Genomic DNA, 144179 nt, shown 5'->3' on the forward strand with positions numbered 1-144179 from the left:
TTTCTGTCTGTGCATCTTCTCCTCCCAGGCTCTGTCCCATCAGCTGGAGCTGCCTCGGTCTCCCAGACTCTTAGCTCCATCTCCTTAAGACAGGGGATCTGGCAGTTTCTGGCTTTGTTCCTTGTCTCTTTGCTACAGTCTAGAAACTCTAAAAGTAGTAAACTGTGGCAGTTGTGCAGCTCAGGATGTTTGTTTCCCATCTGTTAAGGATCACTGTCTTTCATTGTTTGAGGTGTTGTGTCTTACATACCTGTCATTGTTGTGTTGGGTCACTTCAGAGAGGGTAAATTTGGTTCCTGTTACTTTATCCTGGCTAGAAGGAGAAGTCATATGTTGTTAAGGTTTAAAAAAAATTACGCTATACATATTGCTTATTTTAGCTTGTATTATGGAATATTTCAAATGTTTACAACATAGAGAAAATAGATCCCCATGTATCCATCACCCAGCTTTAACAATGATAAATTTATGGCCAAGTTTTTCTATCTATAACAATGCTCACTTCTCTGCCTGTGTCCTGATCTTATGAGTATACTTTTCCCCTACTAAATAATTTTGAAACTAATTAGAGACATTGCATCATTTTATTTGTAAATACCTCAGTTTTTATCTCTAAAATATATGATTCTTTTAAAAACATAAATGGTCATTCCATAATATCATCAAATACCTAGCTGCTGTCATTTGCTGGCTTGAAATAATTTATTCACATCAGAATCCTAACCAGGTCCCCACATTGTATTTGGTGGATAAGTCCTTTTTAACCTATAGATTCCTCCCTAATATTTTTCCTTGTGATTTATTTAAGAATGCAGGTCATTTGTCTTATATAGTTTCCCAGAAAATGGATATTCTGGTTGCATACTACCCACATGCCGTCTTCAACATGACTCTCTGTCCCCTGTTAAACTTACAGCTAGGTATGATTCAGGTTCCAGTTTTTGGCAAATATTTCAAAAGCTTTGGTGTATAGTAACATCATGAATTCATAATGTCTACTGTCCCTCTTTTGTAGTGTTCTAGTAGCCTCCTGTGCACACTCCTACCACATGGTACAGCCATGCACCTTGTGTTTAGTCAGCTCAGGCTGATAACAAATCACCGTAGACTGAGTGGCTCAACAATAGAAATTCATTTTCTCACAGTTCTAGAGGCTGGAAGTCCCAATCAAGGTCTGGCAGGGTTGCTTCCTGGTGGGGGCTCTCTTCTTGCCTTGTAGACGGCTGCCTTCTTGCTGTGTCTTCATATGGTGTGGAAAGCTCTGGTGTCTCTTCCTCTTTTTATAAAGGCACCAGTCCTATCAGATTGCCCTCCCCCGCCACCGCCTTATGACCTCATTTAACACTTACCACTTCTTCACAGGCCCCATCTTCGAATACAGTCACATGAAGTTTAGGGCTTCCACATATGAATTTTGAGAGACCCAAAGATTCAGTCTATAATATACCTTAAAATTGTCTGTCTTAAAAATAATCTTTTTTAAAGAATAGTTTTAGTTTAACAGAAAAGTTGCAAAGATAGTACGGAGAGTTCCTGTATATTCCTGACCCATTTTCACTATTGTTATAATATTCTATATCACCGAGAAACCTTTATCACAACTAAGAAATCAACATTGGTACCTTGCTGTTAACTATATGCTTGATGTTTTATTTTCATTTCATCAATTTTTCCTCAATGTCCTTTTTCTGTTCCAGGATCCAGTCCAGGATGGCAGGTTACATCTAGTAATCACGTCTCCTTAGGCTTCTCTGCTCTGTGACAGATCCTCAGACTTCCCTTGTTCTTCATCACTTTGACAGTTTGGAGGAGCACTTTCCAGGTTTTTATTGCAGAATGTGCCTCAATTTGGGTTTGCTTGATGTTTTTCTCATAGTCAGTGTGGGGCTATAGGATTTTTGAGAGGCAGACTGTGGAGGTGAAGTGTCTTCTCATCTTAGCGTGTTATGGATACATGCTATCAACGTGGCTCATACTGACGAGGCTCAGCCCGATTGCCTAGCGGAGGTAGGCTTTGTCAGGTTTTTCCACTGTAAAGTTATTTTCCACCCCACTACCCCTTCCATGCTCTTCTTTTTGGAAGTAAGTTACTGAGTGAATCCCACGTTTAAGAGGGAAAGAGAGAAGAGTCTACACAGATTAATTTGGAATTCTTCCCTACAGATTTATCTCATCTCCTTCACTTTTTATTGTTCAAGCATTTGTTTATATCTATATGGGTATTTATTTTATGCTTTTTATATGGGTCATGCACCATATAAAAACAAGTAGTTGGCTGGATTTGGCCTGTAGGCCACAGTTTTATGATTCCTAGTCTAGAATTCTTCTCAGGAAGGACTCATATGAATAATATTCCCTGAGTTATTCTATTTTTATACACGTTTGTGGTCTTTATATACAAAAGTTGCATTGGACCAGGTGTGGTGGCTCACGCCTGCAATCCTAGCACTTTGGGAGGTTGAGGTGGAATAATGGCTTGAGGCCGGGAGTATAAGACCAGCCTGGGCAACACAGCGAGACACCATCTCTACAAAAAATTAAAAAACATTAGCTGGGCGCGGTGGCATGTGCCTGTAGTCCCAGCTATTTTGGAAGCTGAGGCAGGAGGATCACTTGAGCCCAGGAGTTTGAGGCTGCTGTGAGCTGTGATTGTACCACTGCACTCCAGCCTGGACAACAGAGCAAGACCCTGTCTCTTAAAAAAAAGTTTCATTGGCTGAATAGAAAATGCTTTTTCCATTTCTGTAAAGAAAGGTTGTTGAAATTTTGATAGGAATTGCATCAAATCTGTAGACTACTTAGCATAATACTGACATCTTAACAAAATAATCACTTGAGTATCTTACATAAATCATTGCCATTTGGCAAAGTGTTGCTTTTGAAAAGTCTGATGTCAATCTGGTATTATTTCCCTTATAAATAACTTGGTCTTTTTGTCTGATTGTCCAAAAGGATTTTTCTTTTCTCTTTAAAATCCAGCAGTTTTACTAGAATATTTCACATTGTTGGCCAGCTGGGTTGATTTTCCCATGTAAATGGAGTGACTTTTCAGTATGTAGTTTTAAGTCTTTTATTGAAAAATACATTTTTGTGTGTGTGTTATAGTTTTTTAATAGTTCTTTTATTCCATTACCCTTCCTTCCTTCCTTCCTTCCTTCCTTCCTTCCTTCCTTCCTTCCTTCCTTCCTTCCTTCCTTCCTTCCTTCCTTCCTTCCTTCTTTTTCTTTCTTTCTTCTTTTTTATATTTATATATTTTTATTTCAGCATATTATGGGGGTAAATATTTAGGTTACGTATATTACCTTTGCCCCACCTGAGTCAGAGCTTTAAGCATGTCCATCCCCCAGACGGTGCACACTGTACCCATCCCCTTCCTCCTCCCCCACGACCTGCCTGACACCAGATGAGTGTTACTACTATATGTGCATATAAGTGTTGATCAGTTAATACCAATTTGATGGTGAGTCCATGTGGTGCTTGTTTTCCCATTCTTGTGATACTTCACTTAGTGGAATGGGCTCCAGCTCTATCCAGGATAATACAAAAGGTGCTAGATCACCATTGTTTTTTGCGGTTGAGTAGAACTCCGTGGTATACATATACCACAATTTATTAATCCACTCATGTATTGATGGGCACTTGGGTTGTTTCCACATCTTTGCAATTGTGAATTGTGCTGCTATAAACATTCTAGTGCAGATGTCTTTTTTTCCTTTGGGTAGATGCTCAGTAATGGGATTGCTGGATCAAATAGTAGTTCTACTTGTAACTCTTTGAGGTATCTCCATATTACTTTCCACACAGGTTGTACTAGTTTGCAGTCCCACCAGCAGTGTATGAGTGTTCCTATCTCTCTGCATCCATGCCAACATTTATTGTTTTGGGACTTTTTGATAAAGGCCATTCTTACTGGAGTTAAGTGATATCTCATTGTGGTTTTGACTTGCATTTCCCTGATGATGAGAGAAGACCCCACATAGCAAAAGCAATCCTTAGCAAAAAGAACAAATTGGGAGGCATCAAATTTACCAGATTCAAGCCATACTACAAGGCTATAGTAACTAAAATAGCACGGTACTGGCACAAGAACAGAGACATAGACCAATGGAACAAAACTGAGAACTCAGATATAAAACCATCCTCATATAGCCACCTAATCTTTGACAATGCAGACAAAAACATACACTGGGGAAGAGAATCCTTATTTAATAAATGGTGCTGGGAAAATTAGATAGCCACATGTAGAAGACTGAAACAGGATCTTCACCTCTTACCTCTCACAAAAATCAACTCACGGTGGATAACAGATCTAAACCTAAGGCATGAAACTATAAGAATTCTAGAAGAAAATGTTGGCAAAACTCTTATAGACATTGGCCTAGGGAAAGAATTTATGAAGAAGACCCCAAAGGCAATCACAGAAACAACAAAAATAAATAAATGGGAACTGATCAAATTAAAAAGCTTCTGCACAGCCAAGGAAACTATCACGAGACCAAACAGACAGCCTACAGAATGGGAGAAAATATTTGCATATTACACATCCAATAAAGGGCTGATAACTAGAATCTACATAGAACTCAGGCAAATCAGCAAGAAAAATCAAATAACCCCATTAAAAAGTGGGCAAAGGACATGAACAGAAACTTTTCAAAAGAAGACAAACTAATGGCCAAGAAACATATGAAAAAATGCTCAACATCTCTAATCATCAGGGAAATGCAAACATTTTCTTTTTTGGATATTCCTATTTTACTTATTTTGATTCTTCTTTGCCTATCTTCTACATCTATTACTTTTTCTCAAATCTTTTTCATCTTTCTTTATTTTTAAAAAATTTGGTTTGTTTTTCTCCTTCTCACCTCTTGGTTTTCTTGAAGAGATTTCTCTTGAAGACTTATTTGCTCTTGTGTTCCATCTAGTTTAATCTTTAGTTTCTGAAAGTTTCTCCCTTCATTTCTAATTCTTTCTTGAGTTCATCATCTTTTTTTCAGAACTGCTTTTTATCCAATCATCTTATTTTTGAGTTTTTCAAATTCTAAATTTTGATGTTCAATTATAACTTCTATAATTTGCTTAATTTTTAGAAGGCTAGAAAGTCTGGTGTAAGAAAGTAACCACTTGAACTAAAGCCAACCCAATTTTCTTAATTTTTAGAGTTCATTTTGAAATGTTAGGTCCTTATTTTGTGAGTACATATTTCTGGCATACTTTTATTATTCATAGGGAAGTTATTCTGCACATTAATCCATTAATTTTTTTGTTCTTTTAATAATTTTTGTATGGGATTAATTGTGGTCCTCTACTATTGCCCCTGCTATTTGAATTGGGGCAGGACTGATTTCCTAATTTCATGGCTTAAGGGCTTCTTTCTCTGTAGTTTCGAAAAATGACCCCAAAAACGAACTTTCTGTTTCTCTTCCTACTTTTAACTAGACTTTCTCTTTCCTTTTCCCCAAATTTCTCCTTCTTCATTAAATTGAATTCTACTTCCAGCAGCATCTTCTTAGTGGGAGGCTTTTCTGGAAAGGAGTTTTGGTTGTTCATTAGTCTTGAGAATTTATAGAGCGAGTACCATATCAGGGATATTTGGGAGACCTGAAACCCTTTCAAGGTATCTGAAAGGTTAAAACTATTTTCATTATAATAGTAAGATGTTATGTACATTTTTCACTCATGAATGTACAGTGGAAATTTCCAGAGGCTATATAATGTGTGATGCTATAACAGATTATATGCAGAGGCAGCTATGATAATCCAGCTGTCTTCTATTAAGTCAGACCTTAAAGAGACTTGTAAAAATTTAAAACAATGCCACTCCTCTCACTGATTTTTTGAATATGTATTTTCCATAAAGATATTTATGTTAACTAGTCCTGAGTTTATTATATTCCTTTAAAATGAGTTATTACTTCAGAAATTTCCATTTTAGTTTCTAATATGTATGTATCAACAGATATAACACACACAAGCAAAACTTCTTTGAGGAACTTAATAATCTTTAGATAAGCAAAGGGGTCCTGAAACAAAAAAGTCGGGATTGCTACAGCAGCAGCCATTGTGCTATGTGTGTACATTTCAGTTCTTCTGTATCTCTGCTGATTTGTCTAGCAGTTCTATCAGTTGCTGAGAGTTGAGTGCTGAAATTTCCAGCTATACTTGTGGATTTGTCTATTTCTCCATTCAGATCTATCAGTTTTTGCTTCATGTATTTTGAAACTCTGTGACTTGGTGTGTACATATTTAGGATTGTTATGTGTCCCTAATGGAGTGATCCTTTTATCACTGTGTACTGTCTAGTAATTTTCTTTGCTCTAAATTCTACTTTATCTACTACTAATATGTTTTTAAAAAATTAATGTTTGCATGATATCTTTTTCTATCCTTTCACTTTTAACCTGCTTATGACATGATGTTTCAGTGAGCTTTGAAGTTAGCACATGGACTCACATTTTTATCCATTATGTCAGGTTTTTAATTGGTGTATTTAGACCATTTGAATTTAAATTGTTTATCTATATGTTAGTGCTTAAGTTAGACATCTTATAGTGTTCTGCTTGTGTCAAAACAGAAAAAATGAAAACTGTGTAAAATAATTTAAAGAGATTTATTCTGAGCCAAATAGTGACTGCAGCCCGGGGAACATATGTCAAGAGATCCTAAGAAAATGCACCCAAGGCAGCCAGGTTACAGTTTAGTTTTACGCATTTTAGGGAGATAGGAATTGCAGGTAAAATCATATATCAATGCATGGAAGGTATACATTGGTTTGGCCTGAAAAGGCAGGACATCCTGAAGCAGGGGCTTACAGGTTATAAGTGTGTTCAGAGATTCTTTGATTTGTAATTGGGTAAAGAAATAAAACTTTGTCTAGAGGCTTGGAATCTGTAGAAAGGAATGCTTTAGGATAAGGAAATCTGTTAATCAGAGAGTAAGCTACAATATACAGACTCAAAGTGATGCCCTGTAGGTGTCACTTAACCTTTGCCTTTCATGGGCTTAGGTCCTGTCTGCAATTAGTTTAAACTCCAAAAGGGAGGAGGCATAACGAGGTACCTCTGACCTCCTTTCCCTTCATGGCTGAGAACTCAGTTTTAAAGTTTTTTCTGAGGCGATATCCATTCAATTGTCAGGGAGCTTAGAATTTTATTTTTAGTTTACACTTGCTTTCTGTGTTTTTGATTCATCTGTTTCTTTTCTTAATTTCCTGTGGGTTACTTGAATGTTTTCTAGAAGTTCCATCTTGACTTATTTTAGTTTTTGAGTGTATCATTTGGTATAGTTTTCTTAGTGATTACTCTAAGTATTGCACATATCCAAATGTAACTTAGCACAGTCGATGTAACTTAGTTGGTGTCGATGTTTTACTACTTTGAATGAAGTAGAGAAAACTCATACCCTCCCTAGTCCTCATGTCCTCCCTAGTTCTATAATGTCCTCATAACCCTCCCTAGTTCTTAAATATAATCACCTTAGGTATTTCCTCTATATGCATTGAACATCGCATCAAAAGGTGCTATAATTTTCAACAATTAAATATAACTGAATAAACTCATATGGATAGTCCATTATATTTACTCATTCCAATGTCCTTTTTTCTTTTCTGAAGTTTGAAGCCTTCTTCTGTTATCCTTTGCTTCTGTTTAGATAATTACCTTTAGCCATTCTTTGACTGGGCACTCCATTATGAATATTTATACAAAAATTCTAGACAGAATGCTACAAACCAAATTCAGCAGCGTTTTGAAAGGACTATACACCATGATTAAATAGGATGTATTCCAGGAATACAAGGATGGTTCAACATATGAAACTTAATCAGTTTAATACACCACATTATAGAATAAAGAAAAATACCTGTATGATCATCTCAATTTTTGCAGAAAAAGCATTTGATAATAAAAATACTAAACAAACTAGGGATAGAAGGAAACTACCTCAACAAAATTAAAAACCATACATGAAAAACCCACAGTGAACATTATACTCAATGGTGAAAAACTGAAAGCTTTTCCTCTAATATCAGGAAAAAGGCAAGAATGCCTGCTTCTGCCACTTCTGTTCAACATAGTACTGGAAATTTTATCCATAGAAATTAGGCAAAATAAATAAATAAAAGGCATCCAAATTGGAAAGGAAGAAGTAAAATTATCTCTGCAGATGATATGATCTTATTTATAGAAAACCCTAAAGATTCTGCAAAAAACTTCTTAGAAGTTTCAGAAGTATTCAGCAAAGTAGCAGGATACAAAGTCAACACATACAAATCCATTGCATTTTTTATACACTAACAATGAACAATCTAAAAAGGAAATTACAAAAACAATTCCATTTACAACACCATCAAAAAGAGTAAAATACTTAGAATTAACTTATCCAAAGAAGTGAAAGACTTCTACAGTAAAAACTAAAATACATTGCTGAATAAGCCCTTGAGAGAAGAAGAAACACAAATGTCTCAGAACATTTAATAAGGTAACACACTGAGATACTATCTCACACTATCTGAATCCGGCAAAAATCAAGATGTCAGACAATACTAAGTGTCGACAATGATTCAGAGCAGTGGGAACTCTCATTTACTGCTATTGGGAGTATAAACTGGCACAATTTGTCATTGTATAGAAAATTGAACCCCTCATAAATTCCACTCTTAGCTACATGGCCTAGAGAAACTCTTGCCCATGTGCACCTAGAGACACGTGCAAATATAAACAAGCCAAATGTCCATCACAAGTAAAGGGAATAATTTCTAGAGTATCTGCAACATGGAATACTATGCAGCAGTGAACACAAATGAATTACAACTTTTCACATCAATATGAATGTGAATAGGATGTTAAACAAAAAAACTAAGTCAGAGGAGAATATGCACTGTAATTTTTGATTTGTGTAAAGTTTTAAAATACTTTACAAAACCAAGCAATATGTTGTTTAAGATAGAATTATAAAGGTATAGTGGAAACACTGAGGAGAAGCAGGGAATTTTGTGTTCTGTATTAGTTTGCTAGGGCCACCGCAACAAAGTGTCATGGAATGGGTAGCTTAAAGAACAGAAATTTATCATCTCACAGTTCTGGAGGCCAGAGGTCTGAGGTATCAAAGTGTCACCAGGATTAGTTCCTTCTGAGACCTCTCTCCTTGGCTTACAAAAATGGCTGTCTTCTCCCTGTGTCTTCACTTATTCTTCCCTCTCTCCATGTCTTTGTCCTCATTTCCTCTTATAAGAACAGTCAGATTGGAATGGGGAACACATCAATGACTTAATTTCATCTTAATTATCTCTTTAAAGACCCTATTTCCAAAGACAATCACATTCCAAGGTGATGGGGGTTAGAATGTCACCATATGAATTCTGTGGGGGAGACATACAGTACATAACACCTCCCCATCTCTTTGACCTGTGGGGTAGTTAGGTAGTTGAATTTAATTATATTTAACCAAAAGTTAATTAGCACATATTCTGTTTCAAGGAAACAGAGCTGAGTTTTGAAGGACATTTGGAATTAACTGGATGATAAAGTGTTCAGTATTATTGTTTCAGCATTGTATAGAAAGAATTAAAGTGTGGACTGAAGGAGGTATCTAGGTGGTAGACAATGCAGAATTAATTAGGGTGACAACAGAGGTACAAAAGATGGCACGGACAAGCACTAGACTTGTAGATATGGACACACACCAGACTTGTGTCTTAGTCTGTTTTGTGCTGCTATAATAGAATACCTGAGGCTGGGTAGCTTATAACCAACAAACATATATTTCTCATAGTTCTGGAGGCTGCGAAGGCCAAGATCAAGGCACTGACATCTGGTGAGGGCTGCTCTCTGCTTCCAAAATGGTGCCCTGAATGCTGCATCCTCTGGAGGGGAGGAATCCTGTGGCCTTACATGGCAGAAGGTGGAAGGACAAAAAAGCACCAAACCCTGTCTGTCAAGCCCTTTTATAATGGCACTCATCCATTCGTGAGGGCAGAGCCTTCATGACCTAAACACCTCCTAAAAGGCTGCACCTCCCTACACTGTCACATTGGAGATTAAGTTTCCAACACGTGAATTTGGGGGAACACATTCAGACCATAACATTCTTCCCCCGACTCCCCAAATTTATGTCCTTATGTGAACTAAAATAAAATTTTAAGCCCCACCCCCTAGCTGACTGAATGGTCTCCCTCTTGGCCAATGGGGCCCCAGAAAAACCTTAAAGCTGAGTTGTCAGTCAGTCATGAGGAGAAGGGAAGTCAGAGATGCCAAGTTACCCCCCCTCTGTTCTAGAGTTACTCTTTGTAACAATAAGTAAGGCCTGTACGGCAAAGGTTAAACCACAACAGCAGGTCATCAATTCATTTAACAGATCTCATGAGTCTATGTCCAGTGACTTGTCTCTGATTAACAGACTTCCTCATCTTAACTTACAACATTCCAGGCCGTTAGACAAAGCTTCATTTCTGTAACCAATTATAAATCCAAGAATCTTTAAACTCACCTATAACCTGTAAGCCCTCTGCTTTGAGATACCCTGCTGAGCTGAACCAATGTGTTCCCGCCATGTATCGATTTATGATTTGATGTGTCATTCCTGTCTCCCTAACACATATAAAACCGAACCGTAACCCAACCACAGCAGGACCACTTGCTCAAGGCTTCTTGGGGGTGGCTCTCCAGGCCATGGTCACACATATTCAGCTCAGAATAAACCTCTTTAAATTATTTTACAGAGTTTGGGTTCTTTTCTGTTGACATATCTCACAGGCAAAATACATTCATTCCATCCCAGTAGCCCCCAAAGTCTTAACCTGTTCCAGCACCAACTCATAAGTCTCATCTAAATCAGTTATGAGTGAGACTCAAAGTATGATTCATCCTGAGGCAAACTGCTCTCCAGCCTGTGAAATCGAACAAGTTATATAATTCCAAAATACAGCGATGGGGCAGGTATTGGATAAATATTCCTATTCCCAAAAGGAGCAATACGAAAGAATTAAGGCATAATAGGTCCTAACTAAGTCTAAACAGGACAAACAACTTTAAATCTTGACGCCATGTCCTATCTTCCAGACACACTGGAAGGAGAGGTTAGGTCCCCACGGCCGCAGGCAGCCCCCCCCCCCCCCCACAGCTTTGCTGGGGCACAGCCAAGGCTTCTGCTCTCACACATTGCAATCACGAGCCTGCAGCCTTCCCAGGCTGGCCCTGCATGCTGGTGGCTCTACACTTCTGGAATCTCAGGGGCAACCCTGCTCCCATGGCTCCACTAGGAACTGCCTAGTGGGGGCTCTCTGCAGTGGCTCTGCTTCTGTAGCAGCTCTGCCTGGGCCCTGAAGCTCTGTGAGGCAGCCTTTGAAATCTAGGTGAAGGAAGCCACGCCTCCACAGCTCTTGCACTCTGCACACCTGCAGAATTAGCACCATGTGGACCCTGCCAAGGCTCACTTCTTGTGCCTACCAGAGTAGTGGCCTGAGCCACACCCAGGCCTGCTTGAGTCAGTGTGGGGGTGGCCACGTAGCACTGTTTCAGAATGCAGGGAGCAGAGACCCTCGGCACCCCTCAGCAGTGAGAGCTGAGGTCCCATTGGCACCCTGGGCCCCTCCTCAAAATTGTTCTGCCCCCAAGTCCACAGCACTCTGGGACTTTGATGGGTGTGGCTGCCCCCTCTCCCCAGTCTCTGAAATGCCTTTGGGGTCATTCTCCCAACGTCTTGATAAATAGTACCTGGGCTTTCTTCTATCCACACCGATCTCCTTATCAAATGGTAGCTTGGCCACGTCCTTGGTGTTCTCTCCTAAACACACTTTTAATTCTTCACATGGCTAGGCTGAGACTTTCCCAAATCTTTATGTTCTGCTTCCCATTTAATCATAAATTCCATTTTAAAATCATTTCTCTTCTCTCATTCTACTATAAGTAGTTAAGAGAAGCCACTTAGCATGCTGAACACTTTGCTGCCTAGAAATGTTTTCTGCCAAATATCCTAGTCCATTGCTTATAAGCTCTGCCTCTTACAAAGTCCAACAAGAGACACAATTCAGCTGAGCTCTTTGCCACTTTTTAATAACGGTGGCTTTTTCCCCAATTTCCAATAAAATATTTTTCATTTCTGTCTATGAGCTAATCAGAACAGCCTTTACTATCCATGCTTCTACCAACTTTCTGTTCACAACCACTTACATATTAATAATTACTAATAATTTCTAAGAAGAATGAAATTTTCCCTCTTCTTCTGGGCCCTCACCAGAATCACCCTAATGCTCCACTCATGGTAATATAAGCTTTTTCCAGCATTCACTTCAAAACTGTTCCAGGGTCTGCCCATTACCCAGTTCCAAAGCCACTCCCACATTTTTTGGTATTTGTTGTGGCAACACCCTACTCCTCTGGTACCAATCTGTGTCTTAGTCCATTTCGCACCACTGTGACAGAATACCTTAGACTGGGTAGCTTATAAACAACAGACATTTACTTCTCACAGACCTGGAGGGCTGGGAGGGCCAAGATCAAGGTACCGCCGTCTGGTGAGGGCTGCTCTCTGCTTCCAAGATGGTGCCTTGAGTGCTGTGTCCTCCAGAGCAGAGGAATCCCGTGTCCTCACATGGCAGAAGACGGAAGGGCAGATAAGGACTAGACTCCCTACATCAGGCCCTTTTATGACCTAAACACCTTCCAAAAGGCTGCAGCTCCCTACACCATTGCATTGGGAATTTTCCATCACATGAATTTTGGGGGACACATTCAGATCACAGCAACTTAACTCCTAGATGGAAGGATGAATGACTGCATAATTGAATAAATGATTCCTGTGTGTCCCCAGATTCCGGAGAGAGCCAAGCAGAATAGGCACAAATCTGTTGCCGAGAGAATGAGTTTCATATTGGTCTCTTGTATTGGAACTCTAGTGTGAGCAGGCAGGATAGTCTTAAAAAATAATTATCTAATGTAGACCTTACCAAAATTAATTCAGGAAATATCACCTACCAGGCCAGGCCAAGAAACATTAAGTTTAATATTAGATTCAACCATATGAAATGGCCACTACATATGGTTCAAACTAAATCAAAACCTGAGTAATTTGTTTATAAGAAGAGAAAAAAAATGATAAGGCAATCCACTAAATCAAAACCAGAGGGTATTGGCACAGACTGCAACCTAATGGTCAGGTATAAGTAGGAACCCATCCCCAAAATGAAACTTCTCCCCTAAACAGGCAATCTTATGAGTAAAATATTTTTCCATTTTAATCAAGAAATCCACGAGGCAAGGGCTTGGCAGCCTTCTCTTACTATATAAATCATAGTGGGTGTATGAAACTTTTATTTTCACTGCAAAGGTTTCAAGACATTAAAGTCTTATTGGGACATTACTTTTAATGACTGGATGGCTGAGAACAAAGGCTCGTCAGGCGCCACTACTGAATGGCTCCATCGTGATTACTTATAAATCAGTTTTATTGTCAGGTGTTCAGCTAATCAGAGATCAGCTCATGCCTGAAAGCATAACTAAAAAAATAATGCACCACTAAGGAGCAGGATTTTGTTGAATTTTTCTTCTGCCACTTCATCTGTAGACAATTTTCAACCATCGAGTTTGAGAAGTGCTCCCTTAAGTAACATACTATTCTTGGGGCCACATTCGTAAAAATAAAAAGTACTAAAGGGAGTGTCATTCTCGATTTACCTGTACTGAAAATATATTAATCCTTGTTAATTTGGAACAACAACAATAAAGATCCTATGAGGAAGTTGTCACTTTTTATCAACCCTCAAAATAAATATTTGAGGGCTGTCAAAGTAAAAAACTTGGGGCATGCACTCCGCTACAATACACTGTCCCTGAATATTTTTTTCAGACATCTGGAGAACAGTGTGAAATAGTACCTGAGAATATTAGCAAGTATTCTCCATTTAAGAGAAAAAAGAAACGTTATCTATCTCTTAAATTATGATATATGGTCATTTTCATGGAATCCAGAGTGAGGAGGCAAATACTCTTCCTCAGATAAAACTGGGAAGCTGGTTAAAGAAATGACTAAGTAAATCAGCATAGAATTTGAGGTATGCAAACGGATGAAACAAGCTCTCCACCAGCAGCAGCACCACCTCTCAGCAGGCCTTAGCAAGCTCCCTGAGGCAGGAAGAAATTACCACTTCCTCTAAGTGTGATACGCTAGAGATCATCACAGGATAGTGACACAGCAAACTCAGTCTTTTGCAGAGGACAGATGTGATGGTTTCACTGAAGTGATGGACAGTATGGTGCTAACACCGTCCTGAAATCTTGTGCTAAAAGGACCTCGAGGTCCCTGAGGGTGCTCTGCCCCGGGCAGCTCCCCCTGGTTGAGTCCCACAGGCAGGCAGCATGAGCAGGGAGGAGGGCACAGAGTGGAGTCCACCAGACTTGGCATCCTTTGTCGCACAGGTATGATTAAGATGTCTCTCTCCGTCTGTCAAGAATTCAGTGGGGTAACAGATATGGCTGGCCCACGTAAGTTCTTAGTATGTGTGTGCTCTTGACACTTCAATTTCTGTTGAACTGAATTTTGCAACTTGTAATGTCTCCTAATACATGAGATTTCTGTCCTCTGGGCTACAAAAAACTCCTCCTCCATTCAAATAAAGGACGGCAGGAATCTTGACAGCCTAGAGATTTTCTTCAGTCACTCCTCTTAGGACTCGTCCATGCTGGTCTCCTCCATCTTTGGTCATTCTGAACCAACAGAAGGAGCTGGCACTAACTAGAGCTTGGCTGGCTGACTGCTCAGCCCTCAATCTGCCCACCAGGACAATCAAAGAGCAAAACCTTGTCTTTACCATCAGGGTATGCACGATGCCCAAGAGTATCAAAGTAAAGTACAAGACTAGGGATTTTTTTTCACTTTTATTCAAATAAATACAATACTTGCACATAGCCTGATTCATTTCCCCTGTCTTATCTCTTTTTCAGGCTCATGTGGTTAGATTTTTAGACATGCAGTCCTGTGGTCACATCATGACTGTTCCCTAATTTGAAACAAGTGTTTCAGACGCATAGGCAAACAAACAGCTGGCTTGTCAAAAGCTGTCACGTCACTTGCCTATGTGAGGCTGACTGAGAACAAACTTTTTTGGGGGGGTAAAAACCCTATTTGTATAATGTACCTTTGGATGAAATGGAACTGTTTCCTCCCTTCTTTCCCAGGCCAGGCACTTGAAAATAAGACATTTCAGGAGTGGGCAACCCAGTTCATCAACTTGGATTTGATTTCCCAAGAAAATTCAAACAGTGTGGAAGAACACTGCATTTAGCATTTGCCATTAGAGTTAGTTAGACTGATAATGACTAAAATATTTTTGATGTGCTACATCTTAATTCAGAAATGTAGGAGTTGGAGAAATTTTATTTGTTCTAAATTATTCTTGTTTCCCCTGAAATTCCATCTTTAAGATTAAGTATTAATAGTAGCTTCTTCAGTTTGAAATTCGTCTGATTAGTATCACTTTTATTGGGAAAAACTACCATCCTGTCCATTCAATGGCCTCTTATATCACCACATATTAAATTAAACAAAAGTCATGGCTTCAATTGCTGATTGACAGTTTGGTCTATAACGAACCAGTTTAGGTAGACACCTTTCCTTATCTGATGCCAGTTAGGGTGAAAGTAACCTGCATAGGGTCAAATTCAGTTTAAAAATTTTAATTCTCATGGTAAAAGAGCAGCAAAGGATAGAACCCTGAGGCAACTGGGTCTTTGCAGTGGCAGATTTGGGAGTGCGGGCCGGGGCCAGTCTGCTCATGCTAATACACCATCAGCGCGAGCAGTGGCCCGGCCCTGACTTCTTCCAGCTCCAACAGTTGCCTCTGCAGAGTGCTACAGCACCCTGATAAAGCAGGCTGGCACAGAGCCCTGGCCCCCGCAGGACTGTCCCTGTGGAGTCCCTGGGAAAACAGAGGCAAGTCCTGCTTCTTAGCAACTTCCCACACTGCCCGCCTCTGATCCACTGCCTTTGTAAAGACGCTGTTTAGCTCAGCAGCAGCCCGAGGGAGTGGGAATAAGGCTTGGTGTGTTGAAAACTGCTCCTGCCTCCTCGTGACAGCCAAGGCTGGCGAAGTTGTCTGGAAGCCTGACAAAGAGCAAGTCTACTTACTACAAGTAAAAAATCCCAACCACTTCGCAGTCACTCCGTTAAAGTAAAACTAAATCACTCTGAAAAATAACACACTTCGAAACCCTTGGTCACATTTGTAAGATGAAAAGGAAAAACAAATAATTTCAAAGGAAGTTTTTAAAAAATCCTTTAAAAAATTGTATCCTTCTTAGTAGCCTTCTTAGTAACAAATATAAAACAGTTTAAGACACTTGGTGACTTTCTTAGGTCATGTGTCAGGGGGATGGATACACAGTGAGGTTTTACTACTGAAATTATCTATTTGGTAAAAACTCCAGGAAGAGTTCTGTCAAGAAAATGGTTGTTTTGGAAAGACGAGTTACAACTTTCTCCAAAACGTCAAAAAGAATAAGAATATAAACACCACACATTTAACATGTTAATACAACAATATAAATTCAGTCAAATAAATAAAAGAAAGTGGCACCAACTTTATGGCAATTTTCCAAAACAAAAATGTAGCTCAAGGATACTTTAAATAACTGCTCCAACAAGGAACGATCGTTGTCAGCACAAATAACAGCATTCAAAGTAAAGTGCTATGGTAGAAGGTAGCTCCACAAACTTCAATTTCTTCACATATGAACTGGACATTTAGGTCGGAAATAGTCATCATGAGGGAAAATCAGTTTCACTAGAGGCCAGGCTTAGGACCGTCTTTTGTCATTTTTCTTTTTTCTTCCAGAGCGTGCTTAAATATTTTCTTCAGAGTGCTATAAACTATTGGTCCGTTTTCAGAATCAAAATTAACCTGGTGACAAAGAAATTTATATTCAGGACACTATAACAAGAATTTTAACCAGTCTCTATTTGGGAGAAAAAGAGGGAGGTAGAGAAAAAACTAAGTCTTATAAAAATAAATATATATAATTTTAAAAATACATAATAAATTTTACACATTTTAATTGAAAGACTGTATTAGAACTGCCAACCATGCCAATACCAAACTTATGAATGAAAACTTAAAAATTAAATCTAGTGCCTGGATATTTAGTATAATCACATATGCCTAGTCATGAAGCAAGTCAATAGTGAGTGTGAAGTAAGTTTTTAATTCAGAGACTAATCACTGATGGTACAAGGGAAAAGTATTCCTTATTAGAAGAAAGCACATCAGCCGTAAATGTCCCCTTGAGAGGCCCTGTGGCCACTCTGGGGCAGGGTCAGAGCGACCTGAACAGAAAGCCTGGCTCTCTACCTGCCAGCTGTGCGTCCTCACCTCACACCCAGCCACTCTGGGCCTCAAGTTCATCTTCCGCAAAACAGAGTCCACAATATCCTTTTCCTTAGGATTTTGTATCTATGAGAGTCTAACATAAGTTTGGCATATAAAAATCCTCAATAAAAGTTAGTTTCTTTCCCCTTGATGCGAAGGTATCACGTACACTGTTTGGATTCTCTGCCCTAGTTTACCATACTCTGGGTTAGGAAGGAGGGCAGGACAGAGAACCAGAGTAAGTACTCCAGTCCCCGACCCCACCCCATCCCCAGAATGCGTGACTCACTGAGAAGGAATCAGGATCACACAATCACTGCCTCTCCCCTTCTTGAATTTCTCCTTCTCCGATAAATTTTGACAAAGGGAAGGATGTTCCTTTGTCAATAACTATAAAAGATCTGAGATTTTACCCTGCTTAGCTTGATGGTATTACACTGGGACAAGATACAAGGCTCCTGGGTCAAAGACAAACAGCTTTATTCCTCACGGCTGCACGTGCTTCATACTCACATGAGTTCCTCTGGCCTCCCTCGTCCTGCGGGGGCAATGCGGAGGGGTCCAGCTGGAGGCTGCACAAGCAAGGGCTTTGCAGCATAGCTGAGGAGCCCCAAGTTTAAGAAATCCCCATGTTTTATAAGGAGGCTGCAAGCAAAGCTGCCAACCTTTGCTCTGAAGGGAAATATCACAATTACCTGGGTAGGCAGAACCACATGCCCTGTGCCCTACAGGCAGAGCTACACAGACTTCCATGAAGAGCCGGTCCCCAAAGAGAGCTGTCAGTACATCTGCTCATCAGACTGTGCAGAGACATGAGAGACCCAACGAGGACTGCCTTCTAACATTTTTATAGACAGATTTTAAACAACTGCTTATCTAACTTTTCTTTAGTATCCCCTTAAAAGGCTAACAATAGTTGTAAAGAATTCCCATCACTTTCAGAGACACCAATATTAAGCATTTTTTGTTCAAATTCAGAGATTTAATTTTATCTTGACCACTACATTGTCTATTTACAAAAACTCCTTATTAACATTAATAATGGTTTGAATTCTTTACTTTCTTAAACATCAAACCACAACCCCTCTCACATGGTAGATAGCCTCTTAGTCTATGAAAATGTAAATATAGATGCAAACGATCACGTGATCTGGATTTGGGACCACTGACTGTGGACATTGTGGAGAACAGACTGAAAAGATGTCAGGTGGTTATTGCCATAAAATCCAGACAAGGACAAGGAAGACTGCAAGGAAGATCATACTTTGGAAACAGTGGAGGAGAAGGAGATTGGACAAATGTTAAAAAGAAAGAATCTTCAAAGTTGGGAATGAGTACACGTGATCACTGCTGTTATCATTAATGTTACCACAGATACTGTCATTCAAAATCTGGGTTCTTTGTTTAATGGCATTTTCATGTCGTATATGAGAGATACCAAATAAATTAGCTGAAGGGGTGAGGGGAACCTTTGCTCTTGGCATGAACCTGGCTTTTTATTTCAGGTAGGAAAAACTGCTATAAGCCAAAAGGATGTGCTTTTAGAAAGGAAACATTTTTTTACTCTTTCCTTAGGATATGCCAACCAGGACACTGTACCAAATTGGCAATGTTGGATGTTTAATTCTCAGTAGATGGTTTTTTGTTTAAATCCAAGGTAGAACTTGCTCAACAAGCAAAGATTCTGTGACTCCTACGAGGCACATGATTTAAAATTATGTACTCAACACCCAATTGTTTCTCTTCTCCATTATAAAAGCTCTTTGTTTCAATGTTCTCCTTTAAAAATCCCTCAATTCAGCTCTTCCTAATATCACTGTTTGGAAAATGGTTTTTTTTTTTTTTTTTTTTTGAGGGGGGAATTCTGCAACAACTTCAAGAAATGTCAAAGACATTTCCGTAAAGCGGAAATACAGCTAAAAGTTTATTTTAGAGGAGGATGGTGACCTCTGGATTCTGATTTACAAAGATGATGCTGATCTGTGGTACAGAAGGAGAAAAAGAATGTGACCCACCTTAGTGAAAGCTTTAATGGCATGAACAAGGAAAGCTTCCTCCACGTCCACGGGAACCATCTGCAGGCTCACGATGCAATGTAACACACAGAGAATAGTCTGGTGTTTTCCCTGTTTTTACAGAAATCAAAATCAAAACAGTTTTTTGAAAAATGCCTTAAGAAATCTATTCGAAACAATTGTAGAGTTGAGAATTAGTTTGTGACTAAGTATGCATAATCTCAAATGCTAAAATATCTACCAAGAGCTCTACCAAATGTTTATTGTTATATGTTAATATAATCTGAAAAGCTTTCAGGAGATAATATCAAAGCTGGTTAGTTAGTCACAATGTACAACTGAATCTAAAGATCAGTACAATTTTAAACCAGATGTTTCTCTTGCAGTGAACAGGATTGATTTTTCTATTCTTGTTATTTCTGAATACAATCATTTTGGTTCAGCTAGTACATGCTGACGTGTCACGGTGATACGTGGACTAACCAGTCAGGCACTGAGCGGTCAGTACCTGTGTACCTAGCCCATTGCAGACGCCATGGAGGGAGGTGGTCAGATGAAGAAAGTGACAGCCCCAGGCTCCAAGGGGTGGTCCACAGCCTCCTGACAAAGGTTAATCTTCTCCCTTATCATACTCTCCTGTTTTATCTCTGTGATTTAATTTCTGAGAAAATATTCTAAGAAAAGAACTCCAGATACGGGAAAAATCTTTTCTTAAAAAATATGTGTATCGCACAACTGTGGTGTGTGTTTATGTGTGTGCACGTGTCTGTGTGTGAGGCTGTTTCTGTATGCACATGTGTATGAGCATGTGTGTGTGTGTCTGGTGTGTGTGTGTATAATTATAGAAAATTTTTAATGAAGATTTGGAAACAATGAGGAGATGCTTATATTACAGCACAGTAGGTAACTCAAGGCTGATTTATTAGATAGCATTGTTTCCTAAAACAAGAACAAGCCTATTTTTAAAAGAAAATTTAGTATCTTTATATGGTTAAAAATACTAAACTATATAAAAGGATTCATACAATTTCCAGCCCTCCTTCCTAGATCCATTGTCTCTTAGTATCTTTCCCTAAAGGTGACCACTATTACCAGTTTCTTATTTTTCCTTCTGTATTCTTCTGCATTTTATACATATACAAATTAAATACATATATGTGTGACATCCCTTTTTAAAAATATAAATGAGTACATACTCTAACCTACTTCTTAAGTTTTGTCGGATGTATGCTGATAGTAAGTAACTAGGAACAAATACCCAACAGTGACGAAGCAGTTAATTAATGGCATAGGCCCACGTTAGAGCATCGGTGTGCCCATTCCACTCAGTATTTATGAAAAGCTCATAACAACCATTCATGGGAAGATACCTATGTTATAATTTTAAGCAAAAACGAAATATAAAGTTGTATGTTAACATAATTTTTACTAAGGTAATATATGTACTGATAAGATTAAAAGAAGAATTGAACATTTTTATAGTGGCTCTCCCAAGATTATGGATATTTTCCCTTTTTATTTTTATATTTTCTAGATGTTTCTACTGGGTATTAATTTCTTCTCTTATCTTAGAAAAACTATTAAATTAGACCTAGATATGGGATTCAGTATGAATTCCCTTTTTTATAATGGGTTTCTTTTTTAGTGTGTGAAGTTTATACTGAGGGCCTTAGTTAAAGTCATTAACTAGTGCAACGGCAACTTTACCTTCTCTAACCAAAACAGTGCTTCTGTGGCATCTGCCTGTCTGTCAACCAACATGTCCACATCTTCCTTGGTGATTACGGGTTCCTTCAGTTGCTCCACCCAAGACCACATCAAACTGCACAGGACAAAAGGGTCCCTCTCGCCACATATTCTTTCCCAAGCTCCATCTCGGGAATTTAGTTCTTTCTAAAAAGGAAGAGAAAGAGAGAGAGACAGAGACAGGCAGAAGAGAGGGGGACACCCACTGACACCGGTGATCCTTGGGCTGCCTTCGAGAGCGAAAGCTCAAGCTCTAGGGTACGGATCTGGGACTCCTCCCAGCGGGACGCTGGCCTAAGACACTGAACTTCTGGATGCTGTAGCTTCCCTCTAGGAAGCTCAGCCCCTGCCTCCCGAGGTGCTGGGCTAACGGGCTGGGATAAGGTCTGTTAACGCACACAGGAGGGGCTGAGTTAGCCCACGTTCCCTCCTTCATTCAGAAACCACAGGGGCGGTTCATGAAGACTGAACCTTCCTTTTCAGGCTTCTAGTAAACAAAACAAATATCTACTGCAAAGAAGTAGGATGGTACAGGAGAAGTATAAATAAGGGAACATTTGTAAATCAACCTAGGATTTAAGGAAATGCTCGTAACTGAAACTTCGAAGTACGCAAAGTTGGTAAAGTTGAAAGTTGGCAAATGGGGTATATGTATTTCTTCAAATGCCTCTTTAGAATCCTCTGTAGAACTTAACAGATAACAAGCCCTGCATCCTGAAATTTGATCGGGTGAAAATAACTAAAAGGTCTTGCTAAATACTCCAAATGCCTGGAGACAATTTAAGCATGAGATTTTGAAACTTCACCTCACAGAGAGAAGGGGAAAGTGAATTTTAGTTAATTTTTGACAGCGTTCAGATTTATGTTTTAGTGAATCAAATATATTTTTGCAACAGTAATAAGTGTAATAATTGCTACCATTTATTCATTCACCCATCCAATATTTATGGCATGCATACAGTGGGCCAGAAACTATTACACGTGACTTATCCCTGACTGTCAGAGCACCCAGCAGGGAGGCCCATCACAAATAAATATACTGGGGCTCAAGAAAGATGAAATTACTTGCCTGGGAGCCCCGAGCTAGAAAATAGCAAAGGGAGTCTTGACACCCAGTTCTGCCTTACTGCAGGGTCTGTGTTGTCTCTGCCATACCACAAGGACCCTCTAGTACTGGGTTTCTCTTTTTTATCTTATAAATAAGCCAGCGCTTTTACTTGTTCATATTCCCTCCCATCCCACAGATCATGTACATAACAGAGTAGCTTTTTATTCAATTTTATGTAGCTAGTGAGGAGACAAGCAGGGCAGAACTGATACTACTCAAAAACTCTCTTCCCAAAAAGACTATCACGATGTTCCCTGAGGCTTTCCAGTGATGTTAGGAAAGACACCCTGGGATAACAGAAAGTGTTAAACCCATGAGCTACATATACCCTAGTTCTGTCACATACATGTGATATTGAGCAAGTCACTTACCCTCTGTCACCCTTAGTTTCCTCATCTGTGATATCGAATTCATAAGATTAACAAAGAAAACGTAAATAGTATCATCTGCCTCCCGGGACTATTATGAAAATCACAAGAAATAACATATGTGAAAGGGTACAGTACAAGCACAGGCGGCATTATACTATTGAAATAATGTTCATTTTACTCTCTTCTGGAATTCACTGGGTTTTTAAAATTATTATTAGTACTACAAGGCCTAAAATAAAATCTAGAAAGGAAAAAAAAGGCAAAAATATCCCCATTTAAGGTTCACCTCCAGAAATGCTTTCATACATGCTACATGTTGAAACAGTCTGCCCCAAACCAAGTCCTGACCTCATCATCAGCACAAGCAGAGCTCACGTGGTCACTCAGCTGAGGGCAGTCATGGCTGACCCAGGAGTGAGGGTACGAGATGTTCCACCAGAAGCGGAAGACCCTCTTGCTTGCTAACTCTTGACACACAGTAATGCACAGGAAATATTTGCTGACTAAATGGAAGACTTTTTCAGTTTAGAGTAGTAAATAAGCAACTCATCTTGGAAGAATGCAATACACTTAACTACTCATTAGGCAAAACACTACAATTCTGATGAACAAAGCTCTCATCAAAAGTTCTCTCCTCCCATCATGTGGTTGGAAGTTAGTGTAAAACTCAGAACTTAAATTTCACACTTTGCCATCTGAAGAGAAACTGGCACTCTTAGAAATTTTATATGCCTTAATAGTACACTATGGAAAAGAGCTACGAAAATAATTCATAGTAGAAAATGGGCTGAAAAGTCAGTATTTCACTGAGTCAGGGCTCACTGAGTCAGCCCCCTTTTGGGGCCGTTTGCCTGTTTCTGGTAACTAGGTTTACAGGCCTATCTTTCCTCTACACCCGGTGCTCATCTGGGGCAAAGAGAGCGCAGCTGACTTAAGACTCTTCCTAGTAAAAGTGCAACATAAGAAGGGCTAAAATTTAAAACTTCACATTCTAATTTAAGTAAAAGCCAAGAAATGTACCTAAAAGACCTCATCTCAGATGAAACTAATGGCACAATGGCAGTCTGTGCTTCCTCCCACTTGCTCTCCTGATTCCCACAGTGGCCCTACTGGAGCAGGGTCAGCAAGTCTGAAGGAGACATGCAGAGGAGACAGCATCACTCTTCTCATCTCAACACTGGTGTTGGTGAGCTTTGGAAAGCAACTTTATTTATGTCTCTAGGTCAGTAGTTCTCAAAGTGTGGCTCCCCGTGCCAGGCCTCGGGTTAGAGATAGGTCAGTTTCTAACGCTGTCTGCTGTGGGCAGGTTGCCCCCACAAACCCAGCAAGAAAGAAGGAAGCTACCAATGTCAACGCCTTGTACAGGTCAAACATCATGCTAAGTGCTTTCCTGCATGTGGAAATTTAAATGAAACCACAAAAACACCCCCTTTTGTCTATTACATCAGGCTCACATCATCACTGAATCCTGAAGCTCAAAAGTTAAGTGTCACGCAAATATATCTTCATATTTCTGTAACAAATAAACCTGGGAAAATGCATTGTACTTTTGCTCTGACATAAATGAAATAAGAGTACCTGCCACATTTCTACCTTCCTTTTCACTTCCTCCTTTTCTGCAAACTCATTTAAATTTGCCAGGGCTTTGGCTGCCAGTATTCTCCTTGCTTCCACACTCAATCCAGACAGGAAAGCAGAGTGTGGAGTTGCTTCAGACAGATCTTTGTTGTCCTGGGTTTCATGTCCAGCTAACAGCTGTGCTTTGGGACTGGAGCCACAGTCCAGAGGGCTTCGGTGAGTCCCGCTGTCCTCCTTGACAGAGCCAGGGCCCCAATCACCATGAGTTTCACACTGACGGTGGGCTACTTGCTGGTGAGAAGGGTTTAGATCCTTACGGGCATTTGGAAAGTTGGGTGAAACTGCTTCCCCCGGGCTGTGTGAGCCTGAAACACCTTCAGAGAAAGCTCTACCCTGCTGTGCTTCCTTTGGAATGTTACTCATGTGGAAAAGTGAGGATCCATTATCTTCCTTGTGTAAATCTTCTTTGTGTAAATCTAGTCCTGGAGACTGTGGGACGTAACAATGGCTAACAGGCTTCTGCTGCCTGGGGTTGCGGCAAAGCAAGACCTGGGCAGGCACCGTCTGTGGGGTCTCCCCTTGTTCCAGGAGGGACTCAGCCCTCTTTAAATCTGAGTCACTGTAGCTGAGACACTTTTTCAGACGAGTCAGGGGTTGAAGGCACTCAACATTCCGCCTCTTCCAAAGGGGGTCAAACTCTTGCTCACTGGAAAGAATCACATCCTGATTCTCAAAATCTGCCACCACTGCAGTGGGGTTAATCGGGTCGGATGCATCACTGTCGTGCCTCAGTAACTCTTTGTCCATCTGCATTGTGACCATCTCAGACATGGTCTTTTCAATTTCAGCAGAGAGACCAGGTCCTTCAAACACATCCTTCATTACCACTGGTCTGTTTTCAGCTAAGTCCAGCAGCAATTTGCAAATGAGGTAGATAATTTTTGGCACATGTTTCAGAAGTCGTGCCTCATAACCATGAAGTAGATGACGCTGGCGAATTAGATATTGAGCTAAAGTGACAGCATGAGCTTTGGGATCACAACAAGAGAATATGTTGCGGAGAGGGGTCAGAAACTGAGTAAATTCCCTTATACAGAGTAGCTGTCCTCTGGTTTGTATGGAATTGGGTCGCTTTGCCCGCACAAATATAATTGCTTGGTCAGCAGTCATTCTGGTTGCAAAAACTAAGTAACAGGCTATTAAAACACCTAAAAAAGTGAAGGAGAGACGATTGGTATGAGAAAAGCTTATATTTTTATTTATTTATTTTATTTATCATTCTTTGATGATTTAAAAGTTGAATATGTGTTAAGAAACCATATAAATTAGAGGCACATTTTAAGGACAATTATGATGATAACTTTGTAACTTTTTGTACAGGTGTTATTATTGCACACCCCTTATTGTGTAGAACTTTACCTATCTGCATGGCACCCCATCCCCATGACTGAGCCATCTTGGGAGCCCAGAGATGGACTAACACAGGCACTGGCACAGGACAGGTGAGTGTGCAGGAGGGGAGGGAGACTGAGTGAACTGTACATCTGGCCCATCTAGCCTCCTAATTCTACCCAGCTGTAACAGAGAAGAAAGAAAATCCTGTTTCTATTTTCTACTCTAAACACCTCTTTAGAATTTCCATATAATCAATCCATTCACTTTGTGCATGGAACCTCCCACCCTGCCATCTTCGCCATCAACTGCTGGTACATCCAGGCCTGGTACTCTCCCTGCTTGGGCGGTTTCTTCTTTGGGAATTATTCATATTCACAGCCTATTTTTCTTCCTGACAATTCTTCCACACTTGTATCTATGCTTTGGACTATGATGTGGAAAATTAAGTAATATTAAGGAAGCCAGCCTTAACAGTGTAAACATTATGTAGTCTTATTAACATCTAATTAAAATGAGTAACTAGAGAAAAGGTAATAATTTATCAATTAACTGAAATATAATAGTCAATATTAAAGTAAAAGGGAAATCAAATACACCTGTATGATTCACAAGTTTGTGAATATCTTGTTGCATATGAAAATCAGAACCTCTGAAAACAGCATGTTCTCCAGTTCATAGTAGGGAAGAACATATCTTTCTCACCAGGACATGGGAGATTTAGTGTAAGAGTAAAATATCTGCAGAGCTATCATGCTAATGCCCAGGAACAGAGAGACTTTGGCTTGACCCTAAGAGCTACCAGTCTCTAGCAGAATTGAGTCCCATCCATGAAGAGGCTCTCAGGTGGGTGGCGACTGCTGGGCAGTTGTACAGGTACACCATGCTGAGCTGCAGGTGCTTGGCTGGACCAGATGACAATGAAGATTACAACCCTAAGACCTTTATTTTTACCCTAATACCAGCACTGTAATGAGATTCTGCTAAGTTTTTAAGTAAAATCACTAATTTTTATATAGAATTCTAGGCACAGATAGACTCTCCTTCACAAACAAAATCCTTACACTTCTGAAGGGACAAAGCAGATTAGCTTTGGAGTCAGACAGCCATGGATTTAAATCTTGGCCCTGTAACTTATTAAATGTAGCAAATTACTTAACTTTTCTCAAACTATAGTTTCTTCAACTCACATTGTTAGTAAAGATTTTAAAAGACAGCAAGTGTAAAATGCTTAGAACATAGCAGATAAAACAACTTGCTATTTTCACTGTTATTTTGGTTAAGGAAAATTGCATTTTTAAAAGACATTATATGTATTAAAATGAAGTGTTGACTTTTTTCCTTTACATAAGAAAATCAGAAAGCAGCGTGGTTAGTTAGCTCGTTTTAGCAACCCATCTGTTTACTAAATATGATGAGTTATTCAAATATACTCTCATCAACATTTGGTCGTTGTAATTACCTGTTTAAGATATTTCAAATATCTTTTATTCACTTCTACTTGATTCCAAAGCTTTGATAGGATTCTGAAAAATATTTATCCTTAGAATTAGGAAATCGTATTCCTTTTGTGTTTAAATATGCCTACGAGACAATAAAACCACCTCTTAGAATTTACCTGTTCGACCAAGCCCTGCATGACAATGGACAGCTAGTTTTCCTTCCTGTAAGGCAAATGTCATCACCTTCACCATATCTAGGATGGTGGTAAGAGATGCCACACCATAATCCTTCCACCCGAAATTGTAGAAATAAACTAGGCAATGAAAAAGAGAAAGGGGAGAAAAAAAATCAGTACATGGGAAAAATACTTGCAAAGACATTTGAAGAAAATGAGTGAATTCATGAAAAGTATAAAGATGTAAGGTGTGTGGATCTCATTGGATACACAGGCCTAAAATAATAGGCTTTTTACATTTCCAGTAAGTTTATTGCTAACATTTCCTCACAAAGCACCTTCTATATTACTTAAGACATTTCCTGCTGAAACTCAGCTGGAAAAAATTATGAAAAAGTAGAATTACAAATTAATAAAGTCAATGATCTACACTAAAGTTACTCAGCTATGGAGAGAAAGCATACAATCTTGTTTAAGCAGGGAAAAAAATGACTGATAAATGGCTAAAGATATTACTAGTATATACAGATTTTCTACCCAGTGTAAAAAGAAAAGCAAGACCCAAGCTTCTTAAAAACTAGTTTCAAGACTGCACATGTTTATGCTTTCCAGCCTGGTTGGAAGGACACATGTTGAGGCTGGGCACGGTGGCTCATGCCTGTAATCCTAGCACTCTGGGAGGCCGAGGCGGGAGGATCGCTCAAGGTCAGGAGTTCGAGACCAGCCTGAGAAAGAGCGAGACCCTGTCTCTACTAAATAAAGAAAGAAATTATATGGACAACTAAAAATATATAGAAAAAATTAGCTGGGCATGGTGGTGCATGCCTGTAGTCCCAGCTACTTGGGAGGCTGAGACAGAAGGATTGCTTGAGCCCAGGGGTTTGAGGTTGCTGTGAGCTAGGCTGACGCCACGGCACTCTAGCCCAGGCAACAGAGTGAGACTCTGCCTCAAAAAAATAAAACAAAATAAAATAAAAAAATAATTAAATAAAAAAAAAAGAAGGACACATGTTGAGTACATTCCATCCCAAAGCTCCTGTGACTGAGGAGCTTCCAGGATTGTCACACAAGAGGAACCCTGGGTATCCTTCCAGGGGCAGGCCGGGGTGGCAGTAAAAAAAAGCATGAGCACATCTAGGTTCCAATCCTAACTGCCATTTCTAAGCTGTGTGGCCTTGTTCAAATTAGTAACCCTTGGAGCCCCTGTGGCCTCATGTGTAACACAGCAATACCAACTATGTTACACAGCTGCTTTAAGGAATAAATGAGGTCATAGCATCTGGCATACTGCAGGCAGTAACTACATGTTAACCATTAATACTACAGGGTCTCCTCCCAAAATCCCTCTCCCAGGGAAAATGAAACTCTGTACTTTCAACAGCAACATCAAAGAAGAAGGACGGCATTATGTAAAGTCAAAGTCAGCTCACCTTCACTTCTCATGAGCCCTGCTACTATGCAGCAGGTGTTTATTGCCATCACCTTTCAACCTAAGGGCCAGGCAGACAGCAGTCTCTGAGAGCTGTCCTTGATAATTCATGGAGAGGAGGGTGGGAAGGAACTTACTGCCAGCCTCCATGAAAGCTTCAGGAAGGTATGTGAAACCACTTTCTTGTTCCAGAGGGTTCCCACAGCTAGCATGCTCACCAGGGCGCTGCAGGTTGATTATTGTTTTTATGCCATGGCTTAAAGGAAAAAGAGCAATTAATCATATTGGAAGTTAGCATTAAAAAAATTAGCATTTATTATAAATTATTCTCAAAACCTTAATTTCTTATTTGAAATAAGCTCTTCACTGTCTACTTGTCTACTGTTAAAATGAAAGCACTTTTTCACTTGAAGACAAAAGCAAGGAAGAAGAAAACCCATGAGTTTGCTCACTCCAGTGTGTGAAGGACACACATTTACCTGAGGAACTGCTCAATGATGTGGTACTTCTCCAGTAGCTCAGAGGATGGGCGGGCCATGGCCAGGATATTATCAGTGACCCTGCAGATGAAGAGGGGATCTGGTGAGATGCACAGAACCTAGAATGTTCCATCTTGAAGGACTGAGACATGATTTTTTCTGTGATTTCAACAACTGTGTAAAAATGTTCTTAGACAAATCTGGTTTCAATTTTGTATCAGGATTAGAGCTCTAAGAAACCCCAGTTTTTAAAATCCCTGCAAAAAATCCAGGACATAAATTATTTTTGGACTCAACGAAATGTTTTAGAGGACCCCCAAGACATTCTAGTGGACATGATGGAGAAACCTGAGTGGGTGGCAAAGGCAACAGTCTGGATTAGTTATCCAAGGGTCAGTGACTAAAGGAGGAGGGCCACTGGGAGGCATTTTTAGTTACTCAACTATCTGAACCTGTAACCTAAGGTGTTAAATAGGGATAAAAATGCCTGCCTCACAGGATAGGTGTGAGAATTCAATACAACGTGGGTGTAAAGTCTTTAGCACAAATCCTGGCACATGGTTATAAATAAATGCTGAGTTACTGTAATTTTGCAACAAACACAGGCTCTGGAGTAAGTTGGGTCTGGTTTCAAATGCTTGCTTTTCTACTTTCTAGGTTGGTAGCAAATTACTTAGTCTCTCTGAAACTCAATTCCTTCATCAATAAAGTGGCATTAACAACTCACAAGAGTTTTATGAAGATGAGAGATAGTAATTTGAAAGCATCTAGCATAGTGCCTGGCCTTTAGCCAAATCAATGTTTACTGAATGAATGAATGTACAGAGGTCCAATAAATAGCTGTTACTCTTATTAGGCCTCTGGGCTCTGGCTTTACTCTGTTCTGTTCAAATTTCTCATCAGTGGCCTGGTTAAAGATACACAAGGCAGGCTATTGGAAGTTGTGGGTCACATGAATCTCAGAGGAATAACAGAGACATTAGATTAGCAGGGCAGGATCCAAAAAGCATCTTCCCCCCTGGAACGATGCATGAAATTTAATATGGACCCCAAAGGCTTAGGGCCCTCCAAATTTAATGATACTTAGTATACAATGAGGGCACATGTGACAGCAAAGCAGCAGAGGTGAAAAAGACTCAAATTGTTCAGTCAACAATAAAACAAAAATATTAATGTGACCTTAAGCTAATCAAAAATTTTCTTGTCTATGTCTCAGGATTGGTGTTTACTTCTCCATATCACTAGTGTGACAGTGAGAGACCAGCACATGCTCTGTGGAGAATAATGATAGTAGACCCCAGATGGATCACTACAAATGTGCACAGCAAATCTAACAGGAAACAGCACAGGCTGCAAGTTAGATAAGCTGGCTGACAAGTATCTAATTAAAAATAGATTCTTGCTGTATAAAATAATTCACTGCTAGAATTCTTTAAACAGTGATTTCCTTTAAGTGTGTTTCAATATGATCTGATTTGATTAACAGAATTTTTCGGATGTCACCATATCAAGAAAGGTATACTTGGCTGTTTACTATTACTAATAACAAGTAGTATGATTCAAGAATGATATTAATTATACTTACACACCATAAACAATGAAAGCATCTTATGTTATCTACTGAGCTGACAACTTGTAACACTTCTTTTAAGGTTTTTGTGTGAAAATGTGTCCTTTCTTACAGAATAAAGGAACAACATAAAAGCGAGGCTAAAATTTACCTGCATGAAATGGAAAACCTACATAGGTATCTCATAATTTTCTCAAACTTATAGCTGAACATTTCTATTATTTCTAGCAGTTTCTGAAATTTAAGAGCTATCTAATTAGCTGTTTTTTTAAAGATGCTTTACATACATAATTTCACTTAATTAAAAAAAATTCTATGGTTTTGGTTTTATTATCTCTATTTTACAGATGGAGAAGCTTAGGTTCAAGAGGCCAAGATCACACAGGGGGTTCCGGGCAAAGCCAGACCTGACTGGCAAGGTGAGGTCCTGACTGCAAAGCCACTGCCCCTTCCACGTGGTATGGCTCTCAGCTCACACACAGTGTCCTTCCTTTATCTTACAGAGCTACGCAAGGCGGCCAGGGCCACTCACCAGGAGGAGTAAACCCCCTCAATGGCTTGCTCCCCCTCGCTCCAGCGGGCCGGGTTCTCATACTTGCACGCTCTACCACCGCACGCCATGGAACACGCCACATGTCCAGGAATGACATGCCGTAAACACTCTCCTACTTTTGTGTACTTTGGTGTTGGACGTTCTGAATTTCCTAGAACATACAGGGAAGGGAAGAGTCACAATTCCACTCTCCAAATGAAACAGCAACATGGGAAACAGCTTCCATTTTATATCAGGATGGCAGATGACAAGCCGGAGCTAAATCCCCTTCAGTTTGTTAAGAAAACAAAACCAGGCCGGGCGCGGTGGCTCACGCCTGTAATCCTAGCCCTCTGGGAGGCCGAGGTGGGAGGATCACTCAAGGTCAGGAGTTCGAGACCAGCCTGAGGGAGACCCCCCCCATCTCTACTAAAAATAGAAATAAAAATTATCTGGACAACTAAAAATATATACATAGAAAAAAAAATTAGCCGGGCATGGTGGCGCATGCCTGTAGTCCCAGCTACTCGGGAGGCTGAGGCAGTAGGATCGCTTAAGCCCAGGAGTTTGAGGTTGCTGTGAGCTAGGCTGACGCCACGGCACTCACTCTAGCCCAGGCAACAGAGCGAGACTCTGACTCAAAAAAAAAAAAAATAAAGAAAGAAAACAAAACCATTTCCTTTTCATCTAAATGCCTATTTCTTAATATTAAAAAAGCTTTCACATACAATAATGTCCACACATATCAATAATGAGAGGAAGAAAATATAAAGGCAGATCTTTTACAAGGGGATGAGTTTTGTTCAAAACTACATTTTCATTAAAAAACCACAAAACATTCCATCATTTTATCTCCCCTTACATATCCACTAAAGTACTTAGCATAACAGACAGTAAAAAGTATAACATAGAATTAATTGCCAATACTTATTTGCAAAGGTATAAACACAACATAGCCTATTCACATTCCTTAAATTTAGATACAAAGGTGTGGCAATCGGTAAGAAAGAGAGCTTTACTTTTTCTCTCAGGGAAAGTTGGGTTCCCCTCGGCACAGGAGAGTGAACACAGAGCCTCCATCACCTGGAGAGAACATGAGCACAAGAGCTTCGTGGCAGAGCTGGAGCCAGAGACGCGCGGGGCCTGCTGCAGCCGCAGGACGGTCCGGGGAAGAACGCCGGAGGCCCTGGAGGAAGGGCCGCGGGGCTGCGTCCTGCACCTGCATGGCACTGGGCTCCCGGGGAGGCGAGAGCTGAGGCAGGGAGAAGTTAGCTCCAGCTTACTCAGTGAGGAAGTCAGGCTGAGACACGAGCATTGTTCTGTGTGATCTAAGAGCCATTCCCGATAGGCTGACTGGTTTCCATGGTGACAAACAAAGAAACTACTGATGGATTTCCACTTAGATCTCAACAGGAAAAACCCTATATACACAGATTGTATTTTGGACACATTGTTCAAATATAGGGATGAAAAATAAGCATTTTAAATAGCTAATTCCTAAATCAAGACTTTGTTTCTCAAACACACTTCAAAGATCTGATCACTCAAAGAATTACCTCCTCAATATTGTAATGAATTTAGAAAAATGTCTTCATGATGCAAACACTATCTTTTACACATGTATTAAACGGTTTAAATTCTTTTATTCCTTTCACAGCTATTCTCTGGATATCTTGAAAAAAAATTCTCTTTCTACTCCTCTCTGCAACAAGGTAAAGAGTGGGATATGTGGGACCCCTTCAAACATTATCAAAATATTCAATTTTCATAACCAACCTCCTCCACATTTTCTTAATAGAACTATTAAAGAAACACTTGGATAGAACAGATAAAGACTTTTTTAGAGCTGATATATTATCAGAAGACATTTAATTTCATATTTTTAGTTTCAAGAATATGAAAACCTGATTCTTGGTTATGGCTCTATTGGATAGTTATAGTAGCCAGGCCTCTCAAAAGCTCAAAAACACTATTCTCTGCCTTTTGTTGTAGTGGGGAAAAAAGAAGCTTCAATAATGTCCTGGCAGAGGCATATGAAGAAAATTCATTATCACATTTTTTTAAGGAACTGGATGGGGGGCAGGTTGGAACTTGAGGATAAAGGATGTAAAGAAAACAGAAAGTGCAACAACACTCAATGCGCTCATTGTCGGCCTCCTCCCTGGTTAATGTCAGGTTGCCGCCAAGCTCGCTCGCTGTCTCTCTGCACAAATGGTATTTCAGTCGCGTGTGCACAGAAACAAACTACTGTACTGCCATAGATGAGGCCCTTCTGTTTTGTTTTAATGATTACTAAGGCTATAAGCAAGCTCGTTTTTAGATGCTACCCTTGTCTTCCCAACAATATGCACTTTTGTCAAATAACACAGGGGCACAGAATCCCAATTTGGTGCCCAAATTCCTACTCCATGTGTAGTATCATGCCCTTGTTATTTAGAATGTGGCAATGGAAAAAAAATCCTTTTAACATCATCAATCCAGGAAGCACAGCTTTCCCGTTGGAGGAATGGTCTGAGGAATATTCTAGGCAAGGCCCTCAGGACCCCCAGGGCAACACGGGAACAGCAGTTGCACAGAAGTTTGTAGGAGAGGAACGCGAACCTGACGGCAGGAGGCCCTAAATGCTCAAACTAAGGAGTTGTGCGTTTGCTGTCTGGGTAACGGGGAGTCTCAGAAGGTTTCTGGGCAAGTCTCTGTGCTTCCAAGTGGGTGGCACGTTAACATTGTCTTGGAGAGAGACAAGACCACGTGGTGGCCTGCGGACAGGCATGGCCAGTGGTCACATAGGTGGGGTATACCTCAGAGGCAGACTGCCACGGTGCTGCAGGTGATGCCCAACTCCAGCTTCTGTGAGTGGTGAGATTCTGCAGCCAGCTGAAACAGGCGCCCACGTGCAGAAGGTGGGAGAGAAATCAGCATGCTCCATTTGAGATGCAAAGTCTTAGTCAGTGAGTGATGCCTGGAGAAATGGCATTTAAGGACATCTACAGAGGAAACTCAAAAGTGACCCTGCTTTCAACTGTACTGAAAATGAAAACGAATTTCATTAGATAAGGGGTAGGACTTATTTGAATCAAGTTAAGGAAAGGATGGCTTATACACCATCTCAAGAATAACCTCAAATAAACACAGAACAACTGAGCTAACCCAAGTTACTACACAGTGACCCTGTGTCAGTAGCTAAGGAAGTCAAGCCTAATGCCAACAGGAATCTGCAAGGTGTAAGCAGCCCTCTCGGCATGTTTGCTTGGTATCCCGACAATGGGGTGCTGGGAATATACCTTGCACTGATCTGGCAGGTGAAGTGAAATCTGCCTGAACATGAGAGATGAGCGCATCAACTTCCCCACTTGTCTGAAAGGCTGCTCCAAAACTATTCCTTGGCAAAATGTCCAATTCGCAGCACAATCTACTTTGTAAAACTAGTTTTATCTATGCCACAAATAGCTTTACAATAGGAAAATGTACCCTCAGTCCCTGCCCAACACTCACTCCTGATTCCCTTCCTGTACTTGTCCACATACATATGGATTTTCTGCTTATCTGTAATCATATTACAAATACATTTTTTCCTGTTTTTTCTTTTTCTCTAATCAGTATAGGAACATTTCCCCATTTGGCTTTTGTCTTCTCACAATTTTCATTTAATGGAAGCACAATGATTATGACACATCAACTGATGCATCATACTTTACCTAATGAGTTCTTAGCTACTGGACATTTAGGCTATTATCAATGATTTTTATTTAAAAATAAGACACTACACATTTTCAGGACAAGAACTTTTTATATCTGTGTTTCTTCTTCAGTAAATTCCTAGGGATGATATGATTGGTGAGCAAAATTAATTTTGAAAGCTTATATTTTTCAGTTGTGTCTACATGTTTTAAGAACCATGTATGAAGAAGCTGAAAGAATGAACATTTTTAGCGACTCAATGAATGTTTTTTTCTGAAGAGAGAAATACAGCATTAAAATAAACATAAAGAAGACATCTTCTTGGATAAGTTTGTGAGCCAACTGTCTTTAACTCCAGAAATTCCATTATCTCCATAATGTGTTGTCTTGTAAGCACACATTTTTATTCACAGCACGTTGCCAAAAAGCAATCATGAAAACAACTTTAGAGGACTTATTTTCTAATTCTTAGTTAGAATAAACAATTTTATACTTGTATCAAACTGGTTTCTCTTTTTATATTCTTTTCAAAATACTTATTTTATTAATGTTGTGAGTCAATTTTGTTAATTATAGCTACACTTGTGACTTCACACATCTATAAGAAAGAATGTTTGTTCAACCACTTAAAAACTGATTAAAAAATTTAAATTGGGATGAATTATAAACTGCTAATGATGAATTGTTTAGACTTTCAGAAATAACATTTGAATTTTTATTTAAAATCACCTACAGAAAAAAAATAGAAGGCTTACCTTTATACAAACAGGAATAGCAAGACTATTTTAATTTCCATTTTATGTTTTATATGAAATGGAAAGTTTTAGAGTGAGAATAATTTTATGAAGGACTATGCTTTCAACAGACACACAAAGGTAAAGAATTTTCTTTATGGAGGCCACAGACAGCATCCTTAGAACTTCACTGACTTAAACTGTGTTCATGTCTGGGAGCTCCTTTTCTCCTTTCTCCATGGTTATAACTTGTAGGTCACAAAAACCAACGCTATTGTTGTTTTCCCACTTACCTGCTAACAACTGATCTATTTTTTCCTCCTCTGACAATGTATTTTCCTAAATACATAAGAAGAAAATTTTCAGTTTTCTGTATTTCATAAGCATACAGTCACAGGGACCGTACCTCAGTTACTGTCTTACTTTTCTCCCCATTTCCAAATACGTTATCTCCAGGAAGAAAGCATGCTCCAAGAAAAAGTAGGAAAATAGTACAAAAGGTAAGCCGCATGGCTAATCCTGCACTCCCCTGAGCTCCTGGAATCATCACCACCTACCTCACAGCCCTTTCTTGAAGTGGAAACCTAACAGGTACTGTGCTTGAGTCTCCAGACCATAACAATTTTGTGGCCACTGGACTGTTTGGTGACGGGCCATCAGACAGAACCAAATTCAGAATAATATTTACGGAAACGAATGAGATATTGGTCATGACAAATGCAAAATTAGCCACACTTGTGATAAGCATAGGAAACACAACAAAGAAACCCACTAAACAGTACCAAAGATTACTCAGCCTTTTCCCCTCTAATTTCTACAAGTGGGTGGTTAAAACACTGAAAAGCCTAAGCAGATCTGGAACACCAAGAACTTGTAATTTCCTTCTATACTCAAGATTTCAGAAAGAGCTCATTATTTCCTATTCAAACAAACTCATACAACAACAGGCCAGGAATGTAGCGGGCGTCCAGTGGGAGTGGGAGGGCCATCTATTTGCATTCTTAGGTCTGCAGGAGTTGCTTCCAGGAATTTGCTGCACAGTTGACTTTCCAGCCTCGTGTTCTCCACTTTTCGGGACGGGAGGTTCTCACAAGGAAACTGACTATTCAATGGTTAGCTCAGAATGCTTTCTTTTCTTTCTTTTTCCTTCTTTTATTTTTTTTAAGAGACAGGGTCTCATTCTGTTGCCTAGCCTGGTATGCAGTGGCTCAATCATAGCTCACTGCAACCTCAAACTCCTGGGCTCAAGTGATCCTCCTGCTTCAGCCTCCCGAGTAGCTGGGACTACAGGCGTGTGCCACCATGCCCAGCCTCAAAATGTTTTCTAATGTTGAGTCAAAATCCATTTCTCTATAAACATTGGTTCTAGTGCTTCCCTCTGAAAATAAAAAATAAGCATCTTTTTTACTTGTAAGGTTATTAAAGACAGACTTCTCCAAAACTTTCCCTATTTGTACTAAATCTCAGTTTTTCAAACATTCCTAGTATATGTCATTATTACTCGATCTTTCACCGTAATTCCTCTCCTTCTAAGGGCACTTCTTCTCTTCTCTAACCAAAGGTGACTGCATTTGCTGTCTCCACTTCTCAACTGTCCCATTCTCAGCCTCTTCAGCTCTGGTCTTTGCCAAGGTCTCCAGTGACCTGTTTCAAGGTGGCCTCTTCCAAGTTCTCACCTTCCTTGAGTGCTCAGCAGCCATGCAACACAGTTGAAAGCTTTGGTTTTAGTTTTTAAATATTTTTGAGAGGATTTTATTTTTTACTTTGAATCAATCTCAAACTTAGAGAAAAGTTACTAGTACAAAGAATATTTTTTCTTGAATGGTTTGAAAGTTACAGACATACTGCCCTATTAATCCAAATAATTTAGTATATATTTCCCACAAAGACAATCTCCACAATTCCCTCAAATCAGAAAATTACAATTGAGACATTACTGTTTGCCCTCTATTCCTCAGATCTCATTCAGGCTTCACGGATCACTCCAAAAATGCTGCTTGCAGTAAAAGGGTCTGGTGCAGAACCACGTTATATTTAGTTGTCCTGTCTCTTTTACCTTTTCACACTAGAACAAATTCCACAGTCTTTCCTCGACTTTGATGACCTTGAAGTTTTTGAAGAGTACAGGTCAGTTACTTCGTAGAATATCTTTCAATCTGGGCATTTGTGTTTCCTCATGATTAGATCCAAGAAGCCCTGATATTTATTAGCGAAGAATGGTGTCTTGAAACCAATTACCTGCTTGTTAGGTATGTATGCTCATCAGTATTAAGGTGTAATTGCTACCAGGCCCTCTTGGTGGACAGAACTAAAGAACACATGTATTATACACAGGCATACACACTACCACACATTTACATTTATTTTTATGTATGTACACATACATATTGAAAACCAAGAGTTTACCCTGATACTACCAATTCCAACCCAACACCACAGGGTTCCTTCTAATTTCCCCTCTTTCTACAACTATCCCTATAACAATGACTCAGTGAGACCGCTGCCTACCATTACCCCTAATGTATTTACCTATCTGACCAAGCACCCGAAGTGTAAGTGATCTCCATCATTGCCGCTGCTCCCTCCTCTATGTAGATACCTCCCTCACCCCATTTGGACTCTAACACCTGAGCCAGGCTGCTGTTGCCACCCACCCTGCTGTGGATGCTTTCCTCACCGCGGCTATGTTCTATTATCCCATGCAGGGTCATCCTGACATGCAGGAGCCCTTCTAACCTGACCTGAGCTCGGAGTCCCCGGGATGTTCTAACACTCTGGCCAGGTTACCCTCCCACACAGACGTTATCCTGCTCAGGCATTATCACCACTGGGTGGGCTGCCTTTCCATATGGATTCCCTCCTCATCCTACTTGGCTTCTCCCAACTGCCCTCATTCCACTTCATTTGTAGGTCAGAGATTCCACACTCAGGCCAGCCAAGAAGACCAGAAGCTACCATCTCTGCTCAGCTTGCAAGTCAGGGATATCATTCAGAAGTGAGTGGGCTGCTCTCCCCGCTCCAAGCTCCAGAGCCAAGGCTAGGACATTTTGCCTACAGGGAAAAGCAAGCCTTAAAAACAGATAACTCTAATGCTCCCCCCAAAGAAAGTATCTTTAACTGAAACATAATATGGGGAAGTTCAAGCCTAAAGATATTTTCAAAAACAATGGAGGCTTTGGTTTTATGCAATTAAGAGGCGCCTGGTAGCTTCATGACAGCAAGAAGCTAAACTGTAGACTAGTTGGCTTATCAGAGAGAATTGGGGAAACAGACAACTAGAAGTACTCTCTGGAGTAAGAATAAACCTCAAAGACTGACCTCAAAAACTACCACTGCCCAAATTTAATTGGATCAGACTATGGGGCAACAGATGCTCCAGGGCTTTATCACAAACAACAGAATAATCAGTGGGCAATCAGTGGAACCCAACAGCTGGTATGCTAACAGTTGAGAGAGACAGATTAGCCAAGAGATTAGTGAAAGAAACAGAGAAAGAAAGCCCTGCTAAAATCGCTGTCATCTCAGGGTCACCGTGTTTGCTTGGCCAAGGCCATAAAAGGCTTCAAACTATGAAGAAAACAAACTTCACTAAGATGGTCTAGTCAAGTTTCTGAGCAAACAGACAAGCAAACAACAACAAAAGCCTGGAGATGGGAGAGGGGAATCAGCATCTAGAGTTGCTAAAATATATTACCTAAAATTTCCAATTTTCAACAATAACAACAAAAATGAGATACGGAAAGGAACAAGGAAGTGTGACCCATACAGAGGAAAAAAGAACAGTCAATAGAAACTACCTGAGAGGGCCCAGACAACAGATCTACCAAAGACTTCAAAGCAGCCATTGTTTATATGTTCAAAGAATTAAAAGGAAACCATGGTTAAAGAAGTAAAGGAAGCTAATATGACAGTGTCTCATCAGATAGAGAATGTTAATAAAGAGAGAATGAAAAATTCACTAGAGGGGTTCAAGAGCAGATTTGAAAGAGTAGAATTAGAGAACTTGATGATAGACTGACAGAGATTATGTACTCTGAAGAACACAGAGAATAAAAAATGAAGAAAATGAACAGAGCCTGAGAGAAATGTGAGTGTCGGATACCACTGAATGTACCAACATACACTTCATCAACGTACCCTAAGAAGAGTAGAAAAAATATTAGAAGATATTAGAAAAAATAATGGCTCAAAACTTCCCAAATGTAAGAAAAAACATTAATTTACATCTCAGAAGTTCAACAAACTTCAAGTAGGATATACATAAAGAGATCCACACCAAGACATATCATAGTAAAAATATTCAAAGAAAAAAAATGACTCCTCATGTACAAGGGAACCTCAATAAGATTAACAGCTGATTTCTCATCAGAAACAATGAAGACCAAAAAGCAGAGAGATGACATATTCAAAGCGCAAAAAATAAGACATTGCCCACCAAGAATCATGCATCCAGCAAGATTATCTTTCAAAATGAAGGGGATATAAAGGCATTCCCACATAAACAAAAACGAGAGAATTTGTTACTAGCAGACTCACTTTATAAGAAATACTAAAGGAAGTCCTTCGGGTTAATGTGAATCCTCATGAAAGAAAGGACACTGGTAAATTATAGAAGACAGTATATATTTATATTAAATATCCTGAAGAGGTAAATCCATAGGGACAGAAAAGTATATTAGTGACTTCCAGAGACTAGGAAGAGGGTGGAATGGGAATTAACTGCTATGATATTGTGAAATATTATCTATCTGGTTTTGTCCTTGCTTCCAGACTTATAACTTCTAAAATCCTTGGAATCTCCCATAACAAGTATCTTTTCGTATGCTAATGAATTGACTGGCAGCTGACAGCCGCTAGGTAGCTTCAGGATAGGGGCTGGTCATCAGAAAGACCAAGGCAGGATTAGAGGGTTGGGACTTTCAGCCCCAGCTCCCAACCTCTGGGGAGGGGAAAGGGGCTAAAGGTTAAGTTGGTCATCAATGGACAATGGTTTAATCAATCATGCCTACATAATGAAGCCTCCATAAAAACCCAAAAGGACAGAGTTTAAAGAACTTCTAGATGCCGAGCATGTGGAGGTTGCTGGAGGGTGTGGGGTGCCCAGAGAGGGCATGGAAGCTCTGTGCCCCTTTTTCCATACTTCACTCTATGCATCTCTTCATTTGTATCCTTTGTAACAGCCTTTATAATAAGCTGATAAATATAAGTGTTTTCCTGAATCCTGTGAGCTGCTCCAGCAAATTAATCAAACCCAAGGAGGGGGTTGTGGGAACACTGATTTATAGCCCGTAGGTCAGAAGCACAGGTAAACCAACCTAGGGCTTGCTATTGGTATCAAAAATGGAGGTGGGGTGGGGCAGTCTTGTGGGACTGAGCCCTCAACCTGTGGGATCCGACGCTACCTCTAAGTAGATAGTGTGGGAATTGAATTGGAAGATATCCAGCTGGTGTCTGCTGCACAATTGACTGCTTGCTTGGTGTGGGGGGAACGACCCCCCCGCCACATACATGTGGCATCAGGAACATGGTGTGAGAGTACAGTATGAGAAACTGAGCTTGTTTATTCCTTTCTATTCTTAACTGCTAATTGGTACAGGATTTCTTTTTGGTTGGATGAAAATGTTCTCAATTTAGATAGTGGTAATGATTGCACAGCCTTGTGTATACTGGTAAAAGCACCAACTACTTTAAAAGGGTGAATTTTATGGTATTTGAATTATATCTCAACAATAATAAATGTGCAAGTGATTTGAATGGGAATTTCTCCAAAAAAGATATAGTAATGGTCAATAAACACATGTAAAGAAGCTCACCTTACTAGTCCTTAGGGAAATGCATATTAAAACCACAATGAGGTACTACTTCACACTTACTAGGATGGTTATAATCAAAAAGTCAGATAATAACAAGTATCAGTGAAGACGTAAAGAAATGAGAGCCCTCATACACTGCTGGTGGGTATGTAAGATGGAGCAAACACTTTGGAAAACAGTCTGGCAGTTACTCAAATGATTAAACAAAGAATTACCATATGACTCAGCCTTCTTCTCCTAGGTATATACCCAAGAAAAATGAAAACATATGTTCACACAAAAACTTACACAAAAATTTTCAAAACAGTATTACTCTTAATAGCCAAAAAGTGAAAACAACTCAAATGTCCATCACCTGATGAATGGATAAACAAGAATTTGGTATATCTATACAATGGAAAATAATTCAACCATAAAAAGGAAGAAGCATTGACATATGCCACAACATGAATGAACCTTGAAAACACTATGCTAAGTGAAAAAAGCCAATCAAAAAAGACCATATATTGTATGATTCCATTTATATGAAATGTCCAGAAAAAGGAAATCTGCAGAGACAGAAATTAGACTGGTGGTTCCTGGGGCTAGTGGTGAAGGGGAGGATGAATGGGGGCTGGAGATTGCTAAAGAGTACAGGGTTTCTTTCTGGGGTGATAATAATGCTCTAAAATTGATTATTATGTTGGTTGCCTAGCTCTGTGAATATACTAAAAACTTTGGATTGATATTTTAAATGGGTGAATTACATCTCAAAGAAGTTAAAGGGAATTTTCCCTTCCTCCTGTGGTCCCTTTAAGAGAGAAATCAAATGTCACCAGGCAGACTTCTGGTTCTGTCAAGATAGAGTAGCCCTATTTCTCCTAGTTTCTACATCTTACAACTAAAAAACTCTTGGACACAATAGAGCAAACACAGGAAGACTCTGAGTGGGGGAGCTGTCTAGGGACCTCAAGACTTGAGGGAAGATATGGTTGTGAGCTCCCTGGGATTCCTTTTTGCTTCCCATATATCCCAAACAGGGTGCTGCAAGAAGCCTTCAACCCAGAGCAAGCTGTAAGAAAAGCCTGTTCCCTGAAAATATATTTGGCAATATCCATGCTACTCCAGTCAAACACCAACAAAAATGCCATATCATCTTCCACCCCACAGTTTCAGAGGGGATGAACAGGGATCTGATCATCTACCAAATGCTCCTGCTCTGCAGAAGAAGAAGTGGACTCTACTTCTCCCATCAGATGGTGTTAGAGGGATAAACAGGAAGCTCTACATTCTCCCATTCAGACTCTCATCCTTCCCTGCCCCTCCTCAACCCACTGCAACCTGGAGAGCAGTTTGAGTTGAGAATTTGGTGGGCAGCCTCCTCTTCCCAGCTGGCATGTGCTCCAGCCTGAGGTTCCCACAGAGAGTGGGGCCCACGCCTTTCCCCTGGAGGACCTGCAGTGGACCTGGGGTGCCTGATTTGGGAGCTCCCTGGCTGCTGGTGTTTCTCAGAGACATACGCCAGTGGGTCACACACACAGGCCGGATCCCATGCTCCCAGGACTCAAGCGAATTGCTAGGGGACACGGGAGGAGGCTTGAGAGCTGGACTCGGGAGGTGAGGGAGCCCACGTGGGTGGAACTGACAGGAGAATACTGTGGGGGTCCAAGATGCAAGGATTTGGGAGCCTGCCCATCCCGGCCCAAGCCACTGTTGGACTAGGACAGGGAAGATCTCAGCCCCTAGCGCCACAGCAACCAAGCAAGGTATGTTCAGGCACCTGGGCTGTCCATGAATTGTGGCCCCGCCCTCACGAGCAGCCTTCCTCGTCTGGAGAGCCTACCTTAACCTCCTCCTAGTAGCTTTTCCCTAGCAGCCCAGAAAACAACCTTGGAGCCCTGCTGAGGCTCAAAGCAGTGCTGTAGCTATTAAACTAGGGATGTTCCCCAGTGGGGAATATCCCGCACTATGGCACCACAGCAACAGAGTGCACACTCCTGGGTTGCTGGGGAATTACAGCTCCTTCAGGAGCAGGCTTTCTGGTCTGGAGAGCTTGCCTTGACCCTGCTCCCAGCGTCTCCCCCTAGAAGGGAGGAAAACAACCTCTAAGCCCTGCTGAGGCTTTGCAAAGCCTTGCAGGCTCCCACAACCTAACCATGCCCAGCCTCACTCCTCCACCCACCTCTGCTGTGGTGGAAATCATGCAACCCCTTGGGAACTACAAGGCTCCTCCCAAGGCCTGGGGCATTCAAGTACCCCACCTGAAGGACTAGAGCTTACCACAGGCACAAGAGAACATCTCAGCAGTTGGCTCTTTCCTCAGGCATCAACCACTAACAGGGAGAACAACTCTATACTTCATTATAATATCTACCAACTCAAGCAAACAGGGTGTGGCTGATTCTTATTCACAAGCATCACCCACCATCCCAGAGATTAAGCTGGGGATCACAATACAATTCACACTGCTAGGAAGACGTGAAGACAGCAGAACAGAGGCAAGGGGATATTGTTTTTTAGGAAAGAAACAAAAGTTACAGGCAGCTCAATCTGTGAGGGGTCTCCCTCTTCCACTGCGGACCTCTGGGCTGACTGGGGAGCTGCTCGGAGTCTGTGGAGAGACATTCCACTGGAGAGCAGGTGCATCAGAGATCTAGTGCCTGCCAATCCCAGATTTCTGCAACTGATGACATCCTGATCGCTCTGGTGCACAGAGCCACATCTGCTTGGGACCCAGAGCCTTACAGCAGTAGCCTTTGCATCACCCGCTCTGGGCCAGGGAGGTAACAGATGCTCCTCTGTCATGTCCTATGACTGGGGACCAAGCATACCTCTTCCCTGGTATGGGAGCCAAACAGAGGAGGAGCCTCAGAAGCAACAGGCAGCACTTGGGAAGCCTGGGGCGAATGCCTCAGTGGGTTCTAGGCTGTGGGGAGAGAACCTTGAGTGACCATCAGCTCCGGCCCGCCTCTGTAGACCCTGGGCTGCTGAGACAAAACCCTGACTGTGCAACTGGGCATCAGCAGTCCCCACGCTGGGGGAACAGCCCCCCATATGGGTATCTCTGAGCCAGTTGGGAAGCTCTGGCTCTGCCTGAGTCCGAGGCTCTGCCCCTGTAGCTCCTGGGCCCCACTGGGCCTGCGATTCTACCCCTGAGACTCCAGGGTTGTGCCAGGTCCCCAAGACCCCACTACTGAGTCCCCACCACTACCGTTGGGCTGGAAGAACCTCCCTGAGGTCCAACACTTCACTCAAGAAGCCCCATCCCTGAGCAGCTGTCATTCCTAGACTAGGTCTGAGAGAGTCTCCAGCAAAGGAGAACAGATGCCTTGCAATTCTATTAACACAGAGCTGAGAGAAGATGAAAAGAAACCAGCAAAAGAACCCTGGAAACATGAAAAAAACAAAATAGCTTGACATCCACAAGGGAACACAAAGGAGCTGTAGTAGTGGACACTACCCACAAGGAAATTGCCAAAATGACAGAAATGGAATTCAGAATATGTATGACAAATAAGATGAATGGAACTGAAGAGAAAGTTGAAAACCAACAAAAAGAAGCCAAAAAAGAAATTTCAGGAAATCATGAAAAAATGAAAAAGTTACTAGAGAGCTAGACAACATAAGAAAGGTTATAATACAACTTAAAGAAATGAAAGAGTCATTTAGGGAATTTCAAAACACAGCAGACAGTTTTAACAACAGGCTAAATCAAGGAGAACAAAGACTCTCAGAGCTTGAATACAATGCTTTCAAGATAATCCATTCAAAGAGGCAGAGAAGAGTATAAAAAAGTCTGAGCAATCACTGAGAGATATGAGACTATGTGAAGCAAACTAACGTTCAAATTATAGGTATCCCTGAGGGCAAAGAATAAAGAGCTAAAAAGATGGAAAACTTATTTGAGAAAATTATTGAGAAAACTTCCCTGATATTGACAGAAATTCAGACATACAGATACAAAATGGACATTGAACACTAGGAATATTCATAGCAAACAGGCTATCTCCAAGACACATAGTAATAAACCTGGCCAAAGTGAAAATGAAGGAGAAAATTCTGCAAGCACATAGATGAAAGGATTAAATAACCTACAAAGGAAAAGCCATCAGGCTAACTGCAGACTTTTCAGTGGAAACATTACAAGCCAAAAGGGATTGACCTAAACAGAACAACTCCCAGCCTAGAATTTCGTATCCTGCAAGACTTAGTTTCACAATAGATGGAGAAATTAAGTCTTTGCCAAACAAGCAAACACTGAGGGAATTTGTCATGACCAGACCTGTTCTGCATGAAATACTCCGAAGAGCAGTATACACAAATCAGCATAACAGATTCCTAACAGTGTAAATTCACCTTTAAAAAGTCGAAAACTCACAACTGTTACAGAACAATGGAACAAGAGGTAAAACAAAGCAAAAAGGGAGTACCTTACAGGATGAACAGAGTAACATCCCACATATCAATGCTATCAATGAATGTTACTGGACTGAATACTCCTCTCAAAAGACATAGGTTGGCTGAGTGGATGAAGAATCACAACCCAAATATCTTCTGTCTCCAGGAAACACATCTAAACCATAAGGATGCACACAGACTCAACGTGAAAGGATGGAAAAAAGTATTCCATGCAAGTGGAAATAAAAAAGAGCAGGTGTAACTTTTCTTATATCAGATAAAATTGATTTTAAACCAACAAAGGTAAAGAAAGACAAAGAGGGTCATTATATAATGGTCAAGGGGGCAATTCAACAAGAAGACATAACAATCCTAAATATATATGCACCCAACATAGGAGCTCCCAGATACATAAAGCAAATTTTACTAGAGCTAAGCAAAGAAATAAATAGCACCACTGTAATTGCTGGGGACCTCAACACCCCACCGTCAGAGCCTGACAAATCATCAAAGCAGAAAATAAATAAACCAACAATGGACTTAAACCAAACTCTAAATCAAATGGATCTAACAGACATTTAAAGAACATTCTACCCTAAAGCTACAAAATACACATTCTTTTCAGCAGCACATGATACATTCTCCAAGAATGATCATATCTTAGGACAAAAAAGGACTCAACAAATTCAAAAAAATAAAAATCATACCATGTACCTTTTCAGACTACAGTGGAATAAAACCAGAAATCAATCACAAGAGAAACACTGAAACCTACACAAAGTCATGGGAATTAAAGAACCTGCTCCTGAATGATTACTGGGTCAAGGATGAAATTAAGATGGAAATAAAAAATTCTTTGAACTGAACGACAAAGGGGACAAAAGCTATCAAAATCTATGGGACACAGCAAAAGCATTCCTCAGAAGAAGATTCATAGCCTTAAATGCCTACATCAAAAAAAAAAAAAAACCAGAAAGATCACAAATTAACAACCTAATGTCATACCGCCGGAAATAGAAAAGAAAAAAAAACCAAACCCAAAGGCAACAGAAGAAAAGAAGTAATAGACGCCAGAGCAGACCTAAATGAATTTGAAAATAAAACAAAATAAAAAACATAAAGGATTAACAAAACAAAAAGTTGGTTCTTTAAAAAGATAAACAAAATCATCAGACCTCTTGCTAGATTAACCAAGAATAGAAGAGAAAGGATCCAAATAAGCTCAATCAGAAATGAGAAAGGTGACATTACAACTGATACCACAGAAATATAAAATATCATCCATGAATACTGTGTAAATCTCTAAGCGCATATAGGAAATGGACAAGTTCCTGGAAATGCACAACTTCCCAAGACCTACAAAGAAGAACTGGTACTCATGATAGAGAAATAATCCCATAATATGCAGGAGGGACTCCTCCCCAATTCGTTCTACAAAGCCAGTATCATCTTGATACCAAAGCCAGGAAACGACACAACAAAAAAAGAAAACTACAGACCAATATCCCTTATGAATATACATGTAAAAATCCTCAATAAAATACTAGCAAACCAAATTCAACAGACATCAAAAAAATAATCCAGCAATCTCCTCAAATCAATTATAGGTTTAATTCTTACCTGCATGTGAATGTACAATTATCTCAATACTTTGATTAAAGATGTATATATAATCAAGGAAAAAAGCCACTAGGCAAGTGCAGGCAAGGATCATCCAACAGAGGTCAGGGCCAAGGCAGGGAAGGCAACCAGTAGGGTGTATGGTATGGGGCCTGGCAGGGTATGAGCCTGAAGTGCAGAAAAGAGCTGAGTTGGGTAATGGTCAGGCAGAGTTGGGAGACTGACTGATTGAGAAAAGGAGGGCTGAGTAAATAAGTACACATATTAGGGACAATAAGAACCAAGTTTCTCATTCTTGGAGGAGAGAATTATAAAAAACGGAAAAGCTACAATGGTATATTGTTGGATTAGAATTGGAAGTAACAATGTGAACTCATGGTTTTCAATGTATATAGACAGAAACAGAAATAAACAGGTGACCTGTGAACAACACGGGTTTGAACTGTGCAGATCCATGAGTTTGAAAAGGCTGACTACAGATGTAAAAGTGGGTAGGTACATATGAATATGTATGAACACATATTTCCTAGCTTTGTCCCCTGAGAGGGCTTGGCAACCACTCATTCCACCAGTAGTGAGCATGCCCAGATCTTGGTTTCTATGTACCATTTTCCACTAAAAGGAACCATAACTCCTCGGAGAAATGGCTGGTTTCAGGACCAGGTCAGAGAAAGAATACGATCAGCTGGAAGATCTTGCTGTGCTAGAGGAATGCAGGAATGGTGGAGACATGTCAAAGGGACACTGGAAATAGCCGGCCAAATATAAGACAACTGAAGCATCACAATAAGTGACAGTATAAGATTACACTCCACTGAATCCATGTTGAATAAATAAATAATCAAGGTTGGGTGCGGTGGCTCACACCTGTAATCCCAGCACTTTGGGAGGCCAAGACAGGAGGACTGCTTGAGCCTAGGAGTTCAAGAGCTGTCTAGGCAACATAGTGAGACTCTGTCTCTACAGAAAATTTTAACAAAAAATTTTTAAAAATGATAATTGAATGAATAAATGAGAAGAGAAATTCTTCCTTACAGTAGAAGGTCAACTAATAAATACAGTACGAATGATGGAATTAGAAAATCTCCATTTGGTTATCTATCATACTAACAATTTAGGCAAGAAACAGCAATGGATGCTAAAACTGCTCGGTAACAGTTGGATGTGAAACAGGATATTTATATAGTCTCAAAGCATCTCTCCATAAAATGTTAATTATAAATGGAAAATAATTTATTATGAATAAATCCTGCAGACACCACTTTAATGACGTGATCAAATTTAACATTACTAGTAATGGAGCAAAACAACATCTCATGCTACCTGATGAGATGCAGTGAGAAAAGTATAGAATCACTTTTGTGCGGTTTCAACCAAAAATGCATAATCTCAGTCTTAGCATGAGGAAATGGCAGACAAACCCAAATTAAGGAATATGCTACAAAATAACTAGCCTGTGATCTTAAAAAAAAATCTGAAGATCATAAAGGTCAAGAAAGGGTGTTACTGGAACAGTTGACAAAACTTGAGTGAGGGTCTCTGGGTGAATAGTATATACGAGGTTTTTTGTGTGCTTTTCTTACAGTTTTTCTGTAAGTTTGAAATTATTTCAAAATAAAAAAATTAACATGACAAAAAGCAAGACAACTAGACAGCCTGGGTATCCTGAGGGAGGATCCTAAGCACCACTCAAGAAATATTCTTGCCAATTAAAAAAAACCAATCTGACTGGGCTCTACATCCATTTACCGATTTATAGGAAATACTATGTAGATATAATCAGCAAAATACAGGCTGTGGCAATCTCTACAGGGCAAAAAACCTGGATTTCTTCAACAAATAAACTGTAAGGAAAAAGAGACAGAGGGAAACTCAAGTTTAAAAGAGATTTAAGATACACAGCAACCAATTACAATGTATTGACCTTTTTGGATCCCAATTCAAACAAATACATATATAAATGTTACATGTAAATATATCTATGAAATATATCTATGAGACAATTAGAAATTGGAACACTACTTAGGTATTTGATATAAACTATTATTATTTTAGGTATGGTAATATGATGTGGTTATTTAATGAATAAAATGATGTGATGCCTTGAGTTTGTTTCAGAGCAATATGGATGCAGGGAACTGAGCAGAGGCAGTGAATGACTGAAATTGTTAACGCTGTGTGATGATACATATCTGAGCAATGGTGCATACGTGGGGGTGGTGCATAACATGGGGGATGATACATATATGGGGATCTTTATTTTATTCTATATACTTTTGTAAATGTTGGATATTTTCCATAATAAAAGTTTTTTTAAAGCAGTATAACCAAGATTTAAATCTAGGTCTGTCTCATTGCAAAGCTAGTTCTTGATGAGTTTCTATTTTCCTTTAAAAATAAATTAAATAATTTATGTACCCTCCTATTAAAATTTCCTATAATTCATTAGCTAATATTTAAAAAATTCTTCCCATTCCCAAACCTAACAAGGTATAACTGACTACCTTTATATGAGATATACTTTACTAAAGTTAGATATGAAGTAAATTTTATTTTTCCATATTTTTGCCTAATTAAAAATTAGCTACATTTATATCAAAAGGAAAATTTAATTAAAAAGTGTTTTAGAAAGGTAAAAATCAGCTTACCTATTGGATCACAACAGAGGTGGTATAACCTTCCTGGGGGTCTTTGGAAATATGCAGGGTTTTTTTCATTGTCACTGGAAGCTGGGGATACTACTGAATTTAGTGGGTAGGCCAGGGATGGTTAAATGTCTTCAAGTGCTCTGGGCTCTCCTGTACAATGAAGAGTTGTCCCATTCCAAAAGCCAACAGAACCCCATTGAGAAACACCAACTAAGAGGTAATATTCCAACAGAAGAAAGAATAGGGAAAAAGGTTCGTCTCACTCTTAGATTTGTTAGCTGGAGAGTTACTTAGGGGGGAAAAACATTACTTTACAAGGGAAGCAGCCAGGAGACATCATTATTGTGTTTATTTTAGACAGCACTTCTTTCTAAGACCACGAAAAATAACACACAGTAAGTCTGGCACACAGAAGCTGTCTACAAATGGTAGTTACCAATAGGGTTAGCACCTCTAGAGTTGGACACAGCAAAGAAGGATGAAGGAGGGTCTACAAGGATCTGGAGTTTAGACAAGATCAGAAGTAGGAAACACTGGTTTTCTTGATGAAAGAGAACTCCCTCTGGTGGCATGGTCAGAGTCCAACAAGAGCTCAATCAACTGAGAACTGACTGGTCCCAGCAAGTGCTGAACTCAATACCTTTTTAAGTAGACCCTTACTCCTTTACTCTTTCTTCTATCATCTAATCCACACTAAGGGATCAAATCCTCCAAAGCTTCCTATACAGTAGGGCTAAAGTGAAGTTGAGCAAAACCCAGAGAGGGGAGTTAGAAAATACTGCCAGGAGAAATTACTCAACATCTCTCTTGGTTAATTGCTGGTGGTGGCAGCAAGGCTAGCAACATAAAGCAGAATCAGAGTGCCTCCCAGTTCAGAGCTTTCGACAGAAAGAGTAAGGGGCCAGTATGGCTATAAGTAAGAGTTCAAGTCACAGTACTTGTCCTTGCCTGGGGTGCCATATAAAAATCAAAAGGGGATAGGAGAAAAAACACTGGGAGAAGCAGGGCTAGAATGCTTCTGAATGTGCTTCATAAGTGACACTCGTAAGTAAGGAAAGACGAAAGAAACGAAAGCTTGATTCACAAGTGGGTGTTTCATGATAGGAACAAATGCATAATCTCAGTCTGCGATAATAACCCAGGGGACAAACATTGTTTGGAACACTCTTTCTTAAAAAGCCAAGATCATTATTCAGGACGTCAAACAGGAATTCTAACAGGCCAAAAATGGTAAGGCAGAAATAAACAAAGGGCCGTAAGTAAAGCCTGCAACTTGGGTCTCCAATATGAAGACAAGAGCCTTTTCTTTCATTTCCATTCACATAATTACTTTTAATAATTAGTAACAGTGTTACTAAAAGTAATTCATACTAGTTAATTACTTTGCACAGAGAGGCAAAAAGTACACTAAAGAGATACTACCTTTCATGTCTGCAGCATGTCCGCTGTTAATCACCAAAGTAGAATATGGTTGTTCATCCTGAGGCAAAACTCCTGCAGCCATGGTAGTCTGTTGGAAAAAAATTATTTTTTGAAATTTTGCCCTGGGATATTCATTTACTAATCACTCATAATGTGCTAGACCTTTGCTGTCCAATATGGCAGTCATTAGTTATGTGGCAACTGATACCTGAAATGTGGCTAGTCCAGGTTGAGACGCACTGTAAGTATAAAATACACACAAGATTCTGAAGACCTTGTCCAAAAAAAAAGAATGTCAAATATCTCACTAATAATTTTTTACATTGAATACACATTGAAATAATGATTTTTTGATATATTGGGTTAAATAAAATACATTATTAAAATTAATTTCCCCTAATTCTTTTTATCTTACTGCATTTATAGGACATTAATCTGTACTTAACAGTCTTCATCAAGCTCATGTTAAATTATATGGCTAAGTGAGTGCTATATTGCCCAATTGGTACAGTTGCCATTGAGGAAAGTTAATTAAATCTTTTTATTTGTCAAAACCCAAAAATTATCACCTAAGTTTTTACTATGTGCTAGACATAAATATTAAATCACTTTTTTCTAACAAAAACTGTACAAAATAGCTATTGCCCCCTCTTAAAGCTGTAGAAGTCGTTTCAGTACAGTTAACGTGCACACTAAGTGGCATGGTGGCAGTTAATCCCATTTTTCGGTTTCAAGTTTGTTTTTTTTCCGACTAGTGCACAGTTGAAAATGACAGAAATCCTAAGAAAGATGATGTCAACATTTTTGAGCTTCCAGAAAAACAAATGTGTAATTTAACTCCATAGTCACAGACTAACTGTACCTCAATTGAAATACTGATGAAAACACAGAAAAATGAGTTGTGGAATTTTATAAACTACAAAATTATTTTCATAAGATGCAAGCACATAACCCAGAAGAGTTTATGGAGTTGACCACCATACAAGAGAATTCTAAGGTTCTTTTCTAAATAATAATTTTACTATTTTTCTTTGCAAAATAATGTTTAATATTTCAGCATTAATGACTGGGAGGTCAAACACTATAATTTTATTAGCTTAATAAATGGTTATGAATTTTTTAAAAGGACTTAAAAACTTGTTGAAACTTCTTATACCAATAAATTAATAGTGATAATTATATTCAGCCCTAATTAATATTTTTCATTGGAGCATTTTATTGCTGTGAGAAAAAAGTCACTTCACAAATCTCAGTGATTCTTTCAAAATTTCAAGTTCACTAAAATTTTACTTCTAAAATCAATTTTTATATGCTCAAAAGGCACAACATTTAAAATCTAATGTCCTATTTGATGAATCTGTATTCCCTCAAAAGAAATATAAGAATTAAAATCACAGGGGTGATTTAATATGAAATAAGAAAGAATGCTTCCTATTAGTAATGCCACAAACTGGGTATCATACTAATTAATAAAAAACTTTATCAATGTCCATAACATTTCAAATGAATGTTACATAAAGACATGAAGTAAAAGGACTAATGGAACAGCTGTTCCAAGACACTCATTAGCAAAAACTTAATTTGAAAGGATATCCACTAAGATTAGACTTAGAGGAAACATTTTTACCATATTATTTTTCATAATCTGGACTATTTTCTAAAAACATACTTTTTCAAAGAAAACAATTAACACCATATCAGAATTACAAAATTTTGGAGCAATTGAGAAGTTATGAACCATGTCCCAGAGAAAGTTCCTGCTTTGTCCCAGACATTCCAGCATGTAAAGTGACAGTGTGTTGATGACAAGCTCAGACCAGTCCTCAATTTCTTTGTGAAGTTTTCCCTATTCCCACCCTTCACTCTTCAGCTGCAACGTAATGAAACAAGTCTACTTTACCATCTCTCCTGTAAACCATGGGGTCAGGAGAGGAGGAGCCATGATTGGTTCATGTTTATGTCTCTAGAGAAGGGGAAGGCCTGTATGGGGCATAGTCATGACATATCTGCTGAACTGAAATGGACCAACTAGATTGAGTTCCTTGGATCTATTCATGTCTTATTTATCTCTATCTCCTAAAGCCTATTAAAAAAGTGTGAGAATTAATCATACCTTTTTGGGTCACAAAGAGTACAAGTATGATTATGGACTATCTTAAAAATTTCTTTCTAACTATCCCCTCAGAAACTCAAAGTTGTAAGGAGCCTCAGAAGTCCTCTAGTACTGCAGCCTGCATTTACAGATGCTCCCCATCGCTTGTATCACCACATAAGCTCCACCTCCTGTCAGATCAGCGGGGACATTAGAATCTCAGAGGAGCGCAAACCCTACTCTGAACTGTGCATGGAGGGATCTAGGTTGGGCTTCTTATCAGAATCCAATGCCTGATGCTCTGAGGTGGAGCTGAGGTGGTGATGCTGGGGAGCGGCTGCAAATACAGATTATCTATCATCAGCAGAGAGGTTTGACTGCACAATAAATGTAATTGCTTGAATCATCCCCAAACCATTCCCCCGATACCTTCCCTGGGTCTGTGGAAAAATTGTCTTCCATGAAACTGGTCCCTGGTGCCAAAAAGGTTGGGGACTGCTGCTCTAGCAGAATTCTAACCAAACGTGAGCATACTCTCTACAATATCACTGTTTGAACAGTAACAGTGACATCATTACACAGCTCTGGTAGCTAGAAAGCTCTTTATAATGCTGCCTCTCTGTAATTTCTACCCACTGGTCCTATTTCTGTACACACATAACAATACATCCTTTTTCCATGTAAAGCTGGTGATCATGTTCCCTTCACTCTGATTTCTATTTTCCCATATGATACATCAGCAGTTCCCTTTACCCTTCTTCAAATGGTGCTAGACCACCTCACCATTTTGGTGTCCTTTTCTATTTACACTCTATAGTTATTAATATTCTAGTGCCCAGAACTAAAGTCTATTCCCCAGAGGTGGTCTGATAATCAAAAATAAAACAAAAACAGTCACCTCCCTTGTCTGAATAGTGTATGTGGCCTATTATCACATCAGTGTTTTCAGCAGTCTCAAAACACACCAGGATATATCAACAGTAAAAGAAAAATGTTGGCCCAAAATTGATCTGTAATATATTTTGAGGTTAAAAAATAGATACTTGCTAAAGATAATTAAACATACATAAAAGTTTAAAGTGAATAAGCAGTACAGAATGAAAAGTGAAAGTCTCTACCTCCTATCCCCCAAGCCAATTCTTATTCCTTAGAGGTAAACAATTTAAATGTTCCCTTTAGTTATTCTGGGCGATAATCCCTATACTTAGATCTCTGGTCCTTATGCTACCATCTTTAAACCACAGTATTGAGATCCAGGTATAAAAGATGAGGAAATTGGCTCTTACACCCTACCTTGCTCCATGTCAAACCTTCCCCCATTTAATATAACACAATATTTTAAAGTCTTCTGATCATCTTTGCGATTTTAAATTTGGATTATCTTTGCACATTTCAAATTTTAAAAGGTTAACATCCTTTAGCCATCTTTTATTCTATCAACTTTCAATAGTATCTTGATTCCTTCTTTGTAAAATAAGTAAATTAGTTTACCTGTACTACTGCCCATTCTCTCTTCCCCTCTACTTTCAAGTTCTGACCATTTCTTTTATATTAAGATTTTTAACTTTTAAGTTTCAGTTAAATAAATCTATAATTTTCTCATGCTTGTCTATAGGTTTGTTCTAAAATGTGAGACGTAACACAATGTAATTATTATATATAATTACATTATATATAATACACATACAATCTGTACACACTTTTTTTAAACCAAGTATTACACTTGGATCCATATAATACAGAAAGAAGTATAATCTTGTATCACCAAATCTGTGCTGCTCAAAGTAAAACATTCCAAGCATCATTATCAAATGGATTATCTTTTCTTTCATTCCATCAGGTGCTTAAAACAAAGGCATATTTTGTTTTGCTGCATATTTGGACAATACATTTCTGATACAGACTTCCCTCTGGTTTTTAATCACTTTTTTCTTACTGACAAAAGTAACATAAATCTTCACTAAATTTTTATCTGTCTGCTTTTTGAAGATTTTTTTCCTGAGAGCTTTGAATTCCTACTCTAATGAGGGCCAAAGTTTCCTAGGCCTACTACATGGCTGTCAGCCTGGGGTTTCTTTTAATTGCACCCCTGAGTTGAGGCCCTCTTGTTTCTTGGATTCTGCTTTGGCTTTGCTGATTTATTTTCAAGTAATTTTTTTTCACAAAGAGTGAATGGAAGTTAAACTTTCTAATAAGTCTTTTCATTCTGAAAATATCTTTTTTTATCCACATACTCAGTTGATAATTTGGCTACTTACAGAATTCTAGGTTGAAAGCCATGCCATATCAGAACTTTGAAAGTATTGTTCTACTGTGTTCTAGCAAACAATATTGCTGATGAGAAATTTGATGTCAATCTGAGACTTGTAACAGGTAAACTTTTCAGGTAGGATCTTTTACTTTGGTGTTCAGAAATTATACAAGGATGTGTATTGGGAGCAGCCCTTTTCTATTCACCTTGATTAGTTCCCTTCAGCAGCTAAAATTGACTGTGCACGTATACTACGATTTACATTAAGTGCTTTACTTTACAAAATTCCTATCATTCTCATGGAATCACTCTGTGAGGTATGCACTGTGATTATCTCCATTTTCTTAGATGGGAAACCTTGTCTGAGATCACGTGAATCTAGCCTACAAAGCTGATGTTCTTACACCAATCCACTGTGCCCCACAGAAAGATTAGACCAATTTACAACATATTAAAAGGTGTGTCCTTTCTCTCACCCTCACTAATGCTGGGCATTTTAAATCTTCTTAACAGAATTACTTCCTTATTGTTTTATTCTGCATTTCTTTACTTAGTAGTATAGGTTTTCAGAGGTTTTTCTTAGGAATTTCTTATTAATAAAGTCCCTGCTTCAGAGCTTTGTCCTTTTTCCTACTGGGGTATTTGCCCCTTCCTTCATCATACACATTGTTTCTTATGTCACCATATAATATTGACATCATTTATGTCAATTTTTCATCATATATATTGCAAACCTTTTTTTGAAAATCAGTTTATCATGTCTTAATTATGTCATGTTATGACTAGCAGTCTTACTTTTCCATGTAGTCCAACCCATAAGATTTTTCTTTTAACTTTTCTGGCCCTAGTGCCACAATAAGAAAGGGCTTCTCCAATTCAAGATGTAAATACCAATTGAATGTCTCTGACTTTGGGGTGATATATATTGTCCTTTTGTTGCAGGTTGGCAATAATATTGCTAAAATTTAATAGTTAATTTACAGATTTAACAATGGTCCACCCTCAAAGAATGTCATGTATTTCCTAATGTTATTACAAAATTAGTCTTTAAAAAGAGGGGAAAAAATTCTTTATGTGTAAATTATCTACATTTGTGAAGCTTCAATACTATGTTTTTACTAAACAACATGAACGAATGCTTTTTATGAAAAAAATAATTCTTCCATCCTAGTAAAAAGTAAAAGAATGGAAAATTTTCTTTAATGGTCTAGTTACCCATGTTACTATATATGCTTACAGTTAAAATGCCAATTTTCAAAGGTTATAAACATTAGTTTGAGAAATAGAGACTATTTCAAGACCTTTCAAAAGTCTAAGAGTTATAATACAAAATCAGCGCTAACTGTATCTGTATACTCCTCAAGAGTATTTGTGAAGATTCCTTTGTTCATTCTTCTTGTCGTTGCCAATCACCTGCCTTCCTCTAAAAATCTAGTTGCCTCAGTTTCACCGCTTTACAAATTAAACAGCTATCCTCTTTGCCCAAACACCGGTGGTAACATTCTTTCTTTTTACCTTACTTAATTCTTTCCAATCTACCTTGCTCAAGGAAATCCCCATAATTTATTCAACAGGTCTCAACTACTAACTCCTTTTTCCTGTCTTATTAGACTCGTTAATAATCAGCTGGATCCTTGCAAGGTCTGCTTTTTAAATTTTGTTAAGGCAGCTCCTGAGCAGCCTTTAGGCTAATTTAGACCCACTGCTAAGGTAACACCTTTCTGAAGAGTCTACCTGCTCCTCTGGATATTAAGCATTCCTCTTATGGCTCTTGGGAATGGGAACTACTGTCAGTCCTCTGAGAACCCAGGGAATTTTTCTATTTCTTTCCTGTGTCTTTTCCTGGCCTTAGTTAGTTTGGGCAGATCAGTACTCAACCAACACCTAGGGCCAGCAAAGCCTTGGGGGCCCTCTGCACACTTTTGGGCTCCCTGTGCTACTCCCTTCTCTACAGGACCCTACTCTGCAAATTCTAGCCGCCTTGGCCACATTAAACTCTGCTCTCTGCACATCTCTGGGAAGGGTCTGTCTGGGTCCCCTGGAAACTGCCCCCAGGGAGACAGCTGGTGCAATGCTTGTTTCTGTTTTCTCAGAAATGGAGGTCCTGAGCTGCCTGCTTTCCAACATGTGAAAACCATTTTTTATATATGTTGTCTGGCATATATATTGTCTGGTTTTCTAGTTTAAGGCAGGAAGATAAATTTGGTCTCTCATTTTTCATCTTAGTTGGAAGTAGAAATCCTCCCTGGCCATCTTCAAATAACTCAAATCCAGGGGAACTCTGAAACAGTGCCCACTATGCATTGCTTTTGCATAAAAACATTAATTTATAGTCCAATTGTATATAACTGCTGATGAAAATTATAGTTTAAGTATGTTAAACTATATTTCAGAGTCAAAAGTTCTGTTGGGTGTGTTTAAGTCTTCACTCTGTTCATTGTCAGATATATAAACTGTGCTGAGCTTCAATTTCTTCTTCTGTAAAAAGAGGATCGTAGTATCTACTTTCCTAGGTTGTTATGAGAATGAAGGGAGATTGTGTATGCATGCACGTGTTTCTAGCACAAAGTGTGGCATATAGGTATTCAACAATTACTTGTTATTTTAACTTGCAAACCAAGAGCTGTACTATCTTTTTGTTTCCTTCCCTTCTTAGTCTGTATTCACTTTACTTTCCTCTTATTTTTATAAGAATTTGTAAAAAACTCTATTCATTATCTGTCCAAAATTCCTGCTAGTAGTTAGTAATGGTTGAGCTCCTCAAGAAGAATTATGAAAACATTATCTCCATTCACAACTGTATTTATTTCATATCCCTGGTTGTAAAGTGAGGAGAAGAAGGGTTTGAATAATAATCCTGTCATTTCACTACATAGTCACATATTATTTCATTTCATTTCCTGTTGTCAATGACAGATATTTTGCTCACTCTATCCTACAGTTTGCTTTTATCCTTAAAAGCCCTCAAAATGACTCAACTGTTTAGAATTAGTCACACGCTTACTAATTAGTACCTAGTATACTTAAAACTTAAGTGTATCGATGGACTATTACTCATACATACTGTTAAGAGTAGTCACGAAGAGTTTGACATATAAGGAAGGTTGTACTTCATAAAAAAGTCATTTCGCACAAGAGACTGGGTTCTGAAATGGACTGAAGGATTCTTAGGTCACTACTTTCCCTTCTATTTTCCAGGCACATGGTGTTCTGCCAAAATCGACATGTGTTTTTTGGACAGAATTTGTGGGGAACTATATTAAGCAGTGCCTGGGAGGTCATAAGTGGTATAATCCTCCCCAGACTCTCAAAGCACTAGCTCTCCAACTTTGGAAGGCACTATAGTATTGCCTTGGGTGCTTGTGGAAATGCAAATTCCTTGGCCCCAACCTCAAAACATCTGAGTTAGTAAATCTGGAAGAGTATTATCAATTTACACTCCAGGTCATTCTGATGTAGGAAGCCCTCTGCCCACACTTTAAGAAATATTGTCAATAAGATGAGATTCTAGACAGCAATCATAACAGAAGAATTTGAGGCTAAAAAACGTAAGCTTGCAAGGCAAAAAAATAGGGATGGAATAGGGATGATACTCAAGTACCTGAGTAAACCTATGAAAGCTATTTAAACATTTTTATGTTCCTTAATTACATAACGATAATAACTAAATCATGTAAACTTACTCCATGCCAGACACTGCTCCAAGTGCTTTATATATCTTATCTAATTCTTACCATACACTATTTAGTACCATTTTTATTCCCATTTGTTTTTTAAATAGACTGTATTTTTTAGAGCAGTTTTAGATTCACAGCAAAATTGAGGGTAAGGTACAGAAGCTTCGCATAATGCCCTTGTCCCTGCCACAGCCTCCCCCACTGTCAACACTAAGGTATAATGACATGTATCCACCATCATAGTATCATACAGAGTAGGTTCACAGCTCTAAAAATCCTCTGTGCTCCAACTATTCATCTCTCCCTGCTATAGTTTGGATGCTGTCCCCCGCCAAATCTCATGTTGAAATTTGATACCCAACATGGTGGTGTTGGAGGTGGGGCATGGTGGGAGGTGTCTGGATCGTGGGGGTGGACCCTCATGAATGGCTTGGTGTCATTCTTGGAAGAGTGAGTTCTCACTCTTAGTTCCCAAGAGAACTGGTTGTTGAAGAGTCTGGTACCTCCCACCCCTTCTCTTGCTTCTTCTCTCCCCACGTGATGCCTGCTCCCCTTTGCCTCCCACCTTAGAATCAGTCTGAGACCCTCACCAGAAGCAGATGCTAGCACCATGCTTCTTGTATAGCCTGTAGAGCTGTGGGCCAACCTCTTTTCTTTATAAATTATCCAGCCTCAGGTTTTCCTTTATAGCAACACAAACAGACTAAGACACTCCCTCTCCCTGAAGCCCTGGAAACCAATGATCTTTTTATTGTCTCCATGGTTTTGTCTTTTCCAGAACATCACAGAGTTGTAATCATATACTATGCAGCCTTTTCAAATTGGCTCTTTCACTTAGTAATATGCATTTAAGGTTCCTCCATATCTTTCCATGGCTTGATAGCTCATTTCTTTTTGGCACTACATAATATTCCATAGTCTAGATATATCAGAATTTATCCATTTACCTATTGAAACACGTCTTGGTTGCTTCCAAGTTTGGGCAAGGATGAATAAAGTTTCCATAAACATTCATGTGCAGATTTTTGTGTGGACCTTTCAGCCCATTTCAATAAATACCAAGTATCATGACTGCTAGATCATATGGCAAACATATGTTTAATTCTGTATATTATCCCCATTTATGGATGAGGAAACTAAGACAAAGGGAAATAACAATTTGCCTAAAGTCACACAGCTATTAAGAAAGAGAGCTAGGATTTGAAATCACACAGTTCAGCTCTGGAGTTTGTGCTCTTAACCACTATACATATAGCTTCTCAACAATAAAGACCTGTCAATGAATAAAATTTCAATACATGGGGTTTTAAAGATCTAACTGGCTTTTATTAGCAATTCATGAACCAGACAGCATCCAGTCTACAAAACAGGAAGGTGCTCTGTTGGGTGTGGCAGAACAATCAGATTTTATAAGGCAGCTTGCAGCAGAAAAAAAGGAAACAGCTCAGTACAGATAGATTGGTTATTATCAGGTTACTTTCCTTGTATGAGTTTAAGCAGAGGGGACTTCCCTACTATGCCAGCCAGCTTGACTAGGTCCCTCTTGATTGGTCACTACAAGTATCCTAGTTTGGCCTGTTCTGGGATTTCCTGGGTTTTGTTTTTAAGTTTCCGTTTAATCGCATGGCACATGGCATGAGTCACTTCATACTGATTTGGATTGTTGGGGACTAGTGCAGAAACTCAGTCCAACTCAATGGGCTTCCACAGATTTTATTTAACAAATACCACACTAAATAATGGGGAATTTCATTATTATTCTATGAATTTTAAATCAGCTACACTGGATTCTGCACTGTTAATTTACATTTATAATTCCTTTGCTCACATGAAACTTTGCAGATCCTGAGATCCACAGTGAGATTTACAAATTTGTTTTGCTTTGTGCACACAATTTACTGATTCTTCACCCAAATCTTCATTCACTGCTGTTCCAAAGACAAATGTCAGGAATACAGCCCCTTTCAACCTCCACCCTCCTAACAGAAACAGGAATACAGCTGGTCTAAACGTAAGATTTTAAAAGCCAAACACATTTTCAATATAGTAGTTGGCACTTCCTAGCTTTGTGGTCTTAGATACACTTATTAACATATCTGAGACTACTACCTACCCTACTGGGTCTCTGTGAAGACTACCAAACTCCATGCCTGACACATTGTTCAGCCTATGCTCAATACTGCAGCCACAGAGATCTTGTGAACCTCAGTCAGCCATGTCACCCCTCTTCAACACTCCCAAAAACACTTTATTTAAAATTTAAATTACTCCCCGTTTCATTTTTCTCCATAGCATTGGTGAAGAAAACATGTCTAATGTATTATATAATTTCTTTATTTATCCTATTTATTGTCTGCCTTCCCCTACAAGAATGTAAGCTTCATGATGGCATAGATTTTGTCTGCTTTGTCAATTGCTTTTTCTCCAAAGCCTACAAGGCCTGGGACACGGGTAGTACTCAATATTTGTTGGATGAATACATGAATAAACATTCAAGAAAAGGTAGCCGCCCCCACCACCACCATCATTTAATCTCTCTCAAGCTAAGCTTTTTCATCCATAAACCAGGAATAATAATCATGCCTTACTCATCTCAGGGTTATTGCTAAGAGCATATAATTATGTGCCAATACTAAACAAATACAAAGAATAGCATTATCCTCATTTAGTCTTCCTGATCACATTTATATTTCTAACTTCTTGTCCAACTTTTACCTGACAGATTTGTGTTCTTTCTACTCTGAGGAGTGAATCTGTTTTCTTCTCAAACACATATGCATGATGACACTAACTTCAACCCTCAACCAAATTTTCTTTCCTTTAGGATGTCTTCTGTTATATTAATTGCATATTTTATTCACATTCCCTCATCATATAGGGCTGAGTGAAGATTTATCTAGGTCTATGTGGCTCACATGCTATAAAAACAGCCTCCTAATACTATGGTAGTATTTTGTTCTTAAAGAATTAAAGCACTTATGATTCCTTACGTAGTAAAACAAAACAACAACAAACTTCTTTTAAACTGAAATGTCCTCACCTTTGAATTTGTAACCTAAAAAAAAAAAACAAAAAAAAAGACAGAACTATATAAAATCCCCTTTCTTTTTAAATCACCCCACAGGCAGGCAGGCAACATTTAAGAAATACCTTTTCTTTTTTTATTCACCGCAACATTTCTAACAAGGTTAGTCCTCAGGGATAGGACTAAGAGCCACCTTGAAAATACATTATATCTGGCAGTTCACTATAAACTTCCCTGGCTTCTGTGATCTCATTCCTGAAATACACCTTAGAGAAGGCTGCAAGGCTCTCAGGAGACTAGTCACAGATGGGGAAAAACAATGCTTCGGCAGGAACCATGCTATTTCATCATTTAAAGAAATAAGCTGCTTGATTAAGATTTTTGAGAAAACACATTATGATAAAGCAAATGTGTTAAATGTTAACAATTACAACCAAGGTTTCTTATTTCCTATCCTTTTTCCACAAGCAGCCACACATGGCTAGTTATTCCTACAGTTTGAAATAACCTCCAAGCAAAGATACAAGCACAGATACTTCTAAGCTCATCAATAGCTTAACAATTCCTAATTTAGCAACCATCAGAATCACCTGGAGGGCTCTTTTGAAAACGCAGAGTGCTGGGCCAAACCTTCAGAGTTTTGAGACTGGGTAGATCTAGGGTAGGACTAAGAATCTGCATTTCTAACTAGTGTCCATGTGATGCTGATGCTTTCAGAACCCCTGCCTAGGTAAGCAGTTTGCATTTTCCTAACAGCAGGTATTCATATTCATGTAGGTTATTGTGAAGGTCTGTTTCCTGGGTTCTGTTTCATTGTCAAGCATTAAAGACCTTCTTTTTACAGTTCCTGAGCCAATGAAATACATTAAGAAGCCCCACATCATCAACCAGATCTAGAAAGAGACTCATATTCGTCGATGAGACCTGGCTGCCAAAATTCTGTTTTAAACCAAACACATCACCTGAAATCAGGGCACTGCTACACAGGTAGTATCAACAAGATCAAAGACTACCTACAACGTTAGCCATTTTCTGGTGAAGTGCCACACTGTTTTGGACACTGTAATTTGAATTCTTAATCAATGTATGTTCATTATGTTAATAGCCTTTTTAATAACTATATAAATATTGTGGATATATAATTATGTTTACCTTCAAATACATATTTTATGACATTACTTAAAATTTTTTTCAATTAATAATTTCAGCTAGTTCAACACAAAAACCTGAAAATACTAGGTAAAGCAGAGTTTGTTATTCACTTTGCTATTCCGATTTACATATAGACAAGGAAGGATAACAACATTTCTACCTCTTCAATTCCCGAATTATTTCTCTAAGAAAAAACTATTATACTGTGAAACATATTTCAGATGCCTGGGTGACTTAAAACACAGGCAGGTGTAAGGCTCCTGGAAATTTGCAAGCTTAGATAAGATCTTCCATAGTAGGATACATAGGATGTCTGGTTTAAGTAGTGATTGAGCTCATGCACTATCCTCCTAAGACCGTTACAGAAATTTTAAAAAGAATAAGCCCATAGAGCAGGAGTGGGTTATCAATAGATTAGCTATCTCAGTGAGCTTTTGGAAGACAGAAAGCCCATGAAAGTGAAGAGGCAACTAAAACTGAGTGAGGGAAGCTGTAGTCCAGAATATGACCATAAAGATGGTCATACCATAAAGATGGTAGGTACCTCCTCCGTAACATAGACGATTGTGTCTCACCAGAAAAATGGAAGTCAGAAGAGAGTGAGATGACCACTTCTTCAAAGTACTGAAAGAAATCGATGGTCAACCAGGAATTTTATATCCAGCTAAACTCTCCAAAAATAAAACAAAACCAAACCTGAGAGAATTTGTTGCTAGCAGACCTGCTCAACAAGAAATACTAAAGGGAATCCTTTAGGCTGGCATGGAAGAACATTAAATGGTAACTTTCACATCCACACAAAGAAATAAGGAACAACAATAAAGGTACCTAAATAGGTATTATAAAAATACACATAAACAAAACTCTTTTCTTGATCTGTTTTAAAAGATACCTGCATAAGGCAATAATTATAAAAATGTGTGGATGAGCTCAACCTCTCATACCACGTACAAAAATTAACTCAAAAGTAATCATACACCCAAATGCAAAAACTAAAAACATAAACTTATAAACATAAGGCAAAAACAAAAGAGAAGTAGACAAATCCACTATTTATAATTGGAGGCTTCAACATCCTTCTGTTAGTAATTGATAAATCAAGCAGGCAAAAAATCAGTAGTGCTGAATAGCACTACTAATCAACTTGAACCAATGGATACTTATAGAACATTCCATTCAACAACAGAAGTGCACATGGAACATTCACCATGACAGACCACATTCTGGGACATAAAACAAACCTTAACAATGTAAAAGAATAAGGCAAGGCTAACAACTGTAATTCCAACACTTTGAGAGGCCGAGGCAGGAGGATTGCTTGAGCCCAGAAGTTCGAGACCAACCTGAGCAACACAGTGAAATCCTGTCTCTACAAAAAATAGAAAAATCAGCTGGGCATGGTGGCCCACATCTGTAGTCCTAGCTACTCAGGAGGCTGAGGCAGGAGGATCACTTGAACACAGGAGTTTGAGGTTGCTGTGAGCTATGATGATGCCACTGCACTCTAGCTTGGACAACAGAGCTTGTCTCAAAAACAAAAACCAAAACCCCAAACAAATGTAACAGAATAGAAAGCATACAACATCAGAATTAAACTGAAATCAGTAACTGAAAGACAGCTGGGTAATTAGAAATATTTGAAAATTAAATCACATACTTCTAGATAACACGAAGTCTTAAGAGAAATTAAAAAATATTTTGAACTAAATAAAAGTGAAAATATAACTTATCTTGCACAACAATGTGAATGTACTTAATACATTGAAGTGTACACTTAAAATGGGTAAGATGGTAAATTTTATGTTATATGTATTTCACCACAATAAAAAATAATTTTTTAAAAATACAACATCAAAATTTATGAGATGTGGCTAGAGTAGTGCTTTAAGGGAAACATAGTATTAAAGGCACATTTTAGAAAAGAAGAAAAACCTAAAATCAATAATCTAAGCTTCCACCTTAGGAAACTAGATAAAGAAAACCAAATCAAACCTAAAGCAAGCAAAAAGAAGAAATGATAAACCACTAACCAAGAAAAAAAGAAAAGACATAAATTACTAGTATCAGGAATAAAAATGGGTCATCATTACTAATCCCTTGGACATCAAAAAGATAATAAAGGAATACTACAAACAAATCTAAACCCATAAACTTGATAATTTAGATAAAATGGACCAATTCCTTGAAGGGCACAAACTACCAAAACCCACTCAAAGAAATATAGATATTATGAATAGCCCTACATCTACAAAAGAAATAGAATTAGTAGTAAAAAAATCTTCCAAAAAAGGAAAAGACCAGACTCAGATGGTTTCACCAGTGAATTGTCACCAAACATTTAAGGAAGAAATAATACCAATTCTACAATCTATTCCAGACAATAGAAGAGTAGGGATAATTTCCCAATTCATTCTGCAAGGCCAGGATTGACCTAACACCAAAACTAGATAAAGAACTTCCTTACCCTAATAAAGACTAATTTTTTTAAAAAAATCACAGTTAACATCATGCTTAATAGTGAGAGACTTGATGGTCCTAGCTAAGTTAATGAGACAAGAAAAAAAAAAAAAGAGAGAGAGAGAGAGGTATACAGACTGGAAAGGAAGAAATAAAGCTGCTTGTATTCATAGACATGATAGTCTACCATGATTGTCTATGCATGTAGAAAACCCCAAAGAATCTACCAAATAACTCCTGCACATAATAAGTGAGTTGAGCAAGGTTTCGAGATACAAAGTCAACACAAAATAGTCAATAGCTTTCCTATACAGTGGCAATGAATACTTGGAATTTGAAATTAGAAAATAATACATATATAATAGCATCCCCCAAAGATGAAGTAGGTAAGTATAAAGCTAACACAGTATGTACATAAAACTACAAATCATTGATCAAAGAAATCAGAGAAAAATCTAAATAAATGGAGAGAGATTTTGTGTTCTTGATTGGAGATTCCAACATAGTAGAGATGTCAATTTTCCCCAAACTGATATGTAGGTTTAATGAAATTCAAATCAAAATCCCAGCCAGGTTTTAGGTAGACACACATGAGCTTATTCTAAAACTGATATGAAAAGGGAAAGGTACTAGAATAGCCCATTCAATTATGGAAAAGAAGAACCAAGTTGCAGGATTCATATTACCTGATTTCAAGAGTCACCGTAAAGCTGCGGTCATGAATGTAGAGGGGCAAAAGAATAAACACATCAATCAATGGGAAATAACAGAGAGATCTCAAATAGACCTAGAAAAATATAGTTAATTAATTTTTGACAAAGGTGCAAAGACAATCCAACAGAGAAAGAAGAATCTTTTCAACAAATGATGCAACACATTTGGAAGTCCATATGCAACAAACTGAACCTCACATCTCACATAAAAATTAACTCAAAATGCATGATAGACCTAAAAGTAAATGCAGAAACTATAAAACTTCTAGAAGAATATATAGGAGAAAATCTACATGACTTTGGATTTGCTGATGAGTTTTAAAATACATTATCAAAAGCAAAATTCATGAAAAAATTTTTAAGTTGAACTTAATTAAAATTAAAAACTTATTCTGCAAAAGACATTGTTAAGAAAATGAAAAAACAAGCCACAGACTAGGAGAAAATATCAGCAAATCACATAACTTATCAGGACATGAATCCAGCATATATAAGCAACTCAACTTAAAAACGGGCAAACAGCAAGAGAAAGAAAGGAAGCAAAGATTTCAAGATTGTGAGAAAATGACAACATTCCCAAGAAGTCTGCTACTCTTTTCTCTGTTGACATATTGGTAAATTATAGATATTACAGATATCTATATATTGTATTTTTAAGTAAAAACCTAAAGTGCACATGTCCTAAGGCCATTAGGATGTGTAAAGTGTGCGTGCTGTAGTAGTTTTTGTTGCAGAAAAGATGCTGGTAATAATTTCAATATTTTTGAGTAAGAAATGGTTGAGCAAATTATAGCATATATTTCTCATGGAAAATAAACCAGTTATATTTTTAACAAGTTAGATTTATCTGTAGTGACCTGGAAAGTTGACGAATATAGTGATAAATTGAAAAAGTAAAAGCAAGTTGCAGAGTAATAATTCTAGTGTAGTCAAATCTATGTGTAAAAACTTGCAAAAGGATAGAAAAATGCATTTGTTTACTAGAAGGATGGGGAAAAACTGGCAGCATATGTGTCAAATGACTTTAACAGCAGTCATTTTCAGAGATCTAGGATTGGAGGGAGAGTATATCCCTCAGAGATGACTTTGAGGGGGTTCAAGACTTTGGTAAAGGAACTGCAGATGTGGTGGAAATAGAACGAGAACCAGAATTAGAAGTGGAGCCCGAAGATGTGACTGAAATGCTGTGATGTCATGATAGAACTTGAATGGCTGAGGAGTTGCTTCCTGTGGATGAGCAAAGAAAGTGGTTTCTTGAGATGGAATCTACTTCTGGTGAAGAAGCTGCAAACACTGTTGAAATGACAACAATGAAGTATTTAGAAAACTACATAAACTTAGTTAATAAAGCAGTAACAGGGTTTGAGAGGATTAACTCTATTTTTGAAAGAAGTTCTATTGTGGATAAAATGCTATCAAATGGCATCATATGCTACAGAGAAATCTTTTGTGAAAGGGTCAATTGATGCAGCAAACTTCATTGTTGTCTTACTTTAGGAAACTACCACAGGCACCCTAAGCTTCAGCAGCCACCAGCCTCATCAGTCAGCAGTCATCAACACTGAGGCAAGACCCGCCACCAACAAAACGATTATGACTTGCTGAAGGCTCAGCTGATTGCTAGTCTTTTTTAGCAATAAAGTATTTTTAAATTAACACATGGTCATTTTTCTAGACATAATGCTATTTCACACTTAACAGACTACAGTACAATGTAAACATAACTTTGATAGGCACTGAGAAACCAAAATATTTGTGTGTGTCACTTTATTGCCATATTCACTCCATTGTAGTGGTCTGGAAGCAAACCCACAATATCTACAAGGTATGCTTGTACAGCATACTTCACTGAAGGGGATGGGGAGGATGAGGTGTAAGTAACTTTGCTAAGCACTGTAATGTAGTTAGCAATGTTGTTTCTTATAGTGATGTGGGTTAACAATTCTGATACTGCTGAACATATATTGTGGGACTGCAAAATGCGTAAAAGAGACAGTGAATGGTGGGAGCCAGGTTTCTCACTGTGGACTGGGAGAAAGGCTAGAATGAACCATGTAGTTTTGAGCTAGATTCTAAGACATCAGGATGATCTGCTGTTTCGCTTAATACAGACACTGATGAGTAAAAATAGAATACAGATATTTATGCATACACTTAATCTACATACATATATTTCCTAGTTCAGGTTAATCTATATACATATATTTCTTAGCTGACAGGGCCTAAAAGCAATGACACCCCAGTAGTGATGAGCACATCAGAGCACATCTGGTTTCTAATACTATTTTCCAAAAAAAGGAACCAGGGACGCTTGTTTAAATGATCGATTTTAGGGCTGGAGCAAGGAATATACAAGACAAGCCTGGAGCATCCTGTAGTGCCAGAAAGTAGGAAAGTGCTCAAAATACAGACTGATGGGAATGTCAAAGAGATACAGAAGCCAACTGAAAGAGTCCCCAATGGCAAAAGCTGAAAAAATTTGAGTAACAAAATAAATAATGCAGTATTCAGTTGTAACTGGCCAGCAAAAGAAATCCTTGACATGCTCAACAGTAATAAAATTAAGTCATCTCTGATATTTTTTCCAACTTTTAATCATATAAAAGTGTGTTACTGTGCAGGTATGTTTGTTCAAGGTAGGAAGACAGAATATACCAGGAACAGAACTTAAAAGGGACACAAACTGGAGCATGTTCAGAGGAGCAGAGACCAGGTTAGGGCTCACACTAACAATAGTCTAATCCAATCTAATCAGTAGCTGAGCCCCTATTGGGTACCAAGAACTATGAGAGGCATAGAGGAATACAAGGATAAATAAAATAGCTCCTGAAGGACTACTTTAAAAGCTAACTCTTTAGCAGAAAGGCTCAAAGAATACAGCCAGAGAGTAATGAATCCAAATATATAAAGGACTATTGTATGGAAAAAGAATCAGATTTGTTCAGTACAATTTGAGGGACAGGCTTAAAATGAAGGATAAATTCTCCAACAGGCAGAGTGGAGCCACATGTCTGGCACAAAGTAAGTGATTGATATAAGATCTCTTCCCCAAATGCCCAACATAAGATTCACTCTGCTGAAACCAATATATTTCACCAAAATTTATGTAACAAAAAGATATTACTTCCATTCTATATTTTGATAGTCACCCAGAAAAGTTAATTTTTGAAAAGTATAAAAACATAAAAGTCTAAAGTTTAATATAAAGAAAAATAGTTCAATTTTATTGCTATCTGTACTAATTTGAGGGTTTTTTAAGTGGATTTGTCTATCAAGGTCTACCACTGAGCCAAGTGGTAATCATTTATAAAACAGAATTTGGAAGATATAGGCTAAAAGTATAATTATTATATAATCTCTTTGTAAAAATTTAAACCATTAAGGACATTCACACTTTATAAATCCACAAATAATTAGTAGAACTGTTTTCCCTGTTTTGAACTATCTAATCAGTTGCATCAGATGGAAGAGAAGAAAATGATCTAAATGAGAATACTTTTCCCATGTGCATCAGGGAACACACACAACTAATCACAGAGAGAAGAAAGCTTCCCCTGTGGTCATTTCTGTTTTCAAATAGCTTTTGCTCAAAGGAAAGAAAACACTGAACCAGAGTTAGTTGATTCTGTACAGCCTTTTTACTAGCAAAACAAGGCAGGCTAAGTTGGAAGCATGCTAGGACTTTTGCAAAATAGGCATACAGAATGGAGGAAAATGTGGACATCAGTCAGCACTGAGACTAAGAGTATTAACTCAGCTATGGGGTAAAAAGAAAGAGCAGTCCAATAATAGCAATAAATAGGGCATGGTGAAGGTACGCTTATTCAGGTAAGCCACTGAGAGAAAGTACATTTGAAGCATACTTCATATTTATATAAGAAATGATAGCAATGATGACAGTGAATATTATAAATTATCCAAGTCAGGATGGTCAGCATATAGGAGATTTCAAGCAGGCGGAGACTGCAGGAGACTTCAGATGGGAGGACTGGGAAAGACAGGTGCTGATATTAGATGTAGTACATTATTTCAACAATATATTAAATATTAAAAATCAATTTATAAATGGTAAAAATTTCTACAATTTAAAGGAAGTCAAATACAAAATTGTGTATAAGTATGTAAAAATAAATATGCATAGAAAACGGACTTGAAAGAGATTGACCAAAGTGCTGCTGATGAGAGTATGACTGACTTTTCCTGCATACGTTTCAATATTTTCCGTTATATTACTTTCTTATTTTGTTACTGTTTTATTATTATTCAAATGACTAAAACAAACTTAAAAGGTTAGCTTACTCATACCTTTCCCTAAAGACATGATGGCCCAGATGTCTATAGATATCCAGGGCAAGTCAACCTGGAATTAAAAATCTGCTGTAGTTTATATACAAGGTAGATAAAAAATTCTGACCTTAAAAAGGAATAAGACCATACATTCATGGAATAAGTTAAAATAAATACTTAGTGTACACATACCCAATTCTAATAAAGAAGGAGTTAAATAAAAATTATCAGAGGCCATTGTTTAGGACTGAGTTGCTCCCCTAGACTCAAGAGGCTAGACCAAACCAGAATGGAGGCACCCATGAACCTAATCATACCAAACTTTGAAACAAGCCAATTCTGAAAAAGAAACAAGAGATTTGCAGCAACCAATCAGAAAGGGCAGAGTTCACCTGAGATGTCATAATAAGGAATTCTCCTCTGTTTTAACACTATAGGGAAAATAACTCTGTTAACTACCAATCAGCTTTTTGTTGCTTCTTTTTGTTTCCTTCAGCCTTTTTCTGCCTATAAAGTCCACCTCCTGTGCTCAGCTCATTAGGGTGGCTTTCGAAATCTTTAGATGGGATGCTGCCCAATTCATAAATCCCTAATAAATCTTTAAACTAAATTTGTTAAAATTTTATTTTTAACAAGGGTCAAAAAACACTCATGGAAGAGCTGTCATTTGATATTACTATTATGAATAGAATCTACCATAGATTAAGAAAGAGAAAGATTAGCTTAGTAAACTAATGAATAATAGCGGTGGGATTGTAAGTGGATTTTTTTTTTTGGCTTATTGCTATTTCCCAAATTTTCATATTCAATATTTTACTTTTATAGGAGTAAATATGCAATTTTCAAATGACTATAATTGCATTGGTTACTATTATATACATTTTTAGGAACATACTTTCATGTTACATTGTAAAATATTAATACATCCCTACCATTGTTTTTAATACCTAGTATAAATTTAATCTGTGGCCTGAGTCATTTGTATACAATTTCTCATAGAAGACTCTAAAGACATTTAGAATGAAGACAAAAATACTAAGTATGTCAAAACAGGGATAATTTAACAGTCAAATATATTTGTATACTAGCAGTAGATTATAACAAAATTGCTAGAAAGTTTGAGGCCATATACAAAAGGCAAAGTGGAATTTTGAAATCAGGCCATTTGGAATATAAAAATTTAAAACTTGAATATTTTTAACCTTCCCATAGTACTCCAAATCCTCTTAACTTCATTCTTGAAGCTTTGCCTGTAGTAGCAATAGAGTAAAAATACAAACATTCTGAAAAGTTGCCTGAAAAGCTTTGCAAAAAAGAAAACTTAAAGTGTTAACTATATGTCCAACTAGATAAACCTTCCTTCAGAGAGGCTCCTCCAGTGGAACCTGCCTATGTTGGGGTGGAACAGGAATGAGAGAAGGAAAGGAGCAGAGAAGTAGATTCTGTTCTTGGGTCATAGTGTGGATCCTGTATAGTAATTTATTAACAGGATTCTTCTGGTCCCAATTCTAGCAAAAAAAAAAAAAAAATCTGTTTAAAAAGAATTGAAATCATGTGAGTAAAAAGTATACTTATTACCATATATTATTAAATAAAAAATACAAGCTACAAAATAGAACACAGAGTTATGATCTCATATTTATAAAAGAAATATATATATTAAAAAATGTACATAGTTCGTGACCAGCCTGAGCAAGAGTGAGACCCTGTCTCTACTAAAAATAGAAAGAAATTATCTGGCCAACTAAAAATATATATACAAAAAATTAGCCGGGCATGGTGGCGCATGCCTGTAGTCCCAGCTACTCGGGAGGCTGAGGCAGGAGGATCGCTTAAGCCCAGGAGTTTGAGGTTGCTGTGAGCGAGGCTGATGCCACGGCACTCATTCTAGCCCGGGCAACAGAGCGAGACTCTGTCTCAAAAAAAAAAATGTACATAGACTAAAAACTGGAAGAATACACACCAAAATATTAACAGGGTAGATTATGGGTGGTTTTTGTTTTCTGATCATTTTCTAAATTTGACACTTAATACATATTACAGAGAAAGAAAAAAAGTATTATTTTTAAAAGACAATTATAGAATATTGCAAACTTCTTGGGAAGCAGTATTGGGAACAGAATAAAATAAAAACACAGTCATAACACTAAATAAACACACACAGGCAATTTAATTCCTAAAACAGAAGAAAATGGAAAAAATGTAAATTCTCTAGAACATTTTCCACCTAGAGTTGAATTAGTCTTTATAAGGTATAAAAGTAACATATTAAGATTGACTTTGCAAAGGCATGACTCTAAATGAAAAAATGTTTCATGAATAGCTAAGGTTGCATGCCCCTTCTTAAGCATACAGGAATTTGCCATGGAATCTCCTAGCAGATCCATTTAAACCATTACTACAATGCCTGCCACATAGGAAGTGCTCAAATTTTTTTGATGAAACAATGTCCTGAGTTCATATATAGGGCAAGGCAACTTTCCTTTTGAAGGGTAGAATGCTATAAATTACTGGATAAAATAGGTGTCAGCAGAACAAACGGTGCTGCTTGAACTGTAATGAATAGAAATGACTCTCAGACATGAAAAAACATGACTTTGTTTTCCTCAAGTAATTATTTGTGAGAATTCTCCTAACCATCCTCCACCTATAGGGGCCAGCTCCCTGTACTAAAAATACTGGAACATCCAGACAGGGAAGTCTGATCCAGAGACTGATATTAATATTTATTCATCCCTACACAGAAACAACAAAGAGAGGAAGTATTCTTTTGTAGCAGCCAGAATCAGGCTAGGTGATGGCCTTGTGATAGAACCTGCCACTCAAAACGTTATGAATTAAAATTATGAGGTTTACCACCTAAAAGGACTAATTTTAGGTTTTAAACCATGACAAAAAGCAATCTAAATAAATCTATGCATTTATGGTCAACTAATATTTGACAACGGTGCAAAGAATACATAATGAGGAAAGGATAGTCTCTTCAATAAATGGTGTTGGGGAAACTAGATATCTACATGCAAAACAAAAACAAAACTGGACCCTTATCTTATACCACCTATAAAAATTAATTCAGAATGATTAAATATTTAAATGTAAGACTTAACACTGTAAAAGTCCTAGAAGAAGACAGAGGGAGAAAGTTCCTTGACATTAGTTTTGGCAATGATATTTTGGATATGGCACCAAAAGCATAGGCACCAAAAGCAAAAATAAACAAGGAAGCCTACAATAAACTAAAAAGCTTTTGCAGAGCAAAGGAAACCACCAACAAAATGAAAAGTCAATCTACAGAATAGGAGAGAATATTTGCAAACCATATGTCTGATAAGAGGTTAATAGCTCAAATATATCAGGAACTCATACAACTCTATAGCAAAAAAAGAAAAAGAAAAAGAAAAAACCATAACCCCCCAGATAATTCAACTAAAATGGGCAAAAAAACCTGAATAGACATTTTTCCAAATAAGACATACAGATGGCCAACAGGTACATGACAACAGGTGCTCAATATCACTAATCATGAGGGAAATGTAAATCAAAACCACAAGGAGATATCACCTCTTATCTGTTAGGATGGCCACTACCACAAAGTCAAAAGATAAGTGTTTTGACTTACTGAGGATGTGGAGAAAAGGGAACCCTTGTGCACTGTTGGTAGGCATGTATATTAGTACAGCCATTATGGAAAACAGCATAGGTTCCTCAACAAATTAAAACTACCATATGATACAGCCATCAATGCCACTTCTGAGTATGTATCCAAAAGATTTAAAATCAGTCCAAGAGATGTCTGCACGCCCATGTTCAATGCAGCGCTATTCACAACAGCCAAGTTAGGGAATCACCTAAATGTCCATTAACAGATGAATGGATAAAGAAAATATGGTTTATATACACAATTGAACACTTTTAAGCCTTTAAAAAGAAGGAAGTTTTGTCATTTTCCATAACATGATGGATTTAGAAAACATTAAGCAAAGTGAAATAAGCCAAGAACAGAAACAAATACTGCATGTTCTCACATGAGGAATCCGAAATACTTGAACTCATAGAAGCAGAGAATAAAATGGTGGGGTTACCAGAGGCTGAGGTTGTGCAGAAGGAGGAGATGATGATATAAGGGTACAAAGCCTCAGTTAGAAAGGACGAAATCAGTTGCACAGCATGGTGAATGTGGTTAATGATAGTTTATTGTACATTTCAAAATTGCTAAAATTTCAAATGTCCTCATCACAACAAGTATTTGAGGTGATGGATATGTTAATCAGCTTGATTTAATTATTCCACATTGTATTCATAAATCATAGCATCACTTTGTACCCCATATATATACACAATTATAAACTGTCAATTTGCAATAAAATTTTTAAAATTCAGGGAAACCACTGAGAAAAAAATTTTTTTGGACACAATTTTCTAACAAAATAGGTGCCCATACTAAATGTTATTAAAGGAAATGATTTCCAAAAAAAATGAAAGTATAACTTCTTAGAAGTTAAGCAAAAAAATTATGAAAACATTGACATTATAATCAAAGAAATGTAAATTACATCTCCTGGATCAATTGTAAAACATTTCAGACCTGGGTAATCTTTAACTATGCTCCCATTTATTTTCCTTAAATCCGGTTTTCTGACACACAATTTAATTTCACAATCTTAATTGAGACTTCAGAGTTCAAGAGATTTTCCTAATATTTTGTCACAAAATTTCAACTCGTAAGGAGCACATTCTTTTTTCCATGTTAACTTCACTGACATTATTTATAGTCTTACTGTTTAAGCATTTATCATAATCTGTAATTACCTTGTTTTATATGCTTACTGTCTTTTTCATATATGATTTCTATTAAATCAGGGACCTTGTCACCTACATCTACATAGTGCTGGGTACATAATAAGTGTTCATAAATATTTGGTGAATTAACAAATGGTTAATTTTGGTCACAAGAGAGCAAAAGATGAAAAAGAGCTAGAGTCATTGTGTCCTTAGTTTTCTCAGCAAATGTTTTTAAAAGATGTTTCATTTTTTTTACAGAATTTTTTGTCTCATATATAGTAAATCCTCCCCCAAAATTTAGCTTTTATGAAAATGAAAATGATCTTAAATATTACAGCAGGCCCGGAACTCACAAATTTGCTCTAAAGAGAGTGAAACAGAACTAACAATAGAAAAACAGTTGTGCTTAGCACTCTACCAGGACATCTTATCTCATGTAATTTTCATAACCTTGGAGGCCTGTTCCCATCTTAAAGATTAGGAAAGTGAGAATAAGAGAGAGGAAGTCACTGGCCAAAGGTCATACAACTAGAAAGTCATGGAATTGGAATGAGAACACTAGTTCTTCTTTAAACCAAAACCCACTTTATTTCCTCTACTTTATGTTGCCTCCACAAGAACCAGAAGAACGAAGTGTACCTTTTTCAGTAACAATACATTAAGTACATTAAATGATCCAGATAATACTTGCAAATAAATGTTTTGATTATTCAACTTATTTTTAGAACAGCAAATATGTCAGTAAATTAAATAAATTTATCTTTTGGGGAGGTTGAAGTGATACGGGAAACATCAGATAAAGTCACAAGAAAAGATGATTCCGAAGAAACATTTCAATGCATACATTTTCATATCCACTATACTCTTTTATTTGGAACAAAAGAAAATATTCAGATTCTAGGGCAGTTTTTGGTTTTGAAAAAGAATGAGATGTGCCTTTAAAAGAACTGTGATTTATGGTTTAGTCTCAGGATAATTTTCAGATTTCCAGATGGAATTTCAAAGTTCAATCCTGTCTCTTAGATGAATTTTCTAAATTTTGTGAACCTGAACAATATAAGTGATTAACAACAGGGAGATCATTAATTAATTAATAGTATAGCAATACAACAGAACATGAGAATTATTGTTAGATTGGTGGCATTAAGGGTGAATTGTGGCTTTTAAACTTTTTTTCACGGTGATTAAAAGTTTAATATTAAGGAGGATCAGAATAGCATTGAAAAAAGCTCATATAAAAAAAAAAGCAAAGCAAAATTGTCAGGACTTTCTCAGAATGAGAGCAGGTCTACAGTGCCAGGTGCTGTCTCATAAACTTTTGCTTCTTCCAACAAAGAATTTCCTTCCAAAACTGGATAGTCACCTATCTGGAACTGGAGATGGCATGTTTGCTTGGGAATTTGAGTCCTTTGGGTACAACCTCACGAAGACATTGGGATTGGGTGGGAAATTAGACTAGAGCACTTCTTCTCAAAATGGTCCCTGGATCACCAAAGTGGGAATCACCCAGGGTGGTTGTTAAAACACAGATTCTTAGGACCAGTCCCAGATGCTGAATTCACATTTCTGGAGTGGGGGTTGCGAATTTGCATTTTTAAAAAGCCACAAGTTGAAATACTTGTGCACAAAGAGGTTTGGACACAACTGGACTGGAGGCTGGGAGACAACATGATGAATGAGTGGTTTTGGAGTCATAAAAACTTGGGTTTAAATCCCACTTCTTCTATTTAATAGCTCTGACTGTAGCAAGTCATCCAAACCCTGAGCTTGTTTTCTCGCATAGAAAACGGAATGACATTTACTTTGTTGTAGAGATCAAATAAAATTGTGTGGTTGTATGTATGTGTGTATATGTATGTACATGTAAGCATGCTGGCTAACATACCTGGCATGAAACTTTTATATGACCTCTCAGGTTCTTCCAGCTCTGAGTCTATGAATGGTCTATGCTGGTTTGTCTTAATCCTTTAACATCTATTAATGTAACTGTCACAGAACACCTGCTTATCTATTTCCCTAAAGCAGTGTTTCTCAACCTGTTTTTTATTTTCCTCCTCTCCTCCTAGACTTTTTAGATATTTTCTTTCCTAATCTACTGCCCCATAAAATTTCAATGCCACAGATATACTGTTTATGTTTGTTTTCTGGCCCTTTGGAAGGCCACAAAGCATCATATTATGTAGGATCTTTTTGTCCCCCAAGAACATGAGCAATATCACCGATGTTGAGAATGCATGTCGGAGAGAGAAGCGATGTGGTCAAGGTAATGTGAATAATTTACTGGCAGAATTAGGTCTAAATTAGAGATCACAGACTGGACCCAGCTTATAAATGTCTTTTGTTTGGCTCGCAGGTTTTTTGAGTTTTTTTAATTGGTTGCCAACTTTTAAAAATCAGATTTCACATAAAAATTCAGATATTCAACTTCTCATAAAAAAATCAAAAGATCAGATCACTAAGCGGCAGCTGAAGGGCGTTCGCCTCCCCAGAGCGTGGGGTTCTCCCCGCCGCGCCCCGCCGCGGCCCCTGCAGTTATTTGAACGTGCGACTCTCAGCCACGACCTTTACACTATAGCTCACGACCCTCAACGATTTGCCTCCAAGTACGCATCACTTAATAATTAGACGTTTAAAAAACAAATCTTTAAGAGCCGTACGCAGTGTGCCGCTAACTGCGGATTCCGAACCTTTTCCCGCTCCGGATTCCGAGCTCTCCAGCCGGCGGGACGCGCTGTCCGTCCGGCACGTCGTCTGGCGCAGGCGGGCGCGGGCTGACTAGGGCGCAGCCTGCACGGAGGCGCTCCCCTGCGGAGGTCTGCGGGTACCAGGCCCAGCTGCAGCCCCCGCGCGCCCCCACGGCTCGGCCCCGGCTCCCGACGCGCCCGCGGGGTAGACGGGTCCCCGCCGGTCCCCGCCCGTCGCCGCCGCACAACGTCTGCCCCCGGCGCGCGTCCCCGGCGCTGCCCTCCGCGCGCCTGCTCGCCGCCAATGGCAGCCGCCGCCCGCCGCACGTGATACTCGCCCGCCAATGGAGGCCCGAAGTGGCCAATTACGGGACCGGCGGCTCCGGGTGCTTTCGAACCCGCGCAGGCGGCGAGGGGAGGATGAGGGAATGGCGCGGGGACAGGGAGGCGCCTAGCGTGAGGGGACTGCCGGGAGACTCGGATTGAGGTGATGGCGCGAAGACGGGGAGGGGACGGCGCCGGCCATGAGAGGTCCGTGCGGGGACGGCAGCTGCGAGCCCGCGGTGCCTGGCGGCGGGGACCGACTTCGCGGCGCTGGCTCCTGGCGCTCCCCGGACGCAGACTGCGGGTGAGTGAAGGAGGAAGAGCACGGAGAGCCCAGGGGCGTCGCTGGCAGAACCGGCCGGACCTCAGCAGCCCCCGGCGCTTCGCTGCCCGCCCCGTGCTCCCGCCGGTCCTCCCAGCCCAGCTCTGCCGGCATCCTGGCCTCCACTTGGCTCCGGGAAGTCCGGAGAAACCCAGGGAGCAGAGTCCGCGGATGGGAGCAGAGTCCGTGGATGAGAACGAGCCCAGCAGTTAACAGAGTGGTTGACTGGGTTCGCCTGCGTGTCACGGAAACCCCAGATTCCGGTGTCCTAAACTCATAAGGGTATTTTGCCTCCCATAAAAGAAAGTGTTAGGTAGGTACCCCCAGGGACTCAAACTTGTTCTGCTCTGTCATTCTTGCAGCCTGTTCCCGTGCACAAATTTACCTCATGGGCCAAAGTCATAGCTGGCACTCCAGCCATCACTCCTTATTTTAGAAAGGGCCCTTCCAGGAGCCCCGCCCAGCAACTTCTACCTACGTCTTGTAGATTGGAATTTAGCAACATGGCCTCACCTAGCTGGGAAATGTCTTAACTAGGCACATTGCTGCCCTTAATTAAATCCCCTTTCAAAGAATAAAGGAAGAATGAATTTGCAAGTGGTCCTGTATCTCACACAGCTCAATAGAAATAAGTCCTCCTGAGTGTGCAGAACAACTTACTAGGCAAATATTTAATACATAACTCTGTGGCAGACCCTATGCTAGATGCTTTATATCTTCCTATTTAATTCTGCAAGGCAGGTATTATTAGCCTCATGCAGATGACACTGGAGGATATAAATGGTGACAAACTACAGTGCAGAGGGGCTCTTAGATATATCAAGTGGCCTGATAGGAGTTGGCTGCATGCTGTTGCAAGCATATGGACCTAAGGAATATAATTTTCTGTACTAAGTCACAAAGACCACTCTGTCTAAAGCTGACAAGAAGCGACAAACAAGATGAGGATAAGACACTGCCCCGTAGCTCAGGAAGCAGGCCCTATGTAATATACACCAATGCAAAAATATTGTTGCATCTAAACACCAATATGGTAATGTGAAACAAAACATTTTTAGTAAACAGTGGTGTAAAAGCACTCAGCACTATCCAATGAAGAACAGTGCCCATACTTGGTTTTATTAATAAGTAATGGGATTGACTTTATGCATTTAATAAACAATGCCTATTGTGTAATTGCGCTGCCCTAAGCATCAACAGTTAATAAGGTGAATCAGACATTGCCCTGCACATAGTCTATGGGGAGACAGACAGTTTGAACATATCGTGATAACTGTATTTGGAGCACATGAGAAGGGCATCCAACCTGGAAGGGAGGAGAGGAAAAAAGAGGGACTTGTTAGACAAGACTTTCTTAACGAAATGATCCCTGAGCTGAGTCTTGAAAATCAAGCTAGAAAAGACCAAACTAAGTAAGGGGAATGGTGATCCAAGCAAAGGAATCAGATAGTACAAAACTATGTTGATGGGAAAGAAGGTAGCATATTTGATTGCTGGATGTGAAGAAAGAAGGGGTAGCAGAGCATACTGAAGAATTAGGCAGTGTCCTGTCATGATGGATCATATATGCCATGCCAGGGAGTTTGCATCCATTGGCCACTAGCATCCATTCTTTCTCTTGCTTGGGGGAATTAGTTCTCCACCTTGTGTGTAGTCTTGTTGATATTATTAAAATGCCCCATGTTCCCCAAACCAACAGATGGATGTGTGACTCTAGTTAGGCCAATTGGATTATTGCCAAGAGTGAGAGGAAAAGTAGTGGGATAGAGAGTTGAGGAGAATGTTTAAATATCCCCACTATGGACGGGGTGGGAGAATTCCCTTTGAATCCATGAAAAGATTATAAGATTGGATGGAGAACACAATCAAGGACAGATGCCATATGTGATGTTTCCTTTAGCAAACTCACTTGTCTTGTTACTTCTTTTTCACATCTTGCAAATGGATATAAATATTGTATTTCAGTCACTTGAAAGGTATATTCTGTAGTTATTGGGATCATATTTTGTAACCAAAAATTAAATAACTTAGTATTTTAAATTAGCACTGTTATGGGAAATCTGGTCTATGTAGACCTTATTTCTCTCCTGCAATGTGAATGGGTATTCCAGCAAAAATTTGATTAATATGTGCAAAACCCTATTCAACTTTACTTCATTCCATGTTTACCTAACAACCATGTTGGAGTTTCAACTGAATAACAAGGTTTCCCAGTGGAAAAAAATGATTGCTGTATTATTTATATTATACATAAATTCTTTAATTTTCTAAATTTCTAAAGGCTTAAAACTCTTACATCATCATGACATGAAAATGACACCATTGCAGATAAACTCTTCTCCCAAGGTTTTGAATATATATTTTTTATTTAACAATGGGATATGTCTATCTTTAATTATAAAATACATGTTCATTGAAAATAGATTTCAAGAAAGGCAGAAAAGAATGAAGAATATACACAGTGGTTTATATTGTCCAAAATGTTTTTCTATTTATATTTATTCAAACATAAGTGTATTTTTAAATAAGATTGTATCATAAATACTGTTTCATAATCTGTTTTTTACTTATACCTTAGACAGCTTTGCATAGCAAATCACCACTGACTTAATGGCTTAAAACACTGCATATTTATTATCTCAGTTTCTGTGGGTCATAAGTCCTGTCACAGTTTCTGTCTCCAGACTACAAGTCAGATATTGGCTGGGGCTACAGTCTTATCAGAGGCTTAACTGGGAAAAGATCTACTTCACAAGCCCTAAGGTTATTGGCAGAATTCATACTAGGTCCCCATTTTCTTGCTGACTATGAACAGGGAGCTGCTCTCAGCTCCTCGAGGCCTCTCTCAGTTCTTTGCCTTGGAGTCCTCTCCATAGACCTCACAACATGGCAGATTACTTCTTTAAATCCAACAGGGAAGAGAGGATCGTTATAATTTTAATGGTAGCATAATATTCCACTGTATAGTTATAACATAGTTTATTTAACTACCCTCTATAGATGTGAGGTTGTTTCAAATTTTTCTTTATTATAGTGTTATCGTGAATATCCTTATGCATACACCTTTGTGACTTCTCCATTGCTAAATCAAATAGTGTATACTTTTTAAATCTTTTTTTTTTACATATTGCAAAATAGCCATCTAGAAAACTAAGCCCACTTACATTTCTAAAAATATATGAAGATGCTGGTTTGTGTATATAACTTGCCAACATTGGCATTACCCATAAATTTAATATTTGCCAATATACTGGGTGAAAAATTTTTTCTCATTGTTTTAATTTATATTTGTTTGATTAGTGAACTCATAATTCTTCATCATACGGTTCTCTAAGGACTTTTTTCCCAGTAATGCCTACTTTTTTCTGAAGTTTTATGAAAGTGTGTCACTTGTGCTGTAATAGCATTATGTGAGAGGACTTATTTGAGACAAATTGACAACAGAGAATAAATTAGCACAATTGACCAGGAGGACGTGGGACAGGGACCAAACCATGAAAGACCTTAGTTAAGAGGGCAGGATGATCTTGCCACAACACAAAGCAATAAAATTAAGGCTAAGGGCACTGAGGCTTCTACTGAGGAAGTGGAGTCATTCATCACTGCAAATGGGCAACTAGAGACAGGGAGGAGTAAGAAGCTGAGACAGCTCAGGCCAGGCTGGAATATAAAACAAATCTCTGAGGTACACTCTTCTGCTCTAGTGAGATTCAGAGAAGAGATTCCAGTAACCAGAAAGCCACAGGAGCTTTTATGACCTGAATGTTTCTTAAAGAATGAATGTGTGAAATGAAAAATCAGAAGCATATTCCCCACAAATATATAGTAACAAGTTACTCATTTTTAAAACAGGTCTAGAGTTATCTATCCTAGAATAACTCAATTTTAAAAGAAACCTTGTCACAGTTACCACAGCCATGATTTTATTTTACAACACAATAATTCTAGAACAACTAAAATGTAAATGTAAGATAAAACCATGAGAATTTTAGAACAAAAATGAGTGAAAAGTTTTATATCCTTAGGTGAGAAAGATTTCTAAGCATGACATCAAAGGCAAAAATTATGTCTTAACTACTGTTTCATAATCTATTTTTTACTTATACCTTAGACAGTTTTGCATAGCAAATCACCACTGGCTTAATGGCTTAAAACACTGCAAATATTTTTCAGAAAAACATTTAAAACTTCTCTGTGGGCAAAAATTCCCCATAAACAAAATTATTTCCTGAAAACAAAATAAAAACTAGCTTGGTTTGGGGGTACACGCCTGTAGTCCCAGCTACTTGGGAGTCTGAGGTAGGAGGTTTGCTTGGACCCAGGAGTTCTATGCTGCAGTAAGCTATGGTCGTACCATTGCACTCCAGCCGGGGTAACAGTGAGACCCTGTCTCTTAAAAGAAAAAAGTAAATAAATATTAACAGACATAAATAAATTAGGAAAAATATTTGCAATCCACAAAGGGCACTTAACAAAGTACTTTCACAATTTGCGAAATGGGCAAAAGTCATGACAATTTACAAAATACAATGTTCAGTAAATACATGAAAATACGTTTGGGTTCAAATGCTGTGACTTACTGTCTGGGATTCCTAACATACACTGCAGGGCCTACTTCAGTATGCGTTCTCAATAAATGTTAATTTCTTCCCCCTTTCTTCTGACTCATCTTCTTTGTTGTCTCAGTCTTAATCACCCGGTGCAGTTACTGATGTATATAAGTCAGTGCTTATGGGATGGTTTCACAACCTTTAATTTCAATACCATGGGTAGTTTGAAGAAATAAATGTGTAAGTATTCAAGAAGGAGTTTAGTTATTTACCAATAATCACAGCCCATTGAATGCCTATTCTGTACTAAGCACTTTGCATGCTTAGTTCATTTAATCTTCATGATAGCCCTGCAAGGTATAACTATTTTTGTTACTCCCACTTTATGCGTGAAAAAACAGAGGTTCAGAGAGGTAAAAGGAACCAAAGTTACCCAGTTAATAAGTGGAGGAATCAAGGTTTGAAACCCTGAACTACAAAGGCCTGTCTGACTACAAAGGCCAAGTAGTTTTCTACTATGCCTTTACGGCCTCTAAAAAGTTCACAAATCACTACCTCAAGAGAACTCTAATCATTGTATAGGCATTGTATAGGCAAGACATTTCAAGTGTGTTTATCTTCTAAAATGGATGAGACCCAGACCCACAGATTGTGCAAGGCCACATGAGCCAGAGAGAGCTCATTAATCTTGAATTCCTTCAACTCGGCTCCCCAGAGAAGAAAGGCAGCAGACGGTCAGTGCGGCTGCTCACTTCCTCAGCTGTACAGCTATTTTCTGGAGACAGTTTCAACTTGACAGTCTGGCTTGAAATTTCTAGGGGCCTTTGGAGCTAGCACATTTAAATTTAGCTGGAGCCTTAATACCTGCTTATTAAATCTGTTCAGAAGGCACTCACCAGGCTAGTATGGTGGGGAGCAGAGTGATGTACTAGAAAGAGTGGTGGATGGGGAGAGGGTAGAGCTGAGTTCCAGCTCACTGGTTTGTTTTGTTCACTCAAACATTCAGCAAAGCTTTTTGAGCTATTTGTCATGTGCCAGGTTCTGTGCTACATTCTGTGTATTTAGCAAGAAAGGGTTTAGGGAGACATCACATAATGATTTCTCCTACTTTCAGGGAAATGGGGTGAATGTACTATGATCAGTATTGTTAAGCAAGTTGCATGACGGTCTGTGTGCTCCTTTCTCAGAAACTAAGCCACACTGAAGGAAGAGAAAAATGGGGCTCCAGGAGATGCTTATGCCGGGCTGCTTTGGGTGGTTCTTTCAGACAGTAGAACCCTCAGTGTTCTAAATTAAGAGTTATGATTAGATGTTATTATAACTCCCAATTTCTGCCCTAAGGAATGTTCAGAAGCAGGGAGGGGTACACATGCTGTGTTCCTTGCTGAAACACTGGCCTGGTCATCTCTGCAGTGCCTTGCTCTAATCTGTAGGGCAGTCCTCTGAGTTAGTCCCCAACTGTGCCAGGTGAGCCGTGCCAGCTTGGGAGTCCAGGGCTGAAGAAATCCCACCTTCAGCTGAGGGCCAGAAGCACTCCAGATACGTCTGAATGTGGCTTGGCATTATCTTGGATAGGAAACAAATGGCCATTTGAAACCCTTTATCTACTGTCTGTTTCTTGGTGTCCTAAACTTCCATCTTATTGTGACTTCCATCTATAGTAAGGCTCACACCACAGGGGAGGCAGCCCCCGATTTTGTCACATTGAAAGAAACATAGCCTCAAACCTTAAGCAACTTTTAGTCTGGTGATGCCATACACTTACACATATTACATCAATTAGACTCTGCTAGGTAGTGGCTCATTGACCCTTACAAAAACCTAGTGGTGTATTTTTTTTTTTTTTTTTAGAGTTGGGGCCTCACTATGTTGCCCAGGCTGGCCTTGAGCTCCTGGGCTCAAGCAATTGTCTCCCAAGTATTGGGACTACAAGCACATGCCACTGCACCCTGCGTGGGTATTTATTATTCTCATCCTGAAGATGAAGAAACACAGGCTTAGTAAAATTTAATGATTTGCCCAGTTGCAGACATGGTGAGTGGTAAAGCTGCCATCAAATCCATGTCTATGATTTCAAAATCCTTGTGTGGTAGACAGGATTCTGTGTCTTCTAAGACTTCCCTCCCTGCCACCCCTCTGTGCTACAATGTCCTTTATAATCCTTGGGACTGAATTTGATGGATTTTACTGCCATGATTATATGGCAGTAAATGTTACATGGCACAGTTGATGTTAAGAGAGTATATGGGTGGGCCTAAGCTAATCACATGAGATCTTTAAAAGCAGAGAGTTCTCTCTGGCCAGCAGCAGCATCAGAAGTCAGAGAGATTTGAAGAATGAGAAGAGTTTAATGCATTGTTTTGCCTTGGTGGAGCAGACCACATGGAGCTGAGAGCTATCCCTAGCCAGTGGCCAGCAGGGAGATGGGATCTTTGTCCTGCAACTGAAGGGAACTGAATCTGCGAACAAGAATGAGTTTGGGAGCAGGTCCTTCCCTAGAACCTCCCGAGGAGAACTCAGCCCAACTGACATCTTGCTTCAGCTTTGTGAGACCCCAATGCTGCGCTGGACTTAGAAATTACAGAACTGTGAGCTAATAAATTGGCGTTGTTTTAAGCCTCTATTTGTGGTAATTTGTTATGCAGCCATAGAAAACTAATACACCTTGCTTTTCTTGCAAAATCTTAAGACTTGAGACAAGTCATAACTTTTCTGGCCTTAATTTTCATTTGAAAGAGGGTTAGATGTGATCTTTAAGGTCTCTTCCAGCTCTGATGATTCTAAGATTCTTAAAACAGTTTTTGTAAGAGTTGAAAGAAAACAATGCACCTAAGAGCACTTTGATATTAAGAAAATAGTATACAAATGAAAGCGAATAATATTCAATCTAATATTTCTAGTCATCTCATGGCCTCTTGAGATCCTATAGGACAGTTTCTCATTATAAATAATCTGTATTTTAGGGCCATAGCTATGAATATGTTGGGAAGATAAAGAATTCTGACTCCGGATTTGCAAGGGCTCCCACCTCATCTGTGGAAGATGTAGAGGACGTGGAGGGAATGATGCACTTCCATGTCCTGAGGCCCTCACTGGAGCTTGGCAGGACTGTAGGAATGAGCCAAGGTGCCTACCCTTACAGTCTGGGGGGGGGGTCAGTGTCCATACAAACAAGCAGTGACTGCAAAGTGAGCATAGAAGCCCCAGAGGAGAAGGGAGGCTTCACTGGAGGACTTAAAGCTTGGGCTGGGTTTTGAAGCTAGGTGGTTTATCGAGCCATTGGTACTGGAGCTGCCCAAACAGGCAACAGCAAATGGGAAGGCACAGGATGTGAGAGAAACTGACAGTATGAATTGTACTTGCAAATTCTAAAGCCCAGGGTGGTATTCATTAAATGGGAACTGTTAGCAAGTAGATTATTGCTGGAGTATTTGGAGTGGTGAAACTGAAGAGAGGATTTTGTGAACAGGATACCTCTGTGCTCAACACATTTACATCAGAGTCTGATACCACCTTTCTCATTTTAAATGCATGTAGTCCATATTTACTCAGCCTTTAATCTTGTGCATATCTCCTCTGAAGAATAGTTTTTTTGAGCTTTACTTTCTGTAGTTAGAATGATAAAATCAATAAGAACATATTGAATATACCCTTCTCAGTGACTTTATGACTTCCCCCAGCTCCCACCTGCCACCTAACACAAGATCCTATTAGCTTCTCCTGAGGATTAAGAATCACGTGTCCAAAATATAAACTTAATGTGAATTATAGAATCACAGTGTTAAAATAAAAATTACCAGATTGCAAACTTCTTGAGGACAAGAGTCCTGCCATTCATGCCTTGATGTCACAGTGGTCTCCAACCTATTTGACACCAGGGACCATTTTCATGGAAGACAATTTTTCCATGGACTGGGGATGGGGGGATGGTTTCGGGATGATTCAAGTGCATTACATTTATTGTGCACCTCATTTCTATTATTATTACATTGTAATACATAATGAAATAATTATATAACTCACCCCAGGTTAGGGACCCATAACCTAAAGCACTCAGCACAGCTTCCTGCACACAGCAGGTGCTTGGTGTTGAATTAAATTTAATTTGAGAAAATTGAAATTAGCACACAAATGAAAAAGCAGAGATCATATGAAAAGCTTCCTGATGGATTTTGGGCAGCCTTTTTGGACACACCAAACTGGAGTGGCTTGAAAGCACAGAGCAGCTACAGCACACTTCTCCAGGCGAATGCCACATTTCAGGCCTCTGCTCCAGGGAAAAGCCATTCAGCTGCCGGAGGGTGGCTGCCAGGAAGAAACGCCCTCCCCACACTAGATCTAAGCTGTTCTCATCCTCCACTGGAGACTCAGTTGTTATTGCTCTAAGATGACTGCTCCATGAGTTGATGGTTAAATTACATTAACAATTAGGGATAATAGTGTGACCCTTAATAGTTTGTAAGCATTGCTAATCTCTCACAGTTATACAGACTGGATATGGTAGAGACTTGGTAGCTGTAGGTTGATCTTTTGTTTATTTTTGATGGGAAGATTTTTTTTCCGCTAAAATCTTTTAAGTTTGAGTCTGGAAGCAACCTTAGAGGTTATCTATTTCTCTGCCATTTAGTCTACCACTAATTTATTCACTGAAAAAATGTTTATTGAATACCTACTGTGACTTAAACACTGGGCTGGCCTCTAGGTTTGAACTGCAAATAAGATTAATATAGTTCCGTACCCTTATATGAAACTTAAAATCTAGAAGTTAGAAATTTCAAGAATATGAAATATTATGATGGCTAAGGGAAAGATGCTCTGGGAGTGTGTGCTTGGGGAACAAATCTAGTCTAGGGAGGTGAGATTCTCTAAGAAAATGTTTTAGGTGATAACTAAAGATGAATGTGACTGAACAAGGGGATGGAGGGAAGAAAGAGTGAGAGAGATTCCAGGCCAAAGGAATAACCACATTCACGTAAGCTAGTTCTTATTAAATTGAAAAATAAAGACTGAATTTTTAAAAGAAAAAGTATATTCTAAGTGGAGAAAGCAAAAGTGAGATTTCAGACTTGGACCAACTTCATTTCTTTTACTGAGAATTGTGCCATCTTGTGGCAGCTGGCTGTCAGTGCATATATTATGTAAACAGGTTTTCTTTGAATCTTAGTGCTTTTGAACTGGAAGGTCCCTGCTTTAGAAAATATCTATTCCAGTGGCTCTCAGTTTTTATAAAGAAGGATTCAACTGATTATCTGCCTCCCCCTCTGGACTTATGTTTTGAAAGTTATCTGTCAAACAAGAATACACTTTTTTCCTTTATTTTTTTCTAACTGGATTTTCTTAGTTACATTATTGAATTTATATAATTCCATTTAAAAGCAAAGAAAGTTGGTTTGTGGCCAGGTGTGGTGGCTCATGCATAAGCCCAGAACTTTGGAGGCTGAGGCAGGAGGATTGCCTGAGGCCAGGAGTTCAAGACCAGCCTAAGCAACATAGTGAGACCCCATCTCTACAAAAATGAACCGCCTCCCTCCCAAAATAGAAAGTTGGTTTTGTGTTTTATTTAGCCTTGTTAACTCTAGCTCTGCCTTAGTAAAGCCATCTTACCTCTTTGTGGGACTATTTCCTTTTCTGCTAATGGAAATGATAAAATAGTTGTAACAACAATTACTTTTAAGTAACTATGAGGAAAAATGAGCCTGTTAAGTGGGTACTTAGTAAATGTTTATTCCTTGTCTAGCCTTTCCATGGGCAAATGTTTGGTTTTATTAAGCTTACTGATCCACATTCATATCATTCAGGGGCCCTGGGAATCCGGGGATCCCAACCTTACTTAGAGTTTAACTCCAGTCTAGTTCTCCTTTCTTATTTTACAGATGAAGAAAGAAGAAGGAAGTGATCTTATTTCTGCCCTTGATCTTAAATTGTGTATCAGCTTATTTGCTGTCATTATAAAGATGCAGTTAATGAAAATAATGCCTGGTGCCTCCCAGAAATGGAAAGAAGCCCAATATGACAGAAGAGTGGGCAAGAGGGAGAAGGCTGGTCAATTAAGTCTGAAAAGGCAGGCTGAGCCCACACCATGCAGGGCCTTCTGGGCCATTTAAACTATGTTGGTCCCGGCTGGGTGCGGTGGCTCATGCCTCTAATCCCAGCACTTTGGGAAGCTGAGGAGGGAGGATTGCTTGAGGCCAGGAGTTCAAGACTGGCCTGGGCAACATAGCAAGACCCTGTCTTTACAAAAACAATTTTTAAAAATTAGCTACGAGTGGTGGCACATGCCTGTGCTCCTAGCTACTTGGAAGGCTGAGGTGGGAGGATCACTTGAGCCTAGGAGTTTGAGGTTACAGTGAACTATAATCATGCCACTGCACTCTAGCCTGAGCAACAGAGCAAGACCCTGTCGCTAAAATAACAATAATAATAGTGATAATTTGGTTCCTATTCTAGGAGCGTAGGAAACCTATAAAGAATGTTAATCAGTTGAAATTTAGAAACAATGGCATTTTTAATTTGTCATCCGTATGTTTGGAATAGTCAAATCACAGGTTTAAGGTTGTAAAGTATTATTGTCTAAGCCAACAGCAAGAAACTACTCTATTTCCAATGAGGACTCAAACCAAAACAATGGGTTTAATTAGACAAAAGAGATTTCTGTTGGATGTGGAGGGAAATTCTTGCCTCAGTGTTGTGCCACACTGGCCACATTACTAAGGATTCTCCATGCTGGAAAAGCTTACGCAGGCAGCAGTATTCCTAGGGTAGATTGTTATGAATCTGAGGGTCTTTAAACCATGATCCATGTAAGATGAAGACTGAAACTGTCTAAAGAACCTTTAAAATATATTTTAGATATTGGGGTTCCCTGCTTGATTTCCTTTAAAAAAATCCTGTGGAATAGGATTGCAGAGTTTGAAAAACTACTGAATCTAGCATATCTTTCATACTAGTTGTAAGTCAGTGATCCCAACAACAAAATACTGTCTTTTTTATATTTATCCATCCCATATCTCTCTCCTGTGCTTAATACCCTATATTTAACAGTCTGTTAGACATCTCTACTTCTTACCCCACAGATTTATCATTCTAAAACTCAATTTACTCTTTTTCCTCCAAACTGCTTCTTCTAGGTAAGTGAATGTAATCCCCACCATGTATCCATTAGCTCAAATCAGAAACGGGGGCATCACTTTCTATGCTTTCCTTTACCTCTAAGCTCACTGGCCATTCGTTTTGTGGATTTCACCTTCTCAGAACCACTGGATTAATAGCTCTTCCTTTCCCCTTCTGTCACGATTGCTGTAACTTAGGTCCTCTGCAGCGTTGCTATACCTGCCTCCTGAGTGATGTCTCTGCCTAGTCTTGACCATTTCCGGTCCATCTTCTGTGCTGCCTCCTAACTGAGCTTTCTAAATACAAATCTGATTGCATCACTCCCTCTTCAAGTGCTTTCATTGTTTTCCACATCCCTTGAAAGTCCCAACTCCTTAGGATGGTGTGCAAAGTGTTTCATGATGTCGCCCTGCCACCCCTTTTCCCATCCACATTTCCCTCAGTCTTTAAACGTATCTCTGCAAACTTTGGGCACTTTGTCAGATGTGCCAAGCTGTTATCACCTTTGCCATACAGCTTTCTTGACCCAGAATGTACCCCCTTTTCTTTTCTCATCCTTCATGATTCAACTCAGTTATTAGTTCTTCCAGAAAGCCTTCCCCCATCCTCCATAATTAAATGCCCACCTGAATTAAATGCCCATCCTGTAAAAAGGACTATATAATTGTACTTTGCAGTTTGCAAAGTCTTTTACATACATAATCCTTTGTCTTTTCAAAAAGCTAGATCAGGTAGATTTATATCCACTTTATGGACGAGGCTCAAGGGCATTGACATGCAAGTTCAGGCAACTGGTTGGTGACAGAGCTGGGTTGTAGTCAGGGACTAAAACCTTGGTCTTCTCACTTTGAGTGCAGTGCTCTTTCCCTTTTACCCCGCGGAAACGGAATCCAAGAGCAGAGGGTGCGTACTTTAGACTGTGACAGACCGCCACAGAAACAGAAATCATCCTGCCTACTTCCGTCTCCCACTGTGCACTCAGATCTGGCCTAGTGGGAAAACTTTTTATATAGTGCAGCATTTCAGGCTGGGGAACGCATTTTTAAACTCTGAAAAATGTCATTTCTCCTGACATTTCTGGAAGTACTTCCAAAAATGAAAGCCAATTAACCAGTGACTTCGCTGATTAATTCATTACCTAATTAATGTTGAGAGGACGCTTAGAAATAGTCAGATGAAAGAGGCTGGATAGAAACAGTGAGAGCAGAACTTTTTCCTGATGTTCTAGGCCCCGTGGCTTGGGGCCAGGGGTAAAGCATAGATTCAGAACAGAAAATGGATTCACAGATTCTCTGAAAACAGATATTTGCGTTCTGCTTGAGGTGGCAACATGAAAGCCTGTGGGGGAATGAAGACAGGGAAAACTCACATCTCCACCCAAGGTTTTCCCTATGGACTGAATTGTGTCCCAATCCATAAGTTGAAGACCTAACCCACTATGTGACTATGTTGGAGATAGGGCATTTAGAGGTAATTAAGGTTAAATGAGGTCAGAAGGAACAGATGAGATGTGTAGGGAAAGATTCTAAAGATGGTAGTTCAATGAGGATGGAATATACTATTAACTTAGAAAAATTTTACCAGTATTACGTGCCAGTTCCTGAGATTCTGGATTAAATGTTTAGCTCCACCAATGAGGAGTGGCTCTAATGTTTGTTTGCCTGATCAACTAAAACCTCAGCCTAATAGTGAACTACAGTCAATAAAATTGAATATAGTAATAACATTCATCGGGTGTCGGGCAGATACTGGGGGAGGAGGGGATGGGTGTATACACACCTAATGGGTGCGGTGTGCACCATCTGGGGGATGGACACACTTGAAGCTCTGACTCGGGTGGGACAAGGGCAATATATGTAACCTAAACATGTGTACCCCCGTAATATGCTGAAATAAAAAAAATTTAAAAAAATTGAGATGCCAAAAGATCACTAGTATAATCTACATTATAAAGAATATGAGAGCTTCCAGAGGTAGGAATCAGAGAGTGCATTTTTTGTGATCCACTGCTATGGATGAATGGTAATCACCCTTCCCCTCCAATTCATATGTTGAAGTAATAACCCCAAATATAACTGTATTTGGAGTAAGGGAGTAATTAAGGATAAATGAAGTCATAAGGGTGGCGCTCTGCTCTGAAAAGATTAGTGTCCCTATAAGAGGAGACACAGGAGAAGTCACTCTCTCTCCACCACGTGAGGGCACAGTGAGGAGGCTGTCTGTAAACCAAGGAAGAGAGCCCTCTCCAGAAATTGAGTGGGCTGGCACTTTGATCTTAGACTTCCAGACTTCAGAACTGTAGAACTAAATTTCTGTTTATGGTATTGTGTTGTGTCATCCTGGGCTAAGATAACCACTGTGTCTGGAATGTGGCTCTCTCCCATTTCAAGCGTTGACAGATTTCTATCCACATTTAATTTTCAGTAAATGTATTGAACTCTCTCACCTGTTGATATTTATTTGTCCCTCTTGTTCTTTTTGCTGTTTGGGTTGATAAGTTTCAGAAATGTCCGCACCTTTATATTAGGTAGGTTCTGGGAGATAAAGAAATTGAACATATGTTTTCTATCTGCCATCTTGACCAGACCCCAATTTTTGGTACTGTGAGTTATAATTAGTCATGATCCAGTCAAGAAAACAGAAACCAACTACCTATTTAAACAGAGAGAAATGTATATAGGGAATTGGTTACAACTGAGTTGAAAGTGCTGGAAGAGCCGAAAGGAAGGCGTGATACCCAGGAATCCAGAAGCTACTCCCACTCCTATGCTACAGGTGCCAGGACTGCAGAAGTGGCCTTGTCATTGCCTGGGCCACAGGAGTTCAGCATGCTCCTCTCCACTACTGCTAAGTACTACTTGCTGTCTGAGCCAAGAGCAAAAAGTGTTTTGTCTTCCTCAGTTCTGATCTCCTGCCAGTGCCTCCTACTGTCAGGATCTGACTCAAAGCCAGACTCTCAGGATATCTAGGAAATGTAGATTTCAGACTCCCAGCTCCAGTAATAGAAAGCAAAGAACAAAAATGTAAATATGAAGCTAGGTCACAACATATATATGACTCACAGTTTACTCCTTTAGCAACTAACTCACCATTGCTACATACCTCACTAGCTATATTTAAAACTGTACACAGCAAAAATGACAAAAACTTCATGCTCCTTCCAACATGATGTTACCATACTTGGGGGCAGGAGTTGCTCTCATTCTCACCCCTAAAAGGAGAAAGACAAAGTCCTAGTAGTCACCGCAACAATGTCTGGATAATAATCCTTTTCTGATTCAATTAAAATTCCACCTGGAAATTCTATGACCCAAAAACTAGTGAAAATTACTACCAAAACTGCTTAATAAATAATGAGGAAGAGAAAGAAAGAAAGAAAACTTATTTTATAGACACCAGAAAAACAAGAAAATGCTTAGCTTTTTCAGTTTTCATTTATACAACTGGTCTTGAAGTTATAGTCAATATTAGTGATTTTCTTCCTTCACTATCCCTTTCCATGTTCTCTGTGCTATCAGCCAGCACCTCAGCTGGTTGAAATACTAAACCTAGTGGTGACCCAAACCTTCAATGATGAAGGTTTAACTTCTTCTTCTTCTTCTTTTTTTTTTTTTTCTTTTGAGACAGAGTCTCGCTCTGTTGCCCTAGCTAGAGTGCCGTGGCGTCAGCCTAGCTCACAGCAACCTCAAACTCGTGGGCTCAAGCAATCCTCCTGCCTCAGCCTCCCGAGTAGCTGGGACTACAGGCAGGCGCCACCATGCCTGGCTAATTTTTTCTATATATATTTTTAGTTGTCCATATAATTTCTTTCTATTTTAGTAGAGACGGGGTCTTGCTCAGGCTGGTCTCAAACTCCTGAGCTCAAACGATCCACCCGCCTCGGCCTCCCAGAGTGCTAGGATAACTTCTTAATGGTCCTGCTATTATTGAGAGGCTGTATTTTCCATGAATTTTATTGAGGTGTAATTTATGTAAATAATATGCACTTATTTTAGTGTAGAGCTCTGAAATTTAAAAAATGCATACACCCATGTAACCACCACCATGACAATCAAAATACAGAATACTTCCATCACTCCAGAAAATTCCTCATGCCCTTTTGCAATGATTCTTCACCCAAGTCACAGCCAACTGCTGGTTTTCCTGTTAAAGTTTTTCATATAAATAGAACCACATCATACGTACTGTTTGGGACCTGGCTTCTTATGTTCAGCAAAATGTTTTTAAGATGCATTTATGTTGATATGTGTATAGTACGTTCCTTTTTTATTGCCTAGTAGTATTCCATTGTACAGATATACAACAGTTCATTTATCCGTTCACCGTTCACCCGCTGATAAACTCTGTGTTGTTTCTACTTTGGGTCACATGCCAGTGGTCAACTTATTGCCTCTTAGCTCTAGATTTGCCCTAAGAATACCTCCCGCCTTTTCCATGATTGACCTGGATATCTCCTTTACAGTGAGCAAGATATTAAGCCCAACAGCAGAAGGCGCTGGAGAGACATTGCATGAGAAAGAGGGCTCTTCCTCTTGATACCCATGTGCTGTTTTCTGCTTTTTCTTCCCTTTGCTACACCCTCTGGAGCCACCCAGTGGCACTGTGCCCCAGCCACACACCAGAGTTTGTGGTCCCTCAGCAACTTCACGGCTTTGGCATAGGCCTAGTGGCCACTCTGCTGCAGCCCTCCCAACATGGACAATGTGCACCACAGACTGTGTAAGTCCTGTTTCCTGCTGCCCTGGGACTGCTGACAGCACTGGCCAAGCAAAATCCTGTGCTGTCCCAGTGGGCTACAACCATGCCTCCAACAACAATGTCCAAACCCCAAACTTGGGAAAGGGGACCCCTTCCAAGTTTGTTCTTCTTCATATATACCCCATACAAGATTACATATATATTACATATATTATGTGTATCACCATTTATCTTACCCAGCCATAAGCTACCCTCAGAGTCCTCTTTACATCTTTATAGTTACTTCCCTAATCACAATTTAATAATTCTGTATACAATACTTCCCATGTTTACTGTATGGTTTCTTTTTCTTGCTTGGATCCAAACTGATACAGAATTGGTTCTGGGACTGATCCTAGGAAATAGACCTGTAAAATTGGAATTTGAGAATGAGTTTGGTCATGTCCTTGAGCTTGTATGCAGTGCGGAGCTCCTTGCCAATGGCAAATGGGAGGCTAGTAACCCATGACACCCAGCAGTGTCACAGTGGTTGCTCATGAGCCAAGTGGCTGCTGCACTTGACCATTGTGGCAATAATGATAACTATACGGGCTGTGGTGTAGAATGAATTCTTTTGGGTGCACTGGATGTCTTGCAGAGAGAAAATGAGAAACTCAGGTCTGTCACCTCTCAGTTCAAGTCAATTCTGACAACCAGGGAGCTTCTATGACAGCCTCTCAAAGTCTCTTATTTCTTGTAGCCACAGGCTGATACTGCTGCAGATAAAACACAAAAATTAGTTGTGTGAGTTCCTGAGTTATGATGACAGTTAAATTTACAGTCCTGCCATGTTTCTCACGTGAAAGCTAGGGTAATGATAGGGAAAGAATGGGATCTTGAAACTTGGAATGGAGAAATCTAGTTGGACCCAGATAAAACCTAAAATATTGAACGCTCAAATCATTCTGAGCCTCCCTCACCAGGGGAAGTGGCTTGCCTTCTGTTGTCCAAGGAGACAGCTGCTTCTGCTTAAAAACCCTGTGACAACTTTGCCTGGGGCAGATGCCTGAGAAAGGGATAGTTTGAGGACCATCAAGCTATTTCAAGACCCACGACAAGCTCTCCCTGTTGTCACTAGATCTATATGTAAGGTCAGAGCTCAGCATGATCTTTGGGAATAGGTACACACTATGACCCAGGAGGATATAGCTCAAACACCAAAAGATTTTCAAGACTTCAGTAATATGTATCAGTATAAACCTGCGGAACACGTGTGGATATGGTTTCTAAGGGTGTTAGACCAAAGGAAGATGGCACATAACACCAGATCAGGCTGAATTCACTGATAAGGGTATACTTACGAGGAAGTCTGACTTTAATATATTAGCTGGAGGTGGCTCTAAAAGCTTACCTGGTTGATTGACTGAAATGTGGGCTCAGCAATGGCTCACATTGAATGAGATGAAGATACCAGTGCTTCCCTGGCATGACATGAAAGAGGAAATCCAAAGGCTTAGGGAGATAGAAATGTTGGACTGGATTTATCAGGTGCAACCTGCACACCTGCTTCCCAACTGTGTTCCACCAGGGGGCCCGGAAGACACTCCCTTCACTACAATATTGGGAAAGACACGAGTGTGAGGGGACCTCCTGCACCTTGAAAAGTGCATTGTGGTGGTTCTGCCTTGTAGACCAGGTATGACTCCAGTGAATTCTTGTTGAATGGACTCCCTTATTTTGATAGAGATGATGAGATTCTAGACTACAAGAGGACATGTGACAGCACCTGACCATCTAAAACAAGGCAGAGGTGAGAGGAGCTGAAACCCCGAATAAGATGGAAGCCAAAGGGGTGGAAAGCAATGGACAGACATTAGGAGTATGTGACACACACACGTGCTGGGCTATTATGATTTGGGGAAACGGGGGAGTGGAGGACAACTCCCAGGTTCTTAGAGTCATGGCAACTGGGTGGATGGCATCATTCATTTAGAAAATATTGAAAAAGAAGGTTTATGAAAGATAACATTGAGCTCAGTTTTGGGCTTATTGAAGTTTGAAAAGCTAGGAGACTTCCAAAGAGAAATTCCGGTTGGCAGTTCAATGTATGGGTGTGGATCTCAGATGGCAGATCTCGGCTTAAGATGCAGATTTGAATGTTTAAAACAGTAATAGTGTGAAAAGTGAGAAAAAGAGAGAAAGGATTATGAGAGAACAAACAGCAACATTTAAATTTCAGACAGAGGAAGAGGAAGCCAGGTAAAAAGTCTTGGACTACGGGGTTGCTTCTTAGTATTTGCTCTTCATATCTTTGTTAATGTATTCCCATAACATAATCACTTTCAGAAACATGAGACATCAGTGGCTCATTTAGAAAACAACTGCAAATTCTTTTTGTTTTCTTTTAAAGTACCTCTGGAGAGTCTTTCCTTATTTTAGAGCTTTGTTGTTAAAAACTGAATTGTATATTGTACTTTTGCTTTTTTCTTATTGAAAAGTAATCCTACTTTGTTGATTCTTTTGTAAGGTCTTGAGGTAATTTAAAATTCTAACCTTATCCACTAGGGAGACAGGAAGTTACATCTCTTTTATTCACTGCTATACCACTAGTGCCTAGAAAAATGACTGGCACATAGTAGGTGCTTAATAAATATTTTGAATAAATTAATATGAAGCATTGATAAATTCACTCAATGCTTTCTTCAAATTTAATGACAATTTTCATTTATTTAGATCATTGATAAGTACATTCAGAGAAATCATAAATTCAGAAGAAAAATACGAGTAAAAAAAGGAGAATAGGAAGAAATGGGGAGGGAAAGAGAACAAAAAGGAAAATTTAAAACTCCTTTTAACTCCCCAGAAATATTTATTTTATTCCCGATTGTTTAAAAAGTGAACCATCTAACTCTTCATAAGCCTTGTAGTGAATGTGTATGGGGGCATATGAATGAGACAGCATTTTAAAGGAAACTTGTGTAAGCATCATAGTGGGCGTCTGGCATGTCTGCAGCCTCTCCGCGTCCTTCGACCAGTCTTCTAAATGTCGGTAATTTCCCACAGTGTGAATTCCAGCTCTGCAAGCTGAAGTCTACAAATCTCACCTTCCCAGTATCTCTCACGTCTCAGACACCAGCATGTGCCCTGGATTCTGCGTTGCTACATTCACGCACGTTTTGACTCCGAGGAGAACATTGTGAGGAGAGAGGGCTGGGCAGCGTCCATCGGGGGTGCACGGTCTGGCCGGAAGGCACCAGTTCTTACTTTCCCAGTTGCCTCCCGACAGCATCGGAGGCAAAGGTCCTGGTGGTAGGGTCTATGCTCCTAGAGGCTCTGTGGACAGTCTCATGGCTTTGGGGACTCTTTCAAGAAGCATTTGCCTCTGTGCATGATTGGCCCTTTTCTGTTAGAATTGGCTGTTAAAACTGGCTAGAGTGAGTTAGCTCTGTTGTTTGTAACAGAAAGCCCTAACTAATGCAACCATTTACAAAATAAATTCACAATGATGATTTTTAATGTTTTATAAACCCAACCCATTAATATAAGTGAGTTCCTGAAGGCAGAGGTTAGCCAGTGGTGGCACATCCATGGGATACACAGAAATTACAGCATAGTTACATTTGTTTTCTCCCCCTGGTCATCTACCTGCAGGTCTATACCATTGCATTTCCATAATTAAATCAATTAATGCACAGGCCTGAGATTAAAATACAAAGTGCTGCATATGCACAAAGTAAAAATACACACTTAAAAAAACAACCAAGGTGGGTATATTTGCCATAAGAGGCAGCAGAGATGTGATGTAGCAATAATCAGAATGCTTTGACCTGCAGAACCATTGGTCGTGGCTAATTGATCTCAGTGAGCGTGGGAGTAAAACAGACGGGCAGCCTACTAGAGTATTGCCTGATCTCTCGAAAAGGGAAAACTCTAAGTCTAGTGGACAAAAACGTGACTTGAGGGGCCACAGTGAAAAACATGGCCTCTTACCTCTTGGAAACAAGTTTCCAAGCTTAGTTTCAAACTTAGTTTCCAAAGTCAGTTCACAGACCCCAAGTCCCTTGATTGAAGGGGAGACTTGCTTCCCTTGAGAAAATACGACTATTGCTTCAGGTTTACACTACACATCTTCCTCTAAGCCTTCCCCAAAGGGACTTGTGGCCATTTACTAAAGTGACTGTACATTGGAGAAAAAGAAATGCCCAGAGCTTTTAGGGAGGGCTGGAAACTGGCTCTGAATTAATGCTAATTCCTAGGGACTCAAAATGCCGTTGTGGTCAGACAAAGTAGAGGCTTATGGCAGTAAGATGGTGGAGTCTTACGTCTCACTCCCAGTGGGCCTCATTGTTCCACAGACCCACTCTGGTTATTTCCCCAGTTCTTAAATGTACAATTGCAGTAGCCCTGCATGGCAGCGGGCACATTCCCCACACTGCTGCTCTGAGCCATGGAGTGAAGGTCATGACGGTAGGAAAGGCTAAATGTGAGTGTCTGAACTTCCCTTCCCTATCAGGACGGTAAACCAGAAGCAGTGCTGCACTCCTAGGAGAGCTGCGGAAATTAAAGCCACCATCAAAGACTTGAAAGAAGCAGAGGTGGTGACACCTATGTCTCCCATTTATTGTCTCTTGAAGAATGACTGTGCATTGTCATAAATGTAATTAGATGAGGACTCCAATTTCAGCTGCAGTCCCAGATGCAGTATCTTTACCAGGGTAAATCAACATAGCCTCTGACACTTGGTATACAGCTATTGACCTGGCTAATGCCTTTTCCTCCATACCAATTTGCAAGGACCATAATAAGTAGTTTACTGTTACCCAACGGTGCCAATAGGGCCAATGCCATCAAGTGTTGCCACCGGCTATGTTAGTTCTCCTCTTTTCTGCCTTAGTCCAGTCTGAAGTGATCTTGATTGTCTTGACATTCCACAAAACATCACATTGGCTCACTCTATTGATGACATTATGCTGATTGGATCTGATGAGCAAGAAGTAGCAAGTACTTTACGTGCCTTAGTAAGGTATATACATGCTGCAGGGTGAGACATACAATCTGCAGAAATTCATGGCATACCACATCAGTGAAATTTCTGGAAATCTGTTAATCTGAAGCATGTTGAGATATCCCTTCTCTGGTAAAAGACAAATTGCTACACCTTGCACCAATTACCACACACACACACACACACACACACACACACACACACACAAGGAGGCACTATGACAGTTAATTATATGTCAACTTGACTGGGCGCCCAGATATTTGGTTAGACATTATTCTGAGTGTGTCTGTGAGGGTGTTTCTGGATGAGATTAGCAATTGAACTGGGGGACTCAGTGTGGAGAGGGAGATTGCCCTCAGTGTGGGTGGTCCACATCCCATCCATCAAAGGCCTGGATAGGACAGAAGCCTGTAGAAGAAAAGAATTCTCTCTGCCTGACCACCTGTGAGCTGTGACACAGGTCTTCTCCTGCCTTTGGACTCAGATTCAGACTTGGGCTGGAACATACACCATCAGCTCTCCTGGTTCTCAGGCCTTCAGACTCCAACCGGAGCTACACCAGCCCTCCCAGGTCTACAGCTTACAGAGGCCAGATCATGACCTCTCAGCTTCCATAATTGTGTGAGCCAATTCCTTATAGTAAATCTGCATATCTATCTATCTATCTATCTATCTATCTATCTATCTATCTATCTATCTATCTATATTTATCCTATTGATTCTGTTTCTCTGGAGAATCCCTAATACAAGTACTACTTGGTTCCCTGTCACCACATGCCTCACAGCATTGTGTCTGGTCTTTGGGGATTTTGGAGGCAATATATATCACATTTGAGTGTGCCATTTTGACCTGTCTACACAAGCCATCATACAAAAGGCTGCCAGTTTCAAGTGGGGCCCAGAGCAAGAGAAGGCTCTGCAGCGAGTTAGGCTTGTTTAGTCCTATGTCCCGGCAGAGCCTGAGAGTTGAAGGGTCAGTGCCAAATAGAATTGCTGTGTGCAACCTCTGGCAAGCACCAGTAGGACACCCACAGTGAAGGCTCCAGGATTTTAGAGTAAATCTATGCCCTCTCCTGCAGATAATTACTCTTTTTTTGAGAAACACTTTCTGACTAGCTACTGGGCCTTCATAGAGGCTGAATGCCTAACCATGGAACATGAGGTGATCACGTGACCTGACCTTTCCATCATGACTTTGGTGTTGTCTGACCTACCTAGTCATAAGATGTAGTGTACAGAGCAGCATTCTATCATCAAATGAAAATGCTATGTAGGAAACCAAGCTCAGGCAATTCTGGGAAGTCCAAGTAAGTGGTGTGAACAGATGGCTCAGACTCCTTCAATATCAACTGCTGTTGCACTGTCTTCTCTCCCTCGACACATGCCTTTGGCCTCCCATAATGTTTCTTACAACCAGTTAAATGAGGAAGAATTCGAGCTCAGTTCACCAACCACAAGTGAATAGCTGCACCCCATTCAAGAGGGACCACAAAGGACAGCTGTAAAGGAAGATTCTCCCGGTAGGCAGAACTTCGAGCAGTGAATTTGATTATGTGTGAGAGAGAGAGATTAGGCCAGAAATACACATCTAAACTGATTCATGATCAGTTGATACTCAGGGACTTGGAAAGAACAGGATTGGAAGATTGGTACTAAGGAAGTTAAGGGGAAAGGTACAGGAATAGAGCCCTCTGAACAGGCAATAGATGTGGAGATACGTTTGCATGCCATGTGAATGACTGCCAAAGGGAGCTCCTGCAGAGGCGGCTGCTATTCTAGTGGGCAAAACGACTTGTTCTGCAGATGTCAGGCAGCCTCTTTCCCAAGCTACCTCAGTGCTCACTCAGTGGCCCACAAACAAAGTTGCCACGAGAGCAGGAGTGGAGACTATGTATGGGCTCAACGATGTGGACTTGTCCTCACCGAGGTCACCTGACCTGGCCGACTCTACGGCTGAGTGCCTCATCTTCCAGCAGAGGAAACCAGCACTGAGCCCTGATGAGGCTCCCGGGCCATCTGGTGGCAGGTTAATCACAGCAGACCTCTGCTAATATGAAGGGACAAGAGATTTGTTCTCACTGGAATAGACAACATGTTCTGGATATAGGTTTGCTTTCCTTACCCATAATGCCAGCACCACCATCCATAAACTCACAGAATACTTTGTTCCCTGTCACGACGTGCCTCACAGCATTATGTCTGGTCAGTGCCCTAATTTCACAGCAGAGAAAATGTAGCCGTGAGCACACGCCCATGGAATTAACTAACTTCCACACACCCCATCACCCAGAAGCAGTTCTTCTAATTGAAAAGTGGGGTAACTTATTGAAGACTCATTTTTAATGCCAGTTTGGAAACAACACCCCGAAAAAGGAAGGGGTACTGTTTTGCAGGATGCGGCTTTAAATCAGAGACTGCTGTCATATATGGTACTGTCTCTCCCATAGCCAGAACACATGGGTCTGGGTATCAAGAGGTGGAAATGGGGGTGGCTTCTCTTACTATTATATCAAATAAAACAACCACTCACAGCCTTTTTGTTTCCTGTCCCAGCAATTTTAAACTCTGCTGTATTGGAGCTCGTAGTCCGTGAGAGGGGAATGCTTCCATTAGGGGACACGATAATTCCATTGGTTTGGAAAATGGGACTGCCACTGGGCCACTTTGAGCTCTTTGTGCCTCTGAAGCAATAGACATAAAGGAATTAAACTTCTGATGAGTGATTGACTGGAATCGCTTTACAAAGTGGTGATTATGTAGGGGAAACTGGGTTACTTCCACACAACAGAGGCAAGAACTATGCCTGGAACCCATGAGATTTTCTAGGGGTCTTCTTCATACTTCCATGCATGTCATAAAGTTGAGGACTCAGACCCCTTGGGAATAAAATTTTGAGTCACTGTGCAAGGTGAATGGAGAGGAGCTGCAGTTCTTGCTGAGAAAAGGGGAACTATGGAACGGGTAGTTGAAGAAGGAAGCCGTAGATATCAACTACAACCTCATGACCAATTATGGAAATGAGGACTGTGGTTGCTTTGAATATTTTCTCTCTGTTTAGCAAATGCTTATTTTTATTTGCGTAGATACCAACCATTTTTCACTCCCCTTCCCATTTTTATTTTATATTCAAGTTGTTTAAGGTTAACTTTACATTTTAGTCTTTAGGTAGCAGAATATTCAGTGGAATCTAAATGAAATTGAGGAGTAATTAATATGATTAGCAATGGATACAATGACTTTTGGGAATGAGTCTTCTTATTTGGGGGAAGGGTGAGAACTTGCAAGGAGGATAACTGTATTTTTTTAAGTAGTAGTGTAGAGTTGTTTTGTTGTGCAGGAGTTCAAATGTGTATAGAGGATGCATATGGAATTTGAGTAGCTGAAGAGGTAGATGGTGATAATTACTAATTTATTACTTCTCAGCTGAAATTCACCCTTCAATATCTGCTGTGCAATAATGGCCTGAACTCTATCAGTATTTCTCTTTTACAGTGAACATGATGTTAATTAAGGTTTGTGGATAGAGGTTGCTGGAAGGCTATTGCAGGAAGAAGGGGGCTTCTCTTCCTGGTACTGACATGCTATATTTTGCCCTTTCTCACTCTTGCTGTATGGTCTCAGCAGTGTGTGTATGTGGTGGAGTGGGGGGAGGCAGGCAGTATCCTATGGTGCTTTGCCCCAGCCATGGGATCGGAGTATTCATTCCCTCAGCAACCTCACAGCCCTGGCTAGGCCCAGTGACCGCCTGACCTTGGCCTTCCTGACATGTACTCTGGCACGCTGTCATTGTTGTGCCCACGGAGGTGCCCTAACCCCTCTGGACATCTGTCCACCAGCCTCAGCTGGTCTGTGTCCCAGAGGGTTGCTGCCAGCTGCCCAGGAACTATGGACCAGCTCTGGTCCAGGCAGCCAATCAAAATTCTGCCCCACCCAGCAGCCTGTAATCATCCCTTCTCCAACAGAGGTCGTAATCCAAGGGAAGAGTTCCCCCTTCCAAGTTTAATCCTTCTTTGGGTATTCTTCTTCAGCTATAGGGTACACTTTGGAGTTCTTTTAACATCATATAGTTACTCCCTTATCGTGGTTTAGTAATTCTCAATGTTAAACTTCTATATTCAAATTACCATGTGGTTTATGTCTCTTGATTGTGCATAACTAGTACAGGGCTATTATGAATAAAGCTGTTATGAACATTCATGTAAAAGTCTTCATGTGGATTTATGTTTTCATTTCTCTTAGGTAATTATCTAGAAGTGGAATTGGTGGGTCATATAGTAAATGTATGTTTCTTTATAAGAAGCTACGAAATTGTTTTCCAAAGTGGCTGTACTGTTTTACACTCCTATTAGCAATGGATGAGAGTTCTTGGTGCTCTGCGTCCTGTCCAACACTTGACATTGCCAGTATTTTTAAATCTTAGCTATTTTGGTGTATATGGTATCTCACTGTAGCTTTTAATTGAATTTCCCTGATGTTCAGTGTCTTTTCATGTAATTATTGTACATTTATATATTTTCTTCTTTCAAATGTCTGTTTAAATCTTTTTTATTGCACTTTCATTTTTTATGAATGACTTATAAGAGTTCTTTATATATTATGGGCACATGCCCTTTATTTTACATATATATATGTATATATATTTTTCAAATATTTACTCTTTTCCTATGACTTATCTTTTCATTTTCTTTGGGAAATTTAAAGTTTTCATTTTGATGAATATTAATTTATCAATATTTTATTTTGTGGTTTATGTGTTTGTGTTGAATCTAAAAAATCTTTGCTCAACCCAAAGTCAAAAATATATTTTCTTTGCTTTCTTCTAGAACAAAGACTTGCAAACTACAGCCCACAGTTTAGTAAACAAAGTTTTACTTGAATTCCACCTATTTTTGTAAATAAAGTTTTATTGGAACACAGCCACACCCATTCATTTGTGCATTGTTGTTGGCTGCTTTAGTGCTACAATGGCAGAGTCGAGTAGTTACGAGAGACCTGTTGGCCTGCAAAGTATGAAATATTTGCTATCTCCCCCTTTACAGAAAAAATTGCAACCCCTGTTCTATAAGTGTTATAGTTTCAGCTCTTACATTTAGAGCTACCATCCATTTACAATTATTTTTGTGTATGATTGAGATAAAATTTGAGGTTTACTTTTTCCTATATGAGTATTCCTTTATTCTAGAATGATTTATTGAAAAAACTAACCTTTCCCCCATTGAATTGATATATACATCTGTATTCTCTGTTCAGTTTTATTGATCTATATTTCTATCCCTGTGCCAATAACACATTGTCTTTTTTGTGTGTGTGTGTGTCAGAGTCTTGCTGTGTTGCCCAGGCTGGAGTGCAGTGGTGTCATCATAGCTCAATGCAGCCTCAAACTCCTGGGCTCAAGCAATTCTCCTGTCTCAGGCTTCCAAGTAGCTGGGACTATAGGCACATGCCACCACACCTCGCTAATTTTTCTATGTTTTTGTAGAAATGGGGTCTCACTGTGTTGCCCAGGCTGTTCTCAAACTCCTGGCCTCAAGCAGTCCTCCCATCTTGGCCTCCCAACATGCTAGGATTACAGGTGTGAGCCACTGCACCCAGCCTTCTAATCTGCTTTTAATCCCATCCAGTGTATTTTTCATCTCAGTGCCATTTTCCATCTCTAAAAGTTCCACTTGAGCCACTTTTCTCTACATCATGTTTGTATTTTCCTTTATAGCATTTACCATATTTATAAGATTTTTATTAGTGATTTTAATGTTCTGTCTGTTAGTTCTATTGTGTCATTTCTCAGTCTGCTGTTATTGACTGATTTTTTTTTCCTGGTCATGGGTCATATTTTCTTGCTTCTCTGCATGTCTGCTAGTTTGTGATTGGAGGCTGGATATTTTATGTGTCACATTGTTCAGTTCTGGATATTGTTGTATTATTATTAGTTTTTTTTTTTTTTTGGACAGAGTCTCGCTCTGTTGCCCAGGCTAGAGTGCCGTGGCATCAGCCTAGCTCACAGCAACCTCAAACTCCTGGGCTCAAGCAATCCTCCTGCCTCAGCCTCCTGAGTAGCTGGGACTACAGGCATGTGCCACCATGCCCAGCTCATTTTTCTATATATATTTATAGCTGTCCATATGATTTCTTTCTATTTTTAGTAGAGACGGGGTCTCGCTCTTGCTCAGGCTGGTCTTGAACTCCTGGGCTCAAACAATCCTCCCACCTCGGCCTCCCAGAGTGCTAGGATTACAGGCGTGAGGCACCGCGCTCTGCCGTTGTATTATTAATATTTAAAAGAGCATTGCATTTTGTTCTGGCTGCAGTTAAATTGCTTGCAGATCAATTTGATGATTTAGACATTTGATATTAATATTAAGATTTATTAAAGTGATTCCAGAGCAGCTCTTATTCTAGGGATAATTTAGTCCTACTACTGGGCATGGCCCTTATGAGCATTCTACCCAATACCCCATACATTACAAGACCTGTCAATTTTGATTTGCAGGAACACAAACTTTTCTCAAACCTATCTATAGCTCCAGAAATTGTTCTGCCTACAGTTTTCTAGGATTTCTTTCCTTGACCTTGGAGAGTTTCCTCCCAAATATGCACAGATTCAATGGGATGCCTCTGCAAGTTTTCTGGACTGTCTCTCTGCAACACCATCTTTTTCTGTATTCTCTCCTAAAATTTCCAGCCTTCTTGAGCATGCCAGCTGAGTATGGAGAATAGTGGCCCCCCAAAATTCTCACCCCTGGAACCTGTGAATATGTTACTTTATGTGGCAAAAGGGACTGGGCAGATGTGGTTGAGTTGGAGTTTTGAGATGAGAGATAATCCTGGATTATCTGTGTGGGCTCCTTGTAATCACAAAGTTCCTTATAATTTGGAGGCAGGAGAGTCAGAGAAGCAGACATGACAGTGGAGCAAAGGTCAGAGCAATGCAGGGCCACCAGTCAAGGATACATGTGGCCTCCAGAAGCTGGAAAAGGTTGGGAATGGACTCTCCCTGCTGGCACCTTGACTATTGCCCAGGGAGACTGATTTCACACTTCTGCACTTCAAAACTGTGAGACAATTCATTTGTGTTGTTTAAGTCACTAAGTTTGTGGTAATTTGTTACCAGCTAGAGGAAACTAGCAATAGCCAGGACAGGACTTAGCACCTGGCCTCCCTGTGGGCTAAAGGAGCAGTTACCCATTTTTCTTAAACCATAGCTCTGCACCAGCTGTCTTTGGAAAGGCTGAGGCAGTATCTGCTGAATTCAGTCAACAACCAATATGTCCAATATCCAAAATATATGCTCCTCCATGGGTTCAGTATGGTGACCAGCTAACTCCTCCTGCCCCAGAAACACCTTGGAAAGCCATTTTCATGCCTGTGAACAATCTCACCTATGAATGATCTTGTCTTGATGTGAACATAAGCAAAACACCTGCCAGCTGGAAGAGACGGTGCCATCCTCCCGACATGCTGAGCCTCGGGCGCTGGGCCGGGGGTGCAGTAGGCTGCATACGTGGTTGCCAGCCTCTCACGTCTGCCTACCAGTGAAGGATGCAAGTGGCTCACACTGGCCTATTCATTTTCATTAAGCAAAAAGTTGCAGGCGTCACCGGAGAAAATGTGAAATGCTAAAATGTTAAACAGCCCAGTTGCAGACTGAATTTCCTTAGTGATATGTGGTCGTCACTGGGGGAGTTACTTATCTCAGGATCATCTATACTGGGGGTTCTCAAAATGTGGTCCCTGGGCCACCTGAGTACGTGACAGAAATGCAGATTCTCGGCCCCACCCTAGATACGCAGCGATCTGTGTTTCAATAAGCCCCCCACCTGGACTCAGATGCACGCTCATGCTGGAACCACTGATGGGCACTGTTCCCTCCTCGCCTCCTCCCGCTGGGTAGTGCTACATACAGGCCTCCAGTGCCGGGCGCTGCCTCCTGAGGCTGCCCATTCTGTTACGTTTGCTTGTCAAAAGCTCTTCCTTGTATTGAATCAAAATCTGCCACTTGTTCCCCAAACTCAACAGTCTCTATTCTGCCCGGGGAGGCACTTAAAAATCAATCTGTTCTATCTGATGCCATTCCTCTGGCCACACGCCTCTGAGGGTGCTCCGTGGTGCAGCTGCCTCTCTTACACTAACAGAACACTCTGGGAGGTCTGAGCGGCCCAGAGGAGAGAAGCCGGCCGGTCTGGGTCCGGGACCTCTGTCAAGGCAGCCAGAGGCTGATGCTGTGCACGTTTCCTGCCTCTCTGCCTGAGGACACCACTGCCCTCTGGGAAGTGGACAGCGTGTCAGAGCAGACACACAGGGTCACCAGAGATGGCCGTCTGCTCCTATTACTAGAACTCGAGAGAGCCCAGTCTGGCCCCTTTGGAGGATGCGGCTGGGCTATGCCCTGGCCCTGCTGCCACTCACTCTTTCTCGCTCGGGTTGGCGTGTGTGGGCGGCTCCCGGAGTTGCACCCTCCCATAGCTGCCAGGGTTTTAATTTGCTTGGGTCCTCGGCTTAGGGCTCCATCTCAGTCACCTGTTGTTCTGTGACCAGTCCCCTCAGCATTGCCTCCAGCTGTGCTGGCTGTTCTTGCCCCGAAGAAGATGCTGAAAGAAGATGATCTTTCTTTACATAAGCAGTTCACGACTGGCCCTTCCAGTTGCTGGAAGTCCACACCCCTCACCCCCCAAACCTCTGTGGGGTGACCCACACCAGTGAGCATCAGGTGTCTGTGACGCTTACCACGCTTGAGCCTCACAGCAGCTCCATGAAGTAGGTTTTCTTAGTAACGCCATTTCACAGATCAGAAAGCAGGCATAGAGAAGTCACATAATTTGCTCGAAATCAGCCAAACCAGAAAGTGGCATTGCAGACATTTTACAGGCAATGTTGTCTGAATTTTCATCCTGATTCTACCACTTACCAGCTATATAAACACTGTGTTCGTTTCCTGTGGCTGCTGTGACAAAGTGCCACAAGTTGGGTAGCTCAGAACAGCATAATTAATTCCCTTACAGTTCTAAAGGCCGGAAGTCTGAAATCAGTGTCAGCAGGGCTGTGCTCCCTCTAAGGGCTCTAGCGGAGAATATGTTCCAGTCTTTTCTCTTAGTGTCTCGTGGTTGCTGGCGATCCTTGGCATGCATCAGCTTGCAGCTTCACACAATCTCCGCCTCCTTGTCCCATGGCATTTTTCTCTTTTTATAAGGATATCATTCATGTTGGATTAGGGCCCACCCTAATGTCCTCACCTTAACTTGATTATACCTGCAAAGACCCTGTTTCCAAATAAGGTCACACCCACAGGTACCAGGAGTTAGGACGTCAACATATGTTTTTGGCAGACACAATTCAGCCTGTAGCACGCACTACATAGCCTTGATCATGTGACTGCCCCTCTCTAAAGTTCACATCACTCATTTGTACACTATTCACTCAACCACTACTTGGGGTGCTTCCTGTGGCCAGACCTCCCATAGTAAGGGCCAGGGGACCCCAGAGACAGCAGTGCAGTCCCTGCCTCTGTAGGGTTATGGTCAAATGTGGCAGATGCACTTAGACAAGTAGCGCTCACAGAAACGTGCACATGCAGGTCGTGGTTTACACTGTGCAGGCATAAGAGTGGGAAAGAGACTCCATCCCTTAGGATTGGGGACCGGGAAGGCTGGCCTGAGGAGCTCATGTTCCAGCTGAGCCCCAGTGGCCCAGCCAAGGGAGAAATGCAGCCCTCAGGGAGGGAAAGAGCTGCCAACTGAAGGGATAGAAGGAAGGGCCTGGGTGGCTGGAATCCCGGGACAGGTGCAGCAGGGGAGGCAGGCAGGCCCGCCCGCAGCCAGCCGGACCGTGTTTGGAAGCTACAGGAGGCTTTCTAACTTGGAGCAACAGGATCCGGGTCAGGATTTAGGGTGGGAAATGGGGTGGAGGAGCAGAGTGGAGATGAGGGTAAGTGGGTGCCTGTGGGGGCTGCAGGAGTGGTGGGAAGGGTAGGCCCTGACAGTAGAGCGAGCGTGGGGGCCAGGAGGAGGACGACGTGGCCAAGAGGGGGGTTGGCGGGAGGAGCACCCTGTGGGTCATTGGGATGCCCAGGAAGCACTTGGTAAGTAGTCATCCCTTTTCAGCTCTGACGCCGGTGAGCTGGGGGCCCCAGTCAAGAGACTGAACCTCATGAGGCTGAGTTCCACCGTCTGTCACACCACTTTGCACGGGGCCTTGCATTGGGGGCGTCCCCATGCCTGCTGCACCCACCTGCCCTCAGTACCACCACCAGAGGGCCTCCATCGGGCTGTGGGTCACGTGCATGGTGGGCGGGGGCTGGGCCGTCCCGAGCCCTTGCCCCGACACCTCACTCGTGGGACACTCCTCCCTATTCCTTGAGGCCAGTGCTGTCCACACTTGTCTGACTATGAGCATCGCTTCGGCTACTTGTGGGAAATAGACTCTCTAGAGGTTCTGAGTCAGAAGGTCTAGAAATTCACATGTCTAGACTGCATCCTGAGGGTTCTCGCAAGGAGGCCTTCTCCTAGCCTGGGCTGGCCTTGCCACCACATGAGGTGATCTCCCGTGGTGGCACTCACTGTGGCCGACGCCAAGTGATCATTTAGGTGGCTGGTGGTTCAATGTGTCTTTCTGACCAACTGTCTACCCTGGGTGTGGGGGTGGCCCCACCCTGCTGGCTTACTTGTGTGTTCCAGTGCCTGCAGATGAATCCGTGAGAGCAGGAGTGAAGGAATGAATGATTCCCAGAGGAGTATGTCTTTCAGGGCAGGGTGAGGAGGAGAGGTGGGGACAGTGGGCTCAGGACCAGGAGGGGGCTGAGCTGGGCGGATGCTGTCAGGAACAATGTCATAAATACTGGAACCTGGAGAAGCCTTAAGGCAGTGTTGCTCAGGCTTGCGGTGTGCACCATTCGGCATCCGTCAGGCAGAGGAGCCCTGTGATAAAGCAGAATGCTCTGGAGCATGGAAAGCCTTCTGCCTGGGTCGGCCCAGGGCATGTGGGAGCAGCTTGAGACGGGTACATCCTGGAAGGCTGAGGAGGAATTTTCCAGGTGAAAACATGTGGGATGGGCATTGCTCTGGCCCAGGGAACAGTGTGACCAAAAATTCAGAGGAGGGAAGGAAAGAGCATGATATGTTTAGGAAACCTCAGCTCATTCTTTGGTAAGACTGGGACACCTTCTGTTCTTTTTGCTTTTCATTATGGAAATTTTCAAACAGAAAAGTGAAAAGAGTAGTACCATGAGTATTCATATCTATCTAGGTTCAACAATTGTTAATAGTTGGCTTTGTCTTTTTATGTATTTTAAAGCAGAGCTACTTTAGCAGAGCTATTTTAAAGTATAATCAATTATAGACATTGAAACCTTTCACCCTTGGCCAGGTGCGGCGGCCCATGCCTGTAATCCTAGGACTTTGGGAGGATCACTTGAGGCTAGAGTTTGAGACCAACCTGGGCAACACAGCAAGACCCCATTTCTACTAAAAAAAAAAATTAGCTGGGCATGGTGGTGCATGCCTGAAGTCCTAGCTACTAGTCAGGAGGCTGAGGTGGGAGGATGTTTGAGCCCAGGAGCCAGCGGTTATAATGAGCTGTGATCGTACCACTGCACTCTAGCCTGGGCAACAGAGCATGACTCTGTCTCTCCAAAAAAAAAAAAGAAAAAAAGGAAAGAAAGAAAACTTCCACCCTTAAACGTATCCCCCATTATCACACCAAAAAAAATTAGCCATAAAACCTTAAAAGCACTCATACCCACTTCTTTCCATTGTGTCTGGTGGGAAGCAGGTGGTCCGCTTGAGCTGTGCAGTCAGTGAGAGACAGTAAAGGACAAGTGACAAGGATGGACCATTAGGGAAAGAGCTGTCAGTCACAGCTCTGTGCCCATAGGGCAGGAGAGAAAGCTGTCTGGAACCCGGAGAAGTAGCTTGCTGGAGCCAGCCAGCCTCTGGCCTTTGGTGGAGGCACAAAACTCATGTGAGCACTTGCGAGGAGAGGGAATAAATCCCCATGCTCCCCGTCTCCCTGTGACTGCCCTCCTCTGGTGTGTCCCCATTGGCCGAACCTGCTGGAAATGAGGATTTTGCTAAGCAAGGTTGAACTGTGGTGACCAACAATCCCAGCGTCTCAGTGGCTCCCAGCAGCCTCCTCTATTCTTGCTCGGGGTTCCATGCTGGCTGCGGGTTGGAGCAGCCCTCCTGTCCAGAACACGCCACGTCCCACCCCGAGGGGCTTAAGGTTCAAAACAAGTCACATGATCAAGCCAGCTGTCAGCAGGGCCAGAAGTATGATCCTTCCACATGGGACTAGGTAGACATGCAGACTCCAGTCATGAGAAGGGGAGGTGAATGTTTGGAAAATACCAACTGGCCAGGGAGCATGCCTGCCGACGCGTCGTACCGAGGGCAGCCCCGGCACAGGGTGGGAAGGAGGAGCAGCGTGGTCCCATGGGCAGGCAGCACCCAGCACACTGGGCCAATTTCAGATCCCCTCAGAGCTCCTCTTTTTAGCCGATCTGCTAAAGCCAGGCTCCAGCCAGGGACCACGAATTGTATTCAGCTGTTATTTCTGTGAGGTCTTTTAGTCTAAAATAGTGCACCCCCTTTCCATGCCAGTGACTTGTGGAAGGAACAGGGCCAGTTGCCACAGAGAACGCCGCCCACTCTAGGTGTCTGACTGTTCCGTACCTCTGTCCAGCTGGGAGAGGTGAGGAGAGAAGGCGGCAGGAAGTGATAACATTCTCAGCTCCTGATCGCCTCTGACTCACCTGACGCAGGTCACACCTGAGATCCCATCACCCTGGAGCGAAGTTGGGTGGCAGACATGGACAGTTGTCCCCTAACATTGGGCTTCTCTTGCCACAGCGTGAATTGTTGGGAAGCAGCTGCCAAGCCCCCGTGAGTCCCTGCTTGTCCCTGTGACTGCATGTGGACGGTGGAATGTGAGCAGAGGTGAGGCGCGTCCCTCGGGGAGGAGTGGCGCTCGCTCCACGGTCCCCACCCGCAATGTCAGTTTGCTGCGGCTGCCGGACAGGTGCCCCAGGCCGTGGGGCTTAAATGACAGACAGTTATTCTCTCTCAGTCTGAAGGCCGGAAGTCTGCGATCAAAGTGTCCACAGGGTTAGTTTCTCCCAAGGCCTCTCTCCTTGGCTTGCAGACGGCATCTTCTCCCTGTGTCCTCACATGGCCGTCCCTCTGTGCCTGTCCGTGTCCTCATGTCCTTTACTGAGAAGGACGCCAGTCATTTTGGATTAGGGCTCACCCTGAGGGCCTCATTTTATGGCAGCCGCTGCGGTAAAGGCCCTTTCTCCAAAGGCAGTCAGTCACATTCTGAAGTGCTTGGAGCTAGGGCTTCAGTGTGAATTTGGGGGGGACACCATTCAGCCGTCACACCCTCCCACCACCTAGACACAGGGGACTCCGAGGCCCCAGAGCATGGGGGAGCCGTGGGGCGCAAGAAGCCTGGATCCCCGAGTCCCTGCGTGGGAAACACCCTCGGGCAGCCCCCGCGGCAGGCGGGATGGGAAGGAAACCGAAACGGCTACTGGGTTAAGCCGCAGGACTCTCGGGGTTTATTTGTTAAAGCCACTGGCCATACTCTAACCTTTATAAACAGGTCATTTTCGAAACTGCTGACTGAACGTGGGGTGGAGGATCAGACACGGGAGGGGAAGACACCGCCCAGGAAACGGGAGGACGGGCTGGGGAAGGCAGGGGGTCCCGGGCCCAGGGTCAGACGTTTGCGGAAGGACGCCAAGCCCAGGGCGCGGAGACACCCGGCGAGCAGGGGGCCCGGCCAGCGCTGCTGGGGAGTCCCCGCCCCAGGCTGTGGCGCTGTGACAAGCTCAGTGTGGGATCGGGCTTTGGCATCTCCAGATGGGAGGAACGTGTAAGGTCACCTTGGAGTCATGGTTTTTGCTGAGCGCGTGGCCAGGCAGCGCGCAGTGGGACCGCTCCTGTGAGCGCCCCAGGGCCGTCACCCACCCTTCTCCCTGCTCAGGAGAGCACACTGGACGGCCAGGGGTCGAAGACGGTGTGCACGCAGGCTCAGCCTTGCAGTTCCACTCATCCGTATTAAAATATAAATTATAAGCTTAATTATATCAATATAAATAATTCACAAATCACGAAGAACGAATTATTTGGGGCACCTTGCAAGACTGGAGAAACATACTGCCAAGGTGCCGCTGTGGAGACCCACAGTCTCAGCCAGTCCTCCTGCCCCTACAACTTGCTGGCGGCCGCGCCTCGGGGACAGGGAGCTCAGCACCACGAGGCGTTCCATTTCATCGGCAGACACGACTGTTAGAAAGTTCTTGCTCACATTGATCTGAGCCTGGAGCTCGGCCCCAAGTGCATCCACAGTGGACCCCTTAAACTCGTGTAATTCTGAGCCGTTTTGAAAGCCCTTCTACTCTCTCAGTTTGGCCTTACTACGACTTCATTTTACAGGCAGGGAAACCAGAGCCCAGAAAGTCACACACCCGCAGGTGGCAGAGCCAGCCTGAAGCTCTGCAGATGGGATTGTTCTTTTCATTTCATCACCCCTTTCTCAAGGCCTAATTTTCCTGTGTCCCTCCTCACCTCCTGCCTTCCCGGGCTCAGTCCCGCCTTCACCTGGCCTCTGCCTGGTCCTCGGGCCTTAAGCCTCGATACGGGCAGAGCCAGGTGATGCAGCTGGGGGCCCAGAACCTCCCAGGGCTGGGCCTACAGCCCCCTGAGCTCCACCTGTGTCCCAGGCACTCCTGCTGGCCGTGACCCCGCCCCCGCCCCCACCCCTGGGGATTGGGGCAGAGACCGCCAGTGGAGGGAGGCAGTGTAGCCTGGTCATTAGAGGGGTTCTGAGCACATACTCCGATTCGAGCCCCAGCCCTGCCACTGGCTGCAGAGTGAGCCAGGCAAATTATCTGACCTCTCTTAGTTGGGTAAGTTCCCTCATCTGTCATGGGGAGTAGTAATGCCTCCTCCTGGGATGGCTGTGGGATAAGTGAGCTCATGGATCCAGTAACTGTCTGAACAAATAGGTGCTCGATCAATGAGAGCCAGGCTGAAAATAATGTCAGAGCTAGCAGGGACCTTGAAAACTGCTGAATCCAGCCTTCCTGTGACAGATGGGGAAACCGAGGCCCAGCCATGAGTGGCTTTCCTAAGGCCACAAAGCCTCAAAAGGGCATCCACGGCTCTAGGGCTTGTGTGGCCCTGACTTTGTCATATGTGGAATGAGAGCAGTGACATGTATCTGCAGTAATGTCAGTGCAGGGACACAAGGAGCCTGGGCCCACAGAGGGAACAGCATGTGCCAAGCAACAGCTGTTGTGTCCAGGGCTGCTCCCAGGGTTCCTGCCGGCCGGCCTGGCCCAGGCCTGGTGGTTCTGGCCCAGGTGGCTTCTCCCACATGTGATGGGTTCCAAATCATCTAAAGTTACCTCTTTAGGCTGTGTCTAGTGGCTCATGCCTGTAATCCCAGCACTTAGGGAGGCTGAGGCAGGAGGATCACTTGAGGCCAGGAATTAGAGACCAGCCTGGGCAACATAGCCAGACCCTGTCTCTACAAAAAATAAAAACAATAGCTGGTCGTGATGGCATGAGCCTGTAGTCTCAGCTACTTGGGAGGCTGAGGCAGCAGGATCACTTGAGCCCAGGAGTTGAGGTTGCAGTGAGCTGTGATCATGCCACTGCACTCTAGCTTGGGTGACAGAGTGAGACCCTGTCTCAAAAATAAATAAGTAAATAAAAATTAAAAAAACAAAGTTACCACTTCACGCACGAGGACTGTTCAATTTTCTTCTTTAGAGGGTAATGCTTTCTAGAACGTGTTTCCTTTCTAAGAATGAAATGCAGAGTAACTCTTTTCCTGATGACTCTCGGCCACGAGGGGCCCCCATGTTTTTACCACTCAGGGAAGTGTCCTGGGCAGAACCAGGCTCAGACCCTGGTGCCAGAGATTATTCTGGTTAGCAGGGTTAGTTGTGCCCAGTGTTGTACCTGGCACATCAGACAGCTCGAGTGGATCAATATCCACCCTCCCTTCAGGACACAGCAAAATGAGTTCAAGAATAATCATGAAATGACACGAATAACAATCCTGATCAATAACAGCAAGAAATGAACTCAGTAAACTTTTATTAAGTAAGCAATTAACTTTTATTAAGTAAACTTTTATTTTTACTCCATATCAGTAAAATAAGTAAATAAAATTATTAGAGAACAAATACAAAAGAGCCTAATGGATTGATACTTTTAATTTATATTAATAGTCATGTACTTTTTAAAGGGGGGAAAACTTCAACCTATATATTGGTCTATTACGGTTTAATAACAAATAAAACTTCAATAAGCAGTATCATTTTAAAAGAATCATAAACTTCAATTTCAAAGATTTTAAATTCAGTAAAACATTTCATGTGCAAAATAAATTTGTACTTAGAAACAAAACTATTGTATCTTGTAATTTGCACTATTTCAGTTTATTTTGGGGGATTATTCTTGTCCATTGTTTTTGAAACCTTTTAATTTTGAAGAAATATAGATTCACAGGAAATTACAAAGGTGGTGGAGAGAGGTCCCATGTACCCTTCTCCTCCCGCCCCGTCAGGACATCTTGAGTTAAGTAGCTACAGATAATCAGAATGGAAAGCAGGAGGTTGGCATCGGCACTGTGTGTTGCTCTATGCCATTTCGTCACATGTAGATTCGTGTAACCACCACAGCACTGAAGAAACCAGACACCTTATACTTCACTCCTGGTTTCACTGTAGTAACATTGAAACACAAACAAAAGCTCCTGATGGTCTCACACAGACAAGAGCAGATTTGAAGCAGCTCGAGGTCTGTCTCTACCCCTGCAGTCACCTTGCCCTCAGAACTGACACGGGATCCGCCCTTGACCTGACAGCAGGTAGTGGTCGGTCAGGGGCTGGAGCAGGAAACACCTGCACCTGCCGTGATGGCCAGTGATTCCAAAACGTCACACACTTAGTCTCAGGACCAGCACGTATGGCGTGGCCAGCCCCAGCCATGTGCCTTTGAGTGCTCTGAGTCACCCCTGCGCACACAGTGTGGAACAGATAAGCAATGCACACGTGCTCATTTGAAGCTTGCATACACGTGTGAAACCCATAGGTAACTGTAGCAGTTGTTGAGAATTCAAACCAACGAAGATTTGAGGGTGGGAATGTTTCATGACTGACAGTGTTTAGAATAATGGGTGCATGGTGATAATAAAAAGCAGACCAACTTTTAGTCAGTTTTGCTGACTAAATTCTCTGCAGATAATGTACCCCTAATGGCCTCCCTGCTGCAGACCTTGTCTCATCCCCACCCTTGGGGTGCCCTTCCCCTGGGCTTTGCAGAACTGCCAGCCCAGGTTTGAGTTGAAATTCCAGCCTGGACTTTTCACCTGGGATAAATGTTAAGCTTATGAATAGAGAGGTTCCAAGACAGGGCAGCTGCTTACAGTTGTGTGGGCTGTTCACTGCACAAGGATGCCTGGCTCAGGAGGTCAAGCGGTAACCAGCAGGGTTCAAACCCAGCTGTGCCTACCTGCAGGATGGTGAGTCTTTGTCTAATTTGTATAAAGGTGCCATATGGACAGTGTTGTAGGGTGAATCATGTCCCTCAAAAAAGATGTATTGAAGTCCTAACTCCCAGAACCTATGAATGTGGCCTTATGTGGAAATACAGTCTTTGTAGACGTAACTAGTTAAGAGGAGGTCAGGCTTGATTATGGTGGACTCTGATACAATGACTGGTGTCCTTACCAGGAGAGGGAGATTTGGAGACACAGACACAAGGGGAAGAAACTGAGGGACACTGGAGGCAGAGATTGGCATGAAGTGGCCACAAGCCAAGAAATGCCAAGGATTGTTGACCACCACCAGAAGCTGAAAGAGACAAGGAAGGATCCTCCCCTAGAGACTTCAGAGAGCGTGTTGCCTGCTGACACCTTGATCTTGGACTTCTGGCCTCCAGAACTGTGAGAGACTGAATGTCAACTGTTCTAAGCCAGCCAGTCTGTGGTGTTTTCTCACAGCAGCCATAGGAAACTAACCAGGCCGTGATGGTCCTGTTCTAGAATCCCCCCTTTCAGCGTTTTTAAAAATCAGAACTTGTCCTTATCTTCCTGAGAATTTCTCAGTACTGGGATGGAGGTAGGGATTAGTGGATCTTGTTCTCAAGGAACTGAAAGGCCTAGTGGCAGAGATTTTAAAATATACAAAAATAAATTATCACCTCCTTCCCTGGGGAGTTCTATTCTACTTTCCACCAGAAGAGTTGGCTGGAGAAAGTGCCAGGCTGTGGCTGAGGTGCAGGGTCTGTCTGACAGTAGGTTACCCTAAATATGTGCCGAATCCACAAGGGGAGCCTCTCCGAGGGCCGGGTGCTGAGGGAGGAGAGGTGGAGCCCCACTCCTGCTCTAACGATGGGCAAGCAGTGGGGTCGAGCACAACCTTAGCCCTGCAAGCCTCCAGGTGTCAGAGGTCTGTGTTGAAGCAGCCTGTCTTGATGCACACGTCATCCCAATTCTGCCACTACCTGTGCGGCTGAAGCCAGTCTCTCCCCTCTCTGGCCTCAGTTTCCTACCAGTAAGTGAGGAAGTTGTGCCAGCTGTTGCCCATCCAAACACCATTATTATCTCACAGCCTGGGTCAGGAATCTGGGCATGGCTTAGCTGGGTCGTCTGTCCAGGGTCGCATAAGGCAGCAGTCAAGGTGCCTTCTAGGCTGTGGTCTTACCCAGAGCTCCACCTAGAAAGGATCCACTTCTGAGCGCACTCGGGCAGTCCGCTGAACTGACTTCCTTGCTTTCAGGTCCTGGCCATGGGGCCTCTCCATGAGCCTCTCACAACATGAGCCAGCCAACTTCTTCAAGGCCAGCAGAACTTCTCTGACCTCAGGGAGGACCCTGGTCCCTCTTAGACAGCTTGTCCCACTTAGATCAGGCCCAGGATAATCTCCCTTTTGATCAATTCAAAGTCAGCCAGTTAGGGACCCAATAACATTTGCAAAATCCCTTTTGCCACATCAGAAACACCATCAGAGTAGCGCTATCCTAGCACACTGGTAGGTCCCACGTACAAAAGGATGGGCTATGCAGGGCATGAACACTTTGAGGCACAAATTTTGCTGTGATCTGTATCGGAAACATAAAATGGCAAGCTAGTAGATTTCTTAAGTAAAGTGGATTTTTTAACAGGAAGTGTACAGATAGAACATATTTTCTTCCCTTGTTTCAATAGGTCACTTATCATCTGGAAAAGGGGCACACAGATTTTGAGAAAACTTTGAACAGTAATAGTCTTTTCAACTCCATTTGGTTCTTTGAGAAGAAAAGGAAACAAATGATTGGCAGAACTCCTGTGGGCACAGTCGTGTGGGTTGTACACTGTACAATCAGGAAGTGCCATTCCCAGCAAAGTCAACGACATCCTGGGAGTTATGCAGTTTATAAATGGCTGTCCTGCTCTCCTAGACTGAGCCAGGTTGGGATGGGGTTGGGGCCAGCACAGGGGCTGGCCTGTGGTAGTGGCCCAATACCCTGGGGGTCCTGAACCAGACTTGAGCCCGCAGTGCCCTGCCCTCTGAGTGGAGCCTGGATAGGAAGGGGCTGGTCAGGGAGGGGTGTCTGCAGGGGATGGCCACTCCAGCCTGTCTTCTACACTCAGAGTGGGGCGATGGGTCCAGATCTGGACGTGGTGAGCACGGTGTGCCTGTGGACACCCACCTGTGGTGACCTTTGGGCAGCTGGAGCCGTGGGTCTGAGTCTCAGCAGCAATCAGGGCTGGAGGGAAAGTGGGGATTAAGTCAGAAGGTGGAGGACACGAAAAGGGCCACTGTGGTGCTACGGAGGGAGCGTTGGTTCAAATCCCAACTCTGCCCTCTGTGCCTCAGTTTCCTTGCTTATAAATTAAAGGCAAAAATGCCACCCTCCTGGAGTGAAAGTCGTGAGATTAAATGAGATAATGTAAGGGGCTGGCACAAGGCCTTGCACAGAGGACGTGCTCCTCAGAGGGGTGACTAGGGCTCCTCCAGGTTGGGGAGTGTGCACTGGATCCCATAACTGTACTGAGAGAAGCCCCTTCTCAGCAGCAGGCCCCCAAACTCCCCAGGGCCTTAGGAAAAAGCTCAGGGGATTGGAGCTCAGCCTCTTACGTCCCTGAAGGTCAGGTGCGGTGGCTCTAAAAGTATCCGGACGTAGAGAAACCACCTGTGCCGGCCGGCCTGCTGATGAAAACATGGTCATCCCATCGTGGGAGCTTCGAGCTCGCTGTGAGCGCCTGGAAGCTCCTCGTCCCTGGGGCCGGCCCTGCACGGCTGGGCTCCCGGGTGTCTGCTGCTTTCTCTCTGCTCTCAGCTGTGCGTCTCTCCGCCTGGTCAAAATGTAGTCCTTAAGGGCAGGAAAAACTGCCTTTTTCTTTGTACCTCCAGCATCCATCAGCAAGGTGTCTGGCACACACAGAGGGAAAGAAAGTGCTCTTTTTTAAAAAAAGATTTTCCCCAGCTGTACTGAGGTATAATTAACAAAAATTGAATGTATTCAGGCTATGCGATGTGGTGTTTTGGTGTGTGGCTACATTGTGAAATGATCACCACAGTCAAGCTAATTAACATGCCTGTCACCTCACGTCGGTCCCAGCTTCTGTGGTGAGAACGCTGAAGACCTTTCTTAGCGCATTTCATGCACATAATACATGATTACTAACCATAGTCACCGTGCTACAGATCTGCAGAACTTTTAACTGAAAGTTTGTACCCTTTGATCAACATCTTCCTATTTCTCCCACCCCACAGGCCCTGGTAACCACCCTTCCACTCTGTTCTGTGAGGCTGATGTTTTTCCGAGTCCACACACCTAAGTGCGATCACGCAGTCTTGTTTTCCTTTTGAAGAGGAACGGCGGCTCCTGGTGCGCCCGGTTAAGACTCAAAGTGACCAGCAGAGGGCGCAAGAACCGCGGAAGCAGCGGGGGCGGGGCGACGAGGCCTCCACAAGAGCGAGATTTCCTGGAAACGCTGTTAGCAAGCAAACATTTATAATAGCTGTTTTTCTGTCATATTCTTTTCCTTTGCCTATTCCTTGTCACTTGGCAGCTGCAAAGGCTCGGGGCTTGGGAAACTCCCAGAAAGTCAGGGCAACATTTCAACAGCTGGAGAGGATTTAGATGGAATTGGGAGGAAATGGGAACCGATGTCTGGGAGGGAACACTCTCGCTGACAGTGGCCTTCGCCCTCAAGGGGTTGCCAGCCCAGGTCACTGGGCTCTCAGAAGTCTGTTAGGGAGCCCCCGGAGGGAGAAGTGCCCTGTCACCAGGGGTGTGCAAGGGCCTGGAAGGAAGGGTAGACTATCTCTACTCCAAAGACTGTTGTGAGGATCGAGATGATAGCACATTGTACAATCCAGTGTCTGGGTATAGTATTAATAGCAGGAAAACTTTAAACTGTTGAGAATTCAGACACGGGACTAGAAAATGAACTAGGTGATTCTGTGTTTCCAAGTCCCAAATACTATTAAACTCATGGGTGTTTTCCTGGAAAAAAAATTAAAAAAAAAAAAGTTTTTAAGATAAGGTAACACTTCTGACATGGAAGTGCATTTATTTGTTCAATCAGAAGAATTGAACCTAGACCAGGAATTGGCAAACTACAGCCCATTGCCTGTTTTTGTGTGGCCAATAAACTGAGAATGGTTTTTACATTTCTAAGTGGTTGAAAAAAAATCAAAATAAGAATAATATTTTGTAAAGTGTGAAAATTATATCTAATTGAAATTTTAGCGTCCATAAATAGAGTTTGGTTGGAAGATATACACACTTATTCATGTCTGTATTAATATTATCTATGGCTACTTTCACACTCACTGCAATGCCAGAACCACGTCACTGCAACAAGGCTATACGACTTGCAAAACCTAAAATATTTATCTAGCCCTTTAAAGAAAAAAATTTTCAACCTATGACATAGCCTGTTAAAACTGTCAGGGAGAGGACTTGTCTAAAAACCCTCCCCTGTTTTTTCATTTTGGGAAACTGAGGCTTGGACAGGCAGTGGGCTTGCTGACGGGCAGTAGCAGGAAAAGGTCTGGAAGCTGGGGCCCTGGGCTCATCTCAAGGTCTCTTGTGGGCTCTGCATGGCATTTGGGCGTTTGGGAACCAGGCTTCTGAGGCTGTTCCTGGCACCAAGGGACAGGAGCAAGAGAGGAAGTACAAGTGTGACATGGGGAGGGGGGCCCTGGAAACCCTAGTGCCTGTGGAGGTGGTACCAGCTCCTGTTCCCATCCTCTCTGTCATCTCCAGTCATCTCAGACCAGCAGGAAGCAGGAAGGCTGGCCTAGAACCCGGGTTCTGGCCTAGTCTCTAAGGGGTGGTGTGACTTGTGGCCACTCTCTGTTCCCTCTAGGCCCCAGAATTTTTGCCAGCAAAATGAGCACCATGCCCACTGTTCTGTCGCCTCCCAAGGGCCTGCAGGCAGCCTTTGGGAAGTGCTGCTGGAGGGGTCAGTGCCTGGCCCACCGCTTCCCCTCAGGTCCCGGTGGCGGGGGCGAGGTGTGGGAAACAGGACTGGTAGCCACAGCACAGTCCTGTGTTGGGAAGGACCAATGCAAGTCCCTGCTGGCACGTGGGCAATGTAATCTGGCCTTCTTGCAGCTGGAAGACATTTTGCAGGAGGTGTTGCGGTGCAACTCACCTAGCTAAAGGCGGAGGGCCGGGACCTTCCCCTCAACCCCAGGGCTGGCTCCTGGCTCACGCACAGAGGCTGCAGAACCCCACCCCCAAGGGCTCCGTGCTTATTAAAGTATTAGATCTGCAGAGCTTTGGGCACCTGGTGGGCACCCCGTGAGCGCGAAGGCCCCTTCCCTTAGTAGAAGGATGAAAGTGTGGCTTGGTAGAAACTGAAAGGGAGAGGAGGAGGGGAGAAGGGAAGGAGAGCAAGAGCGAGAGCAAGTGAGCAAGAGGAAAAGCAGGCGGAGGAGGGGAGGGCTTCAAAAACAAAAGAAAGAGGAGGGGGAAATTGACGGAGGACGGGAAGAGAGGAAAGAAAGAAAAGGGAAAAAGAAAAGCGCGAGCCGCTTCAGTGGGCGCCTGGGCCTGTCTTCAGCTGCCGCGTCCTGGAGCCTCGGCGGAGGCCGGTCGGCGGCTTCGCGAGGGCGGCGGCGGGCGCGGCCGATGCTCCGCCAGAGCCATACAAGGAGCGAGCCGGCGGCCGGACACCTGCCTGGACCCGGCCCAGTAGGGCCGCCGGGGCGGTGAGCCCGGACCCTCCCTCTCCCCCAAGGCGGGAGCGTCTCTGAACCCGGACTCGCCCACGGGTGCCCGCGCGGGACTCAGACCTGGTTCCCCGCCTGGAGCCGCGCTGTGCCCAGGGCCGGTTCGGAGGGTCCGCGCTTGCAGGCAGGAGAAAGCTCGTGCGGGCCCCCAGACCGCCTGTGGCCGGCAGCTCCGGCACACGACGTGTGGCCCAACCGAGCCCAGGCACCCAACCGGCCACCACTACCGGGCCCGGAGTGTGGCCTCGGGAGCCGCTGGTTCCAAGGTTCATACGACCCAACTCAGACCCTCTGGCAAGAGTCGCTGCGGAGCCGCCCCGGCGGGCATAAAGTGGTGGGTGTGAAATGGAGGCGGGACCACCCTAAAGCCGAGGGTTCAGAGCGGCTGGGGCCGGCATCTGCGCTTGTCCAGGAGCATCGCCCCGCGATCCCCAGCCACCAAGAGCCGGGTCATCGCGGGGTCGCGGGAGCTATTTGCTAACTACCTATGGATCTATCTTTTTAAACTCACCTCCAAAGAAAATCACACACTAAAACAACAACAAAACCTACAAAACAAAAATAACCAATTCCAAAGGAATAAATTTGTAAATTTCTCCATGCGGGGGAACTTGGAGAGAGGGATTGTCTAAAGGCCCTGGCACCCAAAACACGATTTGACCCCCGAGCTCCTAGAGCTTTGAATTAGCTCAAAACGAAAGCCCACACATGACTTTGAAATTTTCATAAAGGAAAGCGTCACAGAGATGGGCTTCTCCAAAGAGAAAGCGACTTAGTGGTCCCCAAAAGATAGTGACCTGCGAGCGTGGGGATGGGGTAATTTTACAGCCCCGTGATTTTCTGTTTCGAAGGCAAGGCAGACGTCGCCAGTCTGGCATGCGAGCGAGAGCAGAGAGCCGGCTGCCGCCTGCCGGGACGGCGCGTTCCGGCTCAGACCCAGGCGGCCTCTGCCAGGCACTGCCCATCTGCCACCGAGGCCGGGCCCCCAGCCCAAGTGCCCCTCCAACGCCACCACTGCCAGCCTGGCCCGGGCTGGGAGGAATCAGAACCGAAATCTTAAGAAAAAGAAAAGAGGAGGAACGAGCTCCATTCCGGGCGCTCGCGACGCGTCCCGGGGCAGAGAACATGCCCTGGGCGGTGGGTGTGCAGGGCTGCAGAGGGGACCTGAGGCCTTGGGGCTGGGCCAGGGCGGCCTGGGCCAGCCGGATCTCTCAGGGCTCGATGACCCCTCCGTCAACGGGGGGGGGGCGGGATATGGAGACCCCGGCAGAGGACTGTTCGGGCCGATCGCACCCAGAGGTGAGCTAACTGTTCAGGAGGAAACCTCCCCTCCACTCCCGGGCCTAACTTCGTTTTGCGGAGAAAGACACAGACCCGATGCAAGTGGGAGCGGAGACAAAACACGGGCCTCGGCCGCGCGGGGGCTGGGGGAGAGCTCCTCCCAGGGCCCTCCAGGAAATGCAGACGCTCCCGCGTGTTGGACCTCGCTCCAGCTGTCCCTTCGCGACTCAGCTTCCCCGTCTGCACAATGGCTCCGGGACTCTGCGCGCGCGGAGCCACTCCTAAATCCCGCCTGAGAGGCGCTGGGGCAGGAGGCGGGTATGGCTGGAGGCGAGGAGGGTCTGGAACCTGCACACGGGTGCTTAGGGAGTTCAGTTAAGAGAATGCGACCCTCTTCCCGTCCCGCCCTGCCGCCTCCGCCGGGGCTGCCGAGTCTGAGGGGCAGAGCCCCGGTGGGCGGTGCGGTCTCGCGCTCCGAGGGTCCCCACCCAGTGTCGGGGCGGCCCGGAGGACCCCTGCCTCCCGGAGCCCCTCGCCGCCTGGCCGCCTGGGAGGGCGGCTGGCTCCGGGCGCTTAGGTCACCTTTTCCACCGCGCCCGCCGAGAGCGGACGGTTTCCGGGATTTTTGAGGCGGCGGCGGCAGGAGGCCCCTAGAGGGGAGGGTCCCAGGCACTGGGCCTGGCGGCTGCGCCCCCTGGGTGGGAGTTGCCGGTCCTGGCCGCAGCCCCCTAGGGAAGGGGCTTCCGTTGTCTCGACAGGGAGAGGAGGCCCGTTCTCTGTGAACCTCTTTTCCGGCCGCCAACGCTGCCATTCCTGAGACGAGAAGGTTCCCGCCGCCGTTTGTGTGCAATTTTCGCCTAAAAGGGGTTTTTCTGCAGGTTTGCTCTGGGGTCGGGCGGCGGGGAGACTACATGTGTGTACTGGGGGGGAACCAGGGGTAGACCTTCGAGGGAGGTGCTTTGGGGAGGTCAGGGGCGGGGGCCTGGCTCAGCCGAGGTCTCCCGCGGTGCAGGGCATTCCTTTCTCAGCCCTCAGGGCCTCATTTTCAGACGCTGTGACATGCGCCCGCGCTGCAGGCCTCGGCCTGGGGCGCAGGAAACAGCCCTGGCGGGTGTCCAAGGAGCTGGGGGTGCACACCTGTGGAGTGGGTGGGGGCTGGGCTGCAAGTCTTCTGACTCTCCCAAATTGAGAGATGAGGCCTCCATCCTGAAAATTACCTCCTCCCCACAACCAGACCAAGGAGCTACCCCAGGAGACTGACTGGTGGTAAAATAGGTTTAGTGAGAGCTCTTCAATAATGTGATGCTGGTGTCCTTTGATCTGGGACCTGAGAACTCATCTTGAGGATGTGAGACCCTCAGGTCTTCAGAATGGGGCAGAGATGGTTCAAATCTGGGTGGCTTCTGTTAGGGCCCAAATAAGAGGTAAGGGGGTGGGGTAGCTGGGCCTACCCTCAGGAGAAACCACCCCCTCATGCTCCTGAGGAAGACGTGGAAGCAGGGGGGAAGAAGAGGAGGCGCCTGGGCCCTATTAGGATGGGGGAGGGAAAGGGGGAGCCAGGATAAAGGGCCTGGGGCTGGTATGTACAGAGAGCAAGAGAAACCAGCCTACCTCCCACTGGATCCCTGAGCCAGTCCCTTCCTCTTGCTGGGCCTCAGTTTCCCATCTGAGAAAGGAAGTAGTTGGACTGGGTGACACCCAAACACCCATCTAGGGAGGAGTTCTCTGAGCCTACTCATGGGGAGGAGCCCAGCAAGGCCGTCTGGGCCTCCCGGAGACACTGGCTTGTCTCCATTTGTCTGGTGGGAGGTCGCTGGCTGCTGGGCCAACAGGCGTGGGCATAGCCCCATTGTCTCTCCATGTCTCGCTAAGAAGCCTGTTCAGTGGATAGTGTGGGACACTATTGCTCTCAGAGGGTCCCTCATCACCCCTTCTGAAAAGCCATTTTGACTCACAGCACCACCCACCCAGGGAGTCTGAAGCAACTGGAGGCCACTGAGGCCAACTTCTTTCAGTCCTAATGATGACCCCAAGGGTGTCATGCCACAACTGGGGAGGAGAGGCAGTGGGCTCTTAATGTTTGGGTCCTACCAGAGTAAGACATTCTTTGTCCCCACCTCAGCTCCTATGGACAAAGGGTCTTGGCCACCTCCTAGTTCCCCCAGAGTCTGGTGCAGGTGCCAGGGGCCTAGGGCCAGCCTAAAGGCTTCCCTGATAGCTGTGGGAGCTGCAGAAACTGTATCAACTTGGGGAGGGATAAGGTTGTAGAGCTCACATAGGAAATAAGTGTGGCCCAGGACACCAGCTGAGGGCCAGACATTGGCAGTGGTGGATGGAACTGGAAGATGGGACCCATGACTCCCTAGGAGAAGGAGGGGGAAGGGCAGGCACCACTCCCCCAGCCTCCTGGGGACACTCCACCCCTCCTTGCCTGGAGGAACTCTCCTCTCCCCAAACAGACCCTGTGGGGCCTTGAGGTAATGAACACCACACCGAGTCCTCACAGCCTCTGTGGAGCCAAGAGTCAGCATCTCCCCAGGACAGATTAGGGAACTGAGGCCCAGAAAGGGCAGTAGTTTGACCAGTAATGGCAGGACCCAAGAGAGAAACTCAGTGGAGAGTTTAGCTTTGGTATTGTTCATGCCACGGTTTGGGCTTATACTCTCCTAATAATGAAGAGAAGGATCTAGAGAAGGCGCTGCCAACTTGCTCAATTGTGTTGGAGACTTTGAGGCTCAGTGGTGGAGCCAGGTCCCAACAGAGTTTGGTCCCCAGACTCTCAGAGCACCCTGTGGACCCCTGACCACAGCTTCACTCAGTAACAGTTTCCTGACGGTCCAAAGCTGGGAAAAGGCAAAGCTCACCCTTTCTTTTTCCTGGCTTCCATCTCTTCCTCTAACTGGGAGGAGGTAACCCAGTCCACAGCATCCCGGGGTTGCCATGGAGGCTGTGTCCAGGTATCACTTCAATTTGCACTTCAAGCAAATCCTGGCTGGAGAACATTGTTCTCTCAGGGCAGAAGGAGGGGCAAAGGTCACACACGCAGTTCAGCTGGGAAGGAGGTGGCCATGCTCAGCCTCCAGTCCAGGGCGTCAGGCTCCAGTCCTGCAGGGCTGCAGCAGCCTGCAGGGATGCAATTCGAAGAGCGGTGGCCACACCTGTGCACCCCCCCACCACCCGCCTCAGTTTACCGTGAACGGCCACATTTCTCTCCGAGCTGCCCTGAGAGGACGACGTTCTCTAGCCAGGATTTGCTTGAAGTGCAAATTCAAGTGATAGGTGGACACATCTTCCTCGGGAACCCCGGGATGCTGTGGACTGGGTTACCTCCCTCTAGTTAGAGGAAGAGATGGAAGCGAGGAAAAAAGAAAGGGTGCGCTTTGCCTTTTCTCAGCTTTGGACCGTCAGGAAACTGTTACTGAGTGGAGCTGTGGTCAGGGGGCCACAGGGTGCTCTGAGAGTCTGGAGAGCTCCGGGGCTCCTTAACCGCTGCCCAGCCCACTCGCCTTCCTAGCTGTCCCCTTTCTTTACCGTCTCCTCCCTCTGACCGGCCTGCCTCTGTGCCCTCCGGCACGTCACCGCCCGCTGGCTCTCGAACCTCTCTCGATCTCTGTCTGCGCACATCTCGGTGGCGTCCTTGGCACCCTCACATCACTGTCTCGTATCTTGTTGTGTGGCCCACGCTGTCTCCCTCTGCCTCCTCTCTCACCTCTCTCTCTTGATCCCTCCGTCTCCCGTCTGGGGGGGGGTCTTGTCTCCCGAGCTCTCCTGCTCTCCTTCCTGGGCGTGCGCTCCGCTCGGTCTCCCTCCGTCTCGGTCGGCCGGCCTGTCTCACAAGGCCCCCTCGTTCCCTCCGCCCTCCCTTCTGGGTTCCTCCCGCCGGCTCGGCCTAGGGGGTGGGGGCGGCGGCGCGGGGCGGGGCTGGCCGGGAGGGGCGGGGCGGGGCGGGGCGGTGACTCGGGGCTGGCCCCGCAAGAGGCGCGGCGACGCGGGGTGGGGGCGCAGTCCCAGGTCCGACCGGCCGAACCCCGCGCGCCCCGCCCGCGCCCTGCGCCTCCGCCCGGCCGGCCCGCGGGGGAGGGGGCATGAGCCGGCGCCCGTGCACCGCCGGGAGCTGCGGGCCGGCCTAGAGCCCCGCGCGGGCTCCGCGCCCGAGCCGAGCCGCCACTGCCCCCGAGCCGCGGGTGCAGCCGTGGGCACCACGATGCAGCGGCCGGGGGACCTGGGCGCTGCGCGCTTCGGCCCTCCCGAAGGCTGTGCCGACCACCGGCCGCACCGCTACCGCAGCTTCATGATCGAAGAGATCCTCACCGAGCCGCCCGGGCCCAAGGGCGCCGCGCCCGCCGCCGCCGCTGCCGCCGCGGGCGAGCTGCTGAAGTTCGGCGTGCAGGCGCTGCTGGCGGCGCGGCCCTTCCACAGCCACCTGGGTACGTGTGTCGGCCGGGGCCCGCGGGCCGGGCTTGGTGGGACAGAGCGAGCCGCACCGCGGGGGCGCGGCGGAGCTACCCCCCTCCACCCGGGCCCTGTAGCCGTCCGGGGAAGCAGCTCTGGGCGCGCAAGCGCTGGGACCCTTCTCTCAGCGCGCTCCAGCCGGGAAGCGGAGGGTGCAGACGCCAGGCCACACAGAAACCAGGCCTCGTGCCCGCTGGGCAGGCCAAAGAGGGCGTTCGCTCTCACTCACGGCTGCCCTTCGGCTTCCAGCCGGGGGACCCCGAGCCCGCATCCCCATCACGGGCTCTCGACTAGGCTTCAGATCACTGCGAGTGAAAGCGACCTCAGGCCGCGGGCACCTGGGCTTCGCCGCAGGGGGCTGGCCGAGAGTGGTCGCGGCTACCCAAAACGGGAAGCCGAGACCTGTGGGCAAGAGGCCTGCGTCCCGGAGTGCTGGGTAGTGACGCTGGCCCAAACCGTTCCGGAACTGCCCAGAGCCCAGAGCGCTCCAGCGGGCGACCAGCGCGGCCTCGGCCGCAGTGCGGACCTGCCTGGGCCTTGCCTAGAGGCAAGAGGCCTGTGAGAAGAGCCTCCGCCAAGCTGGCCCTTCCACTTCCAGGTCGGCTGGGCCTCTGCGGTACTTAGGCCGCCTGCTCAGACCTTTTTCCTCTGCCCTTTCTCCATCTTCCTTGGCGAGGCCTGCCCTGCGCTGCTGGAGCCGTCTCTGTAGCACTCCACCCTCTCCTTGCCTTTCCCTGTCTCGCTCTCCCTCCGTGGGTCGACCTCCTTGGGCTTCTCTCTCTGGGTCGGTCTGCCTCTCGTTTTCCACCTTTCCCCCGTAGATCCCTTTTCCCCGCCAGTTTTCCTCCCCAAGTTTTCCCACACCTTGGCGCGGTGCTTATGGACTGCTGCGGGGCTAGGATGCACCCTGCAGTGAGAAGCCTGTCCGGGAAGGGAGCTCCTACGCTGTACCCGGGACTCCAGCTCAGCAAGCCGCCTTCCCCACACCTCACACCCCAGCTAGCACTCGAGCTCGCGGGTCGGGGCGGCATTGCCAATTTGGTCGTTCTGAGTCCATGTGTGGGACACAACGTCTCGGCTGCCTTTCACCTCCATTGCTCTGTTGTTAATAATTCGTTTTAAGCGGGCAAAAAAATCATTTTAGGACTAAAGAAAATGGAAACATCTTCACGGGGAAGAGTCTGGAGAGAAAACGGGAACGACAATTTCTGGGTAATCCGGGTGCTTTGGAATTTCTGGGAAGCACCCCAACCCACCCCGCCCCCGATGAGGCTCCAGTGGCCTGACTGCCTCGCGGCTGTTGTGCCCCGCACAGAAAAGCAAATGTGTATACTCCATTCGTGTTCTTTTTCTAACGCGAAAACGCCCATCTTCCTAACTGGTTGCCGTTTCTCCTTGGTTTCCCTTTTTCACGAAACACACACACACACTACACGCTTCTCAGAGCTGCAAACTTGTTCATGGAGAACCTCAAAATCTCAGTCGTGGTTGGGGCCTGGGGGGACGCCGGGGCAGAGCACCGGGAGGGGGTGGGCCACCCTCTCAGACTTCGGGAACACCAGCGTTGAGGAGGGTCGCCCTTGGCGTGTGGCGCAAATCCTCGCGGCCCACGGCTCGGCGTGGAGGTTTTGCCCTGGGTGGCACTGGCTGAGCGCCAGCACCCACGCGGCGCGTAGTGTGGCGGTCCTCGAGGCGGAGGAGCGCGGTCCGACCTCACCAGGCTCCCCACCCTCTTTCCTCGCAGCGGTGCTGAAGGCCGAGCAGGCGGCGGTGTTCAAGTTCCCGCTGGCGCCGCTTGGCTGTTCCGGGCTGAGCTCGGCGCTGCTGGCCGCGGGGCCTGGGCTGCCCGGCGCCGCGGGCGCGCCGCACCTGCCGCTAGAGTTGCAGCTCCGCGGGAAGCTGGAAACCGCGGGCCCCGGGGAGCCCAGCACCAAAGCCAAGAAGGGGCGCCGGAGCCGCACTGTGTTCACTGAGCTGCAGCTGATGGGCCTGGAGAAACGCTTCGAGAAGCAGAAGTACCTCTCCACACCAGACAGGTAGTGTGGGGCCAGGCTGGGGCCAGATCGCATGGGAGAGTGGCTGCCTGCCCTGCTGACGTGCGCCCTGCTCTTTTCCAGAATAGATCTGGCGGAGTCCCTGGGCCTGAGCCAGTTGCAGGTGAAGACGTGGTACCAGAATCGGAGGATGAAGTGGAAGAAAATAGTGAGTATGCCTGGTGGCTTCCCGCCCCTTCAGCTTTCTGTACCATGTCCTTGCGCCTTGCAAAGCAGTTCTTCCCCTGCTTCCCGTAGGAACCTCTGCCCAACCCTCTGGATTCCCTTGGTGCCTGGTGTGCACCGGGACCCCCTCTGTTCTCTCTGTCCCTCTGGATGCCCTAGCTCAGCCAACATTCCTCCCTGCCCCACTGCATCCTCAGGCCTCCTGGCAGCCTTGAACTCCTAGGCCACCTCTCCTGAGAGCTGCGGCGCTCAGACAAATGGCTGCCATTTCCCCTGGGCTTCTGATGGAGGTCTTGACCGCTTCGGTCCCACCTGGGCGCAGGGCACGGGGCGGGGTGGCCAGTGTGTCCCGGTCCACCTCCTGGCTCACCCTGGTGCTGGCCGTCCTCCCTGCAGGTGCTGCAGGGAGGTGGTCTGGAGTCCCCCACCAAGCCCAAGGGGCGGCCAAAGAAGAACTCTATTCCCACGAGCGAGCAGCTCACGGAGCAGGAGCGCGCCAAGGAGGCGGAGAAGCCGGCAGAGGTGCCGGACGAGCCAAGCGACAGGAGCCGGGAGGACTGAGCGTGGCCCAAGGTGTGGCACTCGGGTCCCCAGCGCCCTGTGCTGCCCCCTCAGCCCTCGAGAACCCGCGAGCCGGCCCTTCCGCGTCCAAGCCGTTTGCGTTCTAAACGTTTTATTATTACCTTGTGGACAATTAAGGGCAAAAGGACACAGACCCTAAAGCCAAATCGCTCCTGGGCCCTGACCTGGGAGACTTGCGTCCAGCGAAGCGGAAGTTACTCGTCTCTGCCCTGAGCTGCGCGGTGCCGAGCGCTCGCGCGCATTCACGCCCCGCTCCTCGCCTGCACCCCCACCCCACCTTGGGCCGGCCCTCCGGCCGGGCGCCTCCTGGCACACACTGGCTTCCGGGAGTCAGGGACCCTGCGGCTGGGCGCAGGCCACCAAGACCACAGACGGTGCCCGGACAACCCATAGGCTGCGCCCTGAGGCTGGGTCCCCGACGTCGCTGGGGCCCCTATCCCTCTCTTGCGAAGACAGTGACTTTTTTTTCCAATAAAATATTTTATGACACAATGGAGCTTGATGCAGAGGCTTCTGAATCTGCGGGGTGTGGGGGTGCAGCAAGGTAAGAAGGGCACTCTCGGTCGCCTCTAAAACATCCCATTCTCGGGCTATGTCGAAGGGAGCTGTGCCCCGCTCGACCGGGCCCAGCCTGTGCACGGTGGGCGGCTGGGTTGCTGCAGGATCCTAGGAATATCGCTTCCACTCTGGGGTGAGGGGCCAGCCTAAACCCCACCTTTCCTTCCTTCCCAGTTGGGGCGCCCCAGGCGGTAGCAGTCAGGCTGCACTTGGGGTATCCAAAGAAGCAGGAACTGCAGGCTCACCACTCCACCTGGCTTGCTGCGGAAGTGGCCCAAGGCTGAGAGCCTCCTCGGTTGATGCTCAGTGTCCTGGGACTTGAAGGACCCAGGGTAAGGTCCTTGAGATGGTCCTGACCAACCCTTTATGAGGTGGATTGGTAGCTGAGGAGTCAAGGTTCACACAGAGGCCGGCCACCAGCAGCAGCCGGGGCCCCCTGCTCTCTGCAATAGTGCTGGCTCCCCAGAGTTTGCACATTTTCCGAGGTGTAGAGAGGCAGAGGCATCAAGTCCTCGCTGGGCCCAGTAAGGGCACCTGACTGAAAAACAGAGAGGATTCCGAACTGCCTGTGGTCCACGCAGGGTGGTTTCTCTCAGAGGTGCAGCTTGGCAGTCCCTGCAGGTGGGGTGTCATTCCCTCAAGGGAAAGGTCTCCGTTGCTTCTAGCTGTCCAGGCTGGACTCAGAGCTGCATGTGGGGTCCTATCCTTGTGCTTCCTATGTGAGATGACCAGGGTATGGGGATCGAAAGATGGCCACTTTACTGGTTAAACTCAGGAAGATAATGCAACTTGGCCATGCAGAGTTCCAAGCAGGACCAGGATTTGAAGCCAGGTCCTTCCAGGCGGAAATACAAGGGAAAGAGATTCAGAACATCCACCCTCAGCTGCAGGCTTTGTGTTTCAGACTGTGAAAATGATGCATTATGGCCCCTACCTATGGTAGCAACACCTTCCCTTTTCTATCTTGGCTTTATCGTCTCTTCCCAGAACCTGCACTTGGACTTCCCCTTTCTGGCATCTCCAACTTCAAGGACTGGAGGAATGACAGAGAGCGCACTCCAAAGAGCACTTTCAGAGGGCTGCAGACCGCTCTGCACCCTAACCCTGCTCAGTGTCTGGGAAACCAGCTCTTGCTAGCTCAGGGCTCTTAATTCGTCCTTGCAAACAGTTCCCAGAGTAGTCGCCTGCTTCCCCTGAGGGCCTCCAGAAAACCTGCCCTATTCTGCCTGCATGGAAGGAATGAATCATCAATGCGACTGTACCCCCCAATTCCTTCCGGCCTTGGGGTTACTCCCAGGTCGGTTAACCTAGCCGTCTTGCAGTAACGTTCCTGCACTGGGCCCGACAGCCAAGTGACTTAAATTACTGAGTTTAGTCCTCTCCATACCAAAAGACAGGAAAGTGACTGTCCAACTTCTGTCCCTGGGGAGGCCTGAGGAACTGAGATTCCAGCTATGCCTTTGTCAACTATGCAGAGCTGTAGAAGGAAAGTAGAACTTGCCTGGAGGATTGAAGAGCAAGGAAGGGGATCTGAACTGGATCAGTCACTGTTCCTTCAGAGTCCTCCGGTTTTATTAAATCTGGAGATTGTGACATTAGGCAAATTAGTTGCCCTTTGAGTCTTTGGTGGTTTCCCAAGACAGCCCCTCACTGTTACAGGACCAAGCGGTCTTTGTAGGATCGGGGCTTTAAGAGGTGGGGAGGGGGTCTGGTGAATCGGAGTCAGAGCACAAGGCCCCAATATTTCAGCTTGTACAGCCCCCTCCAGGCTCAGATGGGGAACATGATGCGGGGACTCTGGTCCCGAGGTCACCTGTGGGTCAGTGGGGAAGCTGGGCCTCAAACGAGGGAGTCCAGATTTCTGTGCAGGGAGGGTGGGAGGGGTGGAGTTTCTGTCACTGCCTGTGCCTCTGTGCTTGGTTGCGCGGGGAGCAGGGCGACCGCAGCAGCAGACCAAGCCTCCGAAGCCAGGGAAGAACAGCAGGTCGCGCGCCAGTAGTGTCCGGGCAGCTCAGGATTTTCTTGCTTGGTGAAGTCCCTGAGACCCGATGGACGCTCCAGGCCTGCTCCGGGGAGGAGCCAAGGCACAGAGGCAGACGACTGCCCACCAACCCGGAGACTTCGCGTACAGACTGCTGCCCGCAAAGCTATGACTGTACGTAGAGGACCCCAGCCTAACCACCAAGGTGACGCGCTCTGCCGGGTCTATGCGCCACCGCGCCGCGGCCACGAGCGCTGAGGCCCCCTCCCTGCCCGCAGCAGCTGCGCCCCGCACTCTAGACCCGGGGCTTGAGGAAGGGACAGTCCCTTTGATCCCCACGCCGCACAAGTCTTTTCGGCCCCAAGGTCCTGGAAGACAAAATGCCGAGACCGTGGCCCGAGAGGGCGCGGGCTGGCAGTCTCGCGAGAGCTGTGGCTCTGTGGGAGGCGGGGAAGCCTCCGACAGCCGGGACCCCCGGGACGCCAAGGGCTGAGGGTTAGTCCCGCAGCAACGCTCGCCGGCCGGCGCGAAGTTTGCGCTCACTGCTTTATTCAAGGTGGCTTGGGCAGTAAGGTCGTCTTTGAGGGAAGGCTGGCCTCGGCCCGGGGTGGGAGGAGGGTCGCATCTGACTTGTGTGATCGTGGCCCTGAGCAAGTCGTGAACCCCGGTCCCGGGCTGTTGGGAGAGAGACGCTTCGGGTGGCGCTGAGCTCGGCCAGCGCGCAGGCGTCCGGGGAGGCCCGGCCAGTTGCGGCGGGCCCCGGGCCGCTCGGAGGCTCCGGCCTGCCGCTGGCTCCGCGCAGAGCTCCGGCACCGCCAGGACGGTCACGCCGGGAGCGGAGTTCACCATCGCTTCCCCTGGCTCTCACTTTTTTTTTTTTTTTTTTTAAATAAAAGTTACTCTGGCTTGCTCTCTTTCGCTGTTCTGGATTCTCCTGGAGGGTCTCTGCGGATCCCGGGCCCCGGTTAACCGCGGCGGAATCCGAGGTTTGCATCTCCTGGAGCCGGAGGGCATCCGCTGACTGTGCCGACGGGAGTCCTGGAGCAGGGCCGGCTGGGAGTGGCCAAATGCTGGTCTCTCACCCAGAGTGAGCATCCCTCCGGCCATCTTCCCCGAGTTCCACGGTCCCCGCAGAAACCAGGCGTTTCCTCTGTTTTCCATTGCCTGACAGCCTGATTTCGTTTCTACGCTCTTGGAGCCCCTGCCCCAGAAGACAGCACCGGCAAAGGAACTCAAGAGACATCCCCTGATCCCACCTCCGGTTCCCCGTCTACAGTGAGGACCAACTAATGCTGGAGCCTCTGCCCCCAAGGCCTGTGCAGGCCCAGGTTCTCAGCCGACCGGGGACCCGCCCTCAGCTCAGCCTGGAGCCCACATCTCCCAGTTGAAGGAAACTTCTCCAACACCCCCTCCCCAGCCCCACTTTAGGGAGGTAAAGGAGCGGGGACTCCTCACTCTTGGTCAACGGGCAGGGCAGAAGGGTGACTGTGGCCACAGGGCCAGTACCTGCTGAGTCTGCCTGGCTCTGGGTCAAGCTCTCCACTTATGTTCTGGTCCCTGGGCCACTGGTAACTTCCTGCACCACAGTCTGCTGGGGTCCTCCCTCTGGCAGCAGTAAGGCTGGCCAGAGGCCCCTCAAGGGTGGGGTCTTACCTCCTGGGCCCTCCCTGACTTTGGAAGGGGGGTGTTCTCATTTGTGTAACTTTAAGAGTCCAATTTGCCTTAGTTCTTACGCAATAATGTTACTGTATCTTACCAACTTTAAGACAGCATGTTCCCATTTCTGAAATCTGAGTTGCTATGACAGTGGAGGTGGGGGTGAGAGGTCCAGTGCTGTGGGTCCTATGCCTGCCCCATGTGATTTTAACTTCCCACAATCCCCTCTCCACACACAGGTGTGCTGCCAAGGAGACCGTTTCAGGTGGTCCCTGGCCTCTCAGGCACCAACCCTAGATGGGGAAAGCCAGGACGCCTGAGGGGAGGGGGCATCCTTCAGCAAGGCACAGGAATTCACAGGGCAGGGACAGCTTAGAGGGATCCATTCAGAGAGGTGGCTCTGACCCTTAAGAAGGTTTCAGAACACCTAGCTGATGATTGATTTCCCTGATAGTTTCCTTTTTAATGTAAACTCAATAGTGACCTGTGATTTATTATTTAAAAAGTCTATGTCCTAATAAGCCTAAAAGAGATTTTTGAGTAAGTATAAAATAAAAATTTCAGGTGACACGGAAACATTGGGTCATGGCTTCATGGGTAACATTAAAAAATGTTTCTCAGTGCTCAAGAAATAATTGTGTGTGTCACATCAGTGGCATCACAGACTCTCTGCTATTTACCAAGCTTTTATTTCAGCCCTTCATTCATTCACCAAGCATTTATTGAGTGTGGCAGACCAGCTCAGTGTTGGGGGCACAGCCCCTCCATTCTGAATTATCTGGCCAATCCAGTGACAGCCCAGTAAGCTAGGTGCTCCTACTCTCATTTTGTAGTTGAATATAAAGCTCAGAGATGTTAGGCAACTTACCCAGGAACACACAGCTATTGTTAATAGAATTGGATCTGACTTCAGCTCTGTGGGTCTCCACTGCCCCTCACTCAACAGTCTTAAAGTCCAGCTTGGGGTGCCCCAGACACCTTAGGGTCTCCAAAACCCCTGCCCACCAAGAATGAGTCTCGTCCATGTGTTCTCGACGTACTTACTACTGTGTGTCAGGTACTGTGCTAGGCATGGCGGGCACAGCCAGCGACCCAGGAGCTTATGTTGGAAGGGACAGGGTGGCCAGATAGTGAAGAAGCCAGTTAAATCCACAAGACGATTTCAGGGAGTGACAGATGCCACCTGTAAAATGAAGCAGGTGATAGACAATGAGTGGGGTGGGGACTTTAGTCGGGGTGATCTGGGACGATCGGTCTCAGAAACGGACCTTTCAATTGAGACCTGAATGACTGAATGACGAGAAGGAAGCGAGCGAGTGTAGCAAGCGCAAAGGGCTGGGGCAGTTAGGAACGCGGCCTAAACGTGCGGAGAAGGGTCAGAGCGTCCGGAACAAGCACGGAGAGATGGGGAGGAGCGGTGGGAGAGGAGGCGGGGAGGCGGGCCCAGGTGCTGCCTGGAAGGCGGCGGAGGAGGCAGCCGCAGGCGCCGGCCCCGGGGCCGGGGAGGGCCCCGCCCGCCCGCCCGCCCGCCCGCCGCCTGGCCGGCTCTTGGGAACTCAACTGGGCGCGCGCAGCCGCCCCAGCCCTCGCGGCAGCTCCGCCTCCGCCAGGCAATTGGCTTTTTTTCTTTCTTTTTCATAAGGATGCAATTTTCTGCGTGCTTTAAGGACATTAGAAGGGCGTTTGACTGACGCGCCATGCGAAACGCATTAGCGGGCTCGCGCAGCGGGCGCCGCGCCCCGGCGGCGGGAGGCGGCGCGGAGGAAGCGCCAGGTGGAGGTGGCAGGCGGGGAGGGCGTGCGTAGGGACACGGACCGCGAGGGAGCCGAGGCCGAGAGGACAGAGACAGATACGAGTCTCTTTGCTCCAGGGCATGAACCCCAGGGCAGCCTGCTTTCCAGGGTCCCTCAGCTGTGGTGCAAGTGAGGCTCTGGAGGAGACTCCATTTGCCCCGGTGGCTTTCCTGAGCCTTGGGGGACCGGCTCGCAATGGAGCCTAAGCTTCAGTTGTCCCTTGTGCCTATCTGTAAGAAACCTGCTTCCTGTAACTTGTATGTGCATGTGCGTTCTCTCTCACTGGACTCAGACAAGTCACTAACCAGTGCACAGTGGACCTGCTTCTCTGAGGGGATGGGGAGGAAATGGAAAGGTAGCGTGCAAGATGAAAAGAGTTCTGTGGATGGACGGTGGTGATGGTAGCACAACAATGTGAATGTATTTAATACCATGGAACTGCACACTTAAAAATGGTTAAAATGGTAAATTTTATGTTATGCATATTTTACCACAATTGAAAAAAGCTATTGTGCCTCCTTTGCACGGGATTCTGGGTGTGTCCCACCCGCTCCAAGAGCATCCATTCGTTCATCCACTGCTTCATTTGCTCCACGTAGCTGCCTTCTTCACTGGTCAAAACATCCAGGGAACACTGCTGAGCCCCTGCAGAGTCCTCCGCCATGAGCAGGATAGCAAGAACCGCCCTCAGGAGCCACATCCACATGTGGGGACAGACAGTGAGCAGGATGAGTAAGTAGGGGATGTAACGTGTCATAAAACGAAAAGGGCTTTGGCAAAAATAAAACAGGGAAGGGGCATGGGGTGCAAAATCAAATAGGCCCCTGAGAAGGTGGCACTGGAGCCAAGGAGGGAGAGGGGGAGGGGAGCTGGCACAAAGGAGCAGTGTGGTGAGGGTCCAAGAGGCACGGTCAGGCCTCAGCTTCCCTCCCAGAGAAGGTCTGATGGAGGTTTGAGGGGCTCCTCTCGTGGTGTCTTGGGGTGTGTTGCGGGATGAGTCGGAGAGCCGCTGGGGAGGACTGCCACAGTCCTGGCCAGAAGCGATGGGCTGCCCCAGAGTGTGGCAGAAGTGGGTGGAGGGTGGGATTCAGGGCGCTCGGGCTTGCTGGCTGGCAGAGCTGGAGGGTGCGCCAAGGTGGGGCCTGAGCTGTGGGTGGGTGGGAAGGAAGAGCCCCAGGGAGCACAGGCCCAGGGCTGGTGCAGCAGTGCCGGGTGGTGCCTGGCTGCTTGCAATTCCTGGCTAGCAGCCCTCCAGGCAGCTGGAACTTGGGGTCTGGGATAAGGGCATGGCAGAGAACAGGGTTGGGAGACTCACAGCAGAGAAGAGCAGCTCACTCTACCCAGGAGGAAGGCAGTTGTCCAGGCAAGGGGACCAAGGTGGGCTGCAGGAGAGAGTGTCCCAGGTCCCTGGAGAGGAGCAGGGAAAGGCTGGGGGCTCCATTCAGCACGGAGCTCTGGGAATCAGCCCCCCGGGGCTGTTCTTCTCAGGGAGGCTGGTGCCAGCAAAGGGGAGCTTCCCCTGCCCCCAGTGTCAGCTGCTAGGGATGCCTGTCAGGGAGTGAGTCCCCCATCACAGGAGGTATGAGATTCAAGAGGGGCTGTAGGAGGACTGTGGCAGCAGGTGGGTACCTCCAGCCCTTAGAGGTGGTTTGCAAATGAGGAGACAAGCTGAAGATGAGTGAGTGAGACCCACTGAGTCATTTCTGCCACCTGTGCCTAAACCGTGGGGCCACCAGCTCTGCCTGTGGTGTCTGTGCTAGGAGGCGAAGTGGGGAGTGGCAGGGTGGGCTCAGGCTCTGGATGTCAACGGTGCTGACACCTGGCTCTGCCACCTACTGCCTGGACCCCCAGTCGCTCTCAGAAAGGCTGGCCCGAGGTGGTACACAGCAGGTGTCCCATCCACGGCCAAGCACCTGCCCTGCTGGGGTCCCATGTCTGCGGGACAAGCCCCTGTTCATGGCTGTCTTCACCACAAAGTGCTATTTGTGATTTTTTTTAAAACACGGTCTCTGTGAGTGACTCATGCATTTAAAATTATTTTAATCTATTATACACTTGTGTATAAATGGGGCTGTGTGTTTCTTTTTATTAAAGTTGTCTTACTTAGGCTGCTTGTAATATGACCAGGAGGCTCTCCCCTGAGGCTGGGCTATTTACGGGGATGCAGGGTGGTCAACAGCTTGGAGGGCAGCTCTGCCCCGTGGGATTCTGGCAGTGCCCTTGCCCGGTGGCCCTGGCACACCTCCCCACTGCAGACCCCAGGGCCTGGATGTGTGGGCTTAAGCCTCCTGCACACAGCAGCATAAAATGCCCTCCTGGGGACTCTGGGACCAGCCCAGGTGACCGTCACTGTGAGGACCCCAGGGAAGGGGCTGGTCAGATAAGAAATGTTATCAGGTCCTGGTCTAGACACTAGGTGGACAGCGGGGGACCAGGCAGCCCAGGTCCTGTCCTCGTGGAGCTGACTTTGAACTTGCAGCATTTTTGAGAAGCTGCGAAGTGTCGGGTTTGTGCTGGAATGCACAGGTGGGTGAGAGCCAGCCCTGCCTTCATCAGCTCACATCTGTGGGGAGGTGGACATGTGAGCTGACCCTGCCTTCCTTCCTGCTCTCCTTGAGGTCCCTGTCCCCTCTCTAACTGCCTCCACCTTCCCTTCTGCTCCACCCCCCCAGCCACCCCAGCCTCCTGGCTATTCCTCCAATACCTGCCCCAGGGCCTTTGCCCATGCTGTTCCCTCTGCCTGGACTCTCCTCGAGACCTGTCCACAGCCAACTCCCTCTGGCCTCTCACAGGCCACTCAGGCACTTAGACACTGTCTCCTTAGTGACCCCTCTCCACATGCTCACATTATGGCCCCCGCCAGCACCTCCAGCTCGGCCCCCCGCCCCCTCCACATTCCAGTGTGCTCCACACATGCTGTTATCCGTATTTTGTCGTGTTTGTCTCTCCCACCGGAATGACATCTCCCAGTGCCTTGGTCCGCTTCATCACTCCTATGTCCTCAGGTCTCAGGATTGCCTGGCCCACAGGAGGTGGACAATAAATATCTGTGGAATGAGTGGACGAATGTGTTGATCAATTGAGTCACGTCTCTGGTGAGTCCATCTTAGACGTTTCGGCAGGGCATGTACCCAGGGGTAGAATTGCTGGGTCACAGCATATGCAGAGGTTCAGCTTTCCTGGAAACTGCCAAACAGTTCTCCAAGGTGATGACACCATCTGAAACTCCTTCTGTGAGAATTCTAGTTGTTCTACATCCTCAACACTGGGCATGGGCAGTGTCTTTCCTTGTACCTTCTCTGGAGGGTCCACAGTGCTGGCTCTTTGCAGGAGAGAAGGAAAAGAGCACGTTAATGACCTCTAACCCATTTTCTCACCCCCGAAGATCCCCAGGCCCCTGCATTCCACCCCTGGGACTCAAGGCCCAGGCAAGCAGTTGAAGCCCGTGGGTGGGTGGTGAGAGACGCAGGCAGTGGCCTCCCATCCCCTCATGCTCCCTCCTCCCCTTGACGGGCGCGGGGCCCAGCAGCTAGCGCCCACCTGGCACTCCTCCCATGCTGCGTCTTCCGTGTAGCCCAGCAGTTCCCCAACTACTGGCACACTCAGAATGGCTAAAGGGATCCTTTGTTTTATTTTTAATTAACAAGTTAAGCATCTATTTATTCAATAAAAAATAAAGTAAAATTCACCTATAATCCTGGCTCCCTCCATGTGTTTCTCCAATTCCTCTCCCATAAGGACCGGCAGCCACAGAGATTTGGGGTTGTGTCCTTCCACACAAGTTTGAAGCCGAGAGACCCTCACCTCTTAACGTATCTTCTTTCTTTAATACTTCCCTTTGTCTCCCTATCCAGCTACCTGGGCGTGTGAACACTGGGCGTGCAAACCGTTGACCAGCCTACAGCACAGCCATGCACAGTTGTGCAGGTCCCGCATTGCCCAAGGGTGTCAGCTGTGGAGGTGAGTGAGGCTGAAACCTGGCTTGCGTTTCACTCACTGAGCTGCAAACACTGGCTCCAGGCTGTACTCTCCTCCCACAAGGGGTATCTTGTATTTCCCCTAAAAACTGCCCTGCGTATTTGGGATGTGTGCTCTTTGGCTCTCGGGCTGGGGCTCCCCTGTTGCCAGTCAGCTGAAGCAGAGTACTGGCACTCTGCCCCTCACCTCTCCTTTACCCCCACCCTGTCCCGCAGATGACTGTTCTGGTGTGTGCAGTGGGTTTTGCTTTTATATTCTTATGAAGTGTGTGTCATTGCTTTGATGTCCAGGACAGTGCCTAGCAAACACAGGCACTCTGCAAATATTTGCTCAATAAGGTGAATGAATTAAATGAGTCTATTATGTAGACCATTGACGTTGAGCCGTTACTGTGCCTCCTGCATCTTGCCTTTTCCGCTCTGCACGGTGGTTTTTACAGTCTGTGCTGCCAGGAGTGACCCAGCCGTCACGACTGGCAGCTGCCCGGTGCGCCTGAGCGGCCCCGGCCTGCTCCTCCCGTGGTGGGCGCCAGGCTGCCTCCGACCCTCTCCTCCGTCCCCCACCACAGCAGGGCTGCTCTTGGGCTGGGTGAGGATGTCGTTGGCAGGTACACCCAGGAGCAGAGTTTATGGGGACACGAAAGCCGTGCACCTTTTGTGATGCCTCCGACCACCCCTACCCCTGACGTGGGCAGTGCCAGGCCATGCTGGGTGACCCCTCAGTGTCGATGACACACCACCAGGCACGGAATGAGGTCCCGCTTCCCAGGGTCTGAAATGCAGGGGAGTCACTTCCCGGAGGACTTGGCTGGTGGGAGATAAGGGGTGCAGGGCTGGGCAGACATTCCCTGCCCTCTCTCGGGTCCCGTGTGCTGACCAGTCAGGTCTGCTTTGAGGCTGCCTCTGCAGCCAGCACTGAGGCTGGCCCAGCAGGTGGTGTAGGTGGCTCCCGAGGCCCAGAGGCCCAGTGGTCAAGGGGACAGCATGGTGAGAAGGCCCCTCCCCCAGGCAGTGTTTGCTGCTGCATCTCCCGGGCGGGCGTGGCTTCTCTCCTCTTCCTCTGTCCTTCCTGCTTCTTTCCCTCACACTTACCTGCCCACTTACACTCTCTCGGCCTCTCCACCTGGGGTGCAAACACGAATCTGAGAGTCCCTGGGAAAGCGTGAAGATGGCAGGAAGCTGCCAGGCCCCGGGAGCGCCAGCTCACTCTGCAGGACACAGGGCCAGCTCCCCTCTGGGTCTGAGCCTCCTTCCGACTCACTCCCCCAGGGATGTTGAAAGGGCCAAAAGATGGGCTCACTCCTTGGTGGGGAGTCCACGTAGGCCTCAGCCTGACCACAGGGCAGGGCCCTGTCACCCACGTCCTGACTGAGCTCCTTTAGCCAAGCCAGAAGCCAGGTGGGGCCTCAGCAGTCAGCTGGTCCTGTGCCTCCATTGTACAGGTGGGAGCTGGAGACCCAGGTCGGGGAAGGAACACAACCAGGGAGGAGTGTCCTCTGGCCTTTGATTCCCTACACTAAGCTGTCATCATAGTTTGAGGGAATTTTCTGTTCTGGGGGAGAATGTGAGTGTCTGTGCTCATTTACTTGTGACACAGCAGAGGTGGCTGTTGTCAGATCCATGGCATGAATCCTTGTTATGGGCTAAGTTGTGTCTCCCCCCACCCCAAATTCGTATGTTGAGGCCCTAACCCCTAGAACCTCAGAATGTGATTGTATTTGGAGGCAGGGTCTTCACAGAGGTAATTAAGGTAAAATGAGGTCCTGGGAGTGGGCCCTAATAAAACATGACTGGTGTCTTATAAGAATAGGACATTAGGGGCTGGGTGTGGTGGCTCACACCTATAATTCTAGCAC

At 43.6% G+C, this 144179-nt stretch overlaps 2 protein-coding genes across 5 annotated transcripts; one reads left to right on the forward strand and one right to left on the reverse strand.

Moving 5' to 3' along the window:
* Positions 1-14860: 14860 nt before the first annotated feature.
* On the reverse strand, positions 14861-78807 carry PTPDC1 (protein tyrosine phosphatase domain containing 1). 4 transcript variants are annotated; one of them, XM_045562383.1, is made up of 10 exons: positions 78607-78802; positions 51484-51571; positions 31192-31363; positions 29090-29170; positions 28748-28866; positions 27182-27319; positions 24172-25379; positions 21076-21261; positions 19369-19479; positions 14861-16888 (listed from the first exon to the last, which is right to left on the reverse strand). In XM_045562383.1, exons 2-10 carry the CDS (start codon positions 51563-51565, stop codon positions 16772-16774), a joined length of 2214 nt encoding a protein of 737 aa, XP_045418339.1. In that variant the 5' UTR covers positions 51566-51571; positions 78607-78802; the 3' UTR covers positions 14861-16771. The 4 variants fall into 4 exon arrangements, with proteins under 4 accessions (XP_045418339.1, XP_045418340.1, XP_045418342.1 ...); XM_045562384.1 differs by having other exon boundaries at positions 78577-78802; XM_045562386.1 differs by lacking the exon at positions 21076-21261 and having other exon boundaries at positions 78607-78807.
* Positions 78808-129098: 50291 nt separating this feature from the next.
* On the forward strand, positions 129099-132850 carry BARX1 (BARX homeobox 1). Its single transcript, XM_045562435.1, has 4 exons — positions 129099-129532; positions 131302-131593; positions 131675-131759; positions 132173-132850. The coding sequence occupies exons 1-4, from the start codon at positions 129310-129312 to the stop codon at positions 132335-132337; spliced, it is 765 nt and encodes a 254-aa protein (XP_045418391.1). The 5' UTR covers positions 129099-129309; the 3' UTR covers positions 132338-132850.
* The last annotated feature ends 11329 nt before the right edge of the window (positions 132851-144179 follow it).

Source organism: Lemur catta, chromosome 10, assembly GCF_020740605.2.
Source record: "Lemur catta isolate mLemCat1 chromosome 10, mLemCat1.pri, whole genome shotgun sequence".
Taxonomy (NCBI): domain Eukaryota; kingdom Metazoa; phylum Chordata; class Mammalia; order Primates; family Lemuridae; genus Lemur; species Lemur catta.

Excerpts from the sequence above, each read along its gene's own strand:
- PTPDC1 (XM_045562383.1), bottom strand. The coding sequence starts at position 51,565 with ATGGCTGCAGGAGTTTTGCCTCAGGATGAACAACCATATTCTACTTTG. Across the intron at positions 25,380-27,181 it reads TGCAGGGCTTGGTCGAACAG|GTGTTTTAATAGCCTGTTAC; the intron begins GTAAATTCTAAG and ends TCACTTTTTTAG. Across the intron at positions 21,262-24,171 it reads GGAAGGTAGAAATGTGGCAG|AAAGAACTAAATTCCCGAGA; the intron begins GTACTCTTATTT and ends CTTCCTTTTTAG.
- BARX1 (XM_045562435.1), top strand. The coding sequence starts at position 129,310 with ATGCAGCGGCCGGGGGACCTGGGCGCTGCGCGCTTCGGCCCTCCCGAA. Across the intron at positions 131,594-131,674 it reads TACCTCTCCACACCAGACAG|AATAGATCTGGCGGAGTCCC; the intron begins GTAGTGTGGGGC and ends GCTCTTTTCCAG. Across the intron at positions 131,760-132,172 it reads GGATGAAGTGGAAGAAAATA|GTGCTGCAGGGAGGTGGTCT; the intron begins GTGAGTATGCCT and ends TCCTCCCTGCAG.